This window comes from Pongo pygmaeus, chromosome 4 (assembly GCF_028885625.2).
Source record: "Pongo pygmaeus isolate AG05252 chromosome 4, NHGRI_mPonPyg2-v2.0_pri, whole genome shotgun sequence".
Classification (NCBI taxonomy): domain Eukaryota; kingdom Metazoa; phylum Chordata; class Mammalia; order Primates; family Hominidae; genus Pongo; species Pongo pygmaeus.
In genome coordinates, this window is record NC_072377.2 from 181,077,505 (window position 1) to 181,199,400 (window position 121,896).

The 121,896-nt window shown below is 44.4% G+C and overlaps 3 protein-coding genes across 4 annotated transcripts; 1 reads left to right on the forward strand and 2 right to left on the reverse strand.

Annotated features, from left to right (window-relative positions):
• Nucleotides 1–43,661: 43,661 nt before the first annotated feature.
• LOC129036305 (SUMO-interacting motif-containing protein 1-like) lies at nt 43,662–105,057 on the forward strand. 2 transcript variants are annotated; one of them, XM_063665619.1, is made up of 5 exons: nt 43,662–45,490; nt 68,498–68,583; nt 74,196–74,428; nt 75,212–75,281; nt 103,920–105,057. In XM_063665619.1, the coding sequence occupies exons 2-5, from the start codon at nt 68,512–68,514 to the stop codon at nt 104,100–104,102; spliced, it is 558 nt and encodes a 185-aa protein (XP_063521689.1). In that variant the 5' UTR covers nt 43,662–45,490; nt 68,498–68,511; the 3' UTR covers nt 104,103–105,057. The 2 variants fall into 2 exon arrangements, with proteins under 2 accessions (XP_063521689.1, XP_054343186.1); XM_054487211.2 differs by lacking the exon at nt 103,920–105,057 and adding an exon at nt 88,427–91,358.
• On the reverse strand, nt 91,285–101,222 carry B4GALT7 (beta-1,4-galactosyltransferase 7). Its single transcript, XM_054487209.2, has 6 exons — nt 100,344–101,222; nt 97,096–97,458; nt 94,101–94,326; nt 93,009–93,092; nt 92,616–92,720; nt 91,285–92,090 (listed from the first exon to the last, which is right to left on the reverse strand). Exons 1-6 carry the CDS (start codon nt 100,391–100,393, stop codon nt 91,935–91,937), a joined length of 984 nt encoding a protein of 327 aa, XP_054343184.1. The 5' UTR covers nt 100,394–101,222; the 3' UTR covers nt 91,285–91,934.
• On the reverse strand, nt 104,473–109,743 carry TMED9 (transmembrane p24 trafficking protein 9). The gene is made up of 5 exons (XM_054487213.2): nt 108,184–109,743; nt 107,907–108,007; nt 106,779–106,904; nt 106,271–106,417; nt 104,473–105,284 (listed from the first exon to the last, which is right to left on the reverse strand). Exons 1-5 carry the CDS (start codon nt 108,365–108,367, stop codon nt 105,135–105,137), a joined length of 708 nt encoding a protein of 235 aa, XP_054343188.1. The 5' UTR covers nt 108,368–109,743; the 3' UTR covers nt 104,473–105,134.
• Between the last annotated feature and the right edge of the window lie 12,153 nt (nt 109,744–121,896).

Consider the following 121,896-nt stretch of genomic DNA (forward strand, 5'->3'; position numbering starts at 1 on the left):
GCATGAGCTGAGGGAGGAATTTTTGGCCCTTTGACATCTCGCACACTTGTGCAGGCCCAGCCGAAGCTTCAGTCAGTGGTCTCAACTGGTTCAAATTGGACAAGAGCTTCCCCCTAGTTCCTGAGAAACAACTTTAAGTAACCATTACCATAGTGACATGTACATTAGAAACGTTACTCATAAGGAGCTAGTGGGAGTTTACTTAGATATTGTTTGGCTATGTGATTTTTAGCTATATAGGTTTTCAGGTCAACCAGAAGTCAGCGATGAAAAGCAAGCAAGGCAGGTTACATTTGGTGGGCTTAATCAGCCTAGCCCTCTATCTCACTTCATCACATAGGCATGATCCATTATTAACAGTCTCCAGTCCCTCCCTGCTTCCCAGAGAATGGGTGGTGGGGCTGAAAATTTCAAGCTTCTAATCATCCCCTAATCTTTCTGGTGACCAGCCTCTGTATAGGAGCCCACCAAGAGTCACCTCATTAAAACAAAAGACACCCCTATCACCCAGGAATGTCCAAGGGATTAAGAACTCTGTCAGAGACTGATGCCAAAGACCAACTATTACAACAAAAGATTCTCCTAGCACCCCTATTGCTCAGGAAATTACCAGGGTTTAAGGAGCTCTGTGCCAGGAACTGGGGACAAAGTCTAAAATATATATTTCTTATTATAAATCATAGTATCACAGGTGGTAAATTTTTGTTATGTATATTTTGCCACAAATTTTTAAAAACTTTCTTAAAAAATACTTGCCATGGGGACCTCGCTCCCTTTTTGCCAGTCTTCAAGTATCTTTAACAGAGGCCACGTTGGTCACTAAAGCTTTCTTGTAAAAGTGGATGTTTTGGGGAGAACCTGAAAGGCATGGCTGAACTCTATGTCTTCTTTATGCAAGGCAAAAACAGAAGCCAGAGTTGAAAACAAAGCAGGCTGAGAGTATAATTCCCCAAGAATTAACAAAAATTCGCAGACTTTCAAAGCTATAGAATTAGTAGGATCAAAGCTGAGAATTTTTAGGGGCTAAAGCTGAATCGAGCTCTGGTTATACAAATAAGTAGAGAATTGCACTAAAATATATATTATGTGCTGAAAGGTTGGAGTTAGAAAATAGCAAGGCTCAGAGAAGAGTGGAGGGGTGCAGATGGTCCATGATGGGTGGTGAGATCTGCTAGGCTGGAGGGTAAGAGAGGTGCTTTTAGGTGCAGGCTCTTTCTTCTTTGTGTCCCCTCCATGAACCTCAAAAGACCATAGTGACTATTCCATAGCTGTGTGATCCAAGTCTGGAACTCAGCTAATGAACCTTCTCTGTGCCCAGGTGCCTGAGGCAGGTGTGTGGTTCAGATGATGGAGAAATCTCTCTTTCTTCTGAGAAACTCTAGTAGCCCATGAGTGAGTTCAAGCTTGACTTTATGGGACATTTTTCTACTTTCCAGCTCATTTGTCATGTGGGGATCCTCTGTGTTGGGAACCGATGCTTGGTATCACAAAAATCAACACTGAGACAAAGTATCTCTCAGCAAGGCTAGTTTACTTTCTGCAGAAAGGGTGCCGCTCACTAGCAGTCTTGCCATGAGAGCACACACGAACAAAGGAGACAGGGTCATTTATAACCTGATGTGTCCATCCTTCTGCTGTGTCCAGTTTCCACTGGCTGGAACAGGACCTCACATTCTGTACTCTACCCGAATGGCTAGCAACTTAGAACTTTTCAAAAGAGGCAAAGGCAGAGGAGAACAAAGGAAGAGAGGAAGTAACTTGTGGAATGCTGAGAGAGGCAAAAACACTTCCAAATAAGGAAAAGGAATAGGCTGTGACCTAATACTTGCTTGGACTGGTTCAGACATGCCAGGGCAAATATCTAGGCTAAAATGTAAGAGCTAAGAACGGAGTATATTGATTTCTTTATTATGGCTAACAGAATTTAAGAATATCAGCACAGGTCTTTGAGTAAATTTTGCTTCTAAGAGAGGTTACTATCTATTCTTAATTAGACTGGGAGGAAAGTCCCTTTGAAGAGGAACCTGTATTTATTTAATTTTCTACACTCTGTTTCTCCACTCCCTCCAGAGGAATCTGTTTCTATCAATATTGGGTAGGTGATCCCTAGACTTAGCCTCCGAAATGAACTGATTCTTGTTGCCTGTTCCTCTTCCCACCTTACTAAATCATTTACAGAGATGCCTCGAAGGGGAACGCACAAGGTACAGCAGAACATCACCCTTCTAGGGGAACAGGATAGAATGATAAGGAGTTAGAATGGCAACTAGAGCTTTGTTTCAAAGCCCACAGTCAAATCCAGAGGCTATAGAGAGAGAGGACTCGGTCTCAAAATCTCTGGTCTCTGAGATTCTGGATTGGATAATTAAGAAAGTTCAGGCTACTTGCAGCAGAACAGAATCCCACAATACTTGCTTCTCAGTTACCTTCCCATATGGAGTCTTGGTCTTTGGGCCAAGCCTTTGTGTCAGGGTTAATCTGGAAAGCAATTCTCATCCTGCAAAACTCTCTGAGCAGATGCCAAAAACTCACTCTGACCTTGGAGACTAGAATCGTACCTGCTGGAGCAAATTGCATCTCGAGTTTTGAGAATCAGCACCCTTATTAAGCAGAGAATGACTGAAAGATCATTGAGGATCGCATATCAAAGGCATTTTATTTGAAATTTTCAAAGAAGAATCAACAGAAAATATTTTTGTATCTACTTTAAATGAATGACAGAAAAGAACACAGAGACCCATGAATTCAATGAAAAAGACATATTATTCATGAATAATGAATGACTGCTGTAGCCCAGAGAAAGGATGGTAAGAACTGATTCCCAGCCTTTCATTCTTGTCTTTTAGTGTCAACAAAGAAAAAGGATGGCCTCACCTGACCCCACACTGTCTCATGACATCAATCTCTCACCAAATGTGACCCACCCCTTGGATCCCTGATTCATTCACCTGGCACCCTCCACTTTTAAAGTATTCTATCCTACCACTGCCAGACTCCACCTTAAGTCCCAATCTGGTGTGATTTCCACATGACTGAACACCATTCCAGAGAGCTCATCTCTAGCTGGCACCCCTGGTGGGCCTCCTCTGTTCTAACATTTGTGAGCATGGACCACTCATACCTGCACGTTTCACATTTCCCTGAGGGCTGGCATCTCGTACCTCCTCCACCAGGTTTTCGAGCAAGAGCTTCTTTCACTTCAACCCCCTCTGGGGAGACTCTGTAACCAGGCCTATGGAAACAAACAGCATCTTTGTCCTCACCCTTTACATCCAAGTACATCTGAAGATATCAGTTATAAAGAGAGTGGATTTCCAAACTTTGGAAATTGGAAATTTCCTTAGTCCAATAATCCTTTAGGGGCACTATGGGTCATCCTGGCTGTATCCCCGTCTCTTCAGATTGCCCACTAACCTAGATCAATGGGCCTACTAAAACAACTTTTGTTCTATTAACTGGGTTTTTGGTACATTTCTTATCTCCAAGCACCCACCTTGCAGACCAGTGGAAGTGACTGAGATGCTTCTCTCTCCTGAGTGTGAGACCTTGCCCTAGTTCCCTTTCTCATAATCCAAATCTTACAGGACTGGGATCTGCCTTGTCTCAGTCCTAATTTCTTTTCAAAACCCGGATTCTGTTTCTACTGGCCCGGCACGGTGGCTCACACCTGTAATCCCAGCACTTTGGGAGGCTGAGGCAGGTGGATCACCTGAGGTCAGGAGTTTGAGACTAGCCTGGCCAATATAATGAAACCCCGTCTCTACTAAAAATACAAAAATTAGCCAGGCATGGTGGTTTGTTCCTGTAGTCCTGGTTACTTGGGAGTCTGAAGCAAGAGAATCGCATGAACCTGGGGAGGCAGAGGTTTCAGTGAGCCGAGATCTCATTACTGCACGATCGCCAGCCTTGGCGACAGAGAGAGACTCTGTCTCAAAAACAAAAACAAAACTGGATTCTGTTTCTGAACGACAACTCTTTCTGTCAGTATTATTACTGTTTTTTGTTTGTTTGTTTTGTTTTTCACTAAACTGATTTTGCCACTACTGTGAGTTTTTGGACTTTCTAATGTCTTGTTTCTCCTGGCTGCTGGAGATTTGCCTATGGCTGAAAAGTTCTCCTATGAATGTTAATGTTATTTCATATATCCAATGACCTGATCTTCTAGTATTGCTTCTGGCAACAGTTTGAAGAAAAAAATGACCAAAAATCATTACCCAAACTTATTAATCTAGGGAGATGGAGGAAACCCAGCATAGAGCCAGGCTTTAGGGAAAATAAGGCCCTGGAATTTCCCCAAAAGAACATACACCACTTCCATCCACATCCCAGGAGCCCTCAGCATCCAGGCACAGGCCTCCATTCAAATGCAAGGTAGTCTGGGAAATGTAATCTTCCTCTGCTGGAAAAGGAAAATGGCACTGTATACTTACTCTACAACACTTACTTATCAGGTCATTCATTGAGAATAATGAGGTTACTTTTACAGGTCAAAAAGAATAAGAAACTAGATACGATGGATGACAGAGGCAGTCAGGTCTCAACTTCAGTACTGAACTTAATCTCATCTTTTTTTGTTGTTGTTCCAAATATTATGAAAATCCCAGGTCACAAAGAATAGCAGTACTTAAAAAGCTAGCAGTACTTAAAAGCTTGCTTTACAATTTCAGGATCCTCTTTAATCACACAGAGACAGGAGGAGAAACTTTAGTGTCAAGCATCTACCCAGCCTAGTCAGAGGTATAAGAAACTGTGCTAGCCATCTCCAAAATGTTAATATTTAGCATGCAACATATCTGAAGATTCACACTGCATTAATTATGATGCTTGCTTGAATGTTATTTCAAATATGAAATTCAAGTAAAATGTCTGTGGAGACCTCTGCTTTGGAGATCAGCGTACCAAGTAACCTTTGAGCTTTACAGTCCATACACCTAAGTGGAGGTGGAGGCCTGTTGCATGTCCCTGGGGAAGATGTTTCCCTAATTAGGCATGAGTTAAAGATGGCTTATCTAATTCATAGAACTTTACCAGACCAAAAAAAAAAAAAAAAAGATAGTTAGATTCTGTACTGAGCCAAAGACATATGTGAATAGGTTGACTGCCTACAGTTTTAAAACCTGCTGTTTCTATAGGTCAAACATAGCTGAGTATCTGGAGTTTTAGTATCATATAAGCTAACATATTAAAACCGATAACCCATAGCCCTTTCCTAGACATGTTTAGGAAGAAAACAGACATGTTTTGTTTTAAAACATTTACAAATTGAGCTACTTCACATGCAAACAAACAAACTTCTATTCTCTTTTTAAAAAAATAGTTCTTGGAAAAAAATAGGAGAAAATCTTTGTGACCTTGGGTTTGGCAAAGATTTTACAGATATGATACCAAAACCATGATCCATAAAATTATGAAAATTTAACAAGCTGGAATTCATCAAAATTAATTACTTCTGCTCATCAAAACATATTAAGAGAATGAATATGTAGACTGAATAAGTTCCAGGTTTCTATACCACTGTAGGATGACTATAGTTAATAATACATAGCTTTGAATAGCTAGAAGTATACTGAATGTTCCCAACACAAAGATATGATAAATGTTTAAGATGAGGGATATGCTAATTACCCTGATCTGATCATTATACATGATATGTATCGAAGCATCACTGTGTACTCTATGAATATATACAATTATTATTTGCCAACTTTTTAAATAACAAAAACGAGAATAAAAACATAATCCACAGACTGTTAGAAAATATTTGCAAACCACATATTTAACAGAGGAGATGTATACAGAACATATAAAGAACTCTCAAAACTCAATAATAATAGTGTTTAAAAAACCCACCGTAGATCAATACCCCTCATGAACAAAGATGTGAACATCCTTAAGAAAATACTAGCAGGGCTGGGCACGGTGGCTCATGCTTGAAATCCCAGCACTTTCGGAGGCTGAGGTGGGGGCGGATCAGGACTCCTGAGGTCAGGAGTTCAAGACCAGTCTGGCCAAAATGGTGCAACCCCATCTCTACTAAAAATACAAAAAAAAAAAAAAAAAAAAAAAAAACTTAGCCGGGCACAGTGGTGCATGCCTGTAATCCCAGCTACTTGGGAGGCTGAGGCAGGAGAATCACTTGAACCCAGGAGGCGGAGGTTGCAGTGAACCGAGATGGTGCCATTGCACTCCTAGGCCTGGGCAACGAGAGTGAAACTCTGTCTCAAAAAAAAAAAAAGAAAAGAAAAGAAAATACTAACAAACTAAACCCAGCAATATATAAAAATGCAAGATCAAGTAGTTTATCCCTGTAACATAAGACTGGTTCAATATTTCAAAATTAATCAGTATAATCCACCATACAACAATCTAAAGAATAAATATGATCATATCAAGTGATATAGAAAAATCATTTGACAAAATTCATCATCACATATGGTATAAACTTTTAGCAAACTATGAATAATTTATCCCCAACTGATAAAGGACACCTATCTAAAAAAAAAAAAAAAAAAAAAAAAGCTGTAGCTAACACTTTTTTTTTTTTTTTTTTCGAGACAGCATCTTACTCTATCATCCAGGGTGGAGTGCAGTGGCATCATCGTGGCTCACTGCAGCCTCAACTTCCTGGGCTCCAGTGATCCTCCCACCTTAGCTCCCTTGAGTAGCAGGGACCACAGGCATGCACCACCACGCCTGGTCAATATTTTTGCATTTTTGATAGAGATGGAGTTTTGCCATGTTGCCCAGACTAGCATTCATTTTTATCTTTTTTTTTTTTTGAGAGAGAGTGTTGCTCTGTTGCCCAGGCTGGAGTGCAGTGGTGTGATCTCGGCATACTGCAACCTCCACCTCCCAGGTTCAAGTAATTCTCGTGGTTCAGCCTCCCGAGTAGCTGGGTTTACAGGCAAGTGCCACCATGCCCAGCTAATTTTTGTATTTTTTTTTAAATAGTAGAAATGGGGTTTCCCCATGTTGGCCAAGCTGGTCTGGAACTCCTGGCCTCAAGTGATCCACCTTCCTCAGCCTCCCAAAGTGCCAAAGTGCTAGGATTACAGGTGTGAGACACCACGCCAAGCCCAGATTAACATTCTTAAATGGTGAAAGACAAATGCTTTTCCCCTGAGACCAGGGAATAAGGTAAAGACATCTACTCCCACCACTACTATAAAACAAATTCCAATCAAAATCCTGGCAGAGTATTTTGTAGCTACAGACCAACCAACTCTAAAATTTGTACAGAGAGGAAAAGAAACTAGGTAGCTAAAATAATTTACATAGAAAGGCAAAGGACCTAGAATACCAGGATTTTTGAAGACAGAAACAAACACGTACGAGTTATACTGCCTGATTTTAAGGCTTACTATAAAGTTACAGTAATCAAGATATTGTGGTATTAGTGAACGGATAGAAAAATAGATTAATGGAATAGAATATGAAGATCAGAAATAAGTTCATAAAAACATGGCTATTTTTTGACAAAAAGTAAAAAAGCAATTCAGTACATTGCTTTTAATAACTGGTATTGAAACAATTAAACAAAAATGATCTTCAGTATAAATTTCACATCTTTTACAAAATTTAACTCAAAATGGATCATAGATCTAAGTATAAAACAAAATTATAGAATTTCAGAAAAAAAATGAGAAAATATTTATGACATACAATTTAGTCATGACACCAAAGAACAATGCATAAGAAACTGAGCATCATTAAGTTTTTTCTCAGCCTGACACAGCTGAGATTCTTTAAACATTTATTTATTTATTTATTTATTTATTTAAAGTCTCACTCTGTCACCCAGGCTGGAGTGCAGTGGCACGATCCCGGCTCACTGCAACCTCTACCTCCTGGGCTCAAGTACAGGCTCACTGCAACCTCCACCTCCTGAGCTCAAGTGATTCTCCTGCCTCAGCCTCCTGAGTAGCTGGGATTACAGGTGTGCACTACCATGCCCAGCTAATTTTTGCATTTTTAGTAGAGAAGGGATTTCACAATATTGGCCAGGCTGGTCTTGAACTCTTGACCGAAAATGATCCGCCCACCTGGGCCTCCCGAAGTGCTGGGATTACAGAAGGGAGCCGCTGCACCCAGCCTCATTAAAAATTTAAAAAGACATTGTTAAGTGAATGAAAAGACAAGATACAGACTAGAAGAAAATATATGGAAATTTTGTATCTGGCAAAGAACTTTTATGCAAAATATATCAAGAACTCTTGCAACTGAATAATTTTAAAATGGGTGCAATATTTGAATAGACATTTTACCAAAGAAGATATATAAATGGTTAGTGGGTACATGAAAAGATGCTCAACATCATTAGTTATTATGGAAATGCAAATTTAAAAAGACAATGAGATATCACTTCACACCCACAAGTATGGCTATAATCAAAAAGACAAACAATAACAAGTACTGGTGACTACGTGGAGAAACGGAAACCTCATATCTTGCTGGTGGGAATGTGAAATAGCAGTGAAATAGTATTGAGACGGGAATCTCACTTAGACCACTTAGATCCCACCACGGAGCCACCAAGCTCCCAAAAATGAGTCTCCCTTGATCTCACGCCATCCAATCTGCTGTCGGCTTCCCACCGGCCCAGAGATCTGCTACTGTAGGAAAATCAGAGGCATATGTCCAACTTAAAGCCTTCAGGCAAAACTAGGGGAAGACATTCCAAACTGTGCATCTTCAGCTCAGACCTCTTCCCCTCATTGTCATCTATGCAACAGCCTACTCAGCAATCCAGTCTCTTAATATTCCAAACTGAAATCCGACTTCACACACACACACCTATTCCCCCATCAGGTTGATGGCACCACCATCAACCTAGGTACTCAAGCCACAGTCCTGCAAACTGTCATTCTTCAGATGACTTTCCCTCAACCTTCCCATCCTCCAACAATTCCAACAGCAAACTGATCATTCTCCCTCTAAAATATACCAGCAATCATCCACTCCTCTCCATCCCACAGCCTCCATCGTCACCATCACCTCTGGCCAGCGTGACTGCAGTAGCCTCCTTACTGGTCTCCCTGCTTCCATTCTTGCCCCCTTCAATCCTTCTCTCCAGACACAGCAGCCCCAGTAAGTTTATTAAAACATACATAAGATCACATCACACCCTTCTTAAAGCCTTTCATTAGCTTCCCATTTCATTTAGAATGAAATGAAAAGCCCACACCTCGGTTCACTAGCCCAAACTTGACAGAGCTGCATACGGCCTCTCTGAGCTCACCCCCCTCCACTCCTCCTACTCCACTCAAGCCACACTGGACTCCTTGCTGCCACTTGCACTCTCACGCTATGGCATGCTGGGCTTTCCAAACACAGTCACATCACCTCCCATCCCTTATGTTCTTATATATTTTTTCTTAACAGTCTCGCTCTGTTGCCCAGGCTGGAGTGCAGTGGCACAATCATGGCTCACTACAGCCTCACCCTCTCAGGCTCAAGTAGTCCTCCCACCTCAAGCTCCCACGTAGCTGGGACCACAGGTGTGCACCACCACACCTGGCTAATTTTTTCATTTTTTGTAGAGATGGGGTCTCTCTATGTTGGCCAGGCTGGTCTCAAACTCCTGCACTCAAGTGATCCTCCCACCTCAGCCTCCCGCAGTTCTGGGATTACTACCATGCCCGGCTCTTATGCTCTTCTTAGCAATGTGTCTTGGACGTGTTTCCTATTGATGGGCGGGGGTCTCTGTTCCCACCCTATGAATCCTGAGAGACCTTGCGACTACAGTGGCAGTGATCGGAAAAGGTGATGCAGCTTCCACTCTGCTGCCTGGACACTCCTATTGTGGCCCAGAGCAGCTTGTGGACGATCCAGGGGCCTTGAGCAGTCACACTATTAAGAAGCCTTCACTACTCATGCAGACCAACCACACAGCGAGGCCCTGAGCTGACATGAAGAGGTAGACAGGCTCAGCCAGCTCCCAGCTGGCCTGCCCCTCCACTGTTCCAGGTGTAGCCACTGTCTGAATAAAAGCGTAAGAGAAATCCAAGCCAGAATCACCCAGCCAAGCCCTTCCAAAATGCCTCACAGGGAAATCTAAGACCATACGTTGATTGTGGTTGTTATAAGCCCCTAAATTTCAGTATGATTTGCTACATAGCAATAGATAGCCAGACCATTTACCATGAGTGAACTTTCTTCAGGATGCAGACCCAGATCTTATATGGGTTTAATTTTAAAGAATATCCTCTTAACTAGGATCTGGTGGAGGGTGCCCCGAGTACAGGCTTTGGAGTCAGAAAGGCCTCAGCTTAAATTAGTGGCTCTTAACTCTTTGAGAATCACAGACCCCTTTGAGAATCTGTCCAAAGTTTTAGGACTTTTACTCTGAGAAACAGACAAAAGTGCAAATATAAAACATTTTTCAGATTACCTCAAGGAGTGCATGGACACACTTTGGTACCTTTCTTGAGCTTCCTGGATGTGTGTCTTTGGATGAGTCGTCTCATCTCTCTGAGCTGTCCCCACTTCCCCCTCCCTATCTGTAGTAAGCTGGGAAACAGACTCAGGAGGGCTGGGTCCCAGGCTGGCCTCTCCCTCATCCCAGCCTGTGTGACTCTCAGACACTTATTTCCCTTGAGCCTTAGTTGCCTGCTACCCCTCGACCCCCAGGAAAATGGGATTATCGCTCATTTAATGGAGTAACTCAAATGAGATAGGGGAAGTCCTTAGGAAACTCAAAAGCCCTTGGGGGGAAAAAAAGCCTGCTGCAAATTGTTTTACTTTTTCCATTTCAGCTACAAAAAGCATTCTGCAGATTCATGCCTAAGGAGCTCAAGGATAACGTGGGTCAAATCCCATGACACCAAATCCTATTACAGTGCTCCTTTCCCATGTAGAAGGCTGCTCTCACCTGTGGATCAAAGCTTCGCAGAGAGTCCTGGCTGACTTGCCTTTGTCCCCAGCCAGCCTAGCACAGAGCCTGGCACTGCAGGAGCTCTGCTGCCAAAAACTCCTTTCGCCTGCAGTCAGGAACTACATGTGAAGAACTGCAGTAGAGAACTGCACTGTTTGGTGCACATGATTTTTTTTTCAATTAGATGCCAACATTTAAAAATTGGGACAATGGGGCCAGGTGCGGTGGCTCACGCCTGTAATCCCAGCACTTTGGGAGGTCAAGGCAGGTGGGTCACCTGAGGTCAGGAGTTCAAGACTAGCCTGGCCAATATGGCAAAACCCCATCTCTACTAAAAATACAAAAATTAGCCGAGCTTGGTGGTGCGCACCTGTGATTCCAGCTACTCTGGAGCCTCACGCAGGAGAATTGCTTGAACCCAGGAGGCGGAGGCTGCAGTGAGCTGAGATCACACTCTGCACTCCAGTCTGGGTGACATGCGAGACCCTGTTGAAAAAAAAAATTGGGACGGTTAACATACAAATACTAACAGAAGCTCTAGCTTCCCATAGAAAGAGGAGTTACTATTGGAGTAGTCAAAACGATACCAGTTCACTCAATAGTATCTACTATGCAGAATGTATATAGGAACCTAATACTGTGTTTGGCACAGTCTTAAATATTGTATTCTCTTCTCTCATCCCTTTCCAAATCTGCTAAGCTGAGGTCAAGGCCCTCCCACAATTCTGTCTAAACAGACTCCAGCCCCCTATGAACATCTTGCGTTGAAAGAAGTAAGCTCATGACTGTAATCCCAGCACTTGGAGGCAGAGGTGGGCAGATCACCTGACCAGCTGGACAACATGGTGAAACTCCATCTCTACAAAAAATGCAAAAAATTAGCTGGGCATGGTTGGTGCATGCCTGTAATCCCAGCTACTCAGGAGGCTGAGGTGGGAGGATGGCGTCAGCCCAGGAAACTGTACTGAGCCAAGACTGCACCTCTGCACTCCAGCATGGGCAAAAGAGCAAGACCCTGACTCAAAACAGCAATAACAACAACAAAGCAGGCTGGTGGCTCACATCTGTAATCCTAGCACTTCGGGAGGCTGAGGCAGGAGGATTGCTTGAGCTGGGGAAGTTGAGGCTGCAGTGAGCTCTGAGCTATGATTCTGCAACTACACTCCAGCCCAGGTGACAGACTGAGCCCGTCTCAAAAAAAAAAAAAAAAACCCAACACACACACAACACAAAGCATAGGGTGCTTGAGTAAGCCATCCCCACGGCCTGGGCCTCCAATTCTGCACCTACGAAATGGAATTAATAGTACCACCTTATGTGAGAAGGAAACAGGTTGATGCATGTGAAATGGGTTCCGAGCATACAGTAGGCACTTAATAAATGGCACTATTCTGTGCCATTCCACACTTTAAAAAACTCGGTCTAAAAATAATCTCACTATAAAAGAAATTCTCCAAGAACCTTTCAAAGCCTCCCCCATGGCCAGGAAAAGACCACATCTCCTTCTTCCCAGGAAACAACTGTGCCTCAGGTATCAGCCACCAGTGCCCCCACCTGCCACTCTGCATGCCACGTTGGCCCCCTCCACCTTGTTTCTCAGAGATCTGAGGATCTGCACATTCACCTCCCACCACCTCCCTCCCCACCCGACAGTCATCTGTGCTGCCCACCCTGGCAAGCTGTCTCCCTAACACCTCACCTACTCACGGCTTCATGAATTTATTTCCCTACCTTTTTCACCCAGAAGTGGGAGAAGCAGGGATAATCACAAACCAGGAGATGGGTGGAGAGGGGTGGAGAGCGGTGGAGAGCTGGTGTAGCCCCACCTCAGTGTGCTCTGCCCACAGCTTCCACCAGACTACCCTCTAACCTTCTGGTGCTCCTCCCTCCCCTCACCCCGCCCTCTTTGCCAGTGGGTGCCAGTAACTCCCCACTATCCCTGAGATTTCAGGGGTTTCAGACTCCCAACTCCACAGCTCTGGCAAGAAGCCTGATTCTCTGGCAGATGCATTAGATAAGAAGACACACTCTCTGACCAGGCGCGGTGGTTCACGCCTGTAATCCCAGCACTTTGGGAGGCCAAGGTGGGTGGATCACTTGAGGTCAGGAGTTCAAGACCAGCCTGGCCAACATGGCAAAAACCCATCTCTACCAAATATACAAAAAATTTGCTGGGCGTCGTGGCATGCGCTTGTGATCCCAGCTACTTAGGAGGCTGAGGCTTGAGAATCACTTGAACCTAGGAGGCAGTGAGCCAAGATCGCACCACTGCATTCCAGCCTGGGCAACAATGTGAGACCCCCATCTCAAAAAAAAAAATTTCCTTATCTTCTGAATGGGGCGCAGTCAGAAGGCCACTCACAGAGATCCCTGATTCCCTCCAGGCACCCCAGCTCGGTAACGCTGTCATCCTAGAAATATCACTCTCAAAGCCCACCAAAAAATAAAATAAAATTAAAATTAAAAATAAAAACAGTAATACCAACCCTTACACCATATGGCTCTGTTTTCCCTGCTGGGAACTACAGCAGGTCACACAGTCTGTACGATCTGTACAGCTGGGAACTACCAAGGTCACACAGTCTGTACAGGCGGAGCCGGGATCAAGCCCATATCCCCACTACAGTGGCGGTCTGTGTGACCTTGGAAAAGTCTCTTAACCTCTCTGAGGCTCTGTCCTCTCATCTGTAAAATGGGGATATAGCATCCACCTTGCAGGCTTGCTTTGAAAAGCAGAGGAGTGACAGAACAATGGGAACACACTTTGTCAAGCTGTCGGTTGTTGTTATAGAGGAAGGGTTTCTTCTAATGCAGGTTTTGAAAGAAAAATATTAAAAGTCAGTGGACACTTCTGCTTCTAGCAGATGGAGTAAAAGGAAATGGATTTACCCTCCCACTTGACACAACCAAAATCCTGAAAAAATACAGGAAACAACAGCTCTCAGGCCAGTGGGCATGAGGCAATAAAAACTAATGATCCCTGTGGCAGCCCTGTGACTGCCCGGCATACCACCTCAAGCAAGTGCCTAGGCATAGGGAGAGGAAACAAGGAGGAGGGCAGGCTCCCTGAACTGGAGAGGCCAAAGCAGCGGGTGTTCACAAGACAGAGTAACAGGCAACAGAAAGCAGGAAAGGAGAAAACTCCAGACTTCTGTGGAGGGTCTGTTTGAGTACTGATCAGTGCAAGCGTGTCAGGAAACTACCAGAGATCAGAGAAGGAATGATCGGAAAGGACTAGTGAGAACAGCACCTGGGTTCACAGAGGGCTGAGAAGGGAACCTGTTTCTACCAGCCAGACTAGAAACCTAATAATTCAGGGACACTGGTGGTAGAAGCAAAAAGCTCTTGCCTCAGTGATAGGGAATAATTAGCCCTAGGAAAAAAAAATGTTGCTCTGATCTGATCTAACAAATCTTGACAGCCAGACCTGAAAGGATCAAGCTTCTTCTAAGCAGCTTAATTACATCCCAGAACAAAGCTAAAGAATATTTATAGGAGTAATAAAATATCCAGCAACACAAGGTAAAATCCACCGTATCTAGCATCCAGTTGAACTAACAGCACACAAAATGGCAAGAAAAGACCCACAATGAGGGAGAAATCAGTCACCTTAAACTGATCCAGAAATGGCACAGATGTTAGAATTAGCAGACAAGAACATCAAAAACAGTTACTATAACTGTAGTCCATATGTTCAAAAAGTTAAGAAGAGACATAGATGATATTTCTATTTTTTCTTTTTTTCAGCTCTAACTCCAATGGATGATATTTTTTAAAGACCCAAATCATACTTCTAAAGATGAAAAATGTAATTACTAAGATGAAAAAACAGTGGATGAGATTAATGGCAAATTAGACATTGCAGAAGGAAAGATTAGTGTACTTGAAGACAGCGATATATATTACCCAAAATAAAACAGGGAACAAAATAATTTTCAAAAACAGTTATCAGTGAGCTGTGTGACAGCATCAGACAACCTAATATATGTGCAAATGGAAAGAGGGAGCAAGGGGTACAGAAAAATAGTAATTGTTCAGATTTTTATGAAATGTACAAATTCAGCTGTGCGCGGTGGCACATGCCTGTAATCCCAGCACTTTGGGAGGCCAAGGCGGGCGGATCACGAGGTCAGGAGATTGAGACCATCCTGGCTAACACGATGAAACCCTGTCTCTACTAAAAATACAAAAAAAAATTAGCCGGGTTTGGTGGCGGGTGCCTGTAGTCCCAGCTACTCAGGAGGCTTAGGCAGGAGAATGGCGTGGACCTGGGAGGTGGAGGTTGCAGTGAGCCGAGACTGCGCCACTGCACTCCAGCCTAGGTGACACAGCGAGACTCTGTCTCAAAAAAAACAACAAAAAAATATATATTTTTTCCAACTATATTCTTTCTTTTTTTCAAGATTATTTTGCCTACATTGGGTTCGTTGTATTTCTACTGGGTCCACTTGTCTACAAAAAAGTCTTTTGACAGGGATTGTGTGGAATCTATAGATTAATTTGGGAAACACTGACATCTTAACATTAAGTCTTTCAATCCGTGCGTGCAAAATTTCTTTCTTTTTATTTAGGTCTTCTTTAGTTTCTTTGAAAAATGTTTTCTAGGGTGGGCGCGGTGGCTCACGCCTATAATCCCAGCACTTTGGGAGGCCAAGGCGGGCAGATCACGAGGTCAGGAGTTCAAGACCAGCCTGGCCAACATGGTGAAACCCTGTCTCCACTAAAAATACAAAAATTAGGTGGGCGTGGTGGTGTGCACCTGTAATCTCACCTACTGGGGACGCTGAGGCAGGAGAATGGCTTGAACACAGGAAGCAGAGGTTGCAGTGAGCCGAGATCGTGTCACTGCACTCCAGCCTGGGTGACAAGCAAGACTTCACCTCAAAAAAAAAAAAAAAGAAAAATGTTTTCTAGTTTTCAGTGCACAAGTTTTACACTTCTTTTGTTAAATTTATTCCTAAGCATTTTATTATTTTTGATGCTATTGTAAATGGAATTTGTGTTAATCTATTCTTGCATTACTGTAAAGAAATACCTGAGACTGAGTAATTTATAAATACAAGAGGTTGAATTGGCTCATGGTTCTGCAGTCTGTACAAGAAGCATAGCAGCTTCTGCTTCTGGGAAGGCCTTAGGAAGCTTCCAATCATGGCAGAAGGCAAAGGAGGAGTGAGGTATCTCACATGGCGAAAGCAGAAGGAAGAGGGGGTGGGGGTGGGGGTGCCATATACTTGTGTTTGTTTGAGATGGAGTCTCACTCTGTCACTCTGGCTGGAGTACAGTGGCATGATCTTGGCTCACTGCAACCTCCGCCTGCCGGGTTCAAGTGATTCTCCCACCACAGCCTCCCGAGTAGCTGAGATTATAAGCACATGCCACCATGCTCGGCTAATTTTTGTATTTTTAGTAGAGACAGGGTTTCACCATGTTGGCCAGGCTGGTTTTGAACTCCAGACCTCAAGTGATCCACCCACCTCGGCCTTCCAGAGTGCTGGGATTACAAATGTGAGCCACTGCACCCAGTCTATATAATTTTTTTTTTTTGAGATGGAGTCTCGCTCTGTCACCCAGGCTGGAGTGCGGTGGTGTGATCTTGGCTCACTGCACCCTCCAACTCCCGGGTTCAAGCAACTCTCGTGCCTCAGCCTCCCAAGTAGCTGTGACTACAGGTGAGTGCCACCACGTCCAGCTGATTTTTTGTATTTTAGTAGAGATGGGGTTTCACTGTGTTGCCCAGGCTAGTCTCGAACTCCTGAGCTCAGACAATCCACCTGCCTCAGCCTCCCAAAGTGCTCACAGGCATGAGCCACTGCACCTGGCTGGGGCCTATATGCTTTTAAACAACCAGATCTCATGAGAACTCACTCACTATCATGAGAACAGTCCCAAGGGTGTGGTGCTAAACCATTCATGAGAAACTGCCTCCATGATCCAATCACCTCCCACCATGCCCTATCCCAAACATTGAGGATTACAATTTGACAGTCCCCAATGTCATGTCCTTTCCACATTTCATGCCTTCCCAATAGTCCCCTAAAGTCTTAACTCATTCCAGCATTAACTCAGAAGTCCGAAGTCCAAAGTCTCATCTGAGACAAGGCTAGTTCCTTCCACCTATAGGTCTGTACAACCAAAAACAAGTTAGTTACTTCCAAGATGCAATTGAGGTATAGGAATTAGGTAAATATTCCCATTCCAAAAAGGAGAAATCGACCAAAAGAAAGGGGCTACAGGCCCCATGTAAGTAAGTCTGAAACCCAGCAGGGCAGTCATTAAATCCTAAAACTCAAAAATCCATGTCCCACATCCAGGGCACACTGATTCAAGGGGTGGGCTCCCAAGGCCTTGGGCAACTCTGCCCCTGTGGCTTTGCAAGGCTCAGCCCCCGACACCACTCTCAGGGGCTGGTTTTGAGTACCTGCAGCTTTTCCAGGCACAGAGTGCAAGCTGCTGGTGGATCTACCATTCTGGGGTCTGGAAGATGGTGGATCTCTTCTCATAGCTCCACTAGGAAGTGTTCCAATGGGGACTCTGTGTGGGAAATCCAACCCCACATTTCCCCTCCTCACTGCCCTGGTAGAGGTTCTCCATGCTGCTGCATGGGGCAGAGCCTTCATGGAGGACCTCTACTAGGGCAGTGAGGCTTCTGCCTAGACATTCAGGCTTTTCTATACATCCTCTGAAATATAAGCAGAGGCTCCAAAGCCTCAACTCTTGCACTCTGTGAACTCACAGGCATATTACCAAATGGAAGCCGCCAAGGCTTATGGCTTGCACCCTCTGAAGCAGTGGCCTAAGCTGTACCTGGGCCTGTTTGAGCCATAGCTAGAGTTGGGATGCAGGGAGCAGTGTCCCGAGGCTGCACAGGACAGCAGGAGCCCTAGGTCTGGCCCAGAAAACCATTCTTCCCTTCTAGGCCTCTGAGTCTGTGATGGGAGAGGCTGTGGTGAAGGTCTCTGAAATGTCTTCTAGGCTTTTCCCCCATTGTCTTGGCTATTAGCACTTGGCTCCTTTTTACGTATGCAAATTTTTGTAGCCTGCTTGAATTCATCCCCTGAAAATAGCCTTTTCTTTCCAGGCTGCAAAATTTCCAAACTTTTACACTCTGCTTCCCCTTTAAATATAAGTTCCAACTTTAGGTCATTTCTTTGCTCATGCATATGAGTGTAGGTTGTTAGAAGCAACTAGGTCACATCTTGAATGGTGTGCTGCTTAGAAATTTCTTCCACCAGATAGCCTAAATCATCACTCTCAAGTTCAAAGTTCCACAGATCCCTATGGCAGGGGCACAATGCAGCTGTGCACCCAGGTTCTTTGCTAAGGTATAACAAAAGTGACCTTTGCTCCAGTTCCCATCAAGTTCCTCATTTCCATTTGAGACCTCATCAGCCTGGCCTTCACTGTCCACATCACTACTAGCATTTTGGTCTAACCATTCAACCAGTCTCTAAGAAGTTCTAAGCTTTCCCTCATCTTCCTGCCGTTTTCTGAGCCCTCCACATTCTTGCAACCTCTGCCTGTTACCCAGTTCCAAAGCTGCTTCCACATTTTCAGCTATCTTTATAGTAATGCCCCACTCCTTGGTACCAATTTTCTATATTAGTCTGTTCTTGTATTGCTATAAAGAAACACCTCAGACTAGGTAATTTTATTTATTTTTTAAAATTTTTCGATTTATTTTTGAGACAGTCTCACTCTGTCACCCAGGCTGGAGTGCAGTGGCATGATCTTGGCTCACTGCAACCTCCACCTCCTGGGTTCAAGCAATTCTCGTGCCTCAGCCACCCAAGTAGCTGGGATTATAGGTGTGCACCACCACACCTGGCTGATTTTTTGTATTGTTAGTAGAGACGAAGTTTCACCATGTTGCCCAGGCTGGTCATTTACTCCTAGCCTCAAGTGATCCACCTGTCTCAGCCTCCCAAAGTGCTGGGGTTACAGGCATGAGCCACCACGCCTGGCATAGACTGGGTAATTTATAAAGAAAAGAGTTTTAATTGACTCATGATTTTACAGGCTGTACAGGAAGCATAGTGGCTTCTGCTTCTGCGGAGGCCGCGAGAAGCTTCCAATCATGGCAAAAGGTAAAGGCAGAGCAAGGCATCCCACATGGTGGGAGCAGGAGCAACAGCGAGAGGGGAGGTGCTATACACTTTTAAACAAACAGATCGCAAGAGAACTCACTCACTATCACGAGAACACCACCAAGGGGACTGTACTAAACCATTCATGAGAAAATGCTGCCGTGATCCACTCACCTCTCATCAGGCCCCACTTCCAACACTGGGGATTATAATTCGACCTGAGACTCAGGTGGGGACATGGAGCCAAACCATATCAGAATTGGTTTCTTCATTTCATTTTTGAGTGTTTATTACTAGGGTATAGAAATCCAACTGATTTTTGTGTCTTGGTCTTGTATCCTGCAACTGAGGTGTTTTGTTTTGTTTTGAGACAGAGTCTTGCTCTGTGCCCCAGGCTGGAGTGCAATGGTGTGATCTTGGCTCACTGTAACCTCCGCCTCCTGGGTTCCAGTGATTCTCCTGCCTCAGCCTCCTGAGTAGCTGGGATTACAGGCGCCTGCCACCATGCCCAGCTAATGTTTATATTTTTAGTAGAGATGGCATTTCACCATGTTGGCCAGGCTGGTCTTGACCTCCTAACCTCAGGTGATCCACCTACCTCAGCATCCCAAAGTGCTGGGATTACAGGCATGAGCTACCACACCCAGCCGCAACTGAGTTTTGTATTTTGGTCCTGTATCCTGAAACCTTGCTGAACTCCTTCATTAGCTCTCATAGTTTTTTTGTAGATGCCTTAGGATTTTCTATATTCAGGATCATGTCATCTGCAAACATAGTTTTACTTCCACCTTTCCTATCTGGATGCCTTTTAATACTTTTTCTAGCCTGTCTAGTTAGAAATTCCAATACAATATTAAGAGAAATAATGAGAGTGAACATCCTTGTATTGTTCTTGACTTTGGGGAGAAAGCTCTCAATCTTTTACCCTAAAGCATGAAATTATCTGTGGATTTTCAGAGATACCCTTTCATGGGTTGGGAAGGTTCCCTCCTATTCCTAGTTTATTCATTGTTTTTATTTTGAATTTTATCAAATGCTTTATCTGAAGTTATTGAGATGATTATGTGGGTTTTGTCCTTTATTCTATTAATATGGTGTATTATATTGATTTTCATCTGATGAACAAACTGCATTCCTGGGATAAATCCCATATGGTCATGATATATCATCCCTTTATATGTTGCTAGATTCAGTTTACTAGGCTTTTGTTAAGGATTTTTATATCTAAATTCATAGGAGATATTGGTTGGTAGTTTTCTTTCTTGTGGTGGTTTTTTTTTTTCTGGCTTTGGTATCTAGGTAATACTAGCCTCATAGAAGGAGTTGGGAAGTATTTCCTCCTCTTCTATGCTTATGGGAGAGTTTGTGAAGAATTAATATTAATTCCTCTTTACATGTTTGGTAGAATTCACCAGTCAAGCCATCTGGCCCTGGGCTTTTTTGTGGGGGAAGGATTTTTATTACTAATTCAATATCTTTTCTTGTTATAGGTCTTTCAGATTTTCCATTTCTTCTTGAGTCAATTTCAGTAGTTTGTGTGTTTCTAGGAACTTGTTCATTTCATCTAAGTTATCTAATTTGACACACAGTTGTTCATAGTATTCCCTTATAATTCTTTTTATTTTGTAAGGTCAGTAGTAACATCTACACTCTGATTCCTAATTTTAGTAATGTTGGATCTTTTCTCCTCTATGCTTGATTAGCCTAGCTAAAAGTTTGTAAATTTTGTTGATATTTTCAAAGAACCAACTTCTGGTTTCCTTTATTTTTTTCCGTTTTCTACCCTTATTTCACTTATTTCCACTCTGCACATTAATATTTCCTTCCTTCTGCTTGCTTTGAGTGTAGTTTGATCTTCTTTTCCAGTTTCTTAAAGTGGAAAGTTAAGTTATTGATTTGAGATCTTTCTTCTTTTCAATATAGGCATTTACAACTATCAGTTTAGCTCTAAGTAATGTAGTAGTAAGGTACTTTTAATGAACTTAAATTGCTATGGTATTTAGATTTCTTTGGATATATTTTAAAATATGGGATAATAAGCCAGGTGCAGAAGCATGTGCCTGTAGACCCAGCTACTTGGGATGCTGAGGTAGGAGGATTACTTGAGCCCAGGAGTTCGAGATCAGCCTAGGGAATATAGTGAGACCCTGCCTCTAAAAAATTGTTTAAATTTTAAAAAGTGGCAGCACACAGTGGCTCACACCTGTAATCCCAGCACTTTGGGAAGCTGAGGCAGGAGATCACTTGAGCTCAGGAGTTCAAGACCAACCTGGGCAACATAGTGAAAGCCCATCTCTACCAAAAATACAAAAATTAGCCAGGCGTGGTGGCACATGCCTGTGGTCCCAGCTACTCAGGATGCTGAGCCAGGAGGATCACTTGAGCCCAGGAGGTCAAGGCTGCAATAAGCCGTGATCGCACCACTGCACCCCAGCCTGGGTGACAGAGCAAGACCCTGTCTCAAAAAAATAAATACAACAGAAAGTATGGGATAATAGTGACAGTTTATTTTTTAAACATCAATATATGTAATAACTTAGTATTTAACTATTTAAACTTATGACAAAAAGAAGCTTTAAATGTCAACAAAGGAGGTATACAGATTTTCAAAACTCTTTTAGAGGGCAATAAGCAAGTCTGAAGCAGGCTCCAGTAAAGGCCATCACTGAATCTGGAGAAGGGACCGTGTCCAAGTTTGTCAGTGAGGCCACCCAAAAGGAATGGGTTCAGCTGGACTGGAAAGGCATTGTCTGCCATTATGCAGAACAAGAATGCAGAGTCAGAAATTAATGAGGTATTAAGAATGAAGAAAATTATACTGTTTGCACACATGAGTTTGTGACTGAAACTTAAATTCACATCATGATTATAAAAGTAATGATGATGATTAGAGCACACAAGAGCCTTCTAAGACAGATGATATGTTTTGAAAACCTCCTGCTGGATGGGAAAGTACAAATGAGAACCTTTCCTCGGTTGGCACAATTCCTTCCCTCCCTGGGCATCACCTTACTAACTAGAACTAAAGAGCCATATTTGCAATGCTAATACCCAGCCCTGGCGAGAGCCCACAGTTGCCCATCTGCCTTACTTACCTCAGGAACACAATCACTAACTTCCCAAACAAAAAGCTGCCCAAGTGTCAGCCACAGCTACCAGTGACCAAAACAGAGGAGCTCCCAGAAAAGAAGAGGAGCAACAACCACAGGCTGGTATCAACTTAGATGGGGGAAAGTAAGGACTCAGGTCCTAAGACGGCGGGGCAGGGGGAACTGGCTGCAGAACAGAACACTGAGGAAATCTGTCAGAAAATAGTCAGGAACAAGGTAGGAGAAGTGTCTAGCCCTGATCTTCCCCCAGAGAAACAGATCTTGTCAAAAGAAGGTACATTCTATAAATTTACAGTGCCAGGCAGAGTCCCCCAATCCTCAGAGAGCTGGAGTAGGGATTTGGAACAAGATCTAAGAACCCCCAGGTACCAGGGGACCCAGATCCTAGGACTGCTGAAGTACGGAAGAGGGCCAGAGTGGTTGCTGCCCAATGACAACCACTGACTCCTCCAGCATCTCAGGCTATCCCCAGTAAGAAGCAACCCAGACTGTGCATTTCCAGCCCTGCTGAAAAGCAGGACAACGAGAAAGGGCTGACTCTGCCTCAGCTGCAGATGAGGCTGGGCAGTCTGCAGACAACTGTGGGTTCATTACTGACAGTAGAAATGGCACTGGAAATTGTCGGGATCAGAGCAAAGGGGCTTCTGAGTGAACTAGGAACACCAGCACTGACAGCAAAACCACCCAGCTAAATAAACAGTAGGATATACGTGATTCCAGCAAGGTCACAAGACATAAGATCAATACACAAAAATTGATTATTTTTCTATATACCAGCAATGAACAATTCAAAAATGAAATTTAAAAAATAATTCCATTCATAATAGTATCAATATAATAAAATGCTTAGGGATAAATTTAACAAAAAATGCACTTCTTTGATACAATAAAACTTTTATACACTAAAACTGGTGCTGAGAGAAATTAAAGAAGATTTAAATAAACGAGGGGACATCCATATTTATGGATTGGAAGACTCAATCTTGTTAAGATGACAATTCTCCCCAAATTGATCTATAGCTTCAATGCAATCCTTTCAAAATCCCACCTGCCTTTTTCACAGGAATTAACAAGCTGATCCTAAAATTGATATGAAAATACAAATAACCTAGAATAGCCAAAACAATTTTGAAAAAGAAGAACAAAGTTGGAGGACTTACAGTTCCTAATTTCAAAACATATTATAAATCTACAAAAATAAGGACAGGCTGGGCACAATGGCTCATGCTTGCAGTATCAGCTACTTGGGAGGTTGAGGTGGGAAGATCACTTGAGCCCAGGACTTCAAGGCTGTAGTGAGCTATGATCACACCACGGTACTCCAGCCTAGGCAACAGAGCAAGACTGTCTATAAAAAGAAAAAAAAAATCAGGACAGTGTACTGGTATAAGGATTGACATACAGATCAATTAAACAGAATTGAGAGCTCAAAAATAAACTCTTAACATTTATGGCCAACTGATTTTCAACAAAGCTGCCAGAAAAATTCAAACGGGAAAGAATATTATTTTCAACAAATGGTGTGGGACAATTAGATATTCACATTCAAAAAGATAAATTTAGGTACTTCACACTAGTCATTAAAAATAGCTCAAAAAGAGTCACAGATCTACATATAAGAACTAAAATTACAGGCAGGGCGCGGTGGCTCACGCCTGTAATCCCAGCATTTTGGGAGGCTGAGGTGGGCAGATCACAAGGTCAGGAGTTCAAGACCAGCCTGGCCAATGTGGTAAAACCCCGTCTCTACTAAAAATACAAAAATTAGCCGGGCACGGTGACGTGCGCCTATAGTCCCAGCTACTTGGGAGGCTGAGGCATAAGAATTGCTTGAACCCGGGAGGCAGAGGTTGCAGTTAGCTGAGCTCACGCCACTGTACTCCAGCCTGGGCAACCAAGTGAGACTCCATTCCAAAAAAATAAAAAACCTAAAATTACAAAATGTTTAGAAGAAAATAATCCTGTGACCCTGGATTATGTGGAGTCCTAATTAGGGAAAAGGAATCAGGCTGGTGGGACTGAGGGAAAGCAACAAGAGAAAGCAGATAAGCTGTAAGTTTGCCTTTCTTCATGGTCCAGGACACAGCCCTCCTGAGCAAATAACTCACAATCTTCCTGCACCCAGCTATCACCAGACCCTCAGCTGATAGAAAAATGCAATTTAGTTCACTGCAACGTTGGTGTTATCAGTATACACAAAGCCCTCTTCAGTACACAGCACAAGCGCCATCCTATAAAATCCCCAGCAAGCCTTTGTTTCCTTGCAGTTACCTCCACACTTGCTAACTTGCGCATTGCTTCCTTGCAACATATTTTCCTACTTTCTCTAATAAATCAGCCTTTCTTAACCTACAACTGTCTTGGTAAATGCTTTGAACCATCACGCCACCAGCCCCAGATAGTCACCACTCACCCATGACATTTTGGTGGCCCACATAAGGACTCTCTCTCCTTACAGGGAATCCTCTCCCTTCTTTCTCTTTCCCAACTTGAGATCCTTGGTGGCCAACATCTGAGCACAGACACAACTAAAGGTCTCTGACCAGACCTACACTCCAGTGGGACTGACAGGTGTCCATGTGGAAGCATTTGACCCACCAGCAGGTTCAGGTGAAGGACCTAAATTTACTTTCACTTTTCAGTCTCCCAGCAGCTGGCTTCTAGTATCCCTCTGACAATTGATGGTAACTGGCCAGGGCCACTCTCTGGTGTTGTCTGAAGGCCAAAGGGTGAATAGGGCTGAGTGCCCTGCCCAACAGGAAGGAAAGCTCTCTCCTGTCTTTTCTAGTCAAAAGTCCCTAAACCCTATGTGTGACACAACTGACAGCAGAAGCTCGTTCAGAGCAAATTCACACACATTTTGGGTGACTCGTACCCTCTCTTTCTCACTCTGAATTATCCTGTGGAGTCAATCAGCCATCTTGTTCAGGACTTTGCTAAATCAGGTGATCCAGATAGCCTCAGAACAATGAGTCTTCCCTTATCCGCCCGCTCTTCCGACTGGCACCAGGCTGAGTTCTTCCTTTACCCTTTTTCCTCATACCTGGGCTGATCACCCAGCGTGAGTACCTGGACTGGCCACCGATCATAAAGCCCCTGAGCAGCCGGGGCTTTTCTAACAGGTGGGAGGCCCCTTTAGAAAGTGTACCTGAGTCCCTCAGCAGACATAAGTGGAGCCCTTTTCATCTTGGCAGGATATCCAGAGAGAATGCACGGTTCAATTAGCCCCAAGCAGCATGTTTTCCAGTCCCATCATGGGATAAACCCCATCTATTCCTTTAGCTTGACCACTAGGCTGCATTCTAAAACACTGGAGCAAATTTAACCTTTAGACTCTCAAGAAGAAACGTCTAATTTTCTTGTGTAATACAGCATGGCCCCTGTGCAGAAAATCCTCAAATTAGCCTCCTCAGTCTTTTATAGCCAAAAGCAGAATAAGGAGGACAGGGCTAAAAAGAAAGAAAACCACAGGGACAAAAGGCAGGCTCAGCTCTTGGCTGCTTTACAAGCCCCCAGCCCCCTCCAGGTTTCCCTAAGAACACTCCTCCAGGTAACCGTCATTGGTACAAAAGGCTACGCCACTAATAGGCAAACTGCCCTAATGGGATAAATGGGAAAAAAACCCACATGGCTTACCCCATCCCATAAGCTCAGCCGCTGGAAAAGGGACTGCACTGAGGACCGAAGGGCCCCTGGAACAGAATCCTGACCCTTGATGGCCTTAAGCTGAAGGGGCTCTCTGCTCCCACTGGAGACAGCTCACTTTAACTGGTGGCTCGTGGAGGCAGGAGGAACTCATCCCATACTGTGTAGGTCGGGGGTACTAAGGCTCTCCCTGACAGGAAATAAGCGAGAGGGGTAGGGATGCTGCCCTGCACTGTCCAGTGGCTGCAGGCTCAAAAGCCATCCTGTAAAGCTTAACCTTTTCCTCTATTCCTTTCTTTTCTTTTTCTCTTTTTCTGTTCAATCCAGGAGTCTAACCTTAAATGGGAAAAACAGTTTGTAAACATCCTAGCCCCTGATTTTATTGTTCTCTTTAAAACTCCAGCTGCTTATATATTATGCTCTGTTTTTGTGCACATTTAAAACTAATGGGCAAATTACAAAAAAAAAAAATTCAGAGCTCAAATATTTAACTTGCACTACACAGTTAAAGTCTTCTAAAGCTCTCGATTTTCCTCTCTTTTTTTCTTCCTGCTTTAGAACTGCTGTTACTAAGCTGCTGGTGCTGAGATAAGACTCATTATTTATGGTCTAACTAGAATGTAAACACTGGAAACTCTTTTAAAGTTAAGAAAAAAAAAAGGTTAAAGAAGTTTTGTTAAACCAAACAACGTAGAATTTTTTAACCTCCCTTAAAGTTGATGGAAATAAATCCAGCATCTCTTTTAAATCTGTTTTGCTTTGTTTTGACACAGTCTCTCTCTGTCACCCAGGCTGGAGTGCAGTGGCTCCATCTCAGCTCACTGCAACCTCCACCTCCTGGGTTCAAGTGATTCTCCTGCCTCAGCCTCCTGAGTAGCTGGGATTATAGGCATGTGCCACCAAGCCCGGCTAATTTTTGTATTTTTAGTAGAGACAGGATTTCACCATGTTGGCCAGGCTGGTCTCAAACTCCTGGCTGCAAGTGCTCCATCAGCGTCAGCCTCCCAAAGTGCTGGAATTACAGGCATGAGCCACTGTGCTGGGCTAAACCTTATTCTTAAATCTAACTCTTTGTATTCAGTTCTACTACAGGCTCTCAGTAATTATCCAACTGCCTGTTAAGCAGCTTCACCCTCTTGATATTAATGCTTTTATAAGGGAGATAGTACATGATTGCTATTTGCAGAGGAACCTCCAAAACTATCACCCAGATGAAACTTCTTTATATTTGTCCTAGTAATGTTATTTACCCCCACACCACAACTTCAATGTGCTGAAGTACTAGTATTTGTTTAACTGTTTTTCTCATACTCTTTACAGCCCCTCTTCTTTCCTGTCTTCCTAAGTTTACCACATATTGTCATTTTCCTTAAATATGATTCTGTTTTTACTCTATCATAGCTAGCTACTGCCTTAATGGCTGCACCCAAGCACCAACTCTACCCAGTAATATCTCAAGTTGCTAACGTAACACACAATACTGACTGCTGAATATGCCCACACAGGCAGGCACTTGAGGATGACATTACACTCCTTCCTAGCTGTCGCACTATCTATAGAAGAAATTGTTAACATACAAGCCCAGTATTCTGGATTCGACTACACCACTTACATACACACCAAAAACGCAGGTTTAAGAGGGGGACCTAGGCCAATGGATCCCTCATGGCAATCATCCACCATGCAAAGTGGATCGGGAAGGCACCAGAGATGGCCTGTAAGGCAAACCTCTGCATTAGAAACTCCAAGGGGTCCAGCCCTTTCCTAGGGGCTTTAACACAAGCGCATTGCAATTCCGCCCTCAATTATAATCAGGTACACCAGGAACAGGGGCCATATGATGACTCTGATCAGCTCACTGTGGACCCCCACAGGCTTTCTCTATTGCGGAGAAACAACAAAGTTAATGCCTGCAAGATTGATGATGATCACTTTGTGCCTATAAACAATTCAGCAACTGGGATGGAATATATAGGAATAGGGGTCAAGACTAGACAACTCTTCATCCTCACTAATACATCTACATCTTTTCCTCAATTTTCCCTTATCCCATTAATATTTAGAAATCATTATCTGTCAGACCCCACTTCTCCCACCTGTAATAATGCTCATAGGAGTTCATTTGTACCATTCATTGTTAATGCAATATCTCATTTTGTGTCTTCTAGAATACAACAATTTCAAACCAAGATGTTACTGCAGCAATGGTATCAGCCATTAAGGGTACTCCATTAACTCTCCTTTAAACACAGCAGGACAAAATTTTAGGCTGCTAAATGCTATTCCCCCATAGTCCCACAGTGACCCTGCCCAATTCAAGTCCCAACTCCAGGGTTTAGGCCCATATAACCTCCTAACAGGCCAATAATCCTAGATAGGGCCAACTCTATGCCCCTGGTCAGCAGGAAGCAGTTGGAAGATGAGACCTTCCAACTCATGACAAAGATTTGTCATTATTGCTCTGTCAGCAGGAAAATGTGGAGTCTTAATTAGGGAAAAGGAGTCAGGCTGGTGGGACTAAGGGAAAGCAAAAAGAGAAGGCAGATAAGCTGTAAGTTTGCCTTTCTTCATGGTCCAGGACACGTAGCCCTCTTGAGCAAATAACTCACAATCTTCCTGCACCTATCACCAGACCCTCGGCTGATAGAAAACTGCAGGTTAGCTCACTGGAACCTTGGTGTTATCAATACTGCACAAAGCCCCCTTCAGCACACAGCAGAAGCACCACCCTATAAAAGCCCCAGCAAGCCTTTGTCTCCTTGTAGTTAGCTCCTCTCTTGCAAACTTGCCTGTTGCTTCCTTGCAATGTATTTTCCTACTTTCTCTAATACATCTGCCTTTCTTTACCTTCAACTGTCTTGGTAAACTCTTTTTACCACCACGCCACCAGCCCCAGATAGTTACTGCTCACCCATGACAGATTAGACAGAGTCCTTAGATAGAACACAAAAAGCCTAATGCATAAAGAAAAATCTGATAAATTAAACTGCATAAACATTTTTAAAAATTTTGCTCTTAAGAAGACATCATTTAGAAAATAAAAAGAAAAATCACAGACTGGAAAAAATATTTGCAAATCATATACCTGATCAAAGACCTGTATCTAGAATATATAAAGGCCTCTCATAACTCAATGATAAGTACACAAAAAATTCAATTAAAATATGGGTAAAATATTTGAACAAACATTTCACCGAGGAAGATATACAAATTGTTAATGAGTACACGAGCAGATGCTTGACATCATTAGTCATTAGAGAAATGCAAATTAAACCCATAATGAGCTACCACTAGAATGGCTATAATTAGGTAAGAGGTTGGTAAATTACAGAACCACCTGTTTCTGTGTAATAAAGTTTTATTGCAATACAGCCCTCCCATTTATTTATAATGTATGGTCTATGTCTGCTTTTACACTGTCATGGCAGAATTGAGTAGCTGCTACAGAGACCACAGTGGTCTGCAAATTCTAAAATATTTACTATCTGACCTTTCACAGAAAAAGTAACAAGTATTGGTGAGGTTGTGGTAGGAAAATTATACCCCAACATTGCTGATGGGAATGTGAAAGAACAGTCTGGTGGCTTTTTAAAAGGTTAATCACAAATTTACCATATTATCCAGCCACTCCACTCCTAGGTAATAAAGAGAAATGAAATTATATGCCCACATGGACTTGCACAGGGATGTTCACAGCAGCATTATTCATACAGCCAAAAAGTGGAAAGAACCAAATGTTAATCTACTGGTAAACAGACAAGTGAAATGCAGTCTATCTATACAATAGAATACTATTAAGAAATAAAAGGGCCTGGCGCAGTGGCTCACGCCTGTGATCCCAGCACTTTGGGAGGCCGAGACGTGTGGATCACAAGGCCAGGAGATTGAGACCATCCTGGCTAACGTGGTGAAACCCTATCCCTACCAAAAATATAAAAAAAATTAGCCGGGCGTGGTGGTGGGCGCCTATAGTCCCAGCTACGGGAGGCTGAGGCAGGAGAATGGTGTGAACCTGGGAGGCGGAGCTTGCAGTGAGCTGAGATCGCGCCACTGCACTCCAGCCTGGGCAACAGAGCGAGACTCTGTCTCAACAACAACAAAAAAAGAAATGATATATTGATACATGCTACAACATGGATGACCTCAAAACCATTACGTTGAATGAAAGAAGCCCGATGCAAAAGATCAGATATTATATGATTTCATGTATATGAAATGTCGAGATGAAGCATTAAACCTAAGACAGAAAGCAGATTAGTAGTTGCCTGAGCCTATGGGTAGGAATAGGGATTGGTTACAAATAAACAAAAGCAGGGGATTTTTGGGGGGTGATCAAAATGTTCTAAAACTTGATTGTGATGGTGGTTACACAACCCTATAAATATACTAAAAATCATTAAATTATAACACTTAACATGTGTAAATATTGTGGTATGTAAACTATGCCTCAACAAAGCTGTTTTAAGAAAGGCTATAAAAATTACATAACTTTCTAACTGTAAATTGCAAAGAGAGAATCTGGTTCTTAAAGGAAAAATATCAAAGCAATGAAATAGACAAGCTCACACTAGCCTAAAGGGGGTTGAGGGATAAATATACCATATAAAAAACAAGAAGAGATGAAACCACAAATGTGATTTCCCCCTATTATAATAAGATAGTTTGTACAATTTTTTCCTGATTAATGTTTAAGTCTTGAATCAGACATTTTTTGAGAAAATATGAATTACCAAAATTGGTTCAAGAAGAACCATAAAATCAGAAGTTAAAAAAAAAAAAACTTTGAAAAACAAGTACTAAAAGAAACATTCCATAAAAAGGCACCAGACCAAAGATTTTTATGTGCAAGTCCTTTCGAATTTTCAAGGAACAGTCAGTCCCAAACATTCATCAAATGTCTACTAGGTTATTGGACCCTGTGCCAGGCACTGAGCTGCAACAATGTTCACAGTTAGGCATTCTCCACACTCTTCACGGCACTCACAACTAAAGAGGGAGGGGCAAATGTTAATCAAAGGTACCACCTCTAGGCCCAATTATTAACTTAGGCTATGACCTAGAGAAAAGGGCCCCAATTCTCCAGAAAGTTGTAAGATACGTTCTTGACATAGATTGGAGGTTTGGAGAGTTTTCCATGACCTACGGATGCTGTGCTGAGATCTGCCAGGGAAAATGCATTTCATAGAGGCTCCCATAAAGGCCCTGCCTGGGTCAAGGGGGAACATACCATGTTAGAAGGGTCACTGTGGCTGAATTTCAGGGAGCAAGTGGGGAGTGTGGCACAATGAGACTAGAGATGTAGGCTGTGATAAGAAGACAGAGACTGGCAGGTCATCTTAAGGATTTGGGGGTTTTAGTCAAAGACTGATAGGAGATGATTAAAGCCTTTAAATGCATTAAAGCAGAACAAAAAGACATTTAAAAAAGAAAAGAAACATGATCAGATTTGTGTTTTGAAAATACCCCTCAAGCAATAGTATGGACAATGGACTGGATATGGGCCTAGGGTAGATGTAAGGGAATAGGTTTGAAGGCTACAATAAGGATCCTGGTGACAAAGAATCATGGCTTGGATAGCAGAGAAGATTTAAGAAATGATGCAGGAGTTAAGCAGGCTTGGAAATGGATTAGATACGTGGTTAAGGAGAGAGAGGTGCATGGCGGGCTATAAGCAACTGGATAGATGGTGGTAGTGTTATTCACTGAAATAGAAAACACAGAAAGAGAACCAAGTTTTGAGGGAAAGATGATTTGTTTTCTGAGTAGAGATTGAGGTGCTTTGGGGATGATGAAGGATAATGCTGAGCAGTTTCATATGTAGGTGAATTGTTCTGGGAAGATGTCTGGGTTGGATGAAGAAACTGTCAACTGCATATTTACTGAGAGGCTGAGTGAGAACTCTGAGAAAGAGATTAGATTGAAAAGAGAAGAAGAAAAAGCTCTTTAAAGCTTTTTTAGCTTTAAAGAGCTCATCACTGAAATGACTGTAGAGGAGAAAGAACTGGCAAAGGAATGAAAAGGAAGGTAGAAGAATGTAGTGTCATGGAATTAAAAGGAAGAGTGTTTCAGAGAGGGAGAGGTCAACAGTGTCAAATGCTGCCCAGAAGTTGGGGCGTCCTTTAGATATAACAATGTCTAGGTTGTATTCCTTATCTATTACTGTGTAACAAATTACCCTAAACTTCAGCACCTTACAACAACAAATATATATTAACTGATTGCTGTGGTTTGAATGCGTCCCCTCCAAAATTCAGGTGTTGCCAATGTGACAGTATGAAGGGGTGCGGTGTTTATGAGATGATTAGGCCATGAAGTTTCCTCTCTCATTAATGGGATTGAGGCCTTTATAAAGGAGGCTTCTTGGAGCATTTGCTTAGCTCTCTCTTCTCTTCAACCATGTGAGGACACAGTATTCCTCTCTCCCAGAGGATGCAGCAAGAAGGCCCTCACCACGTACCAGTGCTGGCACCCTGATCTTGGACTTCCCAGCCTCCAGAAACAGTGAGGAAATGAATTTCTGTTCTTTATAAATTACCCAGTCTTAGGTATTCTGTCACAGCAGCATGAACAGATTAAGATACTCATGCCATTTCTGAAAGTGAAGGATCCAGGAGCTGCTCAGCTGAGTGATTTGGGCTCAGTGTCTCATGAGGCTGCAGCCGTCTAAAAGACCAGTAGGCCTGGAGGATCCTCATCCACCAAGGCCCACTCACACCTGGCTCTCCTAGAGCAGGCAATCTATCCAGGACAGAAACGTTGAAGTTACATTGTCTTTTTCAACCCAGACTTGGAAATCACTCACCATCACTTCTGACACATTCTATTTATCATACGCAAGTCAACCAAGTACAACCCACACTTAAAGGGAGGGAAATTAGACTCTGCCTTTTGAAGGAGGGACTTCTAAGGAATTTGTGGACATGTTTTAAAACCACCACAGAGGTCAAGGGACCTGAGTGAGCACTATCTCTGCTGACTAATGAGGAGTGGGAGCTAGATTGGGGTGGGTTGAGAAGTGAATATGAGGCTAGAAAATGGAACCTGTAACGTAGATGACTCTCTCAAGAAGTGTGTGAAGGAGAGAAAATTGATTAGAATAGTGTTGAGGCCTGACATGTTGATAATCATTAGTCTGCAGGAACTATAAGGAAATCCCAGAAAAATGGAAAGCAAATGGTATCAGATTGAAGGAGAAAATCATAACCTAAAACATCCAGAGGAGAAAACCGCAACAAAAGGTAAGATCAACTTGATGGATCTCCAACCTCAGGAGCAGCGAATATGAGGAAACAGGAGTGAGCGCTGGGCACCTAAGAGTAACCTTCTCCAGCGTTTGCAAAGCAACTGGCAGCAGAAGCTTAAGAGCAGTAAGTGCAAGTGTGAGCACCTGAGCCAGAGAGGCAGGGCGTTGCAGTGCCCATGGTAACTATGTGGTTTCCCCCAACACACACACATGCCTGTCCCAGAAGACTGGATGCTAACAAACCCTATCCCATTGCAAGTCCAAATTCTTTCCTGAAATTACCGGCAACAAGGTGCTATGAAAAAAATCCAGCACTCACATGTGAGCTAACAGCGAACTTCAAAAATTAAGACAAACACCCAACCAAGAATGATAAAATATTTGAGGAAAACTCTAAAACTAAAAATGAGAAACACTACCCCGCACGAAGGAGATAAGTCACATCTAAGGAAATAGAATTACTAGAGCAAACAACATGACTTATTCTGAGGGGGAAGAAACTGGCTCAGAATATCTTATACCTGAGCCCCAGCTTTGACATTCACAAGCCAAGAATGTGTCTTTTTGTATTCTGGTTCCATTGAGACAATCTTCTTTAAGGCAAAGGATGACTCCGTCTGCTTATTTGAATGGTGAAAGAGTTACATACTGGATAAAAACAGGTGGGCTTAAATATCAACATTTTCCCAGCACATCAAAGAATTGTTATGTATGTTATAATATTATGTAACCAATGACTCAAGATGAAAGGCACTAAAAGGGACAAATGGTGATATTTCATACCAGTAAAATAACAATTAACTTGAATTTTTATATATCTCACATAAACGCTTGAAAATATATAAATCAAAATATAATAGAAATATCAGACTTCTGATAAGATGATGAAATGAAATTGTATTAGCAATTTTCTCCCTCAATACCTTACAAAATGAGCAATAAGTGGTAAACGCACTCACACACACACGTGTGAGCACACACACACTCACACACACGTGTGGGCACACACACACTCACACACACGTGTGAGCACACACACACTCACACACACGTGTGAGCACACACACTCACACACACGTGTGAGCACACACACACTCACACACACGTGTGAGCACACACACTCACACACACGTGTGAGCACACACATTATCAGCATCGCCAAACTAGATCGGTAGTTAAGAAGAGAGTCTAGAGCAAAAGGAGGTCCAACTTAGCAACACTGCAGCCTCAACCCCCAGCAGCCTTTCTGGAGAACTGACAAAATCCTGAAAATACTTGCTCATGTCATCAAACCTGGAGTGATCTAACCTGAATGGGAATCCTTATCTTTTACTTCTTCTAGGTAGTACATATGGATCCTGGAAAAGAACAGGGGTTGGGAGGAAGTGGGGATGATTAACAGGTACAAAAAAAGTAGTTAGAATGAATAAGACCTAGTATTTGCTAGCATAACGGGGGGGACTATAGCCAAAAATAATTTAATTGTACATTTTTACATAAGAGTATAATTGGAGAGTTTGTAACACAAAGGATAAATGCTTGAGGTTTGCCCCCATTTACCCTGATGTGATTGTTACACATTGCATGCCTGTATCAAAGTGTCTCATGCAACCCATAAATATATGCACCTATGTACCCACAAAAACTTTTTTTTTTGAGACGCAGTCTGGCTCTTGTTGCCCAGGCTGGAGTGCAGTGGTGCAATCTCGGCTCACTGCAACCTCCACTTCCCAGGCTTAAGCGATTCTCCTGCCTCAGCCTCCCCAGTAGCTGGGATTACAGGCACCTACCACCACGCCCAGCTAATTTTTGTATTTTTGTATTTTTAGTAGAGACCAGGTTTCACCACGTTGGCCAGGCTGGTCTTGAACTCCTAACCTCAGGTGATCCACCCACCTCAGCCTCCCTAAGTGCTGGGATTACAGCTACCACACCTGGCCAGAAAAATATTTTTAAAGAGTAGGGTAGGTAAAAATGAAACTGACTCTCAGACAAAAGGAAAGATTTCAAAACTACCCACTGAATTGGGAAAATGTTCCAAAGAAGAAGAAATCCAAATTGACAAACTTTAAAAAGATTGTTTTAAAGCCCACTGACTGAAGGCCATCAGGAACATTTCTATAGTAGAAAATAGTTTGGTTTATTTACCTTGCTGCAGGAGCCGGGAAAGCACTCCAAAGGAACTATAGAGGTCTCCACAAGGAATTGAAAGGGGCTTCTCATAGGATTTGGGCTTGTACTAGATTATTTCAAGAAAAGCTGGAGAAGTGAAGATTAGCTGTGAGTTGAGGGTTGTTAATAAGTTAGGGCAATGCAGTGGCTGGGATATCTTAATTCTTATCTAGGAAGTAGGACTAAGGTAAGACTACAGTCATCATTGGTAAATGAGCAGCAGTCACTCCAGTTAGAAATGGAGAATGTTTTCTTGTTTCCATGGTTGCAAAATGGCTTTTCTCTATTTTGTTCCAGACATGGTCATGCAGTAGCCTTGTCTATATCGTATTTATATTCTAGAAAGTATTCTTTATGTTTGTTTGGGAACACCATAACCTGACTGCTAGCTGCCAAAAAGGAAGTGTTACACTTTCTCAAGATAATCAACCTCCCTAGCAGTAAGGTAAATACAAATTATAGCAGCAAATACCTCTTTGCACACATCAGATTGACAAAAATAAAAGTAGTAACACCCATTACCAAGGGAAATGTAAGGTAATCATTTTTCTCATACATTGATCATATAGGGTGAATTATTACAGCTTTATAAAATTATTATTGTGGAGAATTTCTAACATATCTAAAAAGAAGACAGTGGTATAATGGACTCTCATTATACCAGCTCCAACAATTGTCAATTCATGGCCATTCATTTTATCCCTGTTTCCCTCTACTTCTCTCTCCCCAATACCTTTCTGAAGCAAATTATTTTATCCATAAATATTTCAGAATGTCTCTTGACCATTATTACATCTAAAAAAAGAAGACCAAAAAGTCCTTAATTTAGTGAAACATCTACACAGTGTTCAAATTTTTTTTTTAAGAGACAGGGTCTTGCTCTTCTGCCCAGGCTGGAGCACAGTAGCGCAATCATAGCTCACTGCAGCCTTGATCTCCTGGGCTCAAGTGATCTTCCTACCTCAGCCTCCCCAGGACCTGGGATTACAGGCATGAGCCACCACACCTGACCCTGCGTTCAAATTTCCAACTGTCTTATAAATGTCATACTTTTCATATTTTGTTTGAACTGAGATCCAAATAAGGTCCACACATTGATACTGGGTGAAATGACCTACAACCTTTTAAAGTAAGTAACATGGCCTTATACACTAAAACCAAAAATATACATACCCTTTGATCTAGTGATCCTAGTCCTAACAATGTAAGGTTGAATCTGAGACTTACTGTGACATTATAATGACAAAAAAACATGAAAACAGCTTGAATGACCATCAATGGGGAAAAAATAAATAAACATGTACCTCTACAGTAGGAATAACTATGTCACTATTTAAAACAAGTTGGATCTGTAGTGTATTGATCTGGTGGCTGTCCTGATGAATTAAGCAAAAAAAAAGTGGTTAAGCAATATAGTTTATGATCTCACTTTAGTAAAAGCAAATGACAAATTCACAATCTTTTACATATATTTTATATATTTCTATGTGGTGTGCCTGTGTCTGTATATCTTTGGAGAGGCCTACATGATTATGGAGAAATAGGTACAGGCTTACACACCTGGGCAAGCAACATTTGCCTGGTGATGGTGGCCACGATGGTGATCAACAAAGAACGTATAAGAAGAGCATAAAGGGAGGTAACAAACAGATTAGCAAAATTGGAAAATATTCACGGTATGCTAAGTGAAATGTATAAATCCAAAGTCTAACCACAACATTGTTAAAATATGTAAAACTGAATATGTAATGGTAACTAGGACAAAGGACAGCTTAATGTGAGTAGTAGATTTTTGTCTTGGATGTCTTTTTTCACAAGAAAGTAACATTGGAACAAAGAAAAAATAGCATTTTATATATCGTTATTAATTAAATGCATATTAGAACAAAACATGAGAGCACACCAATTTTTGTCTATTTGATTTTGTCAATAACATGAATGCAGAAAATGTTCAGATAATTATTCTGTACAAAATGGTGTTAATAACTTCAGTTCTTTGCTACCTCAAGGTAGACCTCATACTTGGTCAAAACCGCCTCCAAACAATCCTGGAATGCCTGGTTTTATGCAGTTACCCAATAACTCCTGTAAAACTAAGGTGGACATTGTGGTCATTAATGTAATTCGGCTTGAATTGGTGTCCTAATCCAATTATTACTCAAATCAGAAATGTAAAACAATGTCATTGTTTCCTACTACACTTGCTGCTAATGAACAAGTTGTACAAAGACAGGATTTGTGCAATTCATCCTCCCTCAAATCACTTCCTACATTCTTCTAATTTAAAGGATTGCTTTTGCCCAGGTTCTTTTGAGCTCTGCTTGCCCCGGAGTCCACCTGCCCCATGAGTAAACTGGCTCAATTCTCCCACTGCCTGCCTCCACTTAATTAAAATTCATGAACTACCATAGTGCCTTAAAACATTACGCACCTGGCCGGGTGTGGTGGCTCATGCCTGTAATCCCAGCACTTTGGGAGGCCAAGGCAGGTGGATCACGAGGTCAGGAGATGGAGACCATCCTGGCTAACACGGTAAAACCCCGTCTCTGCTAAAAATACAAAAAATTAGACAGGCATGGTGGCGAGTGCCTGTAGTCCCAGCTACTTGGGAGGCTGAGACAGGAGAATGGCGTGAACAGGGGAGGCGGAGCTTGCAGTGAGCCGAGATGGCGCCACTGCACTCCAGTCTGGGGGACAGAGCAAGATCCGTCTCAAAAAAAAAAGACAAAAACATTATGCACCAACACAGGCAACTGTAAACAGAAATATAAAGCCAATGTTGGAGTTGTACGGTCATAAAATGATTCAGAATGTGCGTATAATTTTTAATACTGTTGCTCACCTGAAAATTACAAGATTATTTTTTCTTTTTTTTTTTTTAAACCCTAGAATTTGCAGACTCCCAGGAGGTCTGGGCACTCAAATAGAGGAGAGTTAGGATTTTACGAAGCTTATTGATGAAGGCAGCTAGGATGATATCATCAATTAGCCTGCTAACTAAACTCTAATTTAGAGCTGACTGGCCTTGCAATTAGGAGTAACTGTTTAGTTCCTTTCTTTCCTACTTCCTCACTTGGACCATTCCCCTATCACACAATGCTATTTGGAACATTTGGACAAATAATTCAACTTTAAATCAGCAATTCCACTTCTAGAAATTTAATTTAAACAGATAGATATCTGGTCCAGAGTACAAAGATGTGCGAGAATGTTTAAACCCACAAGATAATACTGTAAACATCCTAAATGTTCATTATTTGGTGTCTTGTTGAATATGCAAGCAATGTAATACTTTGTAAATGTTAGCTATTCATATAAATTTCACTGTTACTGAAAAAGATGAACAGCATAGGAGAAAAAAGTCAATGTATATGAACACAGTTTAAAGAAAAAGCTACAAATAGCCAACGAGCACTTTAAAAGTATCATAACTTTACTCATAATGAAGTAAAGGCAATCAGGACAAGATACCAACCTTAAATTATTTGATTGGCAACAACCAAAAAGTATGATAACCAGTGCTTGAAGAATTTGGGGAAATAAGCACTCTCAAGTGCTTGATACGTTATTTGGTGCAACCTTTCTGGATGATAATTTGGTAATATCTATCAATATGTAAAACACACATCTTCTAACCCAGTCCCCCATGCTTAAGAATTTCCCAGGCCGGGTGCAGTGGCTAACCCCTGTACCCAGCACTTTGGGAGGCCAAGGCAGGCAGATCACGAGGTCAGGAGATCGAGACCATCCTGGCTAACACGGTGAAACCCCGTCTCTACTAAAAATACAAAAAAAAATTAGCCGGGCGTGGTGGCGGGCACCTATAATCCCAGCTACTCAGGAGGCTGAGGCAGGAGAATGGTGTGAACCCGGGAGGCAGAGCTTGCAGTGAGCCAAGATGGTGCCACTGCACTCCAGCCTGGGCGACAGAACGAGACTCGTCTCAAAAAAAAAAAAAAAAAAAAAAGAATTTCCCTGCAGATACGCTGGCAAGACTTAGAAGCTCAAAGATGTTGTTGTAACATAATTGGTAATAGTAATAACAAAAATACACAAATAAAAACCCTAGAAACAACCAAAATATCCATGATAGAAAACCAATTACATAAATTGTGGCACAGCGTAACAAATGACTTTTTAATGTAAGCTGTTAAAAAGAGACAGATATGTTTACCCTGCAGTTAGGAAATAATGCCCACGATAAATGAAAAAAAGCAAAGTAAATAACTGTAAAGTGCGATTTTTTAAGGGTGTGTTAGAACAGATAAGTATGTGTAGTAAGTAAGTATGTTTTGAAGGATTTACAAGAAACTAATAAAGGTATTTAGTGTTAGGAAGAAGAACTAGGAAAGAGAGGGTGGCTTTCAACTTTCACTTTTCATTTTGTAAGTTTTGGTAGCAAGAATTTACTGAACTCACAAGATGCTTCTTTTAGTTTTACAAACTGTTCAATGAGGGATACCAACAATGGGAGAACGTGGTATATTTTTTTGCTGGCTTCTTTGTGGTTTTCTATGTAAGAGCAAATACACTATTTTAAAATATGAGCCAATAAAATAGACAATATGGATACTATAGATCCATGTTCACTGACACAGAAAACCATAAGGACATATTAATTTAAGCAAACCAACTGTGATGCAATATGCATAGTCTGATCCCATTTATGTAAAAATTTTGCACATGTGAGTGTCGGCCATTTAGAGATATCTGGAAAGATGTTATCAAAATATGATGGAGTTACACATTCTGCTTCGTAACCATTCTCAATTGCTTTAATTTTCTCAAATGAGGATGTATCATCTTCGAACATAGGGAATGAAACAAAATTTTTCCAAAGACCTTGATATCACAGCAAATTTGAAAATGGGAGGAAGCAGGGAGAAAGTATGAGAAAATGATTTAAATAAAGTTATGTAAACTGAGAGGCCGCCTGCTGAAGCAATCCAGTGGAAAAGCTAAGAATGCGCTGCAACTGGAAGATTAGACCTGGAATCCCGCAGAAGGGACAGAATGTTCCCTAGAGCAGGGAGAAACTTGAGCTTAGCTGGCTTTAGCATAAACAAAAGCGGGTCTGCAGGCACTGACCCTGCCATGTAATGAAAAATAGAAAAAAGAAAAAATATTTTAAAGATGAAGAACCACCAAAAAAAAATCCCCATTAATAAGGCAGGAAGCTTTGTATTTAGAATGTTTTTACCACAAATGATGGTTTCAAATCTCAATAGCAGGCTGGGTGCGGTGGCTCACGCCTGTAATCCCAGCACTTTGGGAGGCCAAGGCAGGCGGATCACGAGGTCAGGAGTTCAAGACCAGACTGGTCAACATAGTGAAACCCCGTCTCTACTGAAAAAAAAAAATACAATAATTAGCCGGGCATGGTGGCGTGCATGCCCAGCTACTCCCAGCTACTCAGGAGGCTGAGGCAGAAGAATCGCTTGAACCCAGGAGGCGGAGGTTGTGGTGAGCCAAGATCGTGCCACTGCACTGCAGCCTGGGTGATAGAGCAAGACTTTGTCTCAAAAAAAAAAAACTCTATACCAGAGCAGATATGTTATTCGATAAAGCTAAAAATGTATTTAATTTTAGTAAGTACACATGAATTTAGGTAAATACACAGAAGCAGCTCTAGAGGAATAAACATAACAGCACTGAAAACGGGGAATTGCGAATCTGGATGGGGGAGGTGGCAAAAGGGGCCTTTAGCCTTGTCTGTAATGCTTTTAAATTCTATAAAAGAAAACCATGCACATAGTGTGTTCTATTTTGGTAAAATAGACATAACACAAAATTTACCATTATAACCATTTTAAGTGTACAATTCAGCGGCATTAGTTCATTCACAAAGTTGTGCAACCATCACCACCATCCACTTCCAGAACTCTTTGCCATCCCAAGCTGAAACTCAATACCCATTAAACAATAACTCTCCATTCTCCCCATCCCCAACCCCTGAAAACCATTATTCCAATATCTGTCTCTGTGAATTTGCCTATTCCAGGTACTTCATATACATGGAATTGTATAATATTTGTCCTTTTGTATCTGGCTTATTTCACTTAGCATAATATTCTCAAGGTTCATCCATGTTGTGACGTTATCAGAATTTAATTCATTTTCATGGCTGAATATATTATTCTATTATATGTATATAACACTTTTTTTTAATCCATTCATCTGCTGAGGAAGACGTGTTTCTACCTTTTGGCTATTACAAATAATGCTGCTGTGAAGATTTGCAAACAAGTACCTGTTTGAGTCCCCGTTTTCAGTTTTTCTGGGCAAATATCTAGGAGTAGAATTGTTGAATCATATGGTAATTCTACATCTAACTTTTTGAGAAACTGCCAAACTATTTTTCACAGCTGCTTCTCCATTTTACATTCCTACCAGCAACGCACAGTGGTTCCAATTTCTCCATATCCTTGCCCAAATTTGTTTTCTGTTTTTTAAAAAATATAGCCATCCTAAATGGGTATAAAGTAGGATCTCAATGTGGTTTTGATTTGCATCTTCACACATTTTTTCATGTATGAATTTTTCATTAAAAATTATTTTAAAAGAAAAGAAACAATTTTTTCTTCATTAACCAACTAGTGATACCTCCTTAACTGCTAAGCTCTTTGAGAACAGAGGCAATAGCTGTCCTGCTCACTGCTTTATCCCTGACCCCTAACATAATGCCTAGCATCTAGCAGGTACTCACCAAATACAGTATTCACTGGATGCATAAAATACATTAGCCTCTCAATTTACATGAGACTAATGTATGGTTTGGGGGGAGTGAGTCTATGAAAAAGTGTCACCTTAAAAAAATACACAAATTTCTGAAAAACATACAATCACTTTGGAAGTCTTGGGTAAATGGCACACTTCAAGACAAATCCAGGATGGCCAAGGAAACATAAGTGACATTACTTATAGCTTTAAGGAGGCCAACGTTAGAGCCAGTATTCATCCCACCTGGGTTGCCAAGTAAGGCCAGGGTACTTTTAAGCTGCTCTCATATTATACCACCAGGGGTCCTGAGTTTCCTGTATTTCAGGCAGGATGGCTGATGAGAAAGATACAATCTGAACACTCTTGTGTCTTGCCACAGTAGAGTAGGCCAGAGCTTGGCTACAATCAGCAGCAGAGGCCAAAAGAAGTAGAGGGATGCAGGAGATGTTTAGGAGGTAAAACAGACAGGACTTGTTGAGGAAAGGGGAGAAATCAGGCGCAATACTCAGGTTTTTCACCTCAGCAATTGCTGGCTGGTGGAGCCATCACCATAAGACACACAAAGAGAGCAGGCTTTTTTGTGGGTGCGGGGAGCATAAAGGTGAGTTCGGCTTTAGACATATTCAACCTGAGAGGCCTACGAGCTTCAGCAGATGTTTGGATGTATACAACTGGAGTTTTAAGGACAGAACTGGGCTGAGATAAACTCGTGGCAGCCACTGGCATAAAACCAATCGCTGAAGCCAGGGAATAGTTGAGATTGTAGAGGGAAGAGGTCCCATGTGTAAAGGTGGCCAATGTCAGGACTCTAAGGGACATCAAGAGTTTAAGGAGTGAGTAGAGGAATAGGAGTTAGCTAAGGAGACTAAAAAAAAGTGGTGAGAGAAGCACAGCATCACAGAAACCTACAGAAGACAGTGTTTCAGCAAGCAGGTAGTCAGACACACCAAATGGTTGTGTATTTTGTTTCATTTTGTTTTATTGAGACAGGGTGTCACCCTATTGCCCCAACTGGAGTGCAGGGGCAGTATCATAGCTCACTGCAGCCTCCAACTCCCGGGCTCAAGGGATCCTCCTGCCTCAGCTGCCTGAGTAGCTAGAACCACAGGCATGCGCTACCACACCTGGCTAATTCGTTTTTATTTTTGTAGAGACAGGGTCTTGCTATATTGCCCAGGCTAGTCTCAAACTCCTGGCCTCAAGCTATTCTCCCAACTCAGCCTCCCAAAGTGCTGGGATTACAGGTGTGAGAGATCACAACCCTAAATGTTTAATAGCTTTAAGTGAAGATAACTTAATGAATCCTTTCACAAGGGTGACTTCACCCATTGGACCAGAATGTCTGAAATGTGCTGGGCATAAACTCCCTGTCCACCAGAACAGTGGATCTCACAGTGTGGTCCCCAAACTAGCAGCATCCACATCACCTGGGCACTTGTTAGAAATGCAAATTTCAGGGCCCCACCCCCAAAATTCTTTTTCTCAATCAGAAAATCTGATGTGTGATTGTTAGTTCATTCTCGAATTGCCATAAAGAAATACCTGAGACTGAGTAATTTATAAAGAAAAGGGGTTTAATTGGCTCACGGTTGTGTAAGCAGTACAGGAAGCACAGTAGCATCTGCTTCTAAGGAGGTCTCAGGAAGCTTACCATCAAGACGGAAGGCAAAGGGGGAGTGGATGTCACATGGGGAAAGGGGCGAGGTGGGAGGTGCCACACACTTTTAAACAACCAGATCTGAAGAGAATTCGCTATCACAAGGACAGTACCAAAGGGACAGTACTAAACCATTGACAAGAAACCACCCCCATGATCCAATCACCTCCCACCAGACCCCACCTCTAATATTGGGGATTACAATTCAACATGAGACTTGGGTGGGGACACAGATCCAAACCATACCAGCAACCCAGCAATCTGTGTTTTGTTGGGTTTTTTGTTTTTGTTTTTTTGAGATGGAGTCTTGCTCTGTCCCCCAGGCTGGAGTGCAATGGCGCGATCTCGGCTCACTGCAACCTCCACCTCCCGGGTTCAAGCAATTCTCCTGCCTCAGCTTCCCAAGTAGCTGGATTACAGGCACCTGCCACCATGCCCAGCTAATTTTTGTATTTTTAGTAGAGAGGAGGTGGGCCAGGCTGGTCTCGAACTCCTGACCTCAAGTGATCCACCCGCCTCGGCCTCCCAGAGTGCTGAGATTACAGGCGTGAGCCACCGCACCCGGCCGCAATCTGTCTTAACACTCTAGGGGATTCTGATGCTCACTGAAGTGTGAAAAACACTGCATTAGACAGTGCTTGGAGAGCACCTGATAACCATTCCTTTAGGAACAAATCCCCCTCCTATTAAACACATTATTCTTTGGATCGGTTAACATATTTTGCAAAACTGTTGGAGCCTGAGCAGCAGGATTTTGTCAATACCCCACATTTAATGTACCAATAGGTCCTATCTTGATTTTAATGGTCCTGCCCTACAACCAACCAACCAGCCAATTACCCACCGATTCCTCTACTGGGGACAACCTTTTTCACCTTTATAACTTCTGCTTATTCACAACATCTAATTATTCATGGCCTCTGCTAGTTCATGGCTTCTTTTGTGCACCTTTTTGGCTTCTGATCCTGATACCAACTGAACAACTGTCTACGTCAAACTTGTTTAACCCCCTGTTTAACATTAAGAGTTTTTTTTTTTTTTTCCACAGCTCTTTTCCTTTAGGTCATCAGCTATCATTAGTGTATTTTACGTATGGCCCAACACAATTCTTCTTCCTGGGGAAGCCAAAAGATTGGACACCCCTGCTCTAAATCTCAGTTTAAACTCCTGAGAGACACATATTGTTGGTGAAATCGCAAAACTGGTACAATTTAGGAGGGTAATTTGGCATCATTTAGCAAAACTACAAAAACATGGCCTTTGCCCCAGTAAGTCCGCTTTTAGGCATTTATCCTACAGATACACATGCGCATGTGCACCAAAAAGTGGGGTCTCTCTCTCTCTCTCTCTCCCCTAGCTCGGCCAGAAGCCAGGTCACCTACCCTCGCTCACTCGGGGGCCAGGACCTCTCTCCCTGCCCCTCAGTCAAGGCCCTCTCAGTCCGGGAGGCGCTTCACACCTGGGCAGGGTGGGACTGGGCGCGCCTCACTTCACACTTTCATCGGTTGGAAGCAGGTGGGGAAGTCCCCGCGGCCTCGGCGTCTCGCACTCCTGGCCCCAACACCTGCTGAAGCCGGCTGCGACTCCATTTTTCTTTTGTTTCCTCCTGGGAAAGGGAGGACCCGCGCCGCCGCGAAGCACAGCGACCCCGGCCCTGACCCCAGCCGCCCGTCGCCGGTGGGCGGGGCTTGGCGGCCCGGCGGGGCGGGGCTCGGGGCGGGGCCGGCGTGGTGATGGCCCGGGTTGGAGCCGCCGCCGCTGCCGCCGCCGCCTCAGAAGCAGGAACCGAAGTCGTCGCCGCCGCCACTGCCTGGGTCTCCGGCCGCCCGCGCGCTGCCTGGGTCGGGGCCCGCAGCCATGGAGGATTTCATCGTGATCTCGGACGACAGCGGCTCTGAGAGCTCCGGAGGCGCCCGCCCGGGCCGGTCGCGGAGGCTGCGCCGGGCCCTGTCGTGAACCCCCGGCGCGCTGCCCCGCCGGACCGTGGTGAGTGAGCGTCGCCTCGTCTGGAGGCGCGCGTCTTCGCGACCCTCGGCTGGGCCCGCCGCCAGCTTCCCGCCCCTGGCGCCTCACAGCTGCTCAGCCACTTCCCGCCTTGCCTCCTTCCGGGCCTCTCGGGCCCGGGGAGCGCGGCGGGCCGGGGCAGGGACCCGGGCAGGGACCGGGGAGGCCGGGCCTCCCGGGCTCAGCGCTGAAGCCCGAGAGGACTGCGGCTGGAAAGCGGCCGAGCACACGGACGAGCTCCTGGCGCGCCTGCTGCAGGGGCTGGGGTCTCGGGCCGGGGCCGCGGGCGTCCTCGTAGCCTCGGCGGGACGTGGGGGCTCGGGTGTAGGGCCGGGCCGGTGCAGGAAAGCGGGAGCGCGTAATTCTTTGGCCTGTGATGGGCACAGATGTGTGCAGGGAGGTAGCAGGAGCCCAGGCTGGGAGGGAGGGAAGCGCGGGCCTGAGCCAGATGGTGGCCGCGCTCCAGGGCCTGACTGCAGAGCGAGGGGCCCGATTTTGGAGTTGTACAGGAGGGCGATTTATTTCCTTAGCACTTACCCTGTACCAAGCCCTGAAGGAATAGGGAAGGAAACCTCGCGCACTATTTCTGTTTCCCTCAGAACTCCTTCGTCTTTGTCGTTCATGAGGTGGTGAGTTATCTGCCTTTCGAGAATCCTGCATAGATGTTTATTGAATCCCTACTATGGGCCAGATGTTGTAGGGGCTGGGGATACAACGGCGAACACAACATCCATGGTCCCCTCATAAGGTGATACATTCATCAGGTGGTTATTGAGGACCTACTCAAGGGGTGGGAGGTGGAGCTTTCTCTCAGAAGGCTTCCAACGATCTCCACAGCCTCCCAGAGCCATCCCCCGGAACACAAGGATTATCAAGCTGATGTTATGTGTATAGATCATACAGTTTGCCATGCTTCCTATGCAAATACTCGTTCAAGACGTTTCCTAGCTTCTGCTGCCCCTGTTCCCTTTCTAGCGGATTTACAGTCCCTAAACCTCCATTGGGAACCCCTTCTGTGCCCGAGGTACAGTGCCAAGTGCTAGATGCTCACTATAGAATGAATAGCATGCAAAACTAGTTAATATATATTATTTTTCAAGCAAGAGGGGTTCTCAGGACGTCTTAGAGACCAATTTAGTTGAGTTAGGCAGCTCATGGGGTAGTAAGAGAAGAGATTTCCAAGATAAAAATGACCCAACTTCATGAGTGAATGGATGTATCTCGGGCTGTGGCTGAATGTGTCGGACATAATAGATGCACAATAAATATTTGTTGGATGAAGGAACTATTGAAAGAATATGGGGAGAGAGAATGGTTTAGATGGATGTTTGATAAGTATAAGAGAAGTGCATATAAAAGTAGCAGCAGGCTTGAGATGAAGGAGATGCTGAATTCAGGTTGGACCTACTGGATTTACAGTGTTAATAGGAAATGTAGATGGATGTGGCCAGCTCAGTAGTTGGAGAAAAGGCAAGAGTGGAGATATTTGGCAATCATGCAAACAGAAAGGAGTATTGAAGGTCTAATAGTGACTGAGATCATCAAAGAAAAGAGTAGAGAGAGAAAAAAGGTGGAAGGGAAAAAATACTTCTTTCCTCCTAGTTCCTCCTCATTCCTATAGCCGCCTTCTCTCAGTACCTGTTTAACTTTGTCCTTCCCACTTGCTTCCTTTCCTCCCAAGTGTTGTCCATTTTCCCTCATTCTGGTCCAGCTTCCTTCTTCAGTGGTCAGATGCCATGCTTATCTCAGTCTTTTGTGGCCTTCCACACACGTACATGGGCGTACCCTCTCACTGTTGCCCCCCCTTGTGATCACTGAAGCAAGCATTTTGATCTTGAGCCTTGAGTTGAATCGAAATGAAGGGCAAGTACCAGAGAGCAGTACCCAATTTAAATCATGCTTCTCCAGATTTTTATTCCAGCTCTCTAAAAGCTCCAAGCTTATTCTCGTTTTATCGTTTTTGCAAATTAGATAAGAGTGGTATGATAACCATGTAAAAGATCAGAGGCATTGAGAGACTTGCAAGGTTATAACGTCTAAAAGTGCCCTTTTCTCTGTAGCTTTTCCTGAAGGCTCTGAGGTCAGAGAGACTTCTGAATCAGTATCTCCAACATAGCAACCATTTGAGTTTTGGAAAGTTCTGTCAGCTCTCAGCTTTTGAGCCTGAGAACATTAATGCCTACCTAGCAGGATGGTTTTAAATTTTTAATGAGACAAATGCAAGGAAAGGATCTCATATAAATGATAGCTTTTGCCACTTTTTGTGTTGTTTCTAAGCCCAGGCCTGTCCCTCTTGAGCTTCACAGGCAATGGAATAAAAGAAGCAACTTTTACATCTTTCTTTTTTTTTTTTTTTTTTTTATAAATATTGACTAAGGGGAAGTAACTTGCTTGAACTTGAGAAAGCCATGTCTAATATTGAAGTTGACATTTCTGAACTCTTGATTCTTAACCTGGGCTTTAGTCTTCACTGAGTCGATGAGGTGTGTTTCTGTGTTTATCATGGCTTTTTCGTTTGGGGTTTTTTGTTTTTCTTTTTTTTACTTGTAAAAACAGAACATTTTCAGATAGTTAATTTTGTTGATCTAATTATACAATTTTTATAAATGTATAAAGAAGAAAATTAAAATTGCCGGTAATCTCACTATCCAAAGATAACCAATGTTAACATTTTGGTGTATGTCTATGTAAATGTTTACTTGTATATACACATGTGCATACATACATACGTATGTGTCCTCCTCATACATGTTTTTGTGACCTCCTCTTAATATTATGCCTTCGTTTCTAAATTTTCTCTAAGAACCCAGTGAAAATTCCCTCATAATCTTTGTACTCTTGTTCATTTGTTTATTAAGTTCCTCTTAGAAGTTAGATTGCTGAGTCAAAAGGTGTGCCCTACTTTATATGTAGCTAACCCTTGAATAACACGGGGGTTAGGGTTGCTAACCCCCCCGTGCAGTTGAAAATTTACATATAACATTTGACTCCTCGAAAACTTAACTACCAGTAGCCTACTGTTGACTGGAAGCCTTACCAGTAACAGAAGCAGTTAACTCATGTTTTGTATGTTATATGGACTCTTATGGTAAAGTAAGCAAGAGAAAAATGTTAAGATCATAAGGAAGATAAAATACATTTACAGTACTATACTGTATTTGTCAATACCATAGGTTTACATCGTCTGTTTACAAGATAAATCATCTGTCTGAAATAGGGGACAACCACAGCTGCAGACCTCTATCTACAGTACATCTCAAGCAATTCAACTTTTCTTATGTCACGACTTTTCTCTGTTTCTTGAGAGCACATCCAGCATCACTAGTAGCACTTTGTATGGGTTTCATGGTGTTATTCAAGGTTTACGATATTACCCTACACATGATTAAACAAATATATGTGGAAAAAAACCCAGGAGAGAACACTTTTTACTGTGATACACAGTTTACTGGGAAGTAATGCAGAAATTGATTAGTGTCACATGGCATTTTAAGTGGACACTCACAACAATTGAGCTCACCACAACAGCAGCAGATGTCTGTGGTAGTAGTACATTATTATCACAGTAGTACAGTGTATTCTATGGTTAATTTTATGCAGTTGTGATACAAATTAAAAAGAAAAAAATAAATTTAAAAATATGCAGTTGTGATTTAATATTGCATCTTTACATTTCTGTCAACTGCAAATGTCACCATGTATGGTCAGTAAGTGATTGTGTGCATAAATTTTGATAAAGTTTAACTTTGTATAATAGATTTGTGTTGATTTTATGGTAGTAAATAGATAAAATAGGCTAGTATCTACATATATTTTATGCATTCAGGACATATCTTTTTCTTAGTTTTTTTCAATTTTTATAGGCTGTGGCGTTCGTCTGTGAGTTTTTCAAATTGTTATAAATCGCCAAAAAATTTTCCAATACGTTTATTGAAAAAAACTCTCTTGTAAGTGGACCCATGCAGTTCAAACCTGTGTTGTTCAGGAATCAACTGTATTGCCAAATTTCCTACAAAAATCATGCACTAATATTCTTACCAGTGGTATATGGCCAGTCATATCCCTTTCTCTGCTGCCTAGTCACCCCTAGGTATTGTTACATTATTCCATAAATATTTATTGAGCACTTATTATATACCAGGCACTCTTAGAGGTGCTGGGAATACATCTGTGAAAACCAAGTCCCTGCCCTCATGGAGATTTCATTTTACTGAGGGGACACAAATAGTAAACAACACTATAAATGTAATGTCAGGTGATAATACAGAGTGTTAGGGAAAAAATACGGTATTTTTGTTCTTTTAATCTTTGCTGTTTGATAGCCAGATTCTATAAGATGTCATTATTTTTTATTTTTTTGATTATGATTCATTTGTTCAATAAATGTTTATTGAGCATATGCTGTAACCCTGGGGACCAGAGGTGAACAAGATGATAATGGAACTACATTCTACTGTGGAAAGATAGGCAGTAAACAAACTAACAAATAAGAGAACAGTATAATAGAGAGTAACTTTGGTGGGATTGGGAACATTTGATTGTGTTTTCAGAGAAGGCCTCTCTGAAGAGTTAATATTTGATCTGAGACTAAAAGGACAACAAATTAGTTATAAGATCTAGATGAATAAGGCACTGTCAAAGGGAACAACAAAACCAAAGGTTTGGAGGCGGGAATGAGCATGACTTACTGGAAGAATGGAAAACCAGTGAGGCTGCAATGTAACGACTGATGGACAGAGTCAGAAGAGATGAGAAGTAGGTAGGTTAGATTATAGGGCTTTGGAGACCACAATAAGGGATTTGGATTTTATTGTAATACAGTAAGAAATCTTTGAAGGTTTAAGCAGGACAGTGACATGATTTGATTTACTTTTTTTTTTTTTTTTTTTTTGGAGATGGAGTCTTGCTCTGTTGCATTGCCCAGGCTGGAGTGCAGTGGTGTGATCTCGGCTCACTGCAACCTCCACTTCCCGGTTCAAGCAATTTCCCCCGCCTCAGCCTCCCAAGTAGCCGGGACTACAAGCACACCACCACGCTTGACTAATTTTTTGTATTTTAGTAGAGACGGGGTTTCACCATGTTGGCCAGGATGGTCTAGATCTCCTGACCTCATGATCCACCCACCTCGGCCTCCCAGAGTGCTGGGATTACAGGCGTGAGCCATTGCACCTAGCCTTGATTTACATTTTTTAGAGATGACTTTAGCTACTGTGAAAAGAAAAGATGGTAAGGTAGGGAGACCAGGTAATTTATCATCCAATTGGGAAACTTTTGCAAATGAAAAGGGATGCTAACTGGACCAGGATGTCAAGCAACAGGTGAAAACTGGAACTGTCCCAAACAAAGCAGAAGTGTAGTCACCCTACTGTAAGAGGGGAAGAGTGAAATTAGGGAGATCAGTTAGAAGGTTGGCTGTAGTAGTCCAGGTCAGAAATAACTGTAGCTTGGACTGGAGTGGTGGTACAGACTGGGAGAGTGGAGGGATGTAGATATTTAGTAACTAAAATCAGGTCCTGATTTATCAGGTCCTGACAACTTGGATGTGGATAACAAGGGGAAAGGAAGGAATTAAGAAGGATGCCCTGAGTTCTGGCCTGAGCAACTGAATGCATGTTGGTGTCATGCATTGAAATGAAGCAGACTTGGGAGGAACAGGGTTAGAGGGAAGATTCAAGAGTTCTGTTTTGAAGGTATAAAACTTACGATGCCTGTGGAATAGCCAACTGGAGATGCCAAGTATAACATTTGTACTGAGTTTAGAGCTCTGAAGAAAAGTCCTGACTAGAGATACAATTTAGTCTTGTTAGCGCATAGGTTATAGTGAAGTCATTGACCTGGATAAAATCATCTAGGTTGAGGCGACAAGAGGAAGAACATCCAGAACATAGCCCAAGGGAACACCATAGTGCATAGCCCAAGGGAGGAAGAGCAGCTAGTGAGGTTGGAGATAAGGGAGTGTGCTCACATATAGTACAGCCAGACATCTTGCTTATGTTTATTGGAAACACATAGGGTGTGTGTGTGAATTCCCTATGCTTGTCCTTTGCCCATTTTTCTGTTGCGGTGTTATAATGTTTCTTTTTTTTTTCTTTTTGTTTGAGAGGGAGTTTCACTCTTGTTGCCCAGGCTGGAGTGCAATGGCGCAATCTCAGCTCACTGCAACCTCCACCTACCTGGCTCAAGCGATTCTCCTGCCTCAGCCTCCCAAGTAGCTGGGATTACAGGCATGCGCCACCACGCCCAGCTAATTTTGTATTTTTAGTAGAGACGGGGTTTTACCATGTTGGTCAGGCTGGTCTCAAACTCCTGACCTCAAGTGATCTACCGGCCTCAGCCTCCCAAAGTGCTGGGATTACAGGCATGAGCCACCGCACCCGGCCAGCATTTCTTACTCATTTTGTAAAATCTACTTATATATTAAAGATTGGTATAGGTGGAATTGTATCTCCCAAAAAGATGTGCTGAAGTTCTAACCCCCCATTAGCTCAGATTGTGACCTTATTTAGAAATAGGGTCATTGGCAGATATAATCAGTGAAGATGAGGTCGTGCCAAGTAGGGTGAACCCTTAATCCAACATGACTGCTGTCCTTATGAGAAGAACATGTGAGACACAGGGGAAGAATGCCATGTGACAGTGGAAGAAGAAACTGAAGTTATGCAGCTGCAAGCCAAGGAACACCGAGGACTGCTGGCGACATCAGGAGCTAAGAAAAAGGCACGAAGCAGATTCTTCCCTGGAGGCTTCAAGAGAACGTGGCTCTATAGACACCTTGATTTCAGACCTTTAGCCTCCAGGACTGTGAGGGGATAAATTTCTGTTGCTTAAATCCACCTGGTTTCTGGTAATTTTTACTAGGAAACTAATATAGCCTCCTGTCATACATGTTAGAATTTTCTTTCAACTTTTGATTTTGTTTTTTTAATTACAGAAGTTTTACATTTTTATATAGTCAATTCTGCCACTCCTTTTCTTTATGATTTCTTAGTTGTCATGCTTATGTTAACCTAACTAACAGACAGCGACTCTCTAAAAAGAAAGTGATATTTATTCAGGAATGGCATTGCAGCCGGAGTGTGTGAGCCGTAATAAACTATGTGTGTATTCAGGGAGGTAAAGGAAGGCAAAAGCTTTTAAAGGAAAAATGAGGAGGATTACATAATTGTTTTGAGATAATTATCCTTATCTGCAAGGATTAATGACAAGGGTGGCTCCAGTCCAAGGTCGAGCAGGCAGTTGCTGGGCAGACGTCCTCATGGAAGTATTTTTTTCTGTAAGGTTGTGGTTTTTGCAGAGCCTTTTTTGGTACTTATCAGGCATTTGTGCATAATAGTCCTCCTTTCATGGCCTTCCCTAGCTCTGTTTGTCAAGGGTTTTTTTTTTTTTCCTTTTATTTTTTTTTTTTTTGAGACGGAGTCTCGCTCTGTCACCCAGGCTGGAGTGCAGTGGCACGATCTCGGGTCACTGCAACCTCCACCTCCCGGATTCAAGCAATTCTCCTGCCTCAGCCTCCTGAGTAGCTGGGATTACAGGCATGTGCCACTACGCCTGGCTAATTTTTTTGTATTTTTAGTAGAGACGGAGTTTCACCTCATTGGCCAGGTTGGTCTCGAACTGCTGACCTTGTGATCCACCCACCTCGACCTCCCAAAGTGCTGGGATTACAGGTGTGAGCCACCACGCCCAGCCAAGTGACTCCATTTTGATACTGACAACTCACATTTCCCTCATTTGATCAAGATGTTTTCCCAAAAACAACATTGCCAATCAGCTTGTATAATAGTTCAGGTTTGTGTGTGTGTGTGTGTGTTTTGTTTGTTTGTTTTGAGATGGAGTCTCACTCTGCCACCCAGGCAAAGTGATCTCGGCTCACTGCAACCTCTGCTTCCCGGGTTCAAGTGATTCTCCTACTCAGCCTCCCGAGTAGCTGGGATTACAGGCAAGTGCCACCATGCCTAGCTAATTTTTTATTTATTATTATTATACTTTAAGTTCTGGGATACATGTACAGAACATGCAGGTTTGTTACATAGGTATACATGTGCCATGGTGGCTGCTGCACCCATCAACCCATCATCTACCTTAGGTATTTCTCCTAATGCTATCCCTCCCCTAGCCCCCCACCCCCCAACAGGCCCTGGTGTGTGATGTTCCCGTCCCTGTGTCCATGTATTCTCATTGTTCAACTTCCACTTATGAGTGAGAACATGCAGTGTTTGGTTTTCTGTTCCTGTGTTAGTTTGCTGAGAATGATGGTTTCCAGCTTCATCCATGTCCCTCCAAAGGACATGAACTCATCCTTTTTTATGGCTGCACAGTATTCCATGGTGTATATGTGCCATATTTTCTTTATCCGTCTATCATTGGTGGACATTTGGGTTGGTTCCAAGTCTTTGCTATTGTGAATAGTGCTGCAATAAACATACATGTGCGTGTGTCTTTATAGTAGAATGATTTATAATCCTTTGGGTATATACCCAGTAATGGGATTGCTGGGTCAAATGGTATTTCTGGTTTTAGATCCTTGAGGAATCACCACACTGTCTTCCACAATGGTTGAACTAATTTACACTCCCACCAACAAATTAAAGTGTTCCTATTTCTCCACATCCTCTCCAGCATCTATTGGTTCCTGACTTTTTAATGATTGCTGTTCTAACTGGTGTGAGATGGTGTATCATTGTGCTTTTGATTTGCGTTTCTCTAATGACCAGTGATGATGAGCTTTTTTTCATATGTTTGTGGGCCGCGTAAATGTCTTCTTTTGAGAAGTGTCTGTTTATATCCTTCACTCACTTTTTGATGGGGTTGTTTGTTTTTTTCTTGTAAATTTGTGTAAGTTCCTTGTAGATTCTGGATATTAGCCCTTTGTCAGATGGATAGATTACAAAGATTTTCTCCCATTCTGTAGGTTACCTGTTCACTCTGATGATAGTTTCTTTTGCTGTGCAGAAGCTCTTTAGTTTAATCAGATCCCATTTGTCAATTTTGGCTTTTGTTGCCATTGCTTTTGGTGTTTTAGTCATGAAGTCTTTGCCCATGCCTATGTCCTGAATGGTATTGCCTAGGTTTTCCTCTAGGGTTTTTATGGTTTTAGGTTTTACATTTAAGTCTTTAATCCATCTTCAGTTAATTTTTGTATAAGGTGTAAGGAAGGGGCCCAGTTTCAGTTTTCTGCATATGGCTAGGCAGTTTTCCCAACACCATTTATTAAATAGGGAATTCTTTCCCCATTGCTTGTTTTTGTCAGGTTTGTCAAAGATGAGATGGTTGTAGATGTGTAGCATTATTTCTGAGGGCTCTGTTCTGTTCCGTTGGTCTATATATCTGTTTTGGTACCAGTATCATCCTGTTTTGGTTACTGTAGCCTTGTAGTATAGTTTGAAGTCAGGTAGCATGATGCCTCCAGCTTTGTTCTTTTTGCTTAGGATTGTCTTGGCTATACGGGCTCTTTTTTGGTTCCTTATGAACTTTAAAGTAGTTTTTTCTAATTCTGTGAAGAAAGTCAGTGGCAGCTTGATGGGGATAGCATTGAAGCTATAAATTACTTTGGGCAGTGTGGCCATTTTCATGATATTGATTCTTCATATTCATGAGCATGGAATGTTTTTCCATTTGTTTGTGTCCTCTTTTATTTCGTTGGGCAGTGGTTTGTAGTTCTCCTTGAAGAGGTCCTTCACATCCCTTGTAAGTTGTATTCCTAGGTATTCTGTTCCCTTCGTAGCAATTATGAATGGGAGTTCGCTCATGATTTGGCTCTCTGTTTGTCTATTATTGGTGTATAGGAATGCTTGTGACTTTTGCACATTGATTTTGTATCCTGAGACTTTACTGAAGTTGCTTATCAGCTTAAGGAGATTTTAGGCTGAGACGATGAGGTTTCTAAATATACAATCATGTCATCTGCAAACAGAGACTGTTTGACTTCCTCTCTTCCTATTTGAATACCCTTTATTTCTTTCTCTTGCCTGATTCCCCTGGCCAGAACTTCCAATACTGTGTTGAATAGGAGTGGTGAGAGAGGGCATCCTTGTCTTGTGCTGGTTTTCAAAGGGAATGCTTCCAGCTTTTGCCCATTCAGTATGATATTGGCTGTGGGTTTGTCATAAATAGCTCTTATTATTTTGAGATACGTTTCATCAATACTTAGTTTATGGAGAGTTTTTAGCATGAAGGGGTGTTGAATTTTATCAAAGGCCCTTTCTGCATCTATTGAGATAATCATGTGGTTTCTGTCATTGGTTCTGTTTATGGATTACATTTATTGATTTGCGTATGTTGATCCAGCCTTGCATCCCAGGGATGAAGCCAATTTGATCGTGGTGGATAAGCTTTTTGATGTGCTGCTGAATTTGGTTTGCCAGTATTTTATTGAGGATTTTTGCATCGATGTTCATCAGAGATAATGGCCTGAAATTTTTTTTGTTGTTGTGTCTCTGCCAGGTTTTGGTATCAGGATGATGCTGGCCTCACAAAATGAGTTAGGGAGGATTCCCTCATTTTCTATTGTTTGGAATCATTTCAGAAGGAATGGTACCAGCTCCTCTTTGTGCCTCTGGTAGAATTTGGCTGTGAATCCGTCTGGTCCTGGGCTTTTTTTGGTTGGTAGGCTATTAATTACTGCCTCAATTTCAGAACTTGTTATTGGTCTATTCAGGGATTCAACTTCTTCCTGGTTTAGCCTTGGGAGGGTGTATGTGTCCAGGAAATTATCCATTTCTTCTAGATTTTCTGGTTTATTTGCGTAGAGGTGTGTATAGTCTTCTCTGATGGCAGTTTGTATTTCTGTGGGATCAGTGGTGATATCCCCTTTATCATTTTTTATTGTGTCTATTTGATTCTTCTCTCTTTTCTTCTTTATTAGTCTGGCTAGCAGTCTATCTATTTTGTTAATCTTTTCAACAAAACAGCTCCTGGCCAGACATGGTGACTCACGCCTGTAATCCCAGTACTTTGGAAGGCTGTGGTGGGCATATCACAAGGTCAGGAGATCGAGACCATCCAGGCTAACACGGTGAAACCCCGTCTCTACTAAAAATACAAAAAATTAGCTGGGCATGGTGGCGGGCACCTGTAGTCCCAGCTACTCAGGAGGCTGAGGCGGGAGAATGGTGTGAACCCAGGAGGTAGAGCTTGCAGTGAGCCGAGATCACGCCACTGCACTCCAGCCTGAGCAACAGAGCGAGATTCTGTCTCAAAAAAAAAAAAAAAAAAAAAAAACAGCTCCTGAATTCATTGATTTTTTTTTTGAAGGGTTTTTCATGTCTCTTATCTCCTTCAGTTCTACCCTGATCTTAGTTATTTCTTGCCTTCTGCTAGCTTTTGAATTTGTTAGCTCTTGCTTCTCTAGTTATTTTAATTGTGATGTTAGGGTATCAATTTTAGATCTTTCCCACTTTTTCCTGTGGGCATTTAGTGCTAGAAATTTCCCTCTAAACACTGCTTTAGCTGTGTCCCAGAGATTCTGGCACATTGTGTCTGTGTTCTCATTGGTTTCAAAGAACTTATTTATTTCTGCCTTAATGTCGTTACTTACCCAGTAGTTATTCAGGAGCAGGTTGTTCAGTTTCCATGTAGTTGTGCAATTTTGAGTGAGTTTCTTAACCCTGAGTTCTAATTTGATTGCACTGTGGTCTGAGAGACTGTTATGATTTCCGTTCTCTTGCATTTATTGAGGAGTGTTTTACTTCCAATTATGTGGCCAATTTTAGAATAAGTGAGATGTGGTGCTGAGAAGAATGTATATTCTGTTGATTCAGGGTGGAGAGTTCTGTAGATGTCTATTAGGTCCACTTGTTCCAGACCTGAGTTCAAGTCCTGAATATCCTTGGTAATTTTCTGTCTTGTTGATCTGTCTAATATTGACAGTGGGGTGTTAAAATATCCCACTATTATTGTGTGGGAGTCCAAGTCTCTTTGTAGGTCTGTAAGAACTTGCTTTATGAATCTGGGTGCTCCTGTATTGGGTGCATATATATTTAAGATAGTTAGCGCTTCTTGTTGCATTAATCCCTTTACCATTATGTAATGCCCTTCTTTGTCTTTTTTGATCTTTGTTGGTTTAACGTCTGTTTTATCAGAGACTAGCATTGCAACCCTTGATTTTTTTTTTTTTTTTTTTTTTTTTTTTTTTTGCTTTCCATTTGCTTGGTAATTTATTCCTCCATCCCTTTATTTTGAGCCTATGTGTGTCTTTGCACATGAGATGGGTCTCCCGAATACAGCACACCAATGGGTCTTGACTCTTCATCCAATTTGCCAGTCTGTGTCTTTTAATTGGGGCATTTAGCCCGTTTACATTTAAGATTAATATTATGTGTGAATTTGATCTTGTCATTATGATGCTAGCTGGTTGTTTTGCCCATTAGTTGATGCAGTTTCTTCATAGTGTCAATGGTCTTTACAATTTGGTGTGTTTGGCCGGGCACGGTGGCTCACCCCTGTAATCTCAGCACTTTGGGAGGCCGAGGTGGGCAGATCATGAGGTCAGGAGATCGAGACCATCCTGGGCAACACAGTGAAACCCTTTCTCTACTAAAAATACACAAATTAGCTAGGTGTGGTGGCGCGCTTCTGTAGTCCCAGCTACTCGGGAGGCCGAGGCAGGAGAATGGCTTGAACCTGGGAGGCGGAGATTACAGTGAGCCAAGATCATGCCACTGCACTCCAGCCTGGTGACAGAGCGAGACACCATCTCAAAAACAAAACAAAAACAATTTGGTGTGTTTTTGCAGTGGCTGGTACCAGTTTTTCCTTTCCATATTTAATGCTTCCTTCAGGAGCTCTTGTAAGGCAGGCCTGATGGTGACAAAATCTCTCAGCATTTGCCTGTCTGTAAAGGATTTTATTTCTCCTTCACTTATGAAGCGTAGTCTGGCCGGATATGAAATTCTGGGTTGAAAATTATTTTCTTAAGAATGTTGAATATTGGCCCCCACTCTCTTCTGGTTTGTAGGGTTTCTGCAGAGAGATCCGCTGTTAGTCTGATGGGCTTCCCTTTGTGGGTAACCCGACCTTTCTGTCTGGCTGCCCTTAATATTTTTTCCTTCATTTCAACTTGGTGAATATGACGATTATGCGTCTTGGGGTTGCTCTTCTAAAGATACTGCTCGAGAATTTTTTTGTATTTTTAGTAGAGACGGAGTTTCACAATGTTAGCCAGCCTAGTCTCAAACTCCTGACCTCAAGTGATCCACCCGCCTCAGCCTCCCAAAGTTCTGGGATTACAGGCATGAGCCACTGTGCCTGGAAATAGTTCAATTTTGATATCCCTCAGTGCCAGGATGGACCTATCCTGGATTGTTGGTCTGATTCCATGTTGGAGGGAGTCATTGACAACTAGGAGTCAGTGTCAAAACTCTTAGCCACATTTGAGCAACAAGGGAGGTTTGGAGGGAGTAGCTCTCAAGCTAAGTTTACCTGGAGTTCATTATTAAGTTTAATTTTATCAGTTCCATAGGTGTTTCCTATTACCTCAAAGTGCTAGGCCAGCATTATTCTGTTAGGCATTGTAGTTTGGCAGAATTTTAACAAGTAATAGCTACAAAGTTTAAAAAGAAAAATAGAAAGTAAAATGATAATCTCAGTTTGTGTAATAGTTTTCAGCCATGAACCTAGGATTCAAGGTTCAATTAAACCTTTGAATCGATTGAATAAATCAAATGACCACAAAGAACTAGGTGACACCTTTTGTAACTGTGTGGCCTGTTTTCTTATTTTGCTTATATGGGTCTCAACTTTCCCAAAGGCCATTATCTAGGTACAGCATAAAGTATTAGCAACAGCACAGAAATTTCCTTATTTAACTAATAGATAATATAGACCAATTTTATCATCTGGGATCCCATGACTGGGTAGAATTACAGCAGAGAGAGAGCAACAGTTGTATTAGGGATGTTGCCAAGGTCACCCACTAGATGGACCAAAGGATCCCTTAAACCAGTTTCTGTCAAGTTACCAACAGAAGCTGCTGATTGTGAAATTTCAATTACACTGTTATCCTGCCAAGTGGAAAAGGTAGGATTAAGAGGAGTAGGAGTCTGATTATGTAGTCTTGTTCTAACGTCTAGGGAAAAGCTGTCTGCAGCATGAAAATGTCAGCTTATTATCCTGGTTTGCAGTTTTGAATGTCTCTGGTTATGGCACTGGATGGTTTGGTGAACTTTCTGTGTGACCCATCATCAGCCGTGAGACTTGCCCCTTAAAATTTATCTAGCTTTAGCTTTTAGGATTTCAGGAACAGAGCAGTTCCTGTTTTTACTAATTTCATGGGAGAAAAGATGGGAGGAATCTAGAAGAATTTAAGATTTAGTTCAGTCTACCAGTATATAACAGGAACTCAAAGAAAATGCACAGGGCTATAATCTAAGAACAGATGTATTAACAGCCTTACTCACTGTAAGGCTGGGAACCCTTGAAGCCAGGCATTATATGCACATTCTCAAATATGATGCTCTAGTCAAAGCCTTGGTAATATATATAACCAATGTTTCCAACTGCATCCTGTTATAAAGAGAGAGCAAATTTTATTAAACTTATATAAATAATTCTTGCCATAAAAAAATAAGAATACTCATGGATAGTTTCTGAATTTTAGAGGAATCAAATAGGGACAAAAAAAATGTTTCCACCTTTGTTCACAAAGTATACCAAATCACTGTAAACTAATAAGTAGCTTAAGAGAAAGAAAAGGTTTCCTTAAATCTAGAAAACAAAATATTTAAATAAAGAACCTGCCTAGGCACGGTGGCTCATGCCTGTAATCCCAGCACTTTGGGAGGCCAAGGTGAGCAGATCACCTGAGGTCAGGGGTTCGAGACCAGCCTGGCCAACATGGTGAAACACCGTCTTTACTAAAAATACAAACATTAGCCAGCATGTTGGTGGACACCTATAATCCCTGCTACTCCAGAGGCTGAGGTTGCAGTGAGCTGAGATCGCGCCACTGCACTCCAGCCTGAGCAACAGAGCAAGACTCCACCTCAAAAAAAAAACAACCGATAATGTTTCAAATAAAAGTCATAAAAACATTATCTTCAGGACCGGGTGCTGTGGCTCATGCCTGTAATCCCAGCACTTTGGGAGGCCGAGGCGAGCTGATCACTTGAGGACAGGAATTTGAGACCAGCCTGGCCAACATGGTGAAACCCTGTCTCTACCAAAAATACAAAAAATGAGCTGGGTGTAGTGGCGCACATTCGTAACCCCAGCTACTCTGGAGGCTGAGAAAGAAGAATCACTTGAACCCGGAGGCAGAAGTTGTAGTGAGCCAAGATGGTGCCACTGCACTCCAGCCTGGGTGACAGAGTGAGACTGTCTTTTTTTTTTTTTTTTTTTTTTTTAAAAAAAAGAAAGGAAGGAAGAAAGCCAAGAGCACGGAATCAGGATCTACTGGAGGAAAACATAACTTTTCTAGGCCTTCAAGATACAACATTTCAGTATCAGGCCATTAAAGCAGAGTTAGAGCTGGAGAAAAAAAAATTACAGAAGATGAAAAAGTTAAAAGAGAATTATCACCTCACCAAACAAAAAGATATACCTTCTCAAGGAGAGAAAGCGGAAGACCAAAAGGCAGAAATGTCTGACCTGCAAATCACATGAAACAAGATATAGCAAAAGTTTAACTACTGAAATATGAATCTGAGAAGCTTCCACAGGAAAACTCTACCTCAAAACATGAAATTACCTTCTAAATGAAGAAGATTCATTTTAAAACTGATATTAGAGAAAGGAAGACTAAAAAACAACAACAAAAAAAGCTGCACTTCAGAAGATGGTTGAAAATTTAAGAAACAAATTTCAGAATTAGGTCAAAAATCTCTTGCAAATGTTATTAAAAGCAGATCAATACTTCCAGAAAACATTGTTCTAATATAGGAGGCCAAAATTGTAGTTTTCATATCAATGTGTATAAATGTATATACACACGTATTTTTTAATTGAAGCAGTCTTTAGAAATACTTATAAGTAAGTTTCTTCTAATTATAGCCAGCTTGGTCACCACAAATTTCTTTTGTAAATTCATCCTTCGCAAACTTTCCATGATATACTCAGACCTTCTATGGCATGTTTAGACCTTTAGTTTTGTCCTTCTTTCTTAAATAGTCATTTTACTTAAGGATAAAATTTAATTTTTTGCCTTATTTCTAAGACAACAACAAATCTAAGACTTGCTGTCATTTTAAAAACACCTTTTCTAAAAAGAAACACTACCACATGAAATGCACACATTAATTATAGGATACATCCTGGTTATATATGTATTATGGAAACATTCCAGATATTAGATTATAAAATATGGTGTTATCAATTGTGTCAGTCATTTTAAAACAAGTATCTTTTCTCCAATTATTTGTAATACTTTTTTTTTTTTTGGAATCTCACTGTTACCCAACCTGGAGTGCAGTGGCAGAATCATAGCTCATTGCAACCTTGAACTCCTGGGCTCAAGTGATCTCCTGCCTCAAGTCTCCTGAGTAGGCAGGACTATAGGCAAACACCACCATGCCTGGCTAATTTTTTAAATTAATTAATTTATTTCTTAGTAGAGACAGGGTCTCACTATGTTGCCCACACTGGTCTTGAACTCCTTGCCTCAAGTGGTCCTACCACATTGGCCTCCCAAAGCACTGGGATTACATGTGTGAGCCACCACACCTGGCCCGTAACATATTTTTATAGCAAATTATTTTACTTACTTGTGTTTCTGGGTTTTCCATTATGTTTCATTGATTTCTTTATTCAATACCATAACTTTCCTGTTTTATTTTTATAGTTTGATACACCTTTTGGGATTTCATAAAGCAGTATATGTGTTAGGCTGTTCTTGCATTACTATAAAGAAATCCCTGAGAATACTCATCTCTCACCTTATGCAAAAAATCAATTCAAGATGGATCAAAGACTTTTATATAAAAGTTTTTTTTAATTAAAAAACAAAAGGAATGCCTGAGACTGGGTAATTGATCAAGAAAAGAGCTCACGGCTCCAAAGACTGTACAGGAAGCATGGTGCCGGCATCTGTTCACCTTCTGATGAGACTTCAGGAAGCTTACAATCACGGTGGAAGCCACAGTGGGAGCTGGCACATCACATGGCGAGAGCAAGAGAGTGAGAGTGGGGTTGCAAAGGTGCCACAGACGCAAACAGCCAGATCTCGCAATAGCTCATTATTGTGAAGACAGCACCAAGCCATGAGGGATCTGCCCCCATGACCCAAATACCTCCTACCAGGCCCCACCTCCAACCTTGGGGATTACAGTTCAACGTATGGGGAACACATACATATGTACGTATGTGTCTCCTTACTATTTCCCCCAAAAAAATGTCCTGGCTATTTGTACCCATTTATTCCCCCAAATTAATTTTAGAATAATTTTGTCAAAGACTGCATTAGATTGTTTCTTTGGGCCATATAATTATTTGTTGCATGGGGTTGTCCTATGCACTGTAGGATATTTAATAGCATCTCTGACCTCTACCCGCTAGATGCCTGCCAGTAGTAACCCCTCAACTTGTGACAATCAAAAATGTCTCCAGACATTGCCAAATAGCCCCTGGATGGGGGGTAAAATTGCACCAGTTCAGAACCACTACATTAGTTTTATAAGTTAATTAAAGGAGAGTTAATGTCTTTACAATATTGTCTTTCTAAGCAGAAGTACAGTATAACTTTCATTTTATGAGATTTGCTTCTTGGTGATCAGTAAAACTATAAGACTTCCTTGGGTTTGGTGCCTTTTTATGGAGCTAGTTTTGATTCTGAATGACTATGTGCTATGTAGGGTTAAACATATCAATCGTGGTAAGCCTCACATAATAAGAATAGCTGGCATTTATGCCAGGTACCATGTCAAGTGCTTTACTTGGATTAACTCATAATCTTCACTGCAACCCCATGAGGTAGGTAGTTATTATTATCCCTGTTTGGTAAACGAGGAAACTAAGGTAGGTTCAACCAGATGGTAACTAGTAGAGCAGGTTTACCACCGCTTGTCTCCATCTTTAAGATCCCGGGGCAAACTTTTTCAAACCTCATACCAGGTTTCCAAGGCAACATCAGGTGGGGATGCTAGTAGTAAACAGTTAAGTGGAAAAAAGCAAGTCACAAAATATAATTCTATTTTTTAAATGGATGGTTTTGAAAAAATAGACTCACCAGAGTTTTTTAATACAAAAATTGTTTTTTAAAACTAGGTTTTTTTTTTGAGATAGAGTCTTGCTCTCACCCAGGCTGGAGTGCAGTGGCACAATCGCATACGTTAGTGAACTTATTAATATAATATTCACTACAGCTGTATGCAGATGCCATAGAATAGAAAGGAAAATTCATCTACATTTTGAATTTAATACATCAGATGTGAAATTAACTTGGGTCTTAAATCAAGTTCAGCTTCCTTGTAAGCCTGTAGATCACTTCCAACATCCCTCATTTATCCTGAGCTGTCTTTGGGAGGTTGGTGGGTCTGGCTACCCATGAAGACAAAGTGTTCCTTCCTGTCTGGTAGGGATTTAGTTTCGTATTTTTATATTAGCTAATTTGTAAAGTGTTACCTTATTCCAGTGGGTCTTTTAATAACAGCTTTATTAAAGTATAATTCCATACCATACCATAAAATTCTCTGAGTTGTGCAGCCATCACCACTATCTAATTTTAGAACATTTACTTCACTCCAGAAGGAAACCCTGTACCCTCCAGTGGGTTGTCTGGTTTGCTTATGTTTTAAAGGTACATAATCATATCATTCAAAAAATAAATTTTTTCCATTTTAAATTATAAACATTAGGCTGGGCACGGTGTCTCACGCCAGTAATCCCAGCACTTTGGGAGGCTGAGGTGGACAGATCACTTGAGTTGGGAGTTCGAGACCAGCCTCGACAATATGGTGAAACCCCCATCTCCACTAATACAAAAAATTAGCCAGGCATGGTAGTCCAGCTACTTGGGAGGCTGAAGACTGAGAATCGCTTGAACCCGGGAGGCAGAGGTTGCAGTGAGCCAAGATGGCTCCACTGCACTCCAGCCTGGGTGACAGAGCGAGACTCCATCTGAAAAAAAAATTATAAACATTATTTAAATTGTAAATAGGCCAGGCGTGGTGGCTCACGCCTATAATCCCAACACTTTGGGAGGCCGAGGCGGGCGGATCACTTGAGGTCAGGAGTTCGAGATCAGCCTGGCCAACATGGCAAAACCCTGTCTCTACTAAAAATACAAAAGTTAGCTGGGAGTGGTGGCATGCGCCTGTAGTCCCATCTACTCTGGAGCCTGAGGCATGACAATTGCTTGAATCTGGGAGGTGGAGGTTGCAGTGAGCTGAAATCGCGCCACTGCACTCCAGCCTGGGCAACAGAGCAAGACTCTATCTCAAAAATAATAATAATCATAAACTGTAAATACAGGTAAGAAATTCTTATGTAAGAACCTGCCCCTGTCTGTTTCTACTCTAGATAACTGCAGTTTTTGTGTATTGCTCCAGAAATTTTCCTTGTGTGTGCACAAACATATTTAAATGTATAATTCTTTCCCAATGGGGTCATGCTAACTTTTAAAAATTACTTAATATATTATAGGCATTAAAATAAAAACAAAAATTAAATTTATATATATTTACATATAATTAGTATATATATTTTAAAATTTAAAAAATATGTAATAGACATTTAAAAAATTCATACCTCATTCAGACCATTATTCATTTTGCTCCCAATGGTATTCCCAGTGCACAACATGGTGCCTGGTACATTGTAAGTATTCATTCAGTAATCGTTTTATCAGCTGCATGTTATTCTAATGTTAAAAAACCATAATTACTCAGGAATGGAAAACCAAACATTGTATATTCTCCCTCATAAGTGGGAGCTAAACTATGAGGATGCAAAGGCATAAGAATGTCTTTGGCGACTCAGGGGGAAGGGGTGAGAAGGGGGCGAGGGATGAAAGACTACAAATTAGGTTCAGTGTATACTGCTTGGGTGGTAGGTACATCAAAACCTCACAAATCACCACTAAAGAACTTACTTGTGTAACCAAATACCACCTGTTACCCAAAAACCTATGAAACTAAAAAGAAATTTTAATAAAAATTTTTAAAAATCAAACTTAGCCAGTCTCTTGTTGATTTTAATTTTTTTGCCGTTAGACTATGATATGATGAATCCTCTTGCATGGTCATTAAAATACGATTTTTTTTCTCTGCATTTTATGGTTAAAAAAGGAAAAAAAAATGTTTGTAGGATAAGTTCTTTGCAGTGGAATTTTGAGGATAAAGAGTAATATGTCTTTTTTTATTTTAATATATACCACTATTGTGGACATTATGTCATTCCTTGTGAGATCCTAGTGTCTGAATCTCAGAACACTAGGAATGTACAGAACTTCCACCTTCAGAGATACAATCTACTTCTGTGTAAAGAAGCAGAAATGGCAGATGCTCACTTTCCCAGGCTCCGTTACACCTAGTGCTCACATGTGGGACGTAGGTTCTACCAGAAGCTGGTGACGGGAAGAAGCAGGGCCCAGGTGAACTCCAATTTAGTGAAGATGGCAGCAGCAGTGGCAACTACATACAGCAGTAGTAACGTTCTTTGTTTTTTTCTTTTCTTTTTTTTTTTCAGACGGAGTCTTGCTGTGTCACTCAGGCTGGAGTGCAGTGGCACAACCTCAGCTCACTGCAGCCTCTGCCTCCCGGGTTCAAGTGATTCTCCTACCTCAGCTTCCTGAGTAGCTGGGATTACAGGTGTATGCCACCACGCCCAGCTAATTTTTGTATTTTTAGTAGAGACGGGGTTTCGCCATATTGGCCAGGCTGGTCTCAAACTCCTGACCTTAAGTGATCCGCCCACCTCAGCCTCCTAAAGTGCTGGGATTACAAGCACGAGCCACCGTGCTCGGCTGCTTTTTCTATTTCAAATGAAGTTATGAATCATCTTATCTGTTACTTTTTAAAATCCCATTGGAATTTTGTTTGTAATCATTAAGCTTATAGATCAATTTGGGTAGAACAAATGCTTTTTAAAATTTAAATTTTTGTTATAAAAGGTGTATGATGGCTGGGCACAGTGGCTCACACCTGTATTCCCAGCCAGCTCTTTGGAAGGCTGAGGCAGGTGGATCACTTGAGGCTGGGAGTTTGAGACCAGCCTGACCAACATGGCGAAACCCTATCTCTACTAAAAATACAAAAATTAGCCAGGTGTGGTGGCATGCACCTGTAATCCCAGCTACTCTGGAGGCTGAGGCAGGAGAATCACTTGAACCCAGGAGGCAGAAGTTGCAGTGGGCTGAGATCATGCCACTGCACTCCAGCCTGGGTGACAGAGCAAGACTCTGTCTCAAAAAAAAAAAAGGAAAAAAAAAAGTTTTATGAATAAGTAATTTAAGTAGACCTATATTCAATAAAGAAATAGAATCAATAATTATTAGTAACCTTCCAAAACAGAAAGCACCAGGCCCAGATGGGTTGGCAAGTGAATTCCAACAAATATTTAAGGAAGAAATGATATAAATTCTCAACAATCTTTCAGAGAATAGAAGCAGAGGGACTACTTGCTAACTAGCTGTATGAGACCAACATTACACTAATACCAAAGCAAGACAAATTATAAAAGAAAACTACAGACCAATATCTTTTATGAACACAGATGCAAAAATCCTCAACAAAATATTAGCAAATCAAATCCAACAATGTTCAAAAAGAATTATACATCGTGACCAAGTAGGATTTCTCCCAGGTATGCAAGGTCAATTCTACATTTGAAAATCAATTAAATCCATTAATGCAATTCACCACATCTGTAGGCTAAAGAAGAGAAATCACATGATCCCTTCAATAGAGGCCAAAAAAGCATTTAACACCCATTCATGATAAAAAAAAAAACCTTCCAGCAAACTAGGAATAGAGGGGAACTTCCTCAACTTCAGAAAGAACATCTATAAAAAACCTGCCACTAACATCATACCTAATGGTGAAAAACTTGAAGCATTCCTACTAAGATCAAGGATAAGGCAAGGATGTCTCCTCACTACTCCTTTTCAGCATTGTACTGGAAGTCCTAGCTAATGTGACAAAAAAAGAAAACAGAAGAAAAGAAAGATACAGGGCTGGGCATGGTAGATCATGCCTATAATATGAGCACTTTGGGAGGCCAAGGCAGGTGGATTACTTGTGGCCAGGAGTTCGGACCAGCCTGGCCAATGTGGTGAAATCGCATCTCTACTAAAAATATACAAATCAGCCAGGCATGGTGATGAGCACCTGTAGTCCTAGCTACTTGGGAGGCTGAGGCAGAAGAATCACTTGAACCCAGGAAGCAGAGGTTGCAATGAGCCAAGATTGCACCACTGCACCCCAGCCTGGGTGACAGAGTGAGACTCTGTCTCAAAGAAAAGGTATGTGGATTGGGAAGGAAGAAATAAAATTGTCTTTGTTCACTGAAGACATGATTTGTCTATGTAGAAAATCTCAAAAAATATAGAAAAAACCTCTTGGAACTAACAAGCAATTATAGTGAGTTTGCAGAACACAAGGTTAACAAACAAAACTCAGTTGCTTTCCTATATACTAACAATGAAAAAGTGAAATTTGAAATGAAAAATTACATTACCATTTACATTTACATTAGCACTCCCAGAAATTGAACAAATAGGCATAAATATAACAAAATATCTACAAGATCTTTATATAGAAAACTGTGATGACGGGTGTCAAAGAACTACATAAATGGAGAAACATTTCATGTTTGTGAACAGGAAAACTCAATGTCATCAAGATGTCAATTCTTCCTGACTTAATTGGTAGATTCAATGCAATCCCAATCAAAATCCCAGCAATTTGTTCTATGAACATCAACAAACTGATTATAAAGTTTATATGGAAGGACAAAAGATTCAGAATAGCTGTCTTAGTTCATTTTGCATTGCTGTAAGGGAATACCTGAGGCTGAGTCATTTATAAAGAAAAGAGGTTTATTTGGCTCATAATTCTGCAGGTTGAACAAGAAGCATGGCACCAGCATCTGCTTCTGGTGAGGACCTCAGGAAGCTTCCAACCATGGCAGAGGCGAATGGGGAGCAGGTATGTCTCATGGTGAGAGAAGGGGGAAGAGAAAAAAGAACATTCATATTTTGCAGGAACTATGAGTGAGAACTGGCTCAATCCCTTGAGAATGGCACCATGACATTTATGAGGGATCTGTCCCCATGATTCCACCAGGTCATACCTCCAACATTGGGGATCAAATTTTAACCTGACAGAGGGGCCAAATATCCAAACTATATTATTCTTTCCCTGGCCCCCCAAATGTCTTATCCTTCTCACATTGCAAAATATAATCATCCCTTCCCAATAATTTCCAAAAGTCTTAACTCATTCCACTGTCAATTAAAAAAATGCAAAATCTCATCTGAGACTGAAGGCTAATTTCTTCCAGCTGTGAGCCTGTAAGATGAAAAGCAAGTTATTGAATTCTAAGATACAATGGTTGTACAGGCATAGGGTAAACATTCCCATTCCAGAAGGAAAAAAATGGCCAAAAGAAAGGGGTAATAGGCCTCATGCAAGTCCAGAACTCAGCAGGGCAGACATTAAATCTTAAAGCTCCAAAATAATCTCCCTTAACTCCATGTCCTGCATCCTGGGCATACTGGTGCAAGGGGTGGGCTCCTAAGGCCTTGGGCAGCCCCACCCTTTGGCTTTACTGGGGCACAGCCTATATGGCTACTCCCACAAGTGGGAGTTGGGCCTTTGGCTTTTCCAGGCTGAAAGTACAACCTGCTGGTGGCTCTACCACTCTGGGCTCTGGAGGGCAGCAGCCTTGTTCTACTAAGGAGTACCCCAGTAGGGACTCTGTGGGGGCTCCAACCCCACATTTCCCCTTGGCACTGCCCTAGTAGAGTCTCTCTGTGGGGGCTCTGCCCTTGTGGCAGGCTTCTGCCTGTGCATGCAGACTTTCTGATACATCTTCTGAAGTCTAGGTGGAAACTGCCAGAATGCGCTTTTGCATTCTGTGTGTCTACAGACTTAACACCACATGGAAGCTGCCAGGGCCTCTGATTGGCAGCCTGCGCCATCATGCCTGGGGCCTTTTGAGCCCTGACTGGGGCCTGAACAGCCTGAATTTGGATTGGGCTCCTGAAACGATTCTGTCCTTCTAGGCCTCTAGGCCTTTTTCCCATTGTCTTGCTAATTCTTTTGCAAGTGGTTGCTCTTCAGCCCCTTTAAATTTCTCTCCTAAAAATGCTTGTTCCTTCCCTACCACAGGACTGGGTTGCAAATTTTTCAAACTTTTACACTCTGCTTTCCTTTTAATTTTAAGTTCAAACCTTAGATCAGCCCATTGCTCCCACATTTGATTGTGGACTGTGAGATTTAGAACAAAGCAATGATATTTGCTTTTACCGCTCCTATTCAGAGGGTGCTGGAAGTCTCAGCTGGTGCAATTAGTTAAGAAAAGGAAATAGGCCAGGCATGGTGGTGGCTCATGCCTATAATCCCAGAACTTTGGGAGGCCAAGGAGGGAAGATTGCTTGGGCCCAGGAGTTCAAGACCAGCCTGAACAACATAGGGAGATATCATTTCTACAAAAAAAGTAAAATAGGAAAGGGGAATAAAAGGCATACAGATTGGAAAAAAGAAATGAAACTGTCCCTATTTCCAGATGACATGATTGTCTGTGCAGAAGATCTCAAGGAATATACCCACCCCCAACAACAAAACCCTCCTAGGACCTAATTGAGGGAGTTTAACAAGGTCACTGGATAGAAATTCAACACAAGCCTTGACCAGGAATTTTTTCTTTCAGGAGTTAGCCAACTTAGAAGGACTCTCCACTTAAAACAAACAAACAAACAGGATTCTAACCAAAACTAATTTTTCCTGCTAGCCAGGCTGGCAAGAATTAACAGAAGTCTCCAAAGAGTAAAATTAACCAAAAACTGAACAGAAGCTACAGTGGTAGGCAGCATATCCCATTATCAACACCATAAGTGGGTGATAAGCCTTGGGTCAGCAGTTTGCTGGTATAGGTGAATCTGACACTTCCAATTTATTAAATCCAAAGCCCCAAAAGAAAAGTGTTCTGGTTTCTGAGCTTTGTTTTGCTCTAAAATGTGAATAACATTCACCTCACAATGTCTGAAAATAGGGTTGATTAGGAGGCCTGATGGAGTTATTTCCTAATTTCACTCTGCAGATGCCAAATATCAGGATGCCTTAGTAATCTGTGTTTCTCCTCCCTCTGGCAATACAACTGTTAAAATTAGAAAGGTAATTTGTTATCTGTGAAAGTTTAATTGGAGCAATATGTGATAGAAATGCAAATTACTTAATTAGGAGTTAGGGAGAGTATGAGAGAACAATGAAATGAGAATAAATTAACAAATATTATTAGATTAAATTTATTTATTAATCATGTGTTGGATCCAAGTACCTTATAGCTACCAAGGATACAGGATACAAAAAGAGGTTATTCTCAAATGGGGGAGAAGATAATTAAGTACCCTGCAAAAATGCTTCATGATATGTGCTAAAGTAATGTTAGTATGTACAGTGTGCTATGGACCCATCAAAGAGGGGAGCAACTGACTCTCTCCAAAGTTTGAAGAGCAATGCAGTTGGATTCTACTTCCAATCTGTGAAACTGCCTCACCATACCTGTTAAAGTACTCTCTGAGGGCCCGGTGAAAAATCAGGCAGATACCAGAGCGGAATCTGTTCTTACAAGATAGCTGCATAGGGTGATATCTGTGACTTTGCGGCTTTCTTAACTGATTGCATTCCCCAATCATTTGCAACTTGGGTGGCAGAAAGCTGAGATTTTATGGACTTGAAATGTCAGGGGACAGAGGTCAAGGCTGGCAGAGCAAGAAATTACAGAGGAATCCCTGCAAACAAGAAAAATCATACGAAGGGTGAACCACAAAATTTTAGTAAAATGACTGCTCAGGTGCTTGGCTGACAGCCAAATTATGTAGGCACAACAGAGGACCCCCCTGCCTCAAGAGGCCAGGTTAAATCAACAGCAGCTGGAAACCATAAGAACAAAGATATCAGTACCTATATTGTGCAAGCGAGACAAAGTTTGCAGTTCGAATCTAGGCAGGTTAAGTATTAATATCTACTAGAACAACAAAAACCCCACAACAATTCTTAGAAGAACACATTTAAACCCAGTGTCTAGGCATGCAAAGAAACAGAAGTGTGACTCATACTCAAGGAGGGGGAAAGGGCAGTCAATAGAAACTGACTCTGAGTGAGCCTAGTTGTTGGATTTAACAGAAACTTCAAAGCAATTACTGTAAATGTGTCCAATGAGTTAAAAGATGACATCAATGAGTGGGTGGAAAATCTCAACCAAGAAATGGAAACTATAAAAATGGAAATTTGAGAGTTGAAAAATACAGTAACTGAAATTTTTTTAAAAATCTAAATAGCTTCAACAGTAGATTGAAGCAGATTGGCAAAAGAAGCCATGAAGTTCAAGCTAGATCAATAGAAATCACCTAGTTTCGAGAAACAGGGGAGAAAAAGATGGAATAAAGTTGAAAAGAGATATGTAGGGCAATATCAAACAATCCATAATAGGTATTAGAAGGAGTCTTAGGGCAATATCAAACAATCCATAATAGGTATTAGAAGGAGTCTTAGGGCAATATCAAACAATCCATAATCGGTATTAGAAGGAGTCTTAGGGCAATATCAAACAATCCATAATCGGTATTAGAAGGAGTCTTAGGGCAATATCAAACAATCCATAATAGGTATTAGAAGGAGTCTTAGAGCAATATCAAACAATCCATAATAGGTATTAGAAGGAGTCTTAGGGCAATATCAAACAATCCATAATCGGTATTAGAAGGAGTCTTAGGGCAATATCAAACAATCCATAATAGGTATTAGAAGGAGTCTTAGGGCAATATCAAACAATCCATAATCGGTATTAGAAGGAGTCTTAGAAGGAGGGGCAGCAGTAGATTATAGAAAATTTTTTGAAGAAATAATGACTGGAATTTTCTCACATTTTGTGGGGAAAAAATTAACTTACTCAAGAAGTACAGCAGACTGAAAGCAAGATAATCACAAAACCACTTATTGACTGTCCAGAGAAAAATGGTATATTGTACATAGGGAACAACAGTGCAATTAACACCTCACTTCTTATCAGAAACTGTGGAGGTCAAAAGACATTGGACCAACATATTCAAATGGTGGAAAAAGAAAGCTTTCAGCCAAGAATTCTGCATCTGGAAAAATTATCCTTCAAAAATAAGGGGAAAATAAAGACATTTTTGGATAAACAGAGATGAGAGAATTTTTCACTAGCAGACCTGCACTATAAGACATTTTGGCTGAAGGGAAATGACACCTAAATGGATATTTGGATCTACACAAAGGAATGAAGAGCACGTGAAATTGTAAATGTGTGTAAAACAAAAATAATGATTTTTTGTTATGTCTTAATATCTTTAAAAGACAAGTGACTGAAACGTATAGTACTACTGTGTTGATATGTTTACAAGGTATACAGATAATAGGACAACAAAAATACAGGATGAGGCACAGGTGAATGGAATATTTTGTAAGGTTTCTATAGTTTTACCTTAAGTAATTCAATAAATTTTCCTTTTTTTTTTTTTTTTTTTGTCCCCCAGGCTTGTCTTTGTCTGGTTTTGTCCCTCAGGCTTGAGTGCAGTGATGCAATCTCAGCTCGCTGCAGCCTCAACCTCCCAGGTTCAAACCATCCTCTTGACTCAGCCCCCCAAGTAGCTGGGACTACAGGCACACACCATCATGCCCAGCCAAATTTTTTTGTAGGGATGGGGTTTCACCATGTTGCCAAGGCTGGTGTCCAACTCCTGAGCTCAAGCAATCTGCCCACCTTGGCCTCCCAAAGTGCTAGGACTACAAGCCTGAGCCACCATGCTGTGCCAAAAAGTAATTCAATACATTTTCTAAAATTTTCTAAAGTACACTGGAATAAATTGAATTTATACACTGTAGTCCCAAGAGCAACCACTAAAAATATAATGAAAAGACATATAGATAGAAAACCAATAGAGGAATTAAAATGGAATGCCAAAAAATATGTCTCTAGCATAAAGGGAGGTAGGAAAAGAGGGACAGTGAAACAAATAATGGATAGAAGAAATAGGAAAGAGATGGTATGATTGTAGGTTTAAAAGTGAACATGTAAATAATTAAGTGTAAATAGACCAAAATTCTAAACAAAAGGCAGAGATTGTCAGGCTGGACCAAAAAAAAAAGCAAGAACCAAGTATGCGCTATCTATATGAGATGTACTGTCTATATGAGAGACATTCTACATATAAAGATGCAAATACACTGAGAGTAATCCCATATCACACCTGTAATCCCAGCACTTTGGGAGGCTGAGATGGGCGGATCATGAGGTCAGGAGATCGAGACCATCCTGGCTAACACGGTGAAACCCCGTCTCTACTAAAAATACAAAAGAAAATTAGCCGGGTGTGGTGGTGGGCGCCTGTGGTCCCAGCTACTCTGGAGGCTGAGGCAGGAGAATGGCGTGAACTCGGGAGGCGGAGCTTGCAGTGAGCCGAGATCGCGCCACTGCACTCCAGCCTGGGGAACAGAGCAAGACTCCATCTCAAAATAAAAAAATAAAATAAAATAAAAATCCCTCCTAATTTCCTTCTTTTTAATCTCTACAGAACAAGGGTCAAAAATTAGAACCCATCCCTCATCGAAGACTAAGAATGGTAACAAATACCATTGAAGAGAATTTTCCCCTGGGGACTGTGCAGTTTTTGATGGACTTTGTGTCACCCCAGCATTACCCACCAAGAGAAATCGTGGCTCACATCATCCAGAAAATCTTGCTCAGTGGCTCTGAGACTGTGGATGTCCTAAAGGAGGCCTACATGCTTCTCATGAAAATTCAGCAGTATGAACCATAACCTCGGCTGTTGGCGAATCTTCTAGGGATCTTGGACTCAGGGCATAGCTTTCTCTTGACAGGCCTTTTTACCCTAACCGTTACAGTGGGTGACTTAGTATATTAGTGTTATTTGAATTGCAAATGATAGGAAACCCAGTCCAAAGAGACCTTAACTACTGGTAAAAGAGAATTTAATGGCTCGTGTTACTAGAAACCGAGGAGTGAGATGTGACTTGATTCAGTATACAAAAATGGTTACCAGGGTTCATTCTGCAGCTCTGCTTCTGTTTGGGGCCGCATGTGGTAGCCTCTCAGCCTCAGGCTTTTATGACACTTCCAGTGGGAGAGAGTGTCTGTTTCCTTTATAGTCACCCAAGAGTTCTGAAATTGAGTCTTGCAGGATTTAATTGGCCTAATGAGAGACATGACCGTATCTTTGAGCCAATCACCGTGAATTGAGGGGTAGAACAGCACGATTGGCTAAAAAAGCCACATACTTCATTTTGGGGTTCTGGTAGGTAAAACTACTTGGTTAAGAGTAGTGAAGAGTTGGTTTCTTCAGACAAAATTATAGTACTGAAGCTTTCCAAAAGGGGAGTGGATACTGGGTAGCAAAAAACAATGAAGTTCCACTACTCTCAGATTGACATGGTATGATACCAGAAGGTGAGCAAGAGCATAGAGGATAATGGAGGATAAGAAGAGGCTTCTTCCTTCTATCACCTTCAGATCCTATCGCTTCTTCCGCTAAATTCTCCATAATTCTAATTGATTTCACTTGACTTTCAGGCTACATCCAGCCAATGCCAAGACAGTGGAGTGGGACTGGAAACTGCTCACCTATGTCATGGAGGAAGAGGTAACAACAATTATAAGATTATATCTTCTGTAGGGGAAGTTTTAACTATAAACAAAAGTGATACCAGGTGCCATAGCTCACACTAATCCCAGTATTTTGGGAGGCCGAGGCAGGAGGACAGTTTGAGCCCAGGAGTTCAAGGCCAGCCTGGGCAACAAAGTGAGACCCTGTCTCTACAAAAATAAAAATAAAATATTTAGCTGGGCATAGTGATGCATGCCTGTGGTCCCAGCTACACAGAAGGCTGAAGCAGGAGGATTGCTTGAGCCTAGGAGGTCAAGGCTATAGTGATCCATGATCACAACACTGTACTCCAGCCTGGGTGACAGAGCAAGACCCTGTCTTAAAAAAGAAAAAAGAAAAGTGACAGTAAATCTGGTCATAAAGTCTACACCATTATTCCCTCCTGATACTCCCACCCCTGCCAAAAAATTCCTACTGAAATGGTATGTGCTATCTTCCAATTCAAGATTTAGTATATTTACTTATCCCTCTCCTTGAGATCCCATTAAAAATAATAGTAAATGAATAGAGAAAGTTATAAATTCATGGCTATAAAAAAAGGGGAAGGATAGTAGATTTGAATGAAGATTAGGGAGAGCTACAGAGAATGTAAGAGTGATGACTGATGAAGCTGGGCAGAGAAAGCCACATACATGTACAGAGGCTACAGCCAAGGAAGGACGAATCTTCACTTTAGAGCACCAGAGAGGTCTTGGACTTAGAAACACAATATCTAATAGAGAGCAGGAGTCAGATGTGGGCTATTGGATATTTATTGAAAGTTTGTGAATGGAACAGCCAACCTCTTCATTGCTGAGGGCAGAAGGATCAGTAGCCAGGTTACCTACCTTCAGGCAAAAAGTCAGAGAATTTATTGTCTAAAAAAGTTGAATAAGGCCGGGCGTGGTGGCTCATGCCTGTAATCCCAGCACTTTGGGAGGCCAAGGCGGGCAGATCACCTGAGGTTGGGAATTTGAGACCAGCCTGCCCAACATGGAGAAACCCCGTGTCTATGAAAAAATACAAAATTAGCTGGGTGTGGTGGCACATGCCTGTAATCCCAGCTACTTGGGAGGCTGAGGCAGGAGAATCACTTGAACCCAGGAAGTGGAGGTTACAGTGAGCCAAGATCATGCCATTGCACTCCAGCCTGGGCAGCAAGAGTGAAACTCTGTCTCAAAAAAAAAAAAAAAGTTGAATGAACCGTCTGTAATAAACAAAACAAAGACAGCTAGTGCAGAGTTGGTGCTACAGGAAGAAGGTTTTCCACATTCTGTCCTTTAAGGATCCCCAAGTTTAACTGCCAACTTTTTGTCTGCTCACCTAAAGCAATTGGCTAAAACAAATTACTTAGAATTCTGTACTTAGCCAAACTATCAGTTAAGTGTGAGGATAGAATTAAGACATTTCCAGCTATGCAGGAATTTGAAAATATATCCCCATACCCTGTTTCTTAGAAGGTTATCTGAGGTAGTATATCAAAGGAATGAGGAAGTAATCAAAAAAAGGGGGGAGGCATGGGATTCAGGGAACATCAGATTTAATCCAGGAGAGTACTGAAGTCCCAAGATTGCAATGAATAGCACACCTAGGAAGCAGTTAGTCCAGATTGGAGTGAAATAACAGAGGGCTTTAAATAGGAACAATCTGGGAGACATCAGCAAGATCGTAGACTAGGAAGCTCCAGGCCCTTGTTACCCCATGGAGACACTGAATTAACAACCATATACAGACCAGAATATCACTGTGAGAACTCTAGAGCTGAATTAAGAAGTTTCAGCACCCAGGTCAATGCCTAACCGAGAACATAGTGTATCAAAAGTGCTAGGAAAGTTTGTGGAATTTTGCATGCCCATGTCCCTCTCCCTCCCCAGCAAAGCATGGTTCAACCAGGAGAAAACCTCCCATACCTTGGCTCTTCCCTTGGGCCAGAAACAAAAGAGTGGACCACGCATGCAATATACTGACTTGTCTGGGGCTGCCTGGCCGCCCACCTCGGCCTCCCAAGGTGCTGGGATTACAGGCATGAGCCACCGCACCTGTCCTGGAGTGGGAGGCTGAGATGGGAGTTATCACCTGAGGTCGGGAGTTCGAGGCCAGCTCAGCCAACATGGTGAAACCCCATCTCTACTAAAAATGTAAACATTAGCTGGGTGTGGTGGTGCATGCCTGCAGTCTCAGCTACTCAGGCACAAGAATTGCTTGAACCCAGAAGGTGGAGGATGCAGTGAGCCAAAATCATGCCACTGTACTCCAGCTTGGGCAACAGAGCAAGACTCTGTCTCAAAAAATAAAACAAGTTATGGGTATATAGTATATAAAGATCTAACTTAAGACATTGATAATATAAATTGTGGTGGAGTAGTAAAGAAGTAGAGGTTTTTGTATGCAACTGAAGTTGTTAAACTAGATTGTTATAACTTTAAGATATGTTATGTGATCTCATTGGTAACTTCAAGTAAGATATCTATAGAATATACCCAAAAGGAAATGGGAAAGAAATCAAAGCATGTCACTACAAAAAAAATCAATGAAAAATGAAGGAAGGCAGTAACAAAGGAAAGGAGGCATGAAAAGGCTACAAGACATATAGGAAATAATTAATATGGCCATAGTAAGTTCTTCCCTGTCAGTAATTATTTTAAATGCAAATAGATTAAAGTCCCCAGTTAAAAGACAGAGATTAGCTGAATGGACTAAAAACCAGGATCCAACTATATGCCATCTACAAGAGACTCACTTTATATCTTTTCAAATACCAAACTCTTGTGGCCAGGTGCAATGGCTCATGCCTGTAATTCCAGCACTTTGGGAGACCAATGTAGAAGGATTGCTTGAAGTCAGGAGTTCGGGACCAGCCTAGACAACATAGGAAGACTCTGTCTCTAAAAAAGTTTTTTTAATTAGTAGGCATAGTAACACACACCTGTTGTCCCAGCTACTGTGGAGGTTGAGGTGGGAGGATCCCGTGAGCCCAGGAATTCTAGGCTGCAGTAGGCTGTCATAGTGCCACTGCACTCCAGTTGGGTGACAGAGCAAGACCCTGTCTCTAAAAAAAAAAAGAAAAATAGAAAGACTTGCTGAAAGTGAAAGGATGAGAAAAGATATTCCTCACAAATGGTAATCCAAAGAAAGTAAGGATGGCTATACTAATGTAAGACAAAAAGACATAAAAACTGTTACAAGTGGCAAAGAAGGACATTATATAATAAAAGGGTCAATTCACCAAGGAGGTATAACAATTACAAATATATATGCACTAAACATCAGACTTCCTAAATATATAAAGCAAACACTGACAGAATTGAAAGAAGAAATAGACAACACAATAATAGTAGGAGATTCAATACCTCACTTTCAATAATGGATAAAATAACCAGACAGAAAATCAATAGGGAAACAGAGCACTTGAACAATACTATAGGCCACTTAACCACAGACATACACAGAACATTCCACCCAACAACAGCAGAACACACACTCTTCTCAAGTGTACGTGGAATTTTCTCCAGATAGACCACATGTTGGGCCACAAAACAAGACTTAAACAAAATATAAAAACATTGACATTATACCAACTATCTTCCATTCACAATGGGATGAAACTAGAAATCAATAGCAGAATGAAATCTGGAAAACGCACAAATATGTGGCAACTAAACAACACACAACAATGGTTCAGAGAAAAAAAATCTCATGGGAAATTTTAAAATACCTTGAGACAAATTAAAATGGAAATACAACATACAAAAACTTATGGATGCAGCAAAAGCAGCACTAAGAAGTTACAGATGTAAATAAATGCTTGCATTAAAAAAGAAGAAAGATCTTAAACCAACAACCTGACTATATCTAAAGTAGGAAAAGAAGAAACTGAAGCCAAAGTTAGCAGAGGAAGGTAATAGTAAAGATTAAAGCAGAGATAAATGGAGAATAGGGAAAAAATGAACAAAACTAACATGGGGTTTTTAAACATTTGATTTGTTTGTTTTGAGGCAGAGTCTCACTCTGTCACCCAGGCTGGAGCTCAGTAGCACAATTAAATTATAGCTTACTGAAACCCTGAACTCCTGGGCGCAAGCTATCCTCCAGCCTCAACCTCTCAAGTAGCTGGGACAACAAGCATGCGTCACCATACTCAGCTAATTTTTTTATTATTTTTTGTAGAGGTAGGAATCTAGCTAAGTTGCCCAGGCTGGTCTTGAACTCTTGGCCTCAAGTGATCCTCCCATCTTTGCCTCCCAGAGTACTAGGATTACAGACATGAGCCACTGCACCCAGCCACAGAGTTGGGTTTTTGAAAAGATCAAAACTGACAAACTCTTAACTAGATTAAAAAAGAGAGAAGACTCAAATTACTAAAATCAGCATCAATAGCTCAGTGGTAGAATTTTTAAAAATTACTAAAATCTGAAATGAAAGAGGGGGCATTACAACCAGTGCCACAGAAATAAAAAGGTTTATAAGAGAATACTACCAACAATTATACCCCCAATAAACTGGATAACCTAGAATAAATGGAGTAATTCCTAGAAACCTACCAAGATTGACTCGTGAAGAAATAAAAAATCTGAACAGAATAATAACTAGTAAGGAGATAGAATCAGCAATCAAAAACCTTTCAACAAAAAAGCCTAGAACAAGGTGACTTCACTAGTAAATTTGGCCAAACATTTAAATAAAAATTAACACCAATCCTCCTCAGACTTTTCCAAAAAACAGAAGGAGAGATAACTTATTTCAGCTTATTCTATGAAGCCAGCATTACCCTGTGATATGGTTTGGCCATGTCCCCACCCAAATCTCATCTTGCATTGTAGCTCCCATAATTCCCACGTTATGGGAGGGACCTGGTGGGAGGTAATTGAATCATGGGGGCGGGTTTTCCTGTGATGTTCTCATAATAGTGAATAAATCTCATTAGATCTGATGGTTTTATAAAGGGGAGTTCCCCTACACAAGCTCTCTTGCCTACTGCCATGTAAGACGTGACTTTGCTCCTCATTCACCTTTTGCCATGATTGTGAGGCCTCCCCAGCCATGTGGAACTGTAAGTCAACTAAACTTTTTTCCTTTATAAATTACCCAGTCTAGGGTATGTCTTTGTTAGTAGCGTGATACACCCTGATATCAAAGCCAGATCAAAAAAACTACAAGCAGCTGGGTGCAGTGGCTCATGCCTGCAATCCCAGCACTTTGGGAGGCCAAGGTGGGCGGATTGCTTGAGGCCAGGAGTTCAAGACCAGCATGGCCAACATGGCGAAACTCCATCTCTGCTAAAGATAAAAATTAACCGAGTATGGTGGCACGCACCTGAAATCTCAACTACTGGGGAGGCTGAGGCAGGAGAATCGCCTGAACCCGGGAGGCAGGGGTTGCAGTGAGCCAAGATGGTGCCACTGCACTCCACCCTGGGAAATAGAGCGAGACTCTGTCTCAAAGAAAAGGAAAAGTAAAAAACTACAATAAAACTGCCAACCAATATACCTGATAAATGTTGATGAAGAAATCCTCAACAAAATACTAACAAACTAAAATTCAACAGCACATTAAAAGGATATGCAGTCATCCCTTGGTTGACTACATGGGGGGACTGGTTCCAGGACCTCCCTTGGATACCAAAATTTGCATTTGCTTCCTGGTAACTGTGGGGTAACATTCTCTACACCAAACGTCTCAAACTCAACTGTCTACAAGAGCCAAGTAAGTGCCCTAATGAGTGAAGTCGGCCAGGCAGGAACTGAGAATTACAGAAGGGAGGCATCCACCTTCACCCTTGCTTGGAATGCAGCCCTCCAAGACCTGGTCTTACTATTTTTAAGAGAGCTGGTGATCCAACTTTCTTTTTTTTAATTCATAGTTTTTTTATGTTTTTTACATCTTTATTTTTATGTGTTTATTTTTATTTCTGTAGGTTTTGGGGGAACAGATGGTGTTTGGGTACATGGGTAAGTTCTCCAGTGGTGATTACTGAGATTTTGGGGCACCCATCACCCAAGCAGTGTACACTGTACCCAATGTGCAGTCTTTTATCCCTCACCCACCTCCCACCCTTCCCCCTGAGTCCCCAAAGTCCACTGTATCATTCTTATGCCTTTGCATGCTCATAGCTGAGCTCCCACTTATATGTGAGAATATACATTTGGTTTTTCATTCCTGAGTTACTTCACTTAGAATAATGAAATCCCCACACACCTAGGTTCAGGGCTCCTCCCCAGGGAACTTCTGAGGTATGGGGAGTCACAGGAGAGAAGTTAGGAAACTCTGGCCTCCATCCCATCCCTGTAGCAGCCAAAGTTTTTAGGGATTTAGAGGCGATTTTCTTTTGTCCTTTCTAAGAATTGACATCATTGGTCTCATCTTGACTAGCTTCAAGCCCTACTGATGAACCTTTGACAGAGTCTTCCCCCCAATCTGACTCTTCTCCATTTTTCCAGAAAAGGGATTAGATAGGAAAGTCACATATCCAGGGGCCTGCAGCCTGTGACTTCAGAACTGGAAGTCTAAACCCTATAGCCCCTTCTTCTTCTGAGCCACCTACTATTGTTGCAGAATTGTGTGACTGAGTCTTGTCTCCTTAAAACGACTGTAAACTCTGAGTGCAAGGATTGTATTAGTCAGAGTAAAGCTATGCTGCTATAACAAATAGTCCCTACGTGCAAAGGTTCAATACAGTAGATGTTTATTTCCTGCTTACAAGGCAGTCTTCAGCATGTGTATGTCCATGTGGTCATTCAGGGATCCAGGCTCCTTGTGTTTTCTGGCTCCACCTCACCCTAGTTCCTAATCATCATCCACATCCAGCTGATGGAAGGGAAAATAGCATGAGATGTGTTCCCAGGAGGCTTTGCATGGGTTAGACCTGGAGGGCAAACACATCGCGTCTGCTCATGCTCATCTGGAAAACATATTAGAGCCACAGCAAACTGCGAGTGAGAATGACAGATGGAGTTCCCTGTGTCTCCAAGAAGGGCATGACTTTGGCAGAGCAGCTCTTCTGTTCCCTGACTTCTCTTTCTCCTGCCAGAACCCAGCACCGAGAGGGACCATCAGAGGATGTTCCATGAGAACTTGGGGAGGGTTGTGGAGAGGTTGGCTGGCGCTTCTCCATCTTCATACAGATGTCCAGACAGGGGACCACAGGTCTCAGGGCTGAGCTCTACCTGGAAGCCCCTCACATCTGTAGCCATCAAACCTCCAGATATGACGAGCCCTGAAGCATTTTGGTTGCATCAGAAAACAGATGGAAGGCCGGTCTTCACAGATGCATACACCTCATCCCAGCTTCCACCCACAGAGGTTGCATCTGTGCAGAAATTCATCCCAGAGCACCAGGCAGGTGGGTGTCAACTCCTGCTGAGATTTCGCTGTATCGGGAAACTCATGCATCTGGTGCAACTGTCCCGGAGTGGCTCTGACAGTCCAGGGCTGGGCAATGGAGACACTGATGACAGCCTTGAGCAGAGTGGTTTTAGTAGGAGTGGCAGAGACAAAAGCCAGGCTAGAGGAGTTTAAGGAAGGAACAGAGAGAGGTAAGTAAGCTAGAAATGAACTTTTCCAGTCACTTGGAAAAAATAAGACCAAAGATGATTATGCACATCACAACTGATACACACACACAGCCCAGGGCCAGGTTCCCTCCTCTGCAACCCCTGATTCCTGCTGGTGCTGTTTTATCTCCCCAGGTAGCCACCGTGTCTTTATCTCCCTCCAGAGAAGCAGCGTGCTCCAGACTCTGGTGCACTGGAGGCAGGAGACAGCTGCAGGTGGTGGTGTGTTCTGGAAGAGTAGAAACAGAGACCCCTCATAGATACCCTGTCTTCAAAATAGACCTAGGCTTTTCACCCCACCACCCCTGCCACCACCCCACCCAAGCCACTGCAGTGTCTTGCCCAGACAAGGGGCATAGCCAACTAACTGATCCCTCAGATCTTGCCCTGGTCCCCCTAAGATAACTCTTTATATGGCAGCTTTCTCCATCTTAACAGTTTGGGAGGCCGAGACAGGTGGACTGCCTGAGCTCAGGAGTTCGAGACCAGCCTGGGCAACATGGTGAAGTCCAGTCTCTATTAAAACTATAAAAAATTAGCTGGGCATGGTGGCACGCACCTCTGATCCCAACTACTGTGGAGGCTGAGGCATGAGAGTCGCTTCAACCTGGGAGGCAGAGGATGCAGTGAGCTGAGATGGTGCCACTTCACTCCAGCCTGGACAACAGAGCAAGACTGTCTAAAACAACAACAACAACAAAAAAAAAAAAAAAGGAAGGAAGGAAGGAAAGAAAGAGAAAGAGAAAACACTATAACAGAGATGATGAAGGCCTTTGATGGGACCATCAGTAGACTGGACATAGATGAGGAAAAAATCAGCCTGAAGATATGTTAATAGAACCTTCCCAAACTGTAATGCAAAGAAAAAAATAGGGAAAAAAACAGATAATACAAGAACTGTGGGATATTTTCAAAAGGTATAATATATGCACAATTGAAACACCACAAGGAGAAGAAAAGAATAGAGCAGAAGAATCGTGAAAGTTATAATGGCTCCCAATTTTCCAAAAGTAAAGGCAGACACCAAGCCACAGATCCAGGAAGCTTAGAGAACACCAAAGAGGATAAATATTTTTAAAAAAATCAACACCTACATATATCATATTCAAACTGTAGAAAACCAAAGACAAACACAAAATCTTGAAAGAAGCCATAGAAAAAAACCCAGCTTACTTATATAGGAAACGAATAAGAATTACAGCCTTCTTGTCAGACACCACACAAGCAAGAAGAGAAAAGGGTGAAATATTTAAAGTGTTGAAAGAGAAAACTGGCTGGGCGCAGTGGCTCATGCCTGTAATCCCAGCACTTTGGAAGGCCAAGGTGGGCAGATCACGAGGTCAGGATTTCAAGACCATCCTGGCTAACACAGTGAAACCCCGTCTCTACTAAAAATACAAAAAATTAGCCAGGTGTGGTGGCAGATGCCTGTAGTCCCAGCTACTCGGGAGACTGAGGCAGGAGAATGGCGTGAACCCAGGAGGTGGAGCTTGCAGTGAGCCGAGATCGCGCCACTGCACTCCAGCTTGGGCGACAGAGCAAGACTCCGCCTCAAAAAAAAAAAAAAGAGAAAACCCCATCAACCTAGATTTCTATATCCAGCAAAAATATCCTTCAAAAGGGAAGAAAACATTGTGTATGTAAAGGCTACAGAATGGTGGATTGTATGATGGTTTAAAAATGGTGACATCCATGTTATAGAAATTTTTTGCTCTCACAAAAAGAATGAAAGAGAAACAAAAACTTTTTGAGGGCCAGGCACGGTGGCTCACACCTGTAATCTCAGCACTTTGAGAGGCCAAGGCAGGAAGATCGCTTGAGCCCAGGAGTTTGAGACAAGCCTGGGTGACATAGTGAGACCCCAACTTTACAAAAAAATTAAAAATTAGCTGAGTGTGGTGGCACGGTCCTGTAGTCCCAGCTACTTGGGAGGCTGAAGTGGGATCCTTTGAGCCTGAGAGGTCGAGGCTGCAGTGAACCTTGTTTGGCCACTGCACTGCAGCCTGGGTGACAGTCAAGACCCTGTTTCAAAACAAAAAAAAACTTTCTCAGACAAGCAAAAAAATGAGAGTTATTGCCAGCCAATCTGCCCTACAAAAAAATGTTAAAAGCAGCTCTTAAGGGAGAAGGGAAGAGATACAGGTTAGAAACTCAGATCCACATAAAGAAAGGAAGTGTCAGGAAAGGAGTACATGAAGACAATAGAAAATATTTTACGTTTCCTATTCTTAGTTGATCTAGTAGGTAACTGCCTGGTTAAAGTAATAATGGCAACATTGTGTTGGGGTCCATAGTAAAGGATAGGTGAAATCAAGAATAGCACTCTTATAAGGGTGAGGAGAGAGGAACTGGGAATACTCTGCTAGAAAACACCTGCACTGCGCATGAAGCGGTAAAGTGCAATTTGAAAGTGGATGTTGATTAGTTGCAAATCGATATTGCGAACTCTAGGGCAATGAATTAAAATGTTTTGAAAGAAGTATAATCATAATGCTAGAAAGTAAAAAGAGTGGAATCATGTAAAATTCTCAGTTAAACCAGAAAAGACAGAAAAAGAAGGGAAGGTAAGAAAAACAAGGACAAGTGCACCTGCTAGAAAACAGCTGCAGACATGGTAGATACTAATCCAACTATCTCAATCATCACTTTAAATGTGAATGGTGCTAAACACACCCACTAAAACACAAAGACTGCCAGCAGATTAAAAAAAAGACCCAGTGATAAGTTGTCTGTAAAAAAACCCCATTTTAAATATAAAGACACAAATAGCATAAAAATAAATAAAGGTATGAAGAAAGATATACCATGTTAATACTAATCAAAAGAAAACTGGAGTAGCAGTATTGATATCAGATGAGGCAGACTTCAGAGGGAGAAAAATGATCAGGGATAAAGAGAGGCATTATATAATAAGAGGGTCAATACTCCAAGAAGACATTGTTAAATCCTTAATGTGTATGCACCTAACAGCAGAGCATCAACGTCTGTGAAGCAAAAACTAATAGAATTGCAAGAGAAATAGACAAGTCCACTATTATAGTTGGAGACTTCAACACCCTTCTATCAGTAATTGACACATTTAGCAGGCAAAAAAATCAGTAAGGATATAGCTGAACTGGACAATACTGTCAAGCCACTGAAGCTAATTGACATTTATAGTATACTTCATTCAACAGCAACAGAGTACATATTCTTCTCAAGCTCACATGAAACATTCACCAAGATAGACTACATACTTGGCCTTAAGATACACCTTACAAATTTCAAAGAATACAAACCATATAAAGTGTGCTCTCAGAGGAAATTAAACAAAATCAAAAACAAAGGTAGATGGGAAATCTCAAAATAACTGGAGATTAAACAAAACACTTCTAGATACCACATGGGTCAAAGAAGAAGTCTGAACAGAAATTTTAAAATATTTTGAACTAAATAAAAATGAAAATACAATGTATCAAAATTTATAGGAAGCAGTGAAAGTAGTGCTTGGAGATAAATTATAATATTGAATGCATATATTAGAAGAGATTAGAAAGATTTAAAATCATAATCGAAGTTTCCATCTTAGGAAACTAGAGAAGAAAGATCAATGTAAGCCTAAAGCAAGCAAAAGGATAGAAATAAAAATTATAGTAGAAATCAATAAAATAGAAAACAAGAAACCAATAGAAAAATTCAATGAAGTAAAAATGTGCTAATTTGTGCAGCAGCAATAGAAAAAAGAAATAAAAACAGTACTTTGACAGGTCAGTAAAATTTATAAACCTCTAGCTAACTAAGAAAAAAAAACACAAATTGCTGATAACAGAAATGAGAAAGGGGTCATCACTACTGATCCCAAGGACATTAAAAAGATAACAAAAGAATATTATGAGCAACTCTGTACCCACAGATTTGATAGCTTAGGTGAAACAGATCAATTTCTTGAAAGACATAAACAACCAAAACTCACACAGGGAAAATAGATGATCCCAATAGGCCTATATCTATTATGGAAATAGATAAATTATGGAAATCAATAAACAACCTTGCAAACAAGAAAGCACCAGACCCAGTGGTTTTGTTGTCAAATCTAGCAAACATTATGGAAGAAATGGTACCAATTCTCTACATTCTCTTCTCAAAAAACAGAAGTGAAGGGAATACTTCCTAACTCATTTCATGAAGCTAGCATTTCCTGTATGAAAATCAGATAAAAACGTTGGAAGAAAGGAAAATTACAGACCAATACCTCTCATGAACATAGATCAGCGGTCTCCAACCTTTTTGGCAACAGGGACCAGTTTCATGAAAGATAATTTTTCCATGGGACATGGTGGGTGGGGCAGATGGTTTCGGGATGAAACTGTTGCACCTCAGATCATCAGGCATTAGTTAGATTCTCATAAGGGGCTTGCAACCTAGATCCCTCATATGTGCTGTTCACAATAGGGTTCACACTCCTGAGAATCTAATGCTGTCGCTGATCTGACTAGAGGCAGAGCTCGGGTGGCAATCCTGGCTCACCTGACACTCACCTCCTGCTATGTGGCCTGATACTGACTGTTACTAGTCCCAGGCCTGGGGGTTAGGGATCCCTGATATAGATGCAACTATTAGCAAAATATTAGCAAATTGAATTTATGAATAAATGTGAATCTGTGAATACACCACAATTTAACAGGATTTATTTCATATGTGCAAAACAGGTTTAACATTTAAAAAACCAACATAGGCCAGGTGTGGTGGCTCACACTTGTAATTTTAACACTCTGGGGGGGCCAAGATGGGCAGATCACCTGAGTTGAGCAGTTCGAGACCAGCCTGGCCAACAAGGTGAAACCCTGTCTCTACTAAAAATACAAAAATTAGCTGGGCTTGGCGGTGCATGCCTGTAGTCCCATATACTCGGGAGGCTGAGGCAGAAGAATCGCTTGAACTCGGGAGGCAGAGGTTGCAGTGAGCTGAGATTGCGCCACTGCACTCCAGCCTGGGCGACAGAGCGAGACTCCATCTCAGGAAAAAAAAAAAATTACTGTGCCTAATAGTTCCCTCAGCTACAATCCACTGCTGTTACACTGGAGCCCCATTGATGTGGTGGCAAGATTTAGAAAATGGGGAAGCACGTTTCTAATTTTATGATTAAATCTTGGTCTTTTAGTGCATCCGTATCCCTGGTGTCTTCACAGGTGTCTTAGCTTTGTCCCACCTCCTTAGGTGAGACAGGAACGCTAGAGGCGGCTGGAGCTGGGTGACTGTCGTAGGGCCTCAGTAAAACAGGCTCTTTTTTCTTGTTATAGGGATGGCTCTTGGTGTTTTTATTATATTTATTTATTTATTTATTTAGAGACGGAGTTTTGCTCTTGTTGCCCAGGGTGGAATGCAAGGGCGCGATCTCAGCTCACTGCGGCCTTCTGCCTCTAGGGTTCAAGCGATTCTCCTGCCTCAGCGTCCCAAGTAGCTGGGATTACAGGTGCCCGCCACCATGCCCAGCTAATTTTTTTTTTTTTTTTTTTTTTAGTAGAGATGGGGTTTTGCCAAGCTGTTTACATGTTGATGCTGAAACTGAAAGTTGCTTTTCTCTTTTTTTGTTTTGTAAAATATGTTCTCAAGGCATGAGGGCTGAGATAGCAAAAAGGCCATGCATCCGTCCATTTGGCCTTTTGGGAAACAGTCTGCAGTGGAGTCGACCCTCCGTGAAGGGAAGGCCTGATGGCGTCTGGTTGATCCTGCTAGGGAGGGCTCCTACTGGCTCTGGGGGCTTAGCATCCCCACCCCCACTCCCTGCCTCATTCTGGCTTCACCGTCTCTCCCTTGGACTGGGCTCTCTCCTTCCTCAGAGTCCACCCTGCAGTCCACCCTGGGTCCCCCAAAAGATCTTTGTTATCCCCCAAAGGATCTGTGTCATAGAACACAGGTAAGTGTTCAAAAGTTCTCCCCTGGCCGGGCTCACACCCATAATTCCAGCACTCTGGCAGGCAGATTGCAAACATAGTGAAACCATCTCTCTACTAGAAAAATACAAAAAATTAGCCAGGCATGGTCCCGCATGCCTGTAATCCCAGCTACTCCGGAAGCTGAGGCAGGAGAACTTCGAACCCAGGAGGCAGAGGTTGCATTGAACTGAGATCGCACCACTGCACTCGAGCCTGGGCAACAGAGTGAGAGAGGCCCTGTCTCAAAAAGAACAACAAAAAAAGTTCTCCCATGCTTGAAACTCCTCAAAACCCCTGCACCCCTAGAATAAAGTACAAGTTGCTTAGTGTGGCATTCACAGATCCTCATGACTCAACCCCAGCCTTCCCTCTGCTGCCCACCTCCCCACTTCTGCACCGTATCATGGGTGCCGGGAACACTCAAGCTGCTCCTGGGTACCTGACACACATGCTTGTTCCAGGCTCTCTGCCTTTGCATATGATGATCCCTTCCCTTTCCTGCTGACACATTCTCCACCAGCAAGACTTTTCCTCCTCGGGGAAGCCTTCCCCAAGCACTCCACACAGCTCTCACTTACAATGCCACACGCTGGGTCCCACTAATGCCCCATCAGCGCTCCTCAGCACCCAGCAGCAGAATCCCTGTCTTCCTCGAGGCAGCGGAGCCTGAGGCAGAGCCTTTGCACCTCCACCATGGCCCTGTTTTCCTTTCAGCCCTCCCCATCTGCCCTTTCCAGCAAGGGAGAGGAGGGAGACCTGCGGGGAAGGAACACCTGCTCATGGGCACCTGCTATACAGGGCAAGGGGGAAGAAACCTGGCTCTGAAAGTGGATTCCAGGGGTTCCCAATCCCAGCCCCCCATCCCTTACAGCTCTGGGACCTTGGGCAAGCTACTTGCCTGTCTGTGCTTTGCCTTCCTGATCTGCAGAACCAGTGAATTAGGACCCAGCTCTTAGGTAGGGAGGCCTAAGTGAAATGCGGTGTGGAGAATTTGGTATCTGGTGAATGTTCAACAAGGGATGGTTATTATTATTGCAGCCACCACCTCACTGGCCAAGCGCTGTGCCAGGTGCTCCTACATCGTGGGAAGGTTTCAGCCATGCCCTGGCCAGCGAGGCAGGGATGTCAAGTCCATTCCACGAAGGAGGCAGTGGGGCACTGAGGCGGCACAGGACTGCCGCTTCTCCTCGCCACCCAGGGCTCAGGCGTCTCCCACTCTCCTGGAGAGTGGTGGAGGCCCAGGATGCAGAGTGAGGGCAGCTGCAGATTTGGAATGTGTCACGCCCAGCCTGGAGTGCCCAGCACAGCCTTGAAGATGGAGGTGGGGGTGGCGGTTAAGGGAAGTAACAGGCTGCAGGGCTAGGGATGCAGCCCAGGTGTCAGCTGATCTCACAAGGCGGAGGGACCTTCGCTTTTCTTCTGCTCATTGCACTCCCCCAGTGCAGGTAGAAAGGAAGGAACCTCCATTTTTTGAGGTCTTCCTATGTGACAGGAGAGTGCAGAGCTGGGAGCTTTGATATTACACCCGTTCCCACCAACTCCCAAGAGCTGGTGTTACTGCCCGGTGTCCATGTCAGTCCAAGATGAAGCAGCTGGGACTGTCCAGGGAACTGGCACAGTCCCCTCTCCACCACCCTTGCACTAGAGTCGAGGCCTGTCTGCCCATCACAATAGTGGGTGTGGCTGAATCGATGGGCAAGGTCAATTTAGGATCACAAAGACCCTGGACTAAACACCTGAACCTGAAGCTTTACCCCAGCCCTTTCTGCTTAAATCCCTTGGCTTATACACAGGTTACACAGTACGCAACCCACACAACTGCACACAGCAGCCCTGATCATCCTCAGAGGAGAAGTCTTTTCAACCAGAGCTGTGGATTCTACCTTCCTGAGCTCTGGGACCACAATCCATTGCTTCAGGATCCAGGTGTCCCGGTGTTAAAACAGACCCACATTACTGGGGCCTGATGGTCTCCTCTGCCTTCTGTCTTGCATCTTTGGCAGCCAAATGCCTTGGAGTGGCCTACATGCAGGGTCCCTTGCCTCCCACTCTCATGGGCTCTGGGCTTCCCTCCGAGTGATTCCCCCAAGAGCACTCCCCAGTTCCGTGTCTTCTCACTGCTCCTGGGCATTCGGTGACCACTGTAGTCCCTCTGCGCTGAGGGAACACCACAGGGATCCTCCCACTTCCCCTTCTCCTCCCCGCTCAAGCCATGACCCGAGGCCCCGGCTGAGTGCCCTACCTGCCTCTCTCCAGTCCTGTGGGTGAATCTCCTCAGCCGTTCTCCCTCCTCCGTGTCTCAGTGAGGCCGGAGGAAGCTTACCCAGAGAGAGCCTGAGGGTGGTCACACTGCTCAGAAGGGCATTCAGGGGGCTGCCCAGAAGCCTTAGTGGGGTAGAGGTGGTACAGGAACCCTCACGCCTTTGGCTTCTCCCCCCTGGACTTGTCGTCCCAGCCCCACCCCAATTCCTCGCCAGCTTGTAACCCACCCCTCCCCTTGCCCCTCAGCCAAAAGTGACATGTGAGCGGTCCACATTTTGTCTGGCCTGCCATACTTTTTGAATGTTTCATTTAGGTGCTATCATTTAAAAAATCAGAAGATATCACTTAAGAATCCAGCATTCTAGTTTCTTTCGAAAACTCAGAAGATCTGGCAACACTAGGCCCACATTCCGGCACGGCAACAACCAGCTAGAGCGGTGCTGGCTGTTTCCCTCTGTGGGGCTTGTGCTCTGGTTTCTGAAGTTCTAACCCTCCCAGGCCCAACTGCCACCTACGCCAGCTGCATGGCCCCTACGCTGTGTCTCTGCACGAGGCAGCCCAGCAGGAAGGAACAAAAGTGGGGTTGATGAGAGGTGGTCCTGTTCAGCCCTCCCCACTGCCCATAGGCCTTGGCACGTGAAGGAGGTCAGAGTAGGGTGAGCAGGAAGGCAGGGGGGGTCCCGGCCAGGACACACTCCAGCCTCTCTCTGATCACTGTGCATGGCAAGCAGCGTCCCAGGCACCCCACGTGTCCTGGCCCAGCCCAAGCCTGCCTTGGAGGCCGGGTGGCTGCAATTGCGTAGCTTGCTGTCTTGGTCCTGGCCACTCCACATCCTGTCAGAGCTGGGCACGCGACCTGAGGCCTTGTCCTGAGCCTGAGCCATGTGGACTGTCGGTACAGGCTTCCTCACTGTCCATCCAACTCAGCTGAATGTGCACCAGGGTGTGGCGGTCTTGTCACAGTCCAACATGATGTTGAGGACAGTGCAGGGGGCCCCGCCCACAGACAGGGCAGTGCGGGAAGCCACATGGTACTTCACAGTGTTCAGGCCTCCCTCCCTGTCCACCTTGAACTGCTCCTGGGGAGGAGGGGAGGAAAGAGCACGGACTCAGCGCTGCATGGGTGCCAACTACCCGCTGACCCCACACAACCTCGCCATCAGAGGTCCTGTGGTCCCCACTGGAGAGGAAGAACCCAGAGCTCAAAGCAGTGAAGCCTCTTGCTCAGGGCTGTGCCCCACTAGGAAGCAGGAGAGCCAGGATCTCCTGTTGGATGCATATGCCTCCTAGAGAAGGGGCTGTTTGAGGGTGGGATCCCTGCATCCCGGGTGTGGCTGGGATTCTGGCACCTTCAGCTACACCTCCCCCACCCCACCCTGCCAGCCTGCATGGACCCTGAGGTCTGGGCTGACCCACAGTGCCCAGGGTGCCCACAGCAGCCACCAGAGCAGGGCACGGTGCCTAAGCAGAATGCCCGTCGACTGACCTGGGCCAAGCAGGGGAGGATGGGGCCATTTGGGCCAAGGAGAACTTGGTGAAAGCCAGGGCCTGCTGGCTCCCCACATCACCACCTATCCATCCCCGATGAGGAGCCCTGCCAGCACCTGTTTTTGAGCCGCGATGCGCTTCTGGTCCCTCTTCCGCCAGGCTGGGTCATGCAGGTGGCGAAACGTCTTATACCCAGTTGTGATTCCCGAGGGGCGGAAAAGCTAGGGAGGTCCAAGGAAGCTGGGGTCAGGCTGCCCTTCCTGGAGCCCCAGCCCTCACCACCAGCTGCCCTGAGGTCTCACAGGAAGGGGCCTGCACTCCCAGCCTGCAGGAGAGGACACTGGGGCCCACAGGGCAAGGAACTGGCTAAAAGACCATGCAGGGCAGGGTTAGGGCAGGGATCAGAATCGGCCATCTCCAGACCCCGGGAGCTTCATCTGAGGAAATAGAAGAAAATCTCAGGGCAGCCACCACAGCTGAGGTGGCGGCAGGGCCCCGGGGAACCTCACCTGGAGCCCAGCTCCTTTAATGCGACGGTAGAACTCGTCGTCCTCGCGGCCCCAGCCCCAGAAGCGGTTGGACATCCCATTGCACTGACACAGAGACAAGCAGCGTCACTCGGCCCATCTTCCCGGGGGGGGCCTTTGGTCTCCTACCACTCGGGAGTGCCCCTCTCCCCTGGCGGTTCTGAACAAGCCCCAGGTGCTTACAGGCTCCTCCACCTCTGCAATGCTGGGGGCGGCAGGAAGCAGCACATCCCAGTCCCTCTCCTGTTCTCATGGGGCCTTGAATCTGTGTGAGATGCTCACCTTCTCAAAAATGTCTGGCTGGCCAGAGGGGATCTCTTTGGGGAACTGTCGATGGGCAGAAGCACCAGCTCCTACTTGATTTCTGCTTCCCCCATTCCCCTTTCTCCTCGTGGCCCTGCCCTCATCTCTTCCTGTGTGTGTGAGCGGGGTAGCAGGGTTCCATGACAGACACCCATTCTTGCACCTGGCTCAGGGGCTTCATTTACATAAAGGTGGCTCCTGCATGGCCTGGAGAGGAGGAGACCCAGGCCTGAGCCACGTGGTTCTTCCTGCCTGCCCGTCCACCAGCCAGTGACTGGCTGAGGGGTGGGCTCAGCACTCAAGCTGGCCAATCAAGAGCCAGTGCAGCTCACTGCTGGACTCCTGCCTGAGCTACGAGGGAAGGGCCCCATCTCCCGCCAGACCGGGGCCTAGATGGATACAGACTGCAGTGACAACCACCACCTTGCCAATAAACCCAGTGCAGGGAAGGAGAGCTGGGAGATGGACAGAGAAACAGGGTCCTGGTGACACTGGCTGAGAGGTGGGCAAGGTGCACCTGAACCGCCCCTACACTCTTCAATGTTAAGGGCCACTAACCACCCAAGTTTCTGAAGCCAGCTTGCAAGCAGTTCTGCTGCTGCGGCTGACTGGCTCGCCTGCTCTTCGCACTCTTGCTGCTCCTAAGTCCTCCTGCTAGGCCAGGGCAGGGCTCCATCTGCTGGGCCCCAGAGGTACTGCCCCATCCTTCCCACCACCTGCCGCCTGGGGGGAGCTCCCGGCTCTGAGCAGAGCAGGCTGTCCGGGCCTCACCAGCTGGTAGTGCTGCTTGGAGAGCAGCAGGATGCCGCCGACATAGGTCTTGTAGTGGTAGAGAGGGTGGAGCTCCGGGGAGGCCACGTGGAAGGGCCCAGCCTCAGGAAAGCCATAGTCCAGCTCCTCGTTGAGAGGGAGCAGGTCAACGTCGTGCATGGCAATGTAGTCCGTGCTGTTGCTGCTCTCCAGGAAGCCCACGTTGATGAGCGCTGCCCGGTTGAACCTGTGCAGGGTGGCCAAGGCTGGGCAGGGGCAGCACACGGGCTCACTGCCTGGGGCTCAGCACCCACCTGGGGGTCCCCATGGTGCCTTTGCTGCCCTCTGGCCCAGCACTGACTTCACTCAGCCTGTGGGGCTGTCCCTCCACTCATCGCACAAATATTTACTAAGCACCCACTATGTGCCAGAAACCATTCAAAGCACGGGAGGTACAGCAGTGAAAAACCAGGCCCTGTTCTCAAGGAACTGAGATTCCAATAGAAGGAAACAGAAACAAACAAGCAAACACAAAGCGTGGCCGGCAGTGGTTAGTGCTGGGGGGAAAAGCAAAGCAGGCAAGGAGGGTGATCTTGCTGGGGGTAGAGGTGGCTCTTGTCCTCAATGGGGCTATCAGGGAGGGCCAGGGGAACTGAGTGACAGAAACCTGAAGGCCTGAAGAGATCACCCACCGGGCAGTGGGTGCCTAGGGCTCTGCATAGGGGAGATGGCGCTGCCACAGCAGGAGGCAGGAGCAGACAACAGGCAGCTAGGCAGGGCGAGGGTGGAGAAGGGGATGTTGGGGGTGACACAGTGACTGCACAAGGCCCAAGGGCCACTGAAGGACGGGGCTTTGACTCGGGTAAGATGGGTGCCATGGAGGCTCTGAGCAGGGTAGAGGCGTGCTGTGACTTATGCCTGGACAGGACTGCCCTAGCTGTTGTGCTGGAAGAGACTGTCAGAGCAGGGGTGAAAGCAGAGAAACCAGCTGGGAGACTATGGCAATGATTTAGGTGAGAGACCAAAAGATGAAGGTGGCCTAGCTCAGGAGGTGGCAGTGGCAACAGCGAGAAGCGGGCAGATTCTAGATGGATTTTGCTGACGAATAGGATGCGGTGTATGACAGAGAAGGAGCGGCTGAGGATGACCCCCGGGCTTTTGGGCTTGAGCAATGGGAGCAAAGAGCTTCCATTCCCGTGGAGAAGAGGACAGAGCTACAGGTTTGGGGCAGGGCAGGCCACCAGCAATTCAGCTGTGATCATGGAAGCTTGCAGTAGCTCTGAGGCCACCACGTGGAGGGACTGTGTAGATGGCTGGGCTGTTGAGCCTGGAGTTCAGGAGAGAACTCCAGGGAATAGCCTCAGGAATCATCAGAGTAGAGACGTGGTTTAATGCTGGAGATGACATGAGATGCCCCAAGGAACACCTGGAGTTAGAAAAGGGGGGGCTGCCGAAGCACCGAGTCTGGAGAAGCCCCGATGGGGAGAGCTCAGGGAGACGAGCAGAACGCACAGACACAGAGGCCCAGCCAGTGCGGAGGGAGAACCAGAGAGTGCTGCCCCAAGCAGGGGCATTTTACGAAAGAAGATGCTGCTGGCAGTTCCACAGGATGAGGGCCCAGCACGGCCTCTGGACCAACAGAGTGGAGGTGGCTGGTGACCTCAGTGAGAGCTGCTCTGTGACATGGTGGGTGCAGGAGTCTGAGCGGAAGGGGTTCAAGAGAGACGAGGGGAGAGAAAGGGAAGGAGGTCTGCCAGAAAGCAGAGAAGGGTGACAGCCTTGAGGGATGTGGGATCCAGGGAGTCTTTTTCCTTTGAGAGAGGAGCCACTTCAGGGTGTGTGTGCTCACAGGTATGCTCCAGGAGAGGAGCGCTGATCGAGAGGGAGAGGAAGGGGCCAACTGTGGGGTGGGGGGAAACACTGAGGGATGGGGATGGTGGGAGTCAGCCCGGACAGAAGCTGGGACAGCCTTGAGTCCCTGTGCACAGAGGCTGGCAGGTGAGTCATGGAGGGAACTGGGGAAAGTTCTCTTCCATTTCATTCTGTTTTCTGAAATTGGAAGCAAAGTCATCAGCTAAGAGTGAGGATGGAGGATGAATGAGGAGAACAGATGGTTTTAAAGGCTGCAGTGGACAGACCAGAGGAAAGTGAGGCTCCCAGCAGGGCAGAGGGCCTTCCTGGCAGGGGATCATCAGCATGGGGACAGCAGCGTGGCCGCCTCACGTGCTGTCTTTTCTCTCCATACCCTCCAGTGCCCAGGCACAGGTGTGGAGCAGACAGCTGGAGTAAATCAGGCTGGGATTACGCCAGCAGCAAGGGGTCGGAGGCTTGAGGGAGTATGCCAGGAAGGATTTTAATGGCGGACCTTGGACTCCAGGTTGGGTAAGGAGGAAGTAAAGACAAGAAGGGTGGCAGGGAAAAGGTGGGAGGATCTGGGGATCTGGATCAAGGGGACTTGAAAAGGTGGGAAGATCAGGCTGGTGGGGCTGAGAATCCATCTTCCACTGGGAGTTACCTAGAGGGAAAGAAGTTGGGGGCTGGTGGGTGAGATCTCAGGCTGTGGTCACGGAAGGGAGCGCTTTTTGGTAAGGGCGGGGATTTTAGGATAACGCCAGACTGTGGGCAACTTTAAAGCCGTGGCCTTGACCCTCCCTTTCCCTAATCCCCGGGCCAATCCCCAGGGAGTCCTGTCTGGACTTCCTCCACAGCACCTCTCTACCCACCCCCCACCACGCCATCAAGCCACTGTCATCGCAGACCACAGCAGTGACCACCTAACTGGTCTCCCTGCTTCTCCTCTTTTCCTGGTATAATCCATTCCACATACGGCAGCCACAGTGAGCTTTTCAAAATGGAAATTAGATCAGGGCCCTCTCAAAGATTCCTGTCACACCCAATGAGAGGGGTCTGCCACCTCCCGCCCTCCTGCCCCTGCCCCAGCTGGCCTCTCACAGGCCCCGAGAAGCCTGAGCCTGGGAAGGGCGCCGAGAGGGCAGAGGGTGGGGGCAGGCGCTACCTGAAGTGGTCCACCTGGTTAAGCACGTAGATGTGGTGCTGGATCTTCTTCCTGCTCAGGAAGCGGTGCATGTGGGGCACAAAGACCAGGAGCTCCTCGAAGCGTTCGCGGAAGGGCACCAGCACTGCCAGGCGGTGGGGGCCCCAGGATGCATCTTCTTCCCAGTGCTCAGGGGGCGGCTCTGGGGGGCAGGCCTGGGGAGGGCCCGAGGTCTCCTGCCCTTGTCCCCCAACTGCCCGGGCCACGTCACCAGAGCAGCTGAGCTGCAGCCAGAGTAGGGAGAAGCAGCCCAGTGAGAGACAGGCCACGAAGAGGTGGAAGACGGAACATTTCCGAGGGAGGCCGCCGGAGAGCAACCTGGACCTGGGACAAGAGCAGGACAGGGTCAGAAGGGCAGGGCAGGGCTGGCCCTCTGACAGACCCTTTCTCTGGCCTCCCCACAAGGAGGCTGTACATAACTGGTCTACCCCAAGCACCTGGGAATTACTACAAAAGCAACTTTAATGTTTTTGCTCATGCCACTGCCATGCATGGGAATCCTGCCTCCCTCTCTAGACCCAACCCATGCCACCCGCTCTTGGGAAGCCCTGTGAACCACTCCCAGTTCACAGGGCTGCCCCAGCTCCTCAATGCTCTCTTACTTTCTGTGACTGAGTCCTGGTCAGAGCTGCTCAGGGCAAGGATGAGGAGGCTCCTGTCACTTGTATGTGCTCCTCCCCACGACAGTGGCTCAATGTCCTGAGCCAATGACAGGAGTCCCCACCTTAGAGATGCAACCCACAGCTTTCCAAACCCACTCCCCTACAGATCCACCCCAGCAGAAACCGTGGCTCCATCCTGCTTCCAAGAATGACCAGAAAGGCCACCCAGACACGGGTGTGTGCTGGCATTAGTCCAGGTAAAATGACCAATGTTTACTCTGGGAAGATCAGACCTGCCCCCGAAGCAACGCAAGGCCCAAACTGTCAGTGGCAGTTCACTGAACGAGCCTCAAACCTTTAGACCAAGAGGCGGCTCATGTGATAAAAGATGGGAGATGGAGAGGGAAAGAAAGGTGAGGGCTGGGTACAGCACAGGCACTGATTTCAGAAACTGGAAAAACAGCTGAACAAGTGAGTTACAGAAAGGGTTAAAGCAGTCAGGGCATGCCTTAAGTCACACGCTAAAGCCAGACCAACTCCTCCCTTTTTCTAGAGAAACTGCCAACCTGGAAGCCAGTAGCCTTGAAGCCAGGCCCAGGTTCCACACACAGCTGAGAGGTGGCCTGGTAGGACACCCCCCAGGGCTTCTGACTTACCCCCCATTATCCTGTGGTGGGGATTCAGCTGGGGAGGAGCACAGCCCAGTCCTGAGAGTGGTCTGGGAAGGCTGGAACCTCTACAGATTCTCCCTTGCCCTCTGGGCTTTTTCTGGGGACAGGGTAGAGACTGAGAGATGGATATGGGGTGATATCCCACCTTCAGGAAAAGAAGCAGTGACTATTATCCAGGGGAACGGCGTGGACTGGGTACTCCGAGCACTTCCACACGCTATTCCCTCGGTCCTGCTCCCCTCTCCTATGAGGAGCACATCCCCATGGGCATCATCCTGTGCTCTAAGAGCACAAACTGCTGAGCAACTGAATTGAACCCAGAGTCCCAATTCCTCAGGACAGTGGACACTGGGAACAATTGCTCCTGGTGCCCCCAGGTGGCAAACCAGATTTGCAGTCCCAGCGGCTCCCAGGCCCAGGGCATCCTGGCTCTGAGGGGCAGTCCAGAAGAGGCTTTGTCTCCCTCATCAATCACTGCCCAAGGCTAGTAAGAGGCGGATTCAAACCCAGGCAGGCTGGCTCCAGAGCCTACACTAGATAGCTACACTAGCCTGCATCAGTTGCGTGGATCTTTGCACCATCCCTGTGTCAAAAGCACAGAACTGACATCAGTAAATTTCTCTGGAAACAGCTATGGAAAAGGATCAGGAAATAGAAATGCTCCTCTATTACCTTTCCTTTCTTATCTCATACAAACCTTCGTACTACAAGGTTTGAATCCTCAGGTGCTCTGGTTACAGCACCTCAAAACTGCAAAGGTAACTGGAAGACAACTGTCATCTCCTCTTGTGCTAGGCAGTGTCATGGTCTTTACATGTATGCTGTCCTTTAATCCTCACACAGCCCTGCAGAGTCAATACTGTGATAACTGTCTCAGCGATGGAAAGGCTGCGGTCAGAAAGATGCAGGGGTCTCTGCTCACATAATTAAGGAGGACTCCTGCCCAGGTCGAACTCTAGTCCACGCTTTCTATTGTATTCCTGTCTTTTCCTTTCAACACCAAGTCTGAAAAATCCCCAAAAGTACAAGTTGTGGCCACTAAATTCCAGAATCTTATGGCACCTGACGGACTTAAGAAACATGAAGGAAATGAGGTGTCATTCACCAGGAGGAGATCCAGTCATGTGTTCTGTGAGAAGACTTACAGGGACACATCTCAAGTGCTCCACAAATGGAGGCAGTCAAATCGCTTTCCCCATTCTGCTTTAGCGAGAAACAAAATTAGCTAAGGTGTGGGCCAAGCTCACATCTTTCACGTAGGGCCAATACAGCTGCACAGGAAATGGACTACTGCGTGTATAAGGAGTGTCTAGTACGTGCCAGGCAGTGACCAGCCAGGCAGAGCACGGAGCTTCTGTCTGGTGGGTTCTGCTGGTGGCCTGCGAAGGATGGGGGGGAAGTGTTAAGGAGGAAGGGTAGGGTCTGAGGCTATATGGATGTGATGAGGAAGGCAGAGACCAGAGAAACGGAATACATGTCCTCAGGGATCAGAGACAAATTGAGAAACACAAATCCATGGTGAGAGGTCAGCGGAGTCAGAGACCCGCATGCACACAGAGGGAGGCTGGTGGAGAAACACAGACACAACGAAACACATAACGAGAGAGACTAGCAAAGAGGGGATCAGAAACTCACAAAGGGAAGTCAGTGGAGAAATACGGCCCCACGGGCGGGGGGGTAAGGTGCTGGGGGAAGAACGAGTGCCGCGGAAAGGGAGACAGGGGGCGGGGAGTGGCGGAGGGCAGGAGAGGCAGAGACCCACACGGACAGACAGAAACCGGAACAGAGCGCCAGGGACCCACAGGGAGAACCACACGCCCTCACAGAAACCCGCAGACATGGAGACGTGATGGCCTCGGGTTCCCAGATTCCGCGGGCGGCCGAGAAGGGAGCGGTGCCCGGGAGGACGGACCCCGGGCCGACCGCCGCCGCTCACCTGCCGTCCTCCCAGGGCAGCTGCACCGCTTTCCTCCGCGAGGGGAACATCGTGCGGAGAGGCGGCGGCGCATGGGGCAGGCGCTCGCAGCCCGGCCGGCCCGGCCTCCCGGGCCTACGCGGCGCCTCCGCCTCCCGCTCCGCCCAGGCCTGTCCGCCCCGCCCCCCGGTCCGCCCGGTCCGCCGCTCCGGCCGCGCCGCCAGCTCCCGGAGCCGCCGCCTCCAGGGTTCTGCTTGCGAGCAGCGCGGGCGCGCCTCCCTCTCTGGGCCGCTCCTTCCTAGCCGCCCCGGGACCCGCCTGACAGCCGGAGAAACTGAAGCCCAGAGGCCCAGGGCCTCCCAACAAATCACTGGGCTGGGACTGGACCTAAGAGTCCAGACTCCCAAACCAGCGATCGGGGAGAATCTGCATCTCCGTCCTCTTCCCGAGGGGAGGCGGGAGCGTCCCGGGGTCCCCGTCTCGGCCCAGGCGGCGCGTTCTCCGCGCAAGCTTGGAGGGGCAAAGCCAAGCTCACGGCTCGGCGCTGAGTTCAGCTGACAGCCCGCGCAGGCGTTAGGAGCCGAGCTCTGAAGACAAGTTGACTGAATTTGAAACCCGACTCTGCCGGCCAGGCGCGGTGGCTCACGCCTGTAATCCCAGCACTTTGGGAGGCCGAGGCGGGCAGATCACGAGGTCAGGATATCGAGACCATCCTGGCTAACACGGTGAAACCCCGTCTCTACTAAAAATACAAAAAATTAGCCGGTCATGGTGGCGGGTGCCCGTAGTCCCAGCTACTCGGGAGGCTGAGGCAGGAGAATGGCGTGAACCCGGGAAGTGGAGCTTGCAGTGAGTCGAGATCGCGCCACTGCACTCCAGCCTGGGCGACAGAGCGAGACTCCGTCAAAAAAAAGAAAAAAAAGAAAGTCGACTCTGCCAATTCAGCTGTGTTTTGACCAAGCCACATCTCTGCATCTGTTTCCTCACCTGGGTATATCAATGGCTCCTATTCTATATGGTAGCTGCGGGGATTCAAGAAGAAAGTGCAAAAACACTTGTGCAGCGCTAGGCACACAGTTCAACGCCATATAAATGACAGCTGTCATCCAGGAAAAGGGTACTTTGGTGGAGCTGAGAACTGAAGAAGGGAATAGGAGACTGAGTTCCCATATCTGCCCCGTCACCGTGGGAATTTAACCATCCCCCTCACCCCCAGCCCCCCAACCCCTCCTGCTAGCCTCCTACCTGGGGAAAGAAAGCGGCAGTTGTTAGACTAGACCTCCTCTGCTCTTCCAGGCAAACTTTAAGTTTCCTAATAGATAGCAAACACCTATTAAGTTCTTATTATGTGCCAGTCATTATTAATAGTTCTTACTACATGAGGGTTATCTCACGTAGTCCTTATCGGTAGGTGCTTATCCCCAAGTTAAAGTTGAGGGAACTGAGGCACAGAGAGGCAAATCAGGTAGTTTGGTTGCACAATCTATGGGTTTGGGGGTTTTGTTTTGTTTTTTTTCCCCACAATCTATGATCTTAATCACTCTGCTCCAGAGAGAACTTCACCGTGGGTGGGAAATGAATCATTCCCAGTAACCCCTTTACCCCGTAAACCTGGAAGTATATAATCCACCCATTCCCGTTCCTGTTGACTCCCCCAGCGCACTGCATCCTACGCCAGAACCGTGGCCAATGCACAGCCCATCTAAAGGGGACCGCTCCATCCGGTTAGCTGTTACTACATCAGGATGAAGCCCTACTTCAGATTGTCAGATTCACTCTCTCAAGAAATCAGATCTCAAATGAAAACCCACATTATCTAACTTTTAAATGTGATATCCAGCTAAGAGCCATGTTGCTAATGACACTTCAACTCCGGTCTCTTTTCTTTTTACTTTTTTATTTTTTTTTTTATTTATTTTATTTTTTGAGACAGAGTCTCACTCTGTCACTCAGGCTGGAGTGCAGTGGCACGATCTCGGCTCACTGCAACCTCTGCCTCCCGGGGTCAAGCAATTCTCCTGTCTCAGCCTCCCGAGTAGCTGGGATTACAGGCGCATGCCACCACGCCTGGCTAATTTTTGTATTTTTAGTAGAGATGGGGTTTTACCATGTTGGCGGCTGGTCTCGAACTCCTGACTTCAGGTGATCCGCCTGCCTCTGCCTCCCAAAGTGCTGGGATTACAGGCATGGGCCACCATGCCCAGCCTGTGGTCTCTTTTCAAAAACCCACAACTCTAGTCTAATCATGAGAAAAACATCAGGCAAATCCTAGCTGAGAAATTGTACAAAATACCTAACCTGTACTCCTCAAAACAGTCAAGGAATCATCAAAAACAAGGAAGGTCTAAGAAACTGTCACAGCCAAAAGGAGCCTAAGGAGACACAGTGACTGAATGTGATGTGAAATCCTGGAACAGAAAAAGGACAGTAGGTAAAAACTAAAGAAGTCTAGATAAAGTAATGCATGATGTTAATAATAGGGAAAATGTCTTCACAGTTTTTCTGCAATTTTAAAGCTGTTCTTTAAAAATACTTTTTTTTTTTTTGACATGGAGTCTTGCTCTGTCGCCCAGGCTGGAGTGCAGTGGCATGATCTCGGCTCACTGCAAGCTCCGCCTCCTGAGTTCATGCCATTCTCCTGCCTCAGCCTCCCAAGTAGCTGGGACTACAGGCGCCCACCACCACGCCCGGCTAATTTTTTGTATTTTTTTTTTTTTTTAGTAGAGACGGGGTTTCACCATGTTAGCCAGGTTGGTCTCGATCTCCTGACCTTGTGATCTGCTCGCCTCGGCCTCCCAAAGTCCTGGGGTTACAGGTGTGAGCCACCGCTCCCGGCCTTTTTTTTGAGACAGAGTCTCACTGTAGCCCAGGTTGGAGTGTAGTGGTGCGATCTTGGCTCACTGCAACCTCTGTCTCCTGGGTTCAAGCGATTCTGCTGCCACAGCCTCCCAAGTAGCTGGGATTTCAGGCACGCGCCACACCTGGCTAATTTTTTGTATTTTTAGTAGAGATGAGGTTTCACCGTGTTGGCCAGGGTGGTCTCAAACTCCTGGCCTCAGGCCATCCACCTACCTCAGCCTCCCAAAGTGCTGGGATTACAGGTGTGAACCACCGTGGCCGGCCAAAAAACTTTCTTTCATGTGGAAGAATTAGTTGGCAGCATGAGCCCAGATTGCATCATCCCATTAGGGGAAGCAGCCCCCAAACTTGTCTCCTTCTTCCCGGTCTTTCTCACACACTGCTGTAACCTCCCTCACATTTCTTGTCAGAAGGTTCTTCTCAAAACTGCCTGCCCATTTGCCTCCCCCAACCCCTAACAGCAGCCTCACATCCCTGATCAGTAACACTGTGATTCTGAGGTGCCAACAGGGCTGTCAGTGGCTTTACCAGCCCCTGGGTGATTACTGCAAAGGGCCCACAGGCCAGAGGCAGGGGGCAGGCATTTACCCCACCACCTACTCAGTATTAAGCCAGCCAAGCTGCTGCCTTCAGCTTGTGCCCGTGGGTGCCTGCAGCCCCTCTTGAAAGGTAGGCATGTCCAAATCGCTTACCTGGGGCTCGAGGCTTCTCCAACTCTAATCTAACCTTCCTTTCCAGCTTCCTCACAACGCCCATCCACCTCCATTCCAGCTGTTTGTCTCCACTTCTCCAACCACCCGTCCTGCCATCTCCTTCCAGCAGAAGCCTTCGTCTCCTTCATGGTCCTGCTTGAAATCACTTGCTGTTGGTTTAGCCCATCAACATCCTTGTTCCTGCCAGCCCAGGGTGGCTGTCCTGTAGCACTCCCCTGCTCAATGCACCTCCTTACCAGGCACTTCCTGGCAGCATCCATGACAATCCTGCTTACTGACTCTAGAAACAGAGGGAACTTCACCAGGGAGCTGGCACGGAGGAAAGAGTGTAGATTTGAGCCCCAGCCCAATTTACTTGTTGTATAATCTTGGACAAACCCACTATTCCCTGCCACAGGAAGGCCTGGAGAAGAAGGAAAAGAATGAAGCTGACTGGTGGGAATTCACTTTGGAACGTGAAGTGCTTTGCTCTTTGGAAGAACTGACATTCTCTGAAGCACCTTGCAGTTATGCCCACTGATGATTAACTTGCACTGGACAAGAAGTCATTTTTTTTTTTTAATTGGGAAACTCATGTAACAAACCTAAATTTATTGAAAATGAAATCAGTAACTAAGACTCTGCAGGCCCCACCCCAACCAGCACCAAGGCCTCTACTTGGTCTGGTCCCAGTTCTTTAAGCCCCAGAATGGACAACCATGTGAAGCAGCTCAGGTCAACTGCAGGGCCACATTCCCACACTGCAAACCCTCCACCCACCCTCAACTCACACACACCCTGGATCAGCAGGTCTAGGCTGAAAGAGAGAACAGTGAGGTTCCCAGGGTGGCAGGTGGGTATGACAGGCACCATACCCCAACCTGCTCAAAACCCTAAGTTAGCAAAGGAAGACAGAAGACTGGCTTGCCTGCCCATTCCCCTCCCCCGACCCCCAACAGCAGCCTCACATCCCTGATCAGTAACACTGTGATTCTGAGGTGCCAAGAGGAGGGGCTTTACCAGCCCCTGGGTGATGACTGCCAAAGAGCCCAGAGGCCAGAGAGAGAGGGCAGGAATTTGCCCCACCACCTGCTCAGTATTAGCCAAGCTGCTGCCTTCAGCTTGTGCCTGTGGGTACCTCCAGCCCCTCTCCCTTCCAGAACAGTTATGGCTGGAAACCAGTCCTCCTGACAGAAGAAGTCAGTTCCAGGAGGTCCTTTCTCCCCCAGCCTGGGAGGATGGGTTGTGACGCCCGGGACAGCTACACAAGCTTCTTGGCTTCAAAGAAGCTCTTGAGGTGCCGCATCTGCCAGACACCAATGGCCACGAGGATGAGGGTCTGCAGAATGGACCACCATAGCACCCGCTGGTTGGTGCTCTCACTGGTCTGCCGGAAGCGCTCCTCTCGCCACTGTAGGGGAATATAAGGTGAGCCTGAGTTGGCTGGAGCTGCTACAACTGCTGGATTCCCAGACCAAGAGGATGCCCAAGGTCAGCCAGCTTTGCCCAGGTTCCAGCCAAGTGCCTGCAAAGTGTCACTCTACCCGGGGACTATCTTTACCCTCAGGCAACCTACTCATTCTCCCAAGTCTGTTTCTTCATCTGTCAGGCATAGCCCTCACCTAGTCCTGCCCTGGTGCCTGAGAGAGAGGTAAGGTAGTTATGGTATCACCCCACGAGGCAGAGCTGTCCTGGAGCACACAGGAGTGGACTTGCTCTAAGCCCTCTGCCTAGGTCTCCCAGACTGCTCCTTGAAGATGGTGGACACAGGCTGTAAACTGGCAGGCTGGGGGCTGGATCTGGCCTTTGTGTATGTTTTGTTGGGCTCACACAGTGCACAGTCTTTTGTCAACATTTAAAACACAGGTAATTTGTGCAGCAGCAATAGAAAAAAATAAAAAATAAATTAAAATGTTCACATAAAAATGCTGACTATTTCCTCTTGAAAAAAATGGAACATCTGTAAACCCAGGGCTGGTATTTCTGCAAGGAGGCCCCCAGGTGACACTGAACAGTGGCTGTGCTTGTTTAGATGGGTCACTGCCCTACTAGTCCTTAAGGTCACAGATTCATTCATGGTACTCTCTGGTTCCTGGTCACCGGTAAGTTTGAGACCCTGGTCCTGGGAGCATGTGGACCCACTGAAACAGCACCCAAGAGTTGGTATCAAATCCTACTGTGCCATTCTGTGTGTAACTGTGATTTAGGGCAATGACAGCCTCTTATGAGTCTGTATCCTCAATTACAAGGTCGAGTTAGTAATACCCGCCCCACAACCTACAATGCAGTACAGATAAGTCCCTTGGAGGTCTCAGAATGAATTTAATGTGAAATTCCTGGCTGAGCCAGTGGGCAGCTTCTAGGGAGAAGCCCACTGCTCCCGGCCCAGTCACTCACCCGCTGGTAGTTCTGCTCTTTCTGGATCTGCTCCACTTGTTCCACCAGCTGTCGCACTCGTAGCTGCAACTCACTCAACTTGTCTTTAGCAGCAATTTCTGCATAGTCGTTGGCATGTTCACCTACCTGGATGTCCAGGTGAACTCTCTGAGGACAGACAAAGGAGATAAGGGAAATCTGGTAGCCCTGCTCCATCTTTCTGCCAGAGACTGACAGCTCATCCCCGACTTTCCTTCATCTGTTCATTTAGCCAAGAGACTGGGCCCTCTTCAGTGTCTTAGCCCCATGGGACTCTGGGCACACAAGCAAGTATTAAGCCTGGGCTGGTGCTCTGAGTGAGGCATATACAAAGAGCTCAGTCACTGTGTCCTGGATATCCACTGGAAACCCAGTGTTCTTAGGAGACACAAAATCTGACATAATCCTCTCATCCACAGCACCACCGGTCCCCCAGTCCTCACCAAAGGATGAAGGCTGAAACCTGCAAGTCTCACATGGGCCCACTTACCAGCATGCCTCCAGCAAAGAGGGAGAACTTGGTGGAATTGGAGTGAAGACAGATCTGGTGCTCGCCAGGGGTATGGGAGGTGAAAGTGAACCTGCCCTCGGAGCCATACTGCCGGGCCAGGATGACCTGGAGGAAGGTAACAAGCTTCAGTCAGTATTATGATAGGGATGGGAATGGAGGAAAACAGTGCTTAAGGCTCTAAGTACTGCAAAAGTTGACAGGCACAGCCTTTCGCACCTCACAACACTGAAAGATTCAAAGCTGGTCAGCAGCTATTGCCATATGCTTGTGTGAGAACGCTCTGGGGCAGGTGTTTAGAGTCTGAGAGTCTGACATCAGGGTGGCAAGTGACTGACTGCTCCTGGGAAGGGCTTTCCTTTATAGCTCATGCCCTTTCAACTTTTTTGGTGTGAGTTGTTTTTTGGGGGGTTCTTTTTTGTTTTTGTTTTTGAGACAGAGTCTCACTCTGTGGTCCCGGCTGGAGTGCAGTGACGCTATCTCAGCTCACTGCAGCCTCAGCCTCCCAGGTTCAAGCGATTATCGTGCCTTAGCCTCCCAAGTATCTGGGATTAGAGGTGTGCGCCACCACACCCGGCTAATTTTTTTTTGTATTTTTACTAGAGACGGGGTTTGCCAGACGGAGGCTGCCCAGGCCGGTCCTGAACTCCTGGCCTCAAGTGATCCACCCGCCTCGGCATCCCAAAGTGCTGGGATTACAAGCAAGAGCCACCACACCCCGTCATGAGTTTGTTTTTTAATGAAAAGTGACGGAAAGTGAGAGCTGAAGGGTTTTGCCGTTCGTTTTAATATCTTTACTTGTGAAGATTAAAAGCTGCTCATTTTGTGGGGAAAGTATCATGTTCTGTGAAATCTTAAAGTCTAGATGACTTTAAGAGTTGACAAAACTCTTTGATTTTTATCACCACAATTAATCCGCCCGTTTCACAGACCGGGAAACTGGTTCCGGGAAGGTAACTAACTTGGCAGGGTCAGGCAAGTCAGCAGGATATTCCCACAACATCAGCTGTCTCTCCTACTTTAGCAGATGCAGGAACTAGAAAAGGAAGTACCAGAGCCCGCCTAGCTGAGAGGCTGGCGGAGAGGAAGAGGGGGCGGGGGTTGGCTCACCTTGTCCTCTGGGTCCTTCACCTCCACAAACATGCCAAGCCCCGGGGTGGCCGGCTGGTACTCCTCCCGCTGCTTGTCATACAGCTGCGTCCGGTAGTTTCCTTGAGGGAAGCAGGGCGAGCCCAGGTCAGAGGAGCGCGAGGTGGCATGGGTTCCGCGACCGCCTGGGCACAGCGAGGCCGTCTCCTCCCGGCTCTAGAGAGCTGACTGTCTCGCATCCCCCACCCCAAGACCACGGTCACGTTCCAAACTCGCCCCTTCCTCCCCGCCCCCGCACCTATGACCATGGTCTCGTCCGGGATCTCCTCAATAAAGCACTTCTTCTCCGTCTCTCCGATGTGAAAGTAGAGCGCGCTTCCGCGCGTCGCCAGCCACAGCAGCAGCAGGAGGGCCCGCATCACTCTACCCAGCCCGGTTCCGGGCCAGGGCCGGACGACCAGCACGCCCAGCTCCACAGCCATCTTGCTCCCCCTGCCTGCGCAGCCGCAGCCGGCCGCGCCACGTCGCCCTGCCGCCGCCGCGGTGCCTGCCGGGACCGCGAGTTCCGCCGGGTGGACCACAAATCCCGAGACGTCCCGCGGCCCTGGCGCGGCAGTACCTGATTGGGGCGCGGCTTTTACCTGAGAGAGAGCGGGTGCCCTAGAATAAAAACTTATTTCCGTTGACTCTCTTCATGGCCTGGCAACTGACGATGTTACCAGTTTTTTATAGATGAAACTGAGGTCGTTTGTTTGAGGTCGCGGAGCGAATTGCGAACAGAGACCGGATTCGAACCTAAGATCCCTGACTTTCCTTGGCACAGCATCTACCACTCTTGATTAGCTTCTACCTTTAAAAATGAATTTAAAGAGAACGACCAAATAATGCACAAATGTATTATCAAAAAAGATTAAAAGAAAAAAAAGGCAAGGTCTCCCATACCACTTCTTTGTTCTCATACCCTGTCCACTCCTAAATCGGGTGTTACCCTCTCAAGCATTTCTCCGAACACACACACACACACACACACACACACACACACACACACACACAGCCTCTGCTGCCAGATCCCGACTGCAATGGCTCGTTACTATCAATTCTACAAAAATAGAAAGGATCATAAGAGAGTACTATGAGCAAATATAAGCCAACAAATTGGATAACGTAGATGAAATGGACAAATTCATAGAAATGCAAAACTGACTCAGAGTAGATAATATAATCTGAATAAACCTATAACTAGTGAGGAGATTGAATCAGTAATTAAAAAAAAAATCATCCTTACTTAATATAGTTAAGATGTCAATACTACCCAAAGCAATCTACAGATTTAATGCAATTCCTATCAAAATCCCAATGACATTTTTTGTAGAAACAGAGAAACTCATTGTACAATTCATATACTCTCAAGGGATTTTGATTAGCCAAAACAATCCTGAAAAAGAAGAATAAAGCTGAAGAACTCACACTTCCTGATTTCAAAACTTACTTCCAAGCTCCAGTCATCAAGACAGTGTGGTACTGGCATATAGACAGACATATAGACCAATGGAATACAATAGAGAGCCCCAAGATATGCCCTCTCATATATGGTCAAATAATTTTTAACAAGGAGACCAAGCCCATTCAATGCGGGGAGGAGGGACAGTCTTTCCAACAAATGGTGCTGGGAAAACTGGATATTCACATGCAAAAAAGTGAAGGTGGATCCTTCTCTAACGCCATAGATAAAAATTCACCCAAAAAGACCCAGAACTTTTAAAATCAAAGCATAAAACTCATAGAAAACATATGGCAAAGGCTTTACCACATCGGATTTGGCAACAGACTTCCTGGATATGACACTAAAGGCACAGGCAACAAAAGAAAAAATAGACAAATTGGACTTTATGAAAATTAAAACATTGTGTGCATCAAAAGACACTGTAGCAGAGTAAAGAGGCAATGCACAGAATGGGAGAAAATATTTGCAAATCATATATATCTGACAAAGGATTAATATCCAGAATATGCAGAGACTCCTAAAACTCAGCAACAAAATAAGAACAATCTCATTCAAAAATCACAACAAAGGACTTGAATAGACATTTCTCCAATGATCAACAAGTGGCCAGTGAGCACATGAAAAGATACTCAACATCACTAATCATTAGGGAAACACAAATCACAATGAGATAAAGAACAATGAGATACTACGTCATATACCCATTAAGATGGCCACTAGAAAAAAAAAAAGAAAAGAAAGAAACTACAAGCATTGGCAAGGATGTGGGGAAATTGAACCCTTGTGCACTGTTGGTGGGAATGTAAAATGGTACAGACACTGCAGAAAAGAGTATAATGATTCCCCAAAAAAGTAAAAATAGGCTGGGCGTGGTGGCTTACGCCTGTAATTCCAGCGCCTCGGGAGGCAGAAGCAGGAGGATTGCTTGAGCCCAGGAGTTCAAGACCAGTCGGGGCAACATGACGAAACCCCATCTCTACGAAAAATACAAAAATTAACTGGATCTCGTGTCATGCGCCTGTAGTCCCAGCTACTCAGGAGGCTGAGGCAAGAGGATTGCTTGAGCCTGGGAGGTCAAGGCTGCAGTGAGCTGTGATCATGCCACTGCACTCCAGCCTGGGTGACAGAGCAAGACACTGTCTGAAAATAAATAAAAATAGAATTACCATATGATTCAGCAATTCCATATCTAGATATATCCTCAAAATAATTAAAAGTAGGGTCTCAAAGAGATATTTGTACACATATGTTCGCAGCAGCATTATTCACAAGCAAAAAAAAAAAAAAATGGAAGCAACCCAGTTCTTCATCAGTAGATGAATGGATAAGCAAAATATGGTACATCCACACAATGGAAATCCTTTCAGCCTTAGAAAGGATGGGAATTCTGACACATGCTACAACATAGATGAACCTTGAAAAAACATTACGCTAAGTGGAATAAGCCAGACATAAAATGATAAATACTGGGTAATTCCATGTATATGAGGTACTAGAGTTGTTAAAATCACAGAGACAGAAAGCAGAGTGGTGGTTGCCAGGGACTGGAGGACAGGGAGAGTAGGAAGTTATTGTTTAATAGGTATAGAGTTTCAGTTTTCCAAGATAAAAACAGTTCTGTAGATGGATGGTGGTGAGAGTTGTATGGCAATATAATGTACTTAATCCCACTGAATTGTACACTTAAAAACAGTTAACTTTGGCCGGGCACGGTGGCTCACACTCGTAATCTCAGCACTTTGGGAGACCAAGGCGGGTGGATCACGAGGTCAGGAGATCGAGACCATCCTGGCTAACATGGTGAAACCCCATCTCTACTAAAAATACAAAAAATTAGCTAAGCGTGGTGGCGGGCGCCCGTAGTCCCAGCCACTCAGGAGGCTGAGGCAGGAGAATGGCGCGAACCTGGGAAGCGGAGCTTGTAATGAGCCGAGATCGCACCGCTGCACTCCAGCCTGGGCGACCGAGCGAGACTCCATCTCAAAAAAAAAAAAAAAAAAAAAAATTGGAAAGAATCCACTAAGTAATAGCCATTGTATGATATGCCACAGTTTGTTTCATCATTGAAGGACATCTGAGCTGTTTCCAGTTTGGCACTATTATAAATAAAAATGCACAGTGGTGGCCAGACTCGGCGGCTGTAATCCCAGCACTTTGGGAGGCCGAGGCGGGTGGATCACCTGATGTCAGGAGTTTGAGACCAGCCTGACCAACATGGTGAAACCCCATCTCTACTAAAAATACAAAAAGTAGCCAGGCATGCCACGCCTGTAATGCCAGCTACTCAGGAGGTGGAGGCAGGAGAATTGCTTGAACTGGGAAGTTCGAGGCTGCAGTGAGCCATAATGGCTCCAGTGCACTCTAGCCTGGGAGAAAGAAAGACCCTGCCTCTAAAAAATAAGTAAATAATAACAATGACAAACAAGCCTATGAAAATATGTTCATCATCATGTCATTAGAGAATTGTAAATTAAAGCAAAAATGACATACATACTAGTATGTATGCCCTGATTAGAATGGTCAAAATCTAGAGCACTGACAATACCAAATACTGGCAAGGATGTGGAGCAACAGGAATTCTCATTCATTGCTGGTGGGAATACAAAGCAGTATGGCCACTTTGGAAGACAGTTTGGCAATTTCTTACAAAGCTAAACATACTCTTATCATATGATCCAGTGACTGCACTCCTTGGTAATTACCCAAATGAAGTAAAAATTATGTCCACACAAAAACCCGCACACAGGCCGGGCGCGGTGGCTCACACCTGTAATCCCAGCACTTTGGGAGGTCGAGGCGGGCAGATCACGAGGTCAGGAGATCAAGACCATCCTGGCTAACATGGTGAAACCCCGTCTCTACTAAAAAAAAAAAATACAAAAAAATTAGCCGGGCGTGGTGGCAGGTTCCTGTGGTCCCGGCTACTCGGGAGGCTGAGGCAGGAGAATGGCGTGAACCCGGGAGGTGGAGCTTGCAGTGAGCTGAGATCGCGCCACTGCGCTCCAGCCTGGGCGACAGAGCGAGATTCCGTCTCAAAAAAAAGAAAACAAAAAAAAAAAACCCTGCACACAGGGCCGGGCATGGTGGCTCACACCTGTAATTCCAGCACTTTGGGAGGCCGAGGAGGGCGGATCAACTGAGGTCAGGAGTTTAGGACCAGCCTGGCCAACATGGTAAAACCCCATCTCTACTAAAAATACAAAAATTAGCCAGGTATGGTGGCAGGCACCTGTAATCCCAGCTACTTGAGAAGCTGAGGCAGGAGAATAACTTGAACCCGGGAGGTGGAGATTGCAGTTAGCCGAGATCGTGCCATTCTACTCCAGCCTGAGGGACAAGAGAGAGACTCTGTCTCCAAAAAAAAAAAAAAAAAAAAAAAAAAAAAAAAAAGAAAAAGAGACAATTTTATATAATACTACAATGTTGGATACATGTCAATATAATATACACTTGTCAAAACCATAGGATGTATAGCACCAGGAGTGACCCCTAGTGTAAACTGGACTTTGGATGATAATGATATGTCTATCCAGGTTCACTGATTGTAACAAATATACCACTCTTGAGTGGGATGCTGATATCAGGGAAGTTGTGTGTGAGGGGGTGGTGGGGTAGGGAGTATATGGGAAATCTCTGTGCTTTCCATTCAATTTTGCTGTGAACCTACAAGTGCTCCAAAAAATAAAGTCTATTTTTTAAAGACTATCTTTCCTCCATTGAATTGCTTTTGCACCTTTGTAAAAAATCAGATGGGCATATTTATGTGGGTCTGTTTCTGGGTTCTCTATTCTATCCCATTATCTATGTGTCTATCCTTCTACCAATAGCACACGGTCTTGATTACTGTAACTATATAATGTCTTGACATTGTGCAAGATGATTTCTCCCACTTTATTCTTCCTTTTCCAAAAAGTTTTAGTTATGGCCAGGTGTAGTAGTGTGCCTGTTGTCCCAGCTGCTTGAGAGGCTGAAGTGGAAGGATCACTTGAGCCCAGGAGTTCGAGGCTATAATGCACTAGGATTGCATCTGTGAACACCCAGTTTTTTCCAGCCTAGGCAACATAGTGAGACCCTATCGCTAATTTTATTGTATTTCTTTTTTTTTTTTTTTTTTTGAGATGGAGTCTCGCTCTGTCGCCCAGGCTGGAGTGCAGTGGCACAATCTCAGCTCACTGCAAGCTCTGCCTCCCAGGTTCTCGCCATTCCTCTGCCTCAGCCTCCCAAGTAGCTGGGAGTACAAGTATTTTTAGTAGAGAAGGGGTTTCACCGTGTTAGCCAGGATGGTCTCGATCTCCTGACCTCATGATCCGCCCGCCTCAGCCTCCCAAAGTGCTGGGATTACAGGCATAAGCCACTGCACCCAGCCTCATTTCATTTTTTGAGATGGAGTCTTGCTCTGTTGCCCAGCCTGGAGTACAGAGGAGAAATCTCAGCTCACTGCAACCTCTGCCTCCCAGGTTCGAGTGATTCTCCTGCCTCAGCCTCCCAAATAGCTGGGACTATAGGTGTGTGCCACCACGCCTGGTTAATTTTTGTATTTTTATTACAGATGGGGTTTCACCATGTTGGCCAGGCTGGTTTTCAGGAGGCTGACTCGCTCCTGACCTCAAGTGATTCACCATCCTCAGCCTCCCAAACTGCTGGGATTACAGGCATGAGCCACCATGCTTGGCCCCTTATCTCTAATTTTCTAAAATGTTTTAATTATGCTGGTGGAGCTTTGATAGAAATTGTGTTAAGCTGGTCAGGCATGCTGGCTCATGGCCTGTAATCTCAGAGCTTTGGGAAGCCAAGGCCAAAGGATTACTTGAGGCTAGGAGTTCAAGACCAGCCTGGGCAAAATCGCAAGATCCCGTCTGTACAACAAATTTTAAAGATCAGCTGGTTGTGGTGGCTCACACCTGTAATCTCAGCACTTTGGGAGTTCAAGGCAGGAGGACTGCTTGAAGCAGGCCTGGGCAGCAAAGCAAGATCTCATCTCTACCCCTGCCAAAAAAAAAAAAAATTAACTGGGCATGGGAGTGCATACCTGTAGTCTCAGTTAACTGGCAGACTGAGGTGGGAGGATTCCTTGATCCCAGGAGTTCAAGGCTGCAGTGAGCTATGATTATGCCACTGCATACAGAGCAAGACCCCAAGTCAAAAAAAAAAAAAAAAAAAGAAATTGTGTTAAACCTGTATACCAATTTGGAAATAATTTCCATTTTTACCATGTTAAATGTTCCACTCCATGAGCATGGTATGTCTCTGCATTTATTTGAATCTTCTGCTATATCTTTTATCAGAATTTTATAATTTTCAGCACACAGATATATGTTTTGTTAAGATTTTACCTAAGTAATTCTTTTTTTTCCAGAGTGATTGTAAATGGTATTGTGTTTTTAATTTTGGTTTCCTCATGTTTATTGTTATATTTATATAGAAATGTGATTAATTTATGTGTGTTTCTCTTGTATACTGCAAACTTGCTTAACTCCTTTATTAGTTCTAGGGGATTTTTGTAGATTCCCTGGGATTTTTGTATAGAAAATCATGTCATCTACAAATAAGGACAGTTTTCTTTTTCTTTCCAATCTGCATGTCTTTTATTTCTTTTTTTCTAGTCTCATTACAGTTGCTAGAACTTCAATCTCTCTCCATGTTTACACTTTTTAAAATGTCATTGCCTTAATTTGGGTCCCTTCCCTCCCTCCCTCCCTTCCTCCCTTCTAGATAGAGTTTAGCTATTGTCGTCCAGGCTGGAGTGCAGTGGCGCCATCTCAGCTCACTGCAAGCTCCGCCTCCCAGGTTCAAGCGATTCTCCTGCCTCAGCCTCCTGAGTAGCTGGGACTACAGGCGCCCACCACCACGTCCGGCTAATTTTTTCTATTTTTAGTAGAGACAGGGTTTCACCGTGTTAGCCAGGATGGTCTCGATCTCCTGACCTCCTGATCCGCCCGCCTCGGCCTCCCAAAGTGCTGGGATTATAGGCGTGAGCCACCGCGCCTGGCCTGCTTTCTTGTAGTTTTTAGCATATATGTCTAGTACATTTTTGCTAGATTTATACCTACATATTTTACCTTTTAGGGTTATTGTAAATAGTATTGCACTTTAAATTGCTGTGTTCATGTGTGAATTGCTAGTATACAGATATACAATTGGCTTTTTTCTTTGTCTTATATCCTGCAAACTTGTTAAACTCATTTATTAGTTCTAGGAATATTCTGTAGATTTTTTGAGATTTTCAATGTAGATAATCATGGCATATGCAAATAGAGACAGTTATTTCCTCCTTTCTTCTCCTTTCTTTTTTTTTTCTTAGACATGGGGTGTGGAGACAAAGTGACTCCATCTTGGATGCTAACCTGCCATGTTGATTTTTGATTAGTCCCAGTCCCAGGAATGCCTCCTGATTCCTACTTTATTTACTGTCCTTAGTGTCCCTAGTTTACATGTCAACCTTGATGTTATCACACAAATTATAGGCGATTATGCATATAGCATTCTTGCCTGTTCTGGAGGGTTGCCTCCCTGGAACACATATCCTCTTTTCCTGTTGAGAGGTGACAGCGTGCTGGCAGTCCTCACAGCCCTCGCTCGCTCTCAGCGCCTCCTCTGCTTGGGCTCCCACTTTGGCGGCACTTGAGGAGCCCTTCAGCCCACCGCTGCACTGTGGGAGCCCCTTTCTGGGCTGGCCAAGGCCGGAGCCGGCTCCCTCAGCTTGCAGGGAGGTGTGGAGGGAGAGGCGCGAGCGGGAACCGGGGCTGCGTGCGGCGCTTGCGGGCCAGATGGAGTTCCGGGTGGGCGTGGGCTTGGCGGGCCCGTACTCGGAGCAGCCGGCCAGCCCTGCCGGCCCCGGGGCAATGAGGGCTTAGCACCCGGGCCAGCGGCTGCGGAGGGTGTACTGGGTCCCCCAGCAGTGCCAGCCCACAGGCGCTGCTCTCGATTTCTCACGGGACCTTAGCTGCCTTCCCGCTGGGCAGGGCTGGGGACCTGCAGCCCACCATGCCTGAGCCTCCCACCCCCTCCATAGGCTCCTGTGCCGCCGGAGCCTCCCCAATGAGCGCCGCTCCCTGCTCCACGGCGCCCAGTCCCATCGACCACCCAAGAGCTGAGGAGTGCAAGCACATGGCGCTGGACTGGCAGGCAGCGCCACCTGCAGCCCCTGTGCGGGATCCACTGGGTGAAGCCAGCTGGGCTCCTGAGTCTGGTGGGGACGTGGAGAACCTTTATGTCTAGCTCAGGGATTGTAAATACACCAATTGGCACTCTGTATCTAGCTCAAGGTTTGTAAACACACCAATCAGCACCCTGTGTCTAGCTCAGGGTTTGTGAATGCACCAATGGACACTCTGTATCTAGCTACTCTGGTGGGACCTTGGAGAACCTTTGTGTGGACACTCTGTATCTAGCTAATATGGTGGGGATGTGGAGAACCTTTGTGTCTAGCTCAGAGATTATAAACGCACCAATCAGTGCCCTGTCAAAACAGACCACTGGGCTCTACCAATCAGCAGGATGTGGGTGGGGCCAGATAAGAGAATAAAAGCAGGCTGCCCGAGCCAGCAGTGGCAACCCGCTGGGGTCCTCTTCCACACTGTGGAAGCCTTGTTCTTTTGCTCTTTGCAATAAATCTTGCTACTGCTCACCCTTTGGGTCCACGCTGCTTTTATGAGCTGTAACACTCACCGCGAAGGTCTGCAGCTTCACTCTTGAAGCCAGCGAGACCACAAGCCCACCGGGAGGAACCAACAACTCCAGACGCGCCGTTTTAAGAGCTGTAACACTCACCGCGAAGGTCTGCAGCTTCACTCCTGAGCCAGCGAGACCACGAGCCCACCGGGAGGAACGAACAACTCCAGATGCGCTGCCTTAAGAGCTGTAACACTCACCGCGAAGATCTGCAGCTTCACTCCTGAGCCAGAGAGACCACGAACCCACCAGAAGGAAGAAACTCCGAACACATCCGAACATCAGAAGGAACAAACTCCAGACTCGCCACCTTAAGAGCTGTAACACTCACTGCGAGGGTCTGCGGCTTCATTCTTGAAGTCAGTGAGACCAAGAACCCACCAATTCCGGAGACACTGTGACATATAAGCCCTGGGTCTGGGGAGTAATTGTGGAGATCTACCTGTTTTGCATCTTCCCAAGACCATGCTTCTACCTGTAAGTTCCCTAATAAATCACCCAATACCGACAAACTGGATTTGTGTGCCTCCTTCTTTGATTCCCTGGCTCTTTTGGCATTTGGAGGTCGTTTTGCATATAAGGCCCTTTCATGGAACACAGGGTCTCACTCTGTCACCCAGGCTGGAATGCAGTGGCGCCATCATAGCTCCAACTCCAGCTTCAAACTCCTGGGCTCAAGGGATCCTCCTGCCACAGCCTCCTGAGTCTCAGCTGTTAGAGGAGCATGCCACCACACCCAGGTAATTTTTTTTTTTTTTAACCAGAGATGGAGTCCCTCTGTGTTGCCCAGGCTGGTCTCAAATTCCTAGCCTCAAGTGATCCTCCTGCCTTGGTCTCCCAAAGGGCCAGGGTTACAGTCATAAGCCACCACATCCAGCCCTATGTCTTCCTTTCTAATCTATATGCCTTTATTTCCTTTTTCCTGCACTACAACTATAGCTATAACTTCCAGTACTATGTTGAATAGCAGTGGTGAGAGCAGACCTCCCTGCCTTAATGCTAATTTTAGGAGGAAAGCCTTCAGATTTTCACCATTAAGAATAATGTGAGGTCAGGCACGGTGGCTCATGCCTATGATCTCAACACTTTGGGAGGCCAAGGTGGGCCCATCACTTGAGGTCAGGAGTTCGAGATGAGCCTGGGCAACATGGTGAAAACCCGTCTCTACTAAAAATACAAAAAATTAGTCAGGCATCATGGCACATGCCTGTGATCTCAGCTACTTGGGAGGCTGAGGTGGGTGGATTACTTGAGCCCAGAAGGTCAAAGCTGCAGTGAGCCGTGATCACACCACTGCACTCCAGCTTGGGCGACAAAATGAAACTCTGTCTCAAAAAAAAAAAAAAAAAGTGAGCTGTAGCTTTTTTATAAATGCTTTTTTTCCAAGTTGAGGAATTTTCTCTCTATCCCCATTTTTTAAGAGGGTTTTTTTTTTTTTTTTTTGCCATGAATGCATGTTGAATTTAGTCAAATGCTCTTTTTTTTTTTTTTTTTTTGCATTGATATGATTGTGTGATTTTTCTTCCTTAGGCTGTCAATATGGTGGATTACAGTGATTAATCTTTGAATATTGAAATAGTCCTTCATCCCTAGAATAAATCCCCACCCAGGTCATGGTATATAATACTTTTTATATATAGCTGAATTTGTTATGGTAATAACTATGCTAATATGTTAAGGATTCTTTTATCTAAATGCTATTAGTCTTCAGTTTTGTTACACTGTTTTTGTCTGCCTTTGGTATCAGGGTGTTTGTTACTAGCTTCATAAAATGAATTGAGAAGTATTTCCTCCTCTTCTATTTTCTGGAAGAAATTATGTAGAATTGATGTCGTCAATTTCTTTTTTTTTTTTTTTTTTGAGACGAGTCTCGCTCTGTTGCCCAGGCTGGAGTCCAGTCCAGTAGCGTGACCTCGCTCACTGCAAGCTCCGCCTCCTGGGTTCATGCCATTCTCCTGCCTCAGCCTCCCGAGTAGCTGGGACTACAGGTGCCCGCCACCACGCCTCGCTGTTTTTTTTTTTTTTTTGTATTTTTAGTAGAGACGGGGTTTCACCATGTTAGCCAGGATGGTCTCAATCTGCTGACCTCGTGATCTGCCCACCTCGGCCTCCCAAAGTGCTGGGATTACAGGCGTGAGCCACTGCGCCTGGCCGAATTGATGTCAATTTCATCTGAAAAGTGTGGTAGAGGCCGGGCGCAGTGGCTCACGCCTGTAATCCCAGCACTTTGGGAGGCCGAGGTGGGCAGATCACCTGAGGTCAGGAGTTCGAGACCTGCCTGACCAACATGGAGAAACCCTGTTTCTACTAAAAATACAAAATTAGCCAGTGTGGTGGCACATGCCTGTAATCCCAGCTACTCGGGAGGCTGAGGCAGGAGAATTACTTTAACCTGGGAAGCAGAGGTTTGGTGAGCTGAGAAGGCGCCTTTGCATTCTAGCCTGGGCAACAAGAGCGAAACTCCGTCTCAAAAAAAAAAAAAAAAAAAAGTATGGTAGAATGCTCCAGTGAAATCATCTGGGCCTTGAAATTTCCTTTTGGGGAGTGTTTTAATTATGAATTAAATTTCCTTAATAGCTATAGGTCTATTGAAAGTATACTTCATACTGGTAAGTTGTGATAGTGTGTGCTTTTTGAGTAATTGATCTATTTTGCCTAAATTGTTACATTTATGTATGTAGGGGTTCAGTCAGGATGGTGGGGAAAATTATAAAATAAAACACAAACCTTCTTGGAAGGCCAAAAGGTTTTTGCATAGCTTCAGATAGTTTGGCTGAAAGCGGCCTAATCCTCTTTGAGCCATAGCAAGAGTAATTAACATAGGAATGTAGAGGAGTCTATCTAAATAGCTTGTTTACTCATGTGGTTCTAAAAGTAACCTTTAATCATTTGTGGGCAGGATGGCACTCTGGGGGAGGCGGGGGAAGGCGACCAGGTTGATTACCCTCTAATGGTGTTTACTTGAGACTTTTGCTGTGTTTAATGTGTGCTAAGTAAATGCCAAGAAGGCCAGCGAGTAGGAGGTGGGGAGTCGGGGTCACGTCTCAACTGTTTACAGCACTCTCCTGGAAGTCTGTAGGGGGCCTGGACAATCGGCCTGACTGACCAGCAGAATATCTGTTTCAGTGTACGTTATTCATCCATCGTTGAGTTGAGGTCTGCGGCACACACCCCCACATATGTATGTGAAATTGTCCATGGAATTATTCTCTTATGATCCTTCTGATGTGGGCAGGGTCTGTACTGATGTCACCCGTTTCATTACTGGTACCGGTGATTTATGTCTTCTTTTTTCTTCATCAGTCTTGTAAGAGGTTTGTCAATTTTATCAGTCTTTTCAAAGAATCAGCTTTTTGTGTCATTGATTTTCTCTGTTGCTTTTCTGTTTTCAATTTCATTGGTTTCTGCTTGTTATTTTTTCCTTTTCTGCTTGCTTTGGATTTAGTTTGTTCTTCTTTTTCTAGTGACTTGAAGTAGGAGTTTGTGGGGTTTTTTTGTTGTTTTGTTTTGTTTTGATTTTTGAGACAAGGTCTCACTCTGTCACCCAGGATGGAGTACAGTAACAAGATCTCGGCCCATCGCAGCCTCCACCTCCCAGGTTCAAGCAATTCTCCTGCCTCACCCTCCCAAGTAGCTGGGATTACAAGCATGTGTCAGCACGCTCTGCTAATTTTTGTATTTTTAGTAGAGATGGGGTTTCATCATGTTGCCCAGGCTGGTCTTGAACCCCTGACCTCAGGTGATCTGCCCTCTTCAGCCTCCCAAAGTGCTGAGATTACAGGCATGAGCCACTGCACCCGGCCAGAAGTAGTTTAGATTATTGATTTGAGACTCCTCTTTTAGTTAGGATTTTGGTTGTACCTAGCCGGAGGAATGGAGAAAAGTATGTCTATATCATCTTCTCAGAAGCAGAAGTACTAAACTATCAGGTATGTTTTAAAGAACAAAATTATTACAAATAAAATTAAATCCTTATTCTCTCCATCCCTTTCCAGATGCAGCTACTTTAATAATTTTGATTTATATCTATTCCACTAATAAGGAATTTTAAAAATAGGCCGGGCGTGGTGGCTCACACATGTAATCCCAGCACTTTGGAAGGCTGAAGCAGGAGAGCTGCTTGAGCTCAGCAGTTCACAACCAGACTGGGCAACGTGGTGAAACCCTGTCTCTACAAAAAAAACACAAAAATTAGCCAGGTGTTGTGGCTCGCACCTGTAGTCCCAACTACTTAGCCAGGCGTGGTGGCACATTCCTGTCGTCCCAGCTACTTAGGAGGCTGAAGTGGGAGGATTGCTTGAGCCCAGGAGGTCAAGGCTGCAGTGAGCTGTGATTGTGCCACTGTACTCTAGCCTGGGTGACAGTGAGACCTGCCTCAATAAATAAATAAATAAATAAAAATTAAAAGAAATAAATTATGGACCAGGTGCAGTGGCTCACGCCTGTAATCCCAACACTTTGGGAGGCCAAGGTAGGTGGATCACCTGAGGTCAGGAGTTTGAGACCAGCCTGACCAACATGGTAATGCCCCCGTTTCTACTAAAAATACAAAAATTAGCCAGGCATGATAGCACACACTTGTAATCTCAGCTACTCCGGAGCCCGAGGCAGGAGAATCACTTGAACCCGGGAGGCGGAGGTTGCAGTGAGCTGAGATCGTGCCACTGCACTCCAGCCTTGGTGACAGAGTGACACCCTGTCTCAAAAAAATAAATTATGGCACACTTCTGTAATTAAATATTATATAGCCATGAAAAAAGAATGGCTATCTGGTTATCAGTAAGAAATTGGTAACTATGCTTGCTTATATAAAAGAGGAACAGGGGTTTGGGGAGC

Bases quoted from the DNA above. Each gene is read 5' to 3' on its own strand.
- B4GALT7 (XM_054487209.2), bottom strand. From the start codon at position 100,393: ATGTTCCCCTCGCGGAGGAAAGCGGTGCAGCTGCCCTGGGAGGACGGC. The intron at 93,093-94,100 runs GTGAGGCCCGGA...TCTCTGTGTCAG, and splicing joins CCAAGCAGCACTACCAGCTG to TGCAATGGGATGTCCAACCG. The intron at 92,091-92,615 runs GTGCTGGCAGGG...CCTCCTCCCCAG, and splicing joins GCATCGCGGCTCAAAAACAG to GAGCAGTTCAAGGTGGACAG.
- TMED9 (XM_054487213.2), bottom strand. From the start codon at position 108,367: ATGGCTGTGGAGCTGGGCGTGCTGGTCGTCCGGCCCTGGCCCGGAACC. The intron at 108,008-108,183 runs GTGCGGGGGCGG...GCTTCCCTCAAG, and splicing joins GGACGAGACCATGGTCATAG to GAAACTACCGGACGCAGCTG. The intron at 106,418-106,778 runs GTAAGTGGGCCC...GTCTGTCCTCAG, and splicing joins TCTTTGCTGGAGGCATGCTG to AGAGTTCACCTGGACATCCA.
- LOC129036305 (XM_063665619.1), top strand. From the start codon at position 68,512: ATGGCACCAGCATCTGCTTCTGGTGAGGACCTCAGGAAGCTTCCAACC. The intron at 68,584-74,195 runs GTATGTCTCATG...TAATCTCTACAG, and splicing joins CAGAGGCGAATGGGGAGCAG to AACAAGGGTCAAAAATTAGA. The intron at 74,429-75,211 runs GTATGAACCATA...CTTGACTTTCAG, and splicing joins CTTCTCATGAAAATTCAGCA to GCTACATCCAGCCAATGCCA.